Consider the following 144,179-nt stretch of genomic DNA (forward strand, 5'->3'; position numbering starts at 1 on the left):
GAGCCACAACTCTACTATTTTATTTTCTTTCCCAAGCATCTGTAGCCTGAGGCAATTTGGGCTGTGAGGATTCTTTATAATATATCCTTGCCAAAGCCCTAAAGAAAAAGAAATCACCCTTCTACATCTGAACTTAGAGATCATATGCCCTAGATGTGCAGTAGCAGACGACTTCTTATATTACCCTTCCAACTTCATTAATTAGTGATGTCTCTAAGCCTATTTATAGTAATTGCATCAACTGACAGGGTAATTGTAAACAGTGTAACTGCATGTTCTGGTGATCTTTTACTTACACAAATTATATAAGTAATTTAATAAAAGTAATTATACAAATTCTAAATACACGTTGAATTACTTGATTTCCTGCATCTCCACTACAAACACAAACCTCAAAATGGAGTTAAAAGCATGTGAAGAAAGTTTCAAGAATCCTAGTTAAACATCAAACCCAAGACATGTTGTCTTCATCCTTAATGTTTTCCTGTTGCGATCTGCTGTTTAGCTGGCGTGACTTGGGCTGAGTATTGCCAACGTTAGCTAAATACCCATAACCAAATAGAAAAGGAATCGTGAAGGAAATTTAGCTGGGAGAAGAAGAACAGCAAGCCTGAACACTGAGATTTGCCAAATGGTTATGAGATACTTGCATAAATTCTTTTCAGGCTCTGGAAAATCCCAGCAGAAATCTCTACCTATGTGTTGTTCCTACTTTTTCTGAGTTTGTCACAGAATCTGCAAGGAATACTGTGAAATCAGTGTCTAGCTACTTAAGTGATCACACATACACACTTTTTTTTTTTTCTAACACAAGTGTTACAAATAGCCACATTTGTTTCCCTCTGATCTGAAGGCATCTTAGAATGCAGAAGAATTTTTATAAATGCATCTTTATATGTGATTTTTTGTTTACTTTCTGCATTTCTCTCAGCTTCTGCAACGAAAAACAACAGCAACTTTCACTTTTTTAGTTTCACTTTTAGACTGTAGTTACTGTAAAGTTTCAAATGCAGTTGTGGTATTTTTATCATTGAAAATCTGATGGTTTTTAATACTTTGGCCAGAAATATTTTCAATAAATATTGTTAACACATCTGAAGCAAAATAAAAATGTGTGTTTTCCTTTAATGTAGACTTCCTAACATAAGTTCCTCATAAAAGAAGATAAGAAAGTTGATTAAAAACTCTGGGGAGGGAGGCAGGAGACTGGGGTTTAATGCCACTTGTATCACATACCAGGTGGCTTAGAGCCACATATTTAGCCAGATTCCCCTACCCGTGGTTATAAATTATGTCCAACAATGTGCATTAACATTTGCGTTCCAGTAAACTGTGTAGCACATGAGGGCAAGCCCAGCGGCTGCACTGCTGGCTTCCCGAGGGGTACCTGCCTCAAAGGTAGCTGGATGTGTTGCCACCCTGATTTGCATGTGCACTGGGACTGCGAGAACAGCAAACACGTAGGTGTGAGTGACAATCACCTGCCCTACTGAAAACGGACATTGTGGGGACCTGGATAGGGCCAAAACACGTCAGCATCTGTGGGCCAGCAGAACATGCAGCTACCTCCACACTGTCAAACCCACGTTTTCTTGCAGCCAGGCTGAAAAGCCAGATAAAGGGTAGTGAGCTGAGAGGAAACCTCTTCGGAGCTGGAAACAAGATGCCCCCTAGGCTATGCATCCATGTGCTTCGAGAAAGAAGGAGGGGCTCTGCTGTCTCCTACTCCAGCTGTGTAGATGGCATAGCCTAGATCTTCAGGTCTGCACATCTGGTTCCAGCACATGCAGTTTTAGACCCCACTAGACCACTGTTACCCTGGGATTATAACAGAGCAGCTACACTGAAAATCTGCAGTGTGTTCTGGTATAGAACTAGAATAAGACAGCAACGATTCAGACTTACCAGTTGACTGCATTATTTCTTTCTATTTATTTATTTTCAAGTATAGTTGGCCTTAGCCCAGGTCAGGTGGCAATAAAAAGTGATAAGGTTAGACTGAATCAATTGAAATTTTATATGAAAGGGATTACTAACAGAATAAGAGATCTATTTCTTTTCTGGTGTAACATCTAGATTTTACTGATGGCAAAGTCTTGGATAATCCTGTCGGTTTAAAAGGTATGGGAAAATCAAGAGGGACCTGTGCTGTTGCTGGGAGAAAACTTTAGGTTAGAGCTATGTAATATAAATGAAAGGAAAGGACATAACTTGATGAAATTAGGATCTTGAGTGAGGGAGCAAAGGTAAACCTTACACTCTTCAGCAGAGGCTCTTTTTTGTGGTAAACCCTCTTTGTTTGTGTATGGCTTGGAAGGAGAGCAATGCCCGAGGCCTTCCAACTGCAAAAATAGCATACTATAGGAACTGAACATATGTTGTACAAAAGCTGTTATTTCATTTGTTCTGAAACAGCACAGTGTAGTAGGTGCAAAATGAGGCTTGGGGCAAGTGGCAGCAGTTCCTCAGACGCCAGCAGAACTGCACGTCTTGTCGGCTGCCCAAGTGTGGTGGGCTCGGTGGTGGTCTGAGCGCAGTGCCCCTGCTGCAAACTAGCTCCTTCCTATGTAAAAACCTACATCATCCCACAAAATGATTTTTTTTTTTTCTTTTTAAAGCACAGTACTAGCAATAAGAAGCTCCGTCTTTTTAACCTGTAGCAGGGCACTAACATTCAAAGCAAAAGAAAATTAGCAATATGGTGCAGTATTGACATTGTATGTTATCAGCATACCTGGAGCAATACATCCTTTCCACCTACTCTCATCACACAGAAGACTATGTAATTTCTTGTCTGTATTTTATTGCTAGCAACTAGTATTTCAAAGGCATTCGTGGTGTTTGCTTATTTATTTATTTAAAACACAATGTGATAAAAGTATTTGACAAATTTGATTAAAAACAGAGGAGAGAACAAATAAATGTAAACATAGGCAAATAAGTTTATTTTCTAAGTGATTCATTTAAGCGTACTAATATGTCAAGAAATAGCAATATGCCTTTCAAAATGATAAAGTAAACCCTATTCACAAAAGAAGTGATTTGCTCTACGTACGTGTTTACCTAGAAGGGTGTGGTGACTATAATGTATGCCTGGCTGGCAAGCAGAGAGGCTTTTGTTCTGTAGCTGCTTTTAAAAGTGTCCTCTGAGGGACATGCACCTTTGCACTGGTTTATCAGAAAATTCAGCCTGCTGCTTCTCTCCCATTTTTGCCCTTGTAAATGCAAAGCGACTCCAGTGATGTTTCTTGAGGTACTATACATATACCCAGCTGTACCTGAAAGCCGAACTTAATCTATAAATCAGAGGAGTGTAGTTGAGGGTAAACATGTAAATGAGTTTAGTCACTTACTTGTTCAATGCAGAACATGGCTATGTCCCATAGACACCAACTGCTTAAGTTCACCCTTTTTCCACTGTCACACCACTGGTAAGGCCTGGTTACCCCTTACAGCATTCTTTCTCCCCTCTTGTTCTATTGACTTGGTACATTGGGAAGAATTACATTTCACTTACACTGGTTTAAATAAAAGGGTGGGCAGACTCTTGTCTTATCATAGTATCATAAAATCACAGAATGGTTTGGGTTGGAAGGGACCTTAAAGATCATCTAGTTCTAACCCCCCTGCCATGGGCAGGGACACCTTCCACTAGACCAGGTTGCTCAAAGCCCCGAATAACCTGGCCTGGAACACTTCCAGGGAGGGGGCAGCCACAACTGCTCTGGTCAACCTGTTCCAGTGTCTCACCACCCTCATAGTGAAGAACTTCTTCCTTACATCTAATCTGAATCTACCCTCTTTCAGTTTAAATGCATTACCCCTTGTCCTATCACTCCATGCCCTTGTAAAAAGTCCCTCCCATCTTTCCTGTAGGTGCCCTTTAGGTACTGGCAGGCTGCTATAAGTTCTCCCTGGAGCCTTCTCTTCCCCAGGCTGAACAACCCCAACTCTCTCAGCCTGTCCTCATAAGGGAGGTGCTCCAGCCTCCTGATCTTCTTCGTGGCCTCCTCTGGACCTGCTCCAACACATCCATGTCCTTCTTATGTTGGGGGCCTGAAGTGCTAAGGCTTGGACAACAGGCCCAAGCCAGAGTTGACCTACCCTGTATTTTCCTATTCATTTGCTTTAAGTGCACTATTCTGTCTTCTCTTACTGTATGTTTTCTCTATTACTCTGTTACATTATTTAGTTATCCCCAGTAAAATATGCCTACTCTTTTCACTCTGGTGTCCGAGTTTAACTGGTGTGCTTAATCAGCAAAACAGGGCCCCAGAGCTGAACACAGCACTCCAGGTGGGGTCTCACGAGAGCAGAGTAGAGGGGGAGAATCACACTTCTCTTGAGGCAGCCCAGGATACGGTTGGCTTTCTGGGCTGCGAATGCACATTGCCAGCTCATGGTCAGTTTTCCATCCACTAATACCCCCAAGTCCTTCTCCCCAGGGCTGCTCTTAATCCACTCATGGCCCAGCCTGTATTTGTGTTTGGGATTGCCCTGACCCATGTGCCGGTCCTTGCACTTGGCCTTGTTGAACTTCACGGGCTTGTCAAGCCCATTGTCTGCAAAATTCATTAATTTCTCCTTGTACTGGGAGATATGTAAAGGGAGACGTGCCTCCTTCTGTGGTCCTAACTCACTGGTTGCAGTCTTTTCTTACATGTTTCGTTTTATAGGTTAACCCATTATTAATCCCATCTTGTAGATTTGTCATGGACAACTTACACTTCACACACAAAACCCTATTTCCCACACAGTCTATTATGATCTTATTAAAATTCAATATTTTATATGCTTATAACCTTCCCCCTCTCAAACCTTCTTCCAGCATTGGACTAACTGAAAATTGTGAGGTGGAATCAATCCCTCTCTTCTTTTTTCACTTTCCTTCACATTTACTCTATTGCTGTGGTAGCCTAATATAGGCTAGATGGTAAAGCTTTTAATTTCTCACTGTATTTGTTTTACATCCTCAGGCCCTATGTCACTCCTTTCTGTATTAGTCAGAAGGAGGTGCCAAAAGATTGGCAAGAAAAGTAACTTTTTCAGGCCAAGACAGAATTAATCACCTCCATTTTTATACCTTGCAACCCTTGTTACCCACTGCTGTTCAAAAGCTAGACAAATTCTGTTTGCAGTAACTGTTTATACAAATAAGGCTGTGCTCCTTCCCCTCTTCCTTGTGCCCATAAGTGCTGCCATTTAATTCAGTTGAGCTACTCCTACATCATACCATTAGTTTTGAAAGAAGTTTGCTGGATCCTAACTAGAAGCAAGACTAATTGGTTAAATAGGTGATTGCTACTGCTTAGACAACTCTGAAGCAATCACTGTGTTATTACTGAGTATTTGTGTCCAACAAACTTCATGTGTCCTGTTTGAAAACATGTTCACCACACGTTTTTTAGCAATAACTCTTCAAATTGCCCGTAACATTGCACCTGCATTCATTTACATGCACTGGTTTCCCAAGGTTGGAAATGCTTTGTGGACCTGCAAAAATATTTCCTGAGGTACTTTGTAAATGTCAATTGACAACATTCAGAAATTTGTGGTTTGAGAGCTCAACAGGATAGGAAAAGGACAGTCGAAAGAATTGAAAAAGCTTATGCTCAACTTCCTGAGCAGAGGGCACCTCAACAGTGGCTGGGTGCTTAGTTTTCTTTAGGGATTTGAGCCTATATTGGGTTTACATGGCAAGGTTAGCCTGAAAATTAGCCTTGGTGGCTAATTATAGAAAGGAGTTGGTCCAGTGAACCAGTGACATAAGTGAGTAGAAAACCAGGTCTGCGACCAGAGTGACTTGCTGACAGTACTCGGCTTTGGGAGCTCTGCTGTGCAGGAACTACAAAGATAAACTGTGAAAATGAAAACAGCTTTAAAAGGCAGGTGTCAAAGTGGAATTTTCTGTGCTTTCCTTTACTTCTCCCTTTAGTGAAGGCTGGTGAGTTATACAGAAAATGATACTTGGAAGACTCTTTCATACATTTGTTATTTAGATACCCCATTTTTTTGCCCTGCACTCTCTCACACGTGTAAAAGAAGCCATTAACTTTTGCATTCACACTTACAGTGCTTTCATTATGTTCATTGCTAACAATTGCATTTTCTGGACACGCTGGTGTTTGTATCCCTGTTCTTTAATGCTTTATTACTTCTGTTTTGTGCTTTCCATATGTTTCCGGGGAGAATTCCCTTCTTTCTTTTACTAGTCTTGTTTCTGCTTGCTCTTTCTGTGTATGCCAATTAATAATGAAGGCTATGCCTGTGCTTTCCCCTCCCTATGGCACAATGTGGTTTTCTCTAGCTCTCACTTTTTGTGAAAAGTAGGCCATCTACTGTTGCTTTCTAGTATGGATTACAGATCGCCCAGAAAATGGCCATATGCATAGGTTCAAAGGCTTCACAAGTGCCTAGTCTCCTGTTTATAGGCACTTCTTAATTTGTAGGTGTATTGTGATGCAAAAGTCTCCATAGCAAACTGAAGTCTTATTTCTTTTTTTCCTTCTTTTGAATATTAACCAATATATTTCGATCATGTGTTCAGCTGCCATAAACTTACAGTTTTTAATTTTGTAAAGTGTTCAGTGTCCAAGTTTGTTAATCTAAGAGTTTTCCCCAAATCGCCATTTTTCATAGTTACACATCAAGCACCTTTCCCCTTTCCCATCCTCAATGAAGTTAGAGGACAGGAGATGACCAGCTAATGATTTAGACAACTATTAGTGACAGTTTTTGTCAGTTTAGCACATTTTTGTTGCATGGTGGTTGTTGGTTTGTTTTTTGGTTGTTTTATTATTTTTTTTCAGTGTGGTTATGAACAGAAAAGTGGCTTTAAAAATTGAATCTTGGTAGCACACATATCTATTCTCCATATGTGTTCTGAGTCATATCTGGATAGTATACTGATGAAAACAAGCTCTAGTGTTGTCAGCACTGTAAAACACAAAGAGCCGTGAAAAGGGACCTGGCCCATCATTTGCCTGTTGTACCACCAGGTCAGCAGCTGGGTTCTGATTCCTCAGTTATTTTTGGAGATGCTACAGAAACTGAGCATTGGGAGTGTTTAACTTCTTGTCAGAGGTGAACTTGCTGTGGGGGCAGTTGTTTGGACTTCAGTTTGATGGGGACATTATTGCTAGATTAGAATCAGATGCAGCCAAAGACAGCTTTTCTGGTCTGTACTTTAAGACAAAGTTGGATATTTCTTCCTTTCCTTTCTGTGAAAACTGGCTGAGGGACTTGTCATGCAACATTATTATTGGAAAAAATTTCCTTTACTTAGTCACCTATTAGTCTTAAGTCTGTAAGAAAATATTTACTGCTTGGTTCATTAAGAATGAAGCAAGAGTAATTTTATTTATACCCATTTTTTTTTAAAATCATATATGACATCTAAGTGCCTTGCCTCTCTTTATGTTTTCACATGGAACTTTCACAGAAAATTTTTATTCCAGTTTAAGGTAAATTGCAATTTTCAGGGATATTCCTTTTTCTCAATCAGAAATACAGGTATGATCGTAGTTCCTCTGTGGATTGATTTTTTAAAATACACCTACTTTACATAAGCAAAATTATGGAACAATTCCATCTTCTTGAGTATCTGACTCTTTAAATTGGTCATTAACAGAGAGGCAGTCTTGCACTGGGTGTGATTGCTGTGCAAAAGAAAAGGAAAAAGAAAGTAGATAAAAGTACCTTTAGTAGCTCTGAGAATGATAAAATGAGGTGGATCCTTAGTGCTTTGTGGGTAGAAATATAGGACAAGTAGAGGCAATTCACTTTTGTTAAACAAGACAATTAGGGAACCAGCTAAATTGCTGGGGGGTGCATATGAATAAGTAAAGCATCCATCCTTACTGATCTGTCAATTGTCAGATGTTGTTTTAATTTGATGAGGAGGCCAATAACTGCTTATAACCCCACTCTATGTCCAAATGTAATGGAGAGCAGGACTCAGCTCTTAGGGTGAGGTACTAGAAGTCAACAGTGGCAACACACCAGCTAAGTGCCATTATGGGACTGTGACAAATTACTTCTTGACAGACATGTAGGAGCTATCTGATTACATGGGAAGGGCCACTAAAATTAACCTCAGATGCCTTAAATCTCAATGTAGTAAACTAACACACACACACACAAATATTCTCTCCTCTGAGGTGGAGGTCAAGAATGAAGCTGAAGGCATTTACTCTGGGTTGGAAGAAATGTAATTCTGGAGGAGTTTGGACAGAATTGAGAAACATTTTTAATGTTTCTAACATAAATTATGAAGTAGTCAATGACAATGTCTAAATGGTCCATCTCTAGTTTTCAGACTTAGCCTAACGAATGTCATGAGCTGATTACAGGAGCTGCTTCTTCAGGCTGCTTTAAACATGGGCTTAAATCCCATGCCAGTTCATACTGCACAAGTTCCTTTGACTATGCAACTGCAGGGGATAAAAACATTCAACTGAAGGAGATATGTATTAAACCTGTTGTCACACTACCAGAAGCTGCTTCTGTGCAAATCATGTGATTTTTTAACCTCAGATACCTCTCGGTATAGAGACAATGTTGCTGTTTCTCTTTAAATGCGCAGTTTTAGGTACTCCTGGTAACACTTCAGCATCTTTTGTAAAAAACTATTCACAATTTTGCTGGGACAAATTTTCCTGTGATTCTGCAGACAGCGTTCACCTTTGCTCCTCACCTAAATTCCCATCTAAATCTAAATGTTTCAGAGACAGCTGAACATATAGTTCATAATATAGTCTGTACAACCTCTTATCTTCTGTGAATAGATAGGTGGATAGATAGATAGACAGAGTTTCTTCTAGTGTCAGTCACTGAGATGACAAGTGTTTCCCTGTGAAATCTGTTTTATTTAGCTGACATAACAGGAGCTGATCTGTATGTAACTGTGCCAAGCAAGGATCATCTTGTCTGCGCATTTCTTCCAGTCTCTGCCTTTGCTTGAGGATATTGAGGACTGGTGATAATGCAGTAGAAATTATATCTTGCCAAAAAAGCTTTGAAACCTTGCCCTATAAACCATGGTCCTTTCCCAAACACCCCCCCCCCCCCCCCCAATATTTCCTCTGGAATTCCCCAGTAAGAAAACATACTCTTAACCTTCCCAGTGACACTTTAGTTGTACTTGGCAACCACTCAGTTCACAAGTATTTTGGCTAATATTCTAGCCCAGCTCGCTATTTCTCTCCCTCTAGTGCACAAAGATTGATATCCACTCTTCTGGTCTTCCTCAGACAAAGCTGGTATTATCAGAAAATTACTCTTTTTTTTACTGCCTTACTAAAGTGTCAGAATTCAGTGATTCTCTGGCTTTTTTATATGCTGTAGGCTACTCTAGAAATAGTGGGGTTTTTTTCAGCAGTTTCTAAAAGCCTCAGGGCCATCCTGTCTTCTATTTTCAGTTTCCTCTCCAGGTTTTAGGGATTACCCTAAACCTACAAAAAGATATGCTTTTTTTTTTTTTTTTTTTGCTTGTAGATAGCGATTCACTACTATTTGAAAAGACAGGGGTACTTTTGTTGGTTTTGACTTTCCCTAAGAGCAATGGCCTGTAGATTTCCCTGACCCTGGGGTGTTTGTGCTTTCTTCCACTGGATAAATATATTGAGATTTTTGTTTCTGTAACTGGATGACAGGTTGGGATATCCACTGTTATCAAAACTTTCCATAGGACAAGGTCATGCCTGGCTTTGAAGTAATTTACCCCAATACACTGTTAGCAGAAATCTTGTGTAAGGAACGAGTCATAACAGCTTCACATGATTTCATATAAGAGAAGAAAGAAACAGGACTGTTTTACGTGGAAAGCAGCAATACCAAGAATATTCTTTGTTTTACAAGAAACATTTTCAGGCAATTTGGTACACTACGCAATACTTTTTTTTATGGGTGTTGGAAAGGCCCTGTCATTCTGTGTTCCTTTCCTTTCTGATACACGAGCTGACTGCAGAGAATGACCTCAGGGTTACTGTAGGCAACACTGAAACTCACAAAAGATTCATTTGCAGAATAAGTGTCTTCCACTGGTGTCATTTCACAGGAGAACAGCACAAAACACACCAGCTACTTCCATTTGCATGAGGAAGATGCTCTCCACTTGCTATTATCTCCTGCATTCTCTGTATTAGTAATGGTGATGTAGGCCCTGATTCAGGGAAACACTTGCGCACTTACACACCTTAAGGAAACACTCAAACCTTCTTGACCTCCTTTTGATTAAGCACGTGTACTGAGTACAGAAGTACGACAGGCCTTCCTCAGTTAGCCTCTGGTGTTGGAAGGGCAGAAATATTGCTAGTACCAAAAGATTAATTTCAAAATTAAAAGCATCGGCCAAATGGAGAAATCTGAAAATAAACACTATTTGCAAGAAGGAAGATCTGCCCCAGTCCATGTAAAATACCATATCTTGGGGAAACATACCTGCTTGTCTGATGGCTTTGGGAGAGTGGTTACCTGAACACATTGCTGTCCTATCAGAATTTTTTCAGTTTGTTTTTGGTCTAGATGTATGCTGTGTTTCATCCTACAGGATCTGTTACTGTGGCACTTGGATCTCTTGGCTATATCTTCCAGACCTTGCTGAGAGACGAGATTCGATGCTCTGCATCACTGCTACACGGGAGTTGCCTCTCCAGCTTTTCATCCTTCTTCCCTCACATTTCAAGATACCCGCATTCTTCAGACACTTGCTTTGAACTTCTGTATCAGCTGCCTTGGTATGACACTGCAGCTCAACAGACTGCTAACCTGTATCCTTCCTATACACTGGGTCTCAACAAACAGCCACTGTGGGTTGTCTTCTCTGTAAACTGTCCTTTCAAGTTGAGTTCTTCTGCTGAGCTACTGAGGGCAACAGCAGTTTATTTTAGTTTGGATTGGTAATGAAGGTCATTGTAAACTAGCTCTGACAATAGAAACACCAGGCCCGTTTTAAAGCTCATATGCTTACCATGAAGTAGGAAATCCACTTTACAGCATTCATCAGACTTACCAACACAAGTAATAAAGCCTGAGAAGAATGGCTGTGCATGCTCCTCCTGGGTGCCTTTTGTTCAGTACATGACTGAGAAATGAGCCTTCCTCTGGTATGTCCTACATTTTGCATTTCTAGCATGTCTGTGTTCAAGATCAGTCTTTAAGTACTGCCTACTGCTTTGATTGCATATGCTTGCTATGCTTTTCTGTGTCCTTTCGTTAGCTGGAAATACTTCCATAATGTGTGTCTCAAATACTTTGTTAAATGACTGACTTCAAATTCCTTAGGGTCATCTCAGTGGTGTTCTTTAGTGTGCCAGTGGTATATGACTAGAAAGACATTCATCAATCCTTTTCAGAAATAACAATTACCAGGCTGTCTCAAATTTAATTATTCTCATAGAGTTACATCTTGGCAAATACTTCCCAGTCTCCCTTTGGCTCTGTTACCATCTCATAAAGCTTTATTTGGACATAAAGTTGTAGTTAAGATTCCTGAGGCTTTCAAGGCTTTCATCTTTTTTTCTTTTTTTTTCTTCCTTGATTAGGAAAGCTGTGATTGGCAAACCAATGTTCTCCCCTTCCTACCCTATTGCAAACTGAGGAATCTCTCCTGTAGCTTTAACTGTCCTTGTGTTAAAATTTGGTAGCCACCTGAGAGATTCCTTCTATTCTGGATATTCAGTAACTTCATCAGCATTTTAGTGCTTTGGAGTACTAAAGCCAGACAGAGGTTTTCAACTTTACCAAAGTTAAAGTTGTTTAGCTTGAAATCACACTGGAAGACAAGTTAGTGAAAACAGTGAAAAATATGGTATGAATGATAGTCTTTTTGTTCAGCCTGACTCATATTAATTTAGCTTTAACTATCCATTTGGGATAAAATTTGTATAAATCACACATCTGAATTAATTTTACTGCATCAGTTTAACTGAAAATGTTATTTTAAAACCATATAACTTTTAATACAGACAAACCTCACTGCTGATATATAAATAATACTACTTACATTCATTTAAACTCCCTAGTTACACTGAATTAGCAAAACGTGCAAGCCAGAATACTTGGAGAAGTTACTAGATACCTATTGATAAGAAGTGGCTGACTTAGGTGTTTATTGATTAGTCGCTTCATTCCTGTATCAAGGTTTGGCCATACAAACTACAATTTCAAAAGCTCTCTTAAACTTTAGAGTGGCAGAGATGGTGGGTGAGGGTATGTGACAAATCAGAGAGAGAAGGTAAAAGAGTAAAGTGGTGTAAGAAACAGGTTGTTAGATATTTACAGAAAAATACATACATGTATACATAAGTATACACATCAGTTTAGACAGAATTCAGACTCAGATGCAATGCTGAATTTAGTTGTTAGTTCTTGAACAGGCTTCTTGCATGATGTCGTACACCTGCTTCTGTTTATGGCAGAGTAAAAAGGATTTTTCTAATCATCTAAATGAGAGTAGGACAAAGCCTGAAACATAGCACATGAAGCTCAGTCCTAGATGCGATGACTTCGGGAGCAACGGTCGGCAGCAAATCACACAAGTACAACTTCCTCAACTGCTCAAGTGTGACCTTGGCGTTGCTGAGCTCACTTCTCAGACTAAGGGCTTAAGAGACGAGGACTGCATGCTGCCATTGCTCTGTTGCATGACCCGAAGCATATCATCTAGCTTCAGCAGGTCCAGTTTAGGGACTGGTACAAAGGATGGTAACATTTCCATTCCTTATAGGACATTGCAAAAGTTAATCCATTAAAGTTCATGGGAGTCACTGAAATGATATGATATAAATCAAATGGAAAGTTACTGAAGCAAAAATCTCTCTGAGAGATATCTTTCTTTTAGAACAGTTTCTCCTGCTCCACTTCCTTCTTTCCACACAGTGGAGGTCAACAGGGGCAGATACAGCCCTATTAATTTTTCTGATCTCTACATATTTTTATTACATAGTATTTAGGCAATTTTCTAAAAAGGGAGCAGTATTTATGCCTTTTTTTAAGCCTTCAACATCTCCAGCCTGAGAAAGTTCAGCTTGGGTTTCTATATCAGATATTTAGGTCTGTTTCTTCCTGGAAGACAATGCAACATGAAGGATAATGGTATCAGCATCACCCATACAAGTGAGACCCGATTAAATAAGGTGGGACTTCTTCTTTCATCTGAGTTATTCTGAAGTCCTTTTTCTTTAAAACTTAATCACCGCAAATACTTAAACTATTTGTGAGAAAAACTTCCCTGTTGGTTTTTAATATTCTTATCTTTCTATTGAAGCTTGAGAGATCTCAAAACACATGGAGGACCTCTAACAAGGGAACATCTGATACGTAAAAGCAGCAAAGAAAACAAAGCAAGTAAAAATTTGCATGAAATTAATGGTCTTTTAAAGCAGCAGAGAGAAACATACCATCCCATATTTGTTATTCTTACAAAACATACTGTACAGCCGTGCTCAGAGCCTCCGTTACAAATGATAATGGTAATAATATTAATGTGGGTCCTTATCTGAGACCTGCTGAAGTCAGTTAAAGGCCTTCCATTGATTGCAGGGGATATTAGATCAGGCCCTTTCAGAACATATTTTGGTCAACTCTTGTCCAACCGTTATTTCATATAGGAGAAATGGGTTTTATCTTCCTTCTGCACTCCGGGCTTCTATCAGCAGAGTGACATCCAAGTGAGTGATCCAAACATGAGAAAAGTCCAGGCTGTCCCAGTGGTGAAGTATGGAGGGTGTGGCAGTTTTTAAAGAGCTTCAACACAATGACACATGGGAGAGAAAGACAGAGTGAGGGAAAATAAATCATAGAGCAAGACTGGAAGGTAAAGATGTAGGAACGTATAAAAGCAGTTCTTCAGTTTTTCTAAATCAAAAATAGTTCAGTCATGTTAAGACGTGAGCAGGTGGGAAAGTACAGCTTCGCAGCTTTTAAAATTGTGTATTGTTTTTCAGCTGTAACACAAAAGAGAATTTGAAAAAAGTGAAAAATGTTCCAGCAGGTTTCAGAGCAGGAAGGAGGCTATGCCAAATTATTGCTGATGCTCAGTCTTTACAGGTGTGCTTTCTCCTTCACCTTGATGGGAAATCCCCTCATTTAATCTCATAAAATGTAGCAGAATGATTGTAAGCAATTTCCCACCTGGTGTCCTTTTTCTTCTGCGTTCAAGCCACAGCGAGGCAACAGGAGTTCAGACGCTGAAGGTTATGGCACATAGATGAAACCGTATCAGTTTCCATAGCATCACTGGCAGTGGGGCTCTGGAGGGACACTGGCAGCCCTGTGTAAGGAAACATTTAGCAGAGCAGGGGCCAGCTTAAGCTGTTTGCTGTGGCTTGGTCTTCTGCTGAATACTTTCTCCCACATTTCTCAAGAAAGCTTGCTTTGCTCTTAAAGTAAGAACCATGTTACATGGTGTTGCATTTCAGTAGGGAAGTGCTGACTGTAAGTGGGATGGGCATTTGTTTTATATTATTTTAGAATAAAGATGATTCACAGGCGAAAAGATCTTTAAAACTGTATCCTATTATATCCTATCTCCATTATACATGAAGAACTAAATACTAGTATCTCCAGTTGCACATTTTATTGTCCAAAAACCAAAATGACAGAAGGACAAGCATGACCCAAATGTATCATCTCCTTATGATCTTCATTATCAGATTCCTTCAAAATATTGGAAAATTATCAGAAAATGCTACTCTGCTGTCAAAATACAAGTAATTTACAATATTTTATTTAATTTTTAAATAGTTTGCATCTTACTGGCAATATCAGCTTCTATATGTTATTTCAGTTTTCTTGTGCTACTTAGTTTTTATTTGATTCATATTTTTATTTTTTTAAAACCTTTATGATAGTGCTAATATGATGTCTGTATTCTGTCAACATAAGAAAGAATGATAACACTTTGTATTGCTGAACTGATGTCATGTAGCAGAACCATTCCAATATTTAGTGTTTCAACACAGTTGTTTTGATGTTTACCCAGAAACCTTTTGGAATTTGTTTTATAAAGCAAGTCTGAATATTTTGACTCTTTGCCCCAAATTTGGAAATGCAATTTCTTCTTACCTGGCATTAATCAGTGCCATTCTCTTCTCAGTTTTCATGGGGTGCATATGAGATCAGACATCCTTCTCATCTCTTGTTTTCATTCCTCTTACCCTGCTCATTCCCATCCTAACTGCAGAGCCATAAAACCAACAGTAGTCCTCTTCCCTGTACACTCACCCAACTGCCTGGGATGAGAGCTGAGACATTTTTCCCCTCCTGTAGGAGCTCAGACTCTGGGAGCCTGGTAAAAAAAACCTAGATAGTCAGAAAAAAACAGGACCACATCTTATTCCATATCATTTTTGTGAGTTACCTTTTCTTCATGATCTATTAGTATGAAGGACAGAATGGGAGATGAATAATTCAATGAGACCTTGTCTTAATTTTGCACACATACCACAAGAAAAAGTATACATCAGAATATTTGGTAGCAATTCACGTGTACACATTGCTACTTCCGCATGTGCAATGAAAATATACAGCACATTCTTCTGGCACTGTAATTAGAAAAATGTGAATTGTTGAAAAGCTTATTATAAATACAGAAAGAAATATTCCATTAATTTTAATTATTATTGTTTTTCACCATTTTAACACCCAATAAATAAAGTATTACAAATGAAATATTTGACTGAAGTGAACTAAACAAGTTAGAACAAGCCTTGAGAAAAATATCTATTAATTATTTTTGATTAATTTCCATCTCTATAGATTTTTACTGTGATGAAAGATATAATTAAAGATTTTTCACCAGAGGCCTGATCCAAAGCTTGTGAAAGGTAATAGGTGCTATCACAGTTTCATTAAAACTAATTGGCAAGGCTCCATCAGGAGAAGCAAGATTTTGAGCATGGTAACTTGCCTGAGTTTTGAAAATTCAAGCTTTATGTTTTGAGATTAAAATTCCTGTTCATGCAAGTACAGCCAGTAAAATGTAATGAACAGAAAGTTAGGTGGAAATCTTGAAGTGCTTGTTCAATTAAATAAAATGATTTCATGTGAATGTACTGATTTTTGTAATACTTTTGAAAGAAATTACAAAAAATGGTCTATCATTTCAATTTTCATATTCAATATATTGATGTACTAAATATGCAGGGCATTCCATACTTCCTATTGTAGCTTTTTCTATTGTAGCATTAGTGAAAATCTCAAGGCCTAAAATAAATGCTGTGACTTATCAAAACAAATACTCACAGAATGTTTCAATTTGAAAAAAAAAATCTAATATTTAAATTTTTCTGCTGATTTGTAATGAAGGAAAATGTTGGCATCTCACAAGGAATGACAGTTCTAAGTTGCACATCTGTGGCCCACTTTCTTCAGTCACGTATGTGGCTCGTCAGCCAGTTGTCTTGTTGAAGTTGGTGGAAATTTTGCCATTGAGTGAAATAGAATGATAGCTAGCAACTTGATTTTCTTTTGAATAAATATGTATCTTTCTTAGCTTTTCCTTTTACCTCTTCAACTCCTTTACTCTTGTATCTCCACAACTTTCTCTCATTTCATACTGCCACAACCATTTCATATTTGATAGACCACTGTGGGCTGCTCTGGGCAGCTTGTTATGTGCCACATGGACTTTTCTTTTGTGACCGAAGTGTCTCCCTTTCAGGAAGAGCTGTCTTATTGCAATGCCTCTCAAGGTCCTATCTCTCTGTGATCAAAAAATGTTGCTGTTATGTGAATTTAAGCTGATTCTGACCAGCCAGGAGGAAGGAGAAAAGAGGAAGGACACTGGTGCGGTTATGGTGTTAGCCAGAGCCTCTGGGGATGAGAGTGTATTTTCCTGTTTTGCCACAAATGGCTATGGTGGCTTCAGGCAAATTACTTAAAGTGCTATACAGGTCCCTAAAATGTTACTTAGGCAGCAAAAAACACAGTCCTGAAACCACTGCTGGTCGTGGCCTGGAATTCATCAGGCCCCTAAGCTTTTGTTTCTCTCTGCCTGTGTAAGAAATGCCTCAACATGGACATGACTGAACAGCTCAGTGCCTGGCTCATGCCTGAGCTTGCCTGGCCAAAAAGCCTTGGCACTTCTCCACCTACCTCCTGCTGGGGACGGGGCCTGGCTGACAGGCTCACCTGCTGCTAGCCCAGCCGGCTGGGTCCCAGGCAAGGGGACAGGCAGTGTCTTCACCCTAGATTATGGTCACACTTTTGAGGTGCCAGACCATAGCTAGTCATAGTTAAAAACTCCTGAAATGCTCAGCAGGTGGACATGGGGTCCTCAACATCAACCATGGTATGCAGCGAATCCATGCCTGTGGAGCCGGTCTACTTGCTAATGTAGACAGAGTGGGAATTAAGTGTGGAGATGCTCAACTGGTCCCTTTTGTACCTAATCTTCAAATGCTCCGTAGCTCAGGTCCCCACCCAGAAATGAGGATGTCAGTGCTCTTCTACCCATCCTGTGTGTAGGTACTGTATTTCACCCTGTGGTTGTAAGTCAGGTATTATCTTGTTTGAGTAAAGATTTCATGAAAAGAAAAAAAAAAATTCTCTCTTACACACATAAATGTTAGGCTGAATTCTGTGCTTAGTTAAATACATGTAATGACCAAGGTCCTTGAATTTTCTTCCTCTACTTAAACCTTTGTGGAAAAGAATCAGAAAACCCGTTAATCTGCCCCAATTTCCTTTACTAAAAAGCGGGCCAATACTGTCCTGTTTTTTCTAACAAGATGGCTGGGGAAGGATGGGAACTTAACAGTCTCTTTTCACTGTCTTACAGACTTCTATATTTCCCTGTTTTTTCTTAAGTCGTCTCTTCTCCAGACCTACTTTCTCACAGCTGTATTTAACTGATGTACATTTGACCTCCTTTCTCACCTCTGTTTGCACTCTGCCACTGTCAGGTGGTTAATCTAACTTTCCAAAACTGTTTTTCTGTCTGTATTGTTAAAATCTTTTATTTTCATTCTCTGACTCTCCTGGTGGTAACTTTAAAAAAAAAAAACCAAAACAAATACAGCCTTTCTTTTATTAAGAAAAGGGATGCATTTCAAGCCATGTTGAATCTTTGATAAAATCTTGAGGAAGATGAAACAACTGGAGTTTTTAAGCCCTGTTAGTGAGGGGGAGCTAAGGATTTTAATAAAGCTGTAAATATTAAAAAAAAAGGTTAAGATGTTTTGAGTTTTTAAATCTTATGCGATAAGTCTTTGAGGGAGATGAAAACTGAGGTAGAAATCTGGCATCAGAATACTTGAATGGCTGGTATCCAAGTGACACTGATTTTCCAGATTTGTTTTTAGTTCCAGAAAGTCCAAGAAAACTCAAAAAAGCTAGGCGTACTTTTTAAATACCAGTCAAAATGATTATAGTAGGTTTCTTGGGCACTCCTTGACTAGCTGAGAAAGATTAAAGATTGTTTTTCCCTTGGTTTCAGGATTGTAGCATAGATCATGAATGAACTGAATTAAAACCAGCCTTCACTTACTTTTTTTTTCCTTCTCCTTTTTAGAGAAGACAAGGTCTGTATACCAAGTATCTAGCCAGGTGCATAGAAAAGCAATATATAGTTTCAGTATGAAAATGATCACCTCTCTGCCTCAGAACCCTGTAACATATGCATTATACTACACAATCTGGCGTACGTTCTGATTGCCACTTACAGAGACGTGAGAGTCATACAAGCCAACTGTGTCCTTCAGTCCATTTTGGATTGGGTCCTTGGTTGCCTTTTCTGAATTGAGCACTGGCTCACTCAAAATCCTTGAACAAGTCACTTGGGGAAATCTTTTCTAAAAAGTCCCCCACATTTTGGGTTCTTCTTTTTTTAGGTAGCCTAATTTAGACACCTGCTGGTAAGTGTTTAAAGCCAGACAACCGTAAACAGAAGCATGCAAAGTCAGTGAATACTTCTGAGCCCTTTCAGCCTTACCTCTGTATGGCTGATTAATTTCTGGTGTGATTTTGGAGGCCCAGATGAGTTACATCAGTGCTAAATTGTGAAATTTAAGTTTGTATGTATAAAATTTGTTGAGTGGTTTGGTTTTTTTTTTCAGAAAAGCTGATCAAGATCTTCAAACTGTAAGGAGTAAAGGTAAGTCCTTAATCTACTTGTCTGTCTATGGAATACAACCTGCTTTGATGAGGTTTTGTATCTCTTGGCCAAAGATGAAAAAGATGTGTGTTTGTTAGCTTCCATAACTTTAGGCACTTAAGTTTAAGACTGACCTGAACCGCTCACTCCAGACTGTTATTAGCGACAAGAAGTCCTGAACTGCAACTTAGTTCAAAAATACTAAGAAAGATAGGATGAGGAGAAAGCCCATTTGGTGGTCATCTTTTTACTGCTAAGCTTATCTCTGTCACAGGGAATTAAAAGCAAAATCAAGAAACAAAACATTGAAAACAGATAAATCCACAAGAAAAAAAGAGTCTGACTCATGAAAAGGATGCCTTTAGTTTCCCTGTTGGTAAAAATGAATCATGTCTGTGTGTGAGAGCTAGGTGAAAAAAAGATCAACTGTAAATATTTCTTTCTTTTTCCTCCCTTTTATCCTGTTCTTGCACCTACAGGCTGTGGTTGCTATGAAAAATAATTGACATTTTCTGAAGCAATATCCACAGAGCCCCCACAACACTCAGCCAGCTAACCTGGAAGATAATCTAGGTTCCTTTATTTTGTTCAGTTGTCCAGGCTTTGGGTGAAATAGCATGACACTAATTTTTAAGATTCAGCTGATCTGCCCTTTTACTTAAAGCCAGTATCTTGCTGTTTGGGAAACTCTTGTACTCAGCTAAGATGCAGGGATGGTGTTTTGCCTGAGCAGGCTTTTGAGTCTTTGATACAGAATCTTTGTGCTTGCCATTTTAGTTCACTGTGTTGGATCAAACCTTCTTGTGCCTTGATGCCTGTGAATAAGCCTAGTCTTTTCTTTGTGCAGTCTGTGATAGTCAAATAAAGAGATGGAGAACTAAAGGTGATTTGACTCAAGTTAACAAAATGTATAGGTATGATTCAGTGACTAAAGGAAATCCTCCCCCTAAAGGAAATCCTCCCCCTAAGCTTGACTTCAGTGGTTGTTGGCCTATGATATAAAGGCCTAAGTATGTGATATATACCAATGTTTGGCAAAAACAAAAGCAAACCCAACTCTATTGATTAATTATTGATTAATAATTTTTTTTCAATAAAAGATGACATATAAACCAGAAACATATATATATATTTTTCTTTTTTAAGAGACTTCTATAAAACTCAGAAATTCACATAATACAGACTGGTTTGAACAGTTGGGGCCAGATCCACGACCCAAATAAATAAATAAGATAAATAAATAAGGCAAACTTACTTTTTCCAAGTGGAACTATAGCCAATTTTCCCTTACTGAGCATCTGGACTACTGTTTTTAAATTACCTGAGTAGAAATTAATGATGGAAGTGTGGAGCCATCCCCAAAGACTATCACCACTAAAGTAAAAACAAGTGTAATTGTCAGATTGTCCTACCTGTTCTTGAAATACTTCAGTCACTCCACTAGGAAAGTAAGTAAAGTCTTCCAGAGTCTGTCCAAAAGACTTTATTTAATCTTTATAATTAATACCATTATCACTTGTATTAACTGAAGTGATCTTTGAGTCAGATCCATAGATCCATTTATCAACTTCACAATACCACATGCCTCTTCAAAACTCCTCAGCACAAGCAACATCCTTCAACATCTTATTTGACAGGAGAACCAGGATGGCTCCCAGGGTTTGCAAGAGGATTGAGAAGCAGAGTACATCTAGTATGCAATATGGATGTGACCAGGATACTTTTGGGGGCCCATAGTATCAGCACAGATAGGGAGGGAACCATCAGAAATCTCTCCATTACAGAATAAACCAATATTTGCTTTTTTCCCTAGGCATGTGATATTGTTGTCTCTCATCCAGTTTCTGAGGCACTCCAGTTGCTGGTCTGCCACACTGCCCAGACTGTTCCTCCTTTTGTGTTTGAGGTGTTCTGCTCCTGTACAGCATTATGTGGGTTCTTCTTCGATTTTCAGTGCACTAAATTTAGACCATTCTTCCCATTTAAAAAGATTGGTGCAAACTGTGATCCTTTTCACCAAATTATTTGTGGCTGACCACGAGTTTTTAAAGTATGATTTCTATTGTACTGTGCAAGTCATTACAGAAACATTAAATATAACTGGATTCAGAAGACCCATGGCAGAATCGCATCCACTTGAGATACTTTCATTGTTTGTTGGGGAATCGTTGATACGTAGATTTGAAACCAATTTTTTCAGCCAACCTTATCTACCTGATGGTGACTATATCAAGATTCTGCTTCCCTCTTAGAACACCATGTGGACAAAGCTTTACTGGAGTTGAAATATAGCCTATCTTCTGCTTCTTCCTTCTGTGCTACGTCTATTACCTATCAAATAAATTAGTTTGGTTTGAAGTGAGCTATTGTCGGCACACCCTTGTTGCCTGTTTTTATCCTTTTATTATCTTTAAGGCACTTGACATGGATTGTTCAGTAGTTCGTTCCAGGATTTTTATAGGCTGATTAGTTCATGATGCTTGGCATCTTCACATCTTCCTTTCTCCCTCTTTAAAAGGCTTCTCCCCTTTCTTGTTTTCTGGAGCCTCCTTTGTCCTCCCCAGGTTCCTACAGGCAATCCTAATATTTGGGAAAGTATCCTGGTTAGTTCCAAAATCAGCTAGTTTGGCTGCTTCCAAGTTTTGCTAGTTTTGCCTAGAATAAATTTCATCTAGTTCTGCTGGCTAGAACATAACTCATTTATCTAAATATATTCTTTAATCTGCTTTTTCTGTGCTCTGTCTCATACTTTTCTGTCCTTGTTAAAATATATTTTCTTCTAAGTGGCTGATTGAAATGTTTTTTTTGTGTTTTTGTGTATGTAAAGCCATGCTTACTTTCTTCCTACACTATGCAATGGATCTATACATTGTTTTCCTCTTCTTTCTGATACATTCATAGCTACTTTTTTCTTGCCTTTCATGCCCCATGATAATTTAAATCTGTTTTCTATCTGAGGTTTTCTGATTTGTCCCCACTTGATCATGCTTGGAAATAATGCTTATAAAATAATATGCCTTTCAAGAGTGTTTGCTGTAGCAGTGGAAATCCTAACCTAAAGGCCAGGAAATACAAGTTTAAGTACTACTTAACTTGGAAAATAAATTTTCAAAAGCAATGAGAATTAAAGTGAATGGGAAACAGGCTCCAATCATTATTCAAAAAGGAAGTGACCTTTTCATTTCACTTAAAGCTGAAAATCAGTAGCTGTATATTATATGGCATTATGAACTAACTCAAAGATATTGAATAAAACACTTCTATCTTTAGCCTTTGTCTTTTAATATAAGGAAATTATAGAAAAAATAGTGACTGATGTTATTAGGAAAATAGTGTTAAGATTACAATATTAAAAATACATTTCTTTTCTATAGAGGATTATATTGTAGGTTTGACATAGGAATACCATAGCTATATCATAAAATGGGTTATGCTGATCACGTAACTGACCTAAAATGTTTGAAAAGTATCATATATACTTCATAAACAGCTTCTGTGAATACTTATTGTCCCTTGTATATTCATGCACCTTTCTCTTTTCTAAAGAGGCTGTGTTTTCTTTTAAAAGCTGCTGTGATATGCCTTTGAGCATGTTTCATTTGCTGTTTTGACTGGCTTGACTTCTCACTTCAACAATGCAGCTGAATTACAAGTCTTGCATTAGTTTTAATTCATCCTTTTGATAACACTAATAATAAAGAAGTCAGTCTTATCGGGGTGAGGATCAAGGAGGATTAAGAAGCTGAAGCATGTGGGATAGAATAGAGCATGAATCAGGTCTGCCAGATGAAAAATGAAAAGATGAAGAGAGAGGAGTAGGGGGTGGCTCATGAAATAGAGAAGGAGGGTGAAAATGGGGAACAGACTGTTACTGTGAAACTTCAGGCTTTGTGGGAATCCACAAGCTATCAGACTTGCCTTCAGACATCCCAGCCTTTTCTTAGAGGCACTATGAATGTAGGCACTGCAGTTCTGGAGCTGATTACAACAGAGAAAGGTGGCTAATGTCATTACTGTACTGCATGAAATTGGGAGCAGGTCACATGTGGCTGCTATGGTGAGATCAAGTGATATGAGTCTGTGCTGGGGTTTTAATTGTTAAGTGCTCCAGGATGTCTAGAGTAAAAAGGAGAGGAGGTTCAGACACGAGCTGCCTCATGACCTAGCTCCAAGCCCCTTCCCACCCGTTCCATGGGGCAGTGGTGGGACAGCTGAAGAAAAAGATGCTTCACTTTGCACCTGTCACATCGTCCCCTAGCATCCTTCTGCCTGTTCTCTGGAGATACCTACTGAGCTTCTTGCCCTTGGCCACATGCAAATTATTTTAAGTGGCCTGAAGGAGCAGGAGAATTGGCTGCAATAGATGGGTATCATACAGGCCAGGTCAAAGACTAGCTATGAATTTCTGGATGCTGGCCACCTTAACTTGAAATAGAGACTAGCACTGAAGGGCAGTTAATGCTTAGTCCCCAGTGAATGTCAATGAGGGCTAAACATCTGACTCTCATCTGCACCTCCCTTCTGAATCACAGGGTTAACAGAAAATTAAATTAGGGAAGAGGTAGACTAAAGAGTGTTGCAGGGGTGAGTAGGAATGAAAAGGGGGAGGACAGGAACAGCAAAACGTACTCACATCTTGGGCTTAAAGGAGTATTACATTGACAGGGATTGGCAATCAGTGATGGGCAGTATGGGAGGCAGGAAAACACTTCTGCATGCACCTGTGGATAGAAGTAATTTTTTTGAACAAAGGAGTATTTAATGTAATTGAAGGTTTAACGTGTTAAAATCAATCATTGTTTCATTAGAGCGTTTGCTGTGTGGCTGGCCAATTCGTAGATATATATATAGATATCCTCTGGAGTCCAAGAAGCTTTTCTCTGACTTCTAGTGTTATGTTTAAAATAGCACGATGGCTATTACTATAACACAGCTTTATCATGTGGACTATTTAGGTCTGCCAAAATAAATGGGGATGTAATGGAAAGAGAGTGACGGTGGCTGACTGAGTAATGTTCAAACTGTCAAATTCCTTATGAACAAATTAGCTGATCCTAATCTACTTGACATTGGGAAACTATCCAGGTTTTTTTTTTATATAAGATGACTTTTTATTGGAACTGAAGCAACTGCTTTCTTGGCTCTGATTACATCCTTCCTCACGACAGAGTGCTTGGTATGGCTAGCAAGAGAGAAGTCTTATTCCTTGTCTTATGCATCCTGCCTTTGCATCAATACAAAGGGAATGGCATAAGGAAAAACTCTTCTCTGAAGGCAGCCTGGAGAAGAAAGCCTACAGTAGGCTAATGTGGATGTGAGAATGCTAAAGCATTGCTAGAAGGCTAAGCTCGAGTTGGGCCATGCCACAATATAACACCAAGCAGGATTTTGTTGTGATGTTTCTGAAATGGGGCCTTTCCTTTCCAATCTACTTTGAATATTTATGTGCTCATATTTGTCCTCCTTGAACCTGTTGGAATCAAACCCCTGACAACAAATGCACAGAAAATAACTTCTGATGTAAAAGACTTCTGTTGTTGAGTTATGTGTGTGAGCTGTGCCAGTTTTCAGTCATCATGGGAAATCTCTTGGTGTGCATATGATGTGCTTAAATGTGGTGCTTGGGAGAGCTCTTCAGAAGTCTGTTCTTCAAGTTTTGTTCCAGTTCCAGCAGGCTGGTCCACCAGCTCAGCTTTCTGGTTGAAGAATGAACAATTTGTTACTTCAAATGCCTTTGGGTTATAGATTAAAAATGAGGTTTGGCTAAGTATCAGTGGATGGTTGCTGGATGCTGGGGAACTAAAAGGCCACAAACAGAGGGAAGAGAAGGAATCTCACGTCTGCTGTTCAGAAACAAAGACAGAGAAAAAAGAAAACCCCTGAAAGGGGAAAATTAAGAGTTACAGCAACCACATATTAGAGCTAATTGCCCGGACACTTTACGAAATTTGATTTCAGCGTGGGGGGAACTTAATTTGCTCTTGGCAACAGGGTAGAATGCTTAATTCAACTTAACAAAAATACGTTTTTTGAAAGAGGAAACAAGACTGACAGAATTTTGGCATGTCCACAAAAGGCAAGAATACAAAAAGAAAGGGATTAGTGAAAATGAAGATCAAGAAAGGATCAAAAATATATTGGCTAGAGTCCAGGAAACATTTGTTACATTTTATAAGCAACGCTATTCTTCCCAAGTGTGTAGAACAGAGGAACTAGCTGATCTTTACCTAAAGCAATATTGGCCACCCTGTGTGCTAATGAACAGATGTCCCCATAGGAATCAGAAAAGCGTTGATCTCCATACTGTAACTGAAATGGCATAAACTGCCAGGTCTACATGCATTAAAAACAAATGGAAAATTCAGTAAGGACTTGCACAATTATATTGATTTATAAATAAACAATAACGCCTAATACATTAAATATGTCATAATAAATTGGTTTTACATTTAATAAAAGCTTTTCTTGTCTTCTGCTTCTATTTCTTACAATGTAGGGACTTGAGCCACTCCATAAAATGACCAGATGGCAGGCTTAAGAGAAGGAGAATATTTTTTCTATGTGATGTCCAAGCGTATTGTGGCAAAACCAGTGCCATAGGATAGCAAGAAGGCCAAAGTATAGATTAATTAAAAGAGATGAGCCAAATCAGCATAGGATGGGTCCATCAGGAGGTTTCAGATTGAGAGACCTGTGAACTGCTGATTATTGACTGCTGATACGTACCACCATCACTCAGTACTTGGCCTTGTTCCTTATATCCTCCCCTTAGCAATTTTGCTAGTGGCCCATTGCAGATGTTGAATACTGAGCTAGATCAGTTCTGGGTCTGACCCAGTATGAACATTTTTACAGTCTACTCTTGCATTCCTATAATCTGATCGTATTTCTGCCATATTTTTCTAATAAATAACTTAGGAAAAATTTACTCTTAGCTGTGATTTCCAGCTGAGACTCGGTAACTAAATAAATAAGCATTCCTTTACGAAGTCAAACAGATTAGCTCAAACCAGGCTCAGAGTGGTTTAGTTAGTAAATAGCCTCTTTGGTATTGTACTGAAATGGACTATGAGTGTTCACACGGTCATCAATGATACAAGCAACAAATAAATCAAGACCAGCTTTTTTTTCCCCCATATGGTTGCAGTCACTGATGTATGCCTTGGAGTAGAATAAAAATTCAGAGCAGAAATACTGGAAGAATTATCTGACTATTGGTGTTCCCCATCCAAAATTTTCATATTACCTATGTGTAATAAGATGCAGAATGAACAGACTGAAAAAATTCTTCCTGTGGTCTGAACTAGGAAGTGTATCATTTATATTATTCAAATAATTTCTCTGCAAAGAGATGAAACTTGAATGACTTTCCAAAACTATTCAAAGCTATTCTAAAACTGTATAATGTCAATTTTCAAAAATGTTGCCTGCAAAATTTGTCTGGATACCTTGAAATTGCTGGGACATTTTTTTACTATGCCTAAATTCAGATCAAGTGAGGAAAGAAAAGGTTTAGGACAGAAGACTGTGGGGGCTGTCAAGAGGACTAGTAATTACAGAGATTAATTTTTCACTGCTAAATTCTGTCCACATGGGCACTGCTGACTGTGTCAAATTACTTTGATTTAGCTAGACTCAAACAACCTACAACTGTCCCTTTCTGGTATGGAAAAACATCTTTTTTACAGTTTATGTTATGTCATTTGGAAAGGGATTCATGCTTGACTGGGAGGAACGTTCTCATACCTGACAGAACTTCCACTGAGCTATTTTTATCTGAACAATGATACTGGTGTAAGCAAGTGACTAAACATTCCTGCATAAGTAAGGCACGAGTCACTACTCAGAGGCCATATTAGTAACCAAGAGATGTAATCTGGTGTCATTCCAGTGGTCTACTAGTATGAGATCTGTTCCTTTGGTCCAGTTCCTGGGAGATCACCACCACCACCGGAATTACAAGTAATTTACAGTCTGAGATGGATCAGTCAAGATCTTGATGTTCTGCACTAGAAATGGCCTTACAAGATACGAGGAGCAAGAAATATAAGCAATCTTAATCTACTACAGCCCACTACTATGGCTGTTTAGAGGCTTAAAAAGAAGAAAACTAAATTGAAGGCTTTTGATATGAAAAGCTGCCCAAGTCATTTGTTTGAAAAAAAAAAAAGTTTTTGGAAACAACCAGAGATTGTTATCAGAGTTTTAAAAAATGGCAGTGAATCATCAGAAGTCACTTGCAGTGACTCATACTGTGGTCAGAGTTTTCATATGTCAAGCAGGTACTTTTCTCTGAGAATACCTTTGGGTGTTTCTTTTTTTATTTTCAGTTATTTAGGATATTACTTTGTATTTAGTCTCCTACAGCAGTCCATACTATGAGCACATATGGTTCAGTCTGTCAGACAACTAATCAGGCAACACTATGTTCTGTACCCCTTTCAGTTCAGCTATTACAAGTTTTGAATAGTCACAACAAAAAGAGCTGAACTCACTTTTGGATTACAGTGTTCTGAGAGAGAAATCTGTGTGTAGGGATCCAAGAAGCACTCTCTTGCTGCTTGCTATAGGATGGGTTGTTAGGGGCTTCTTCCCTTCCCAGGCCCTGAGTGAAGCTTCTCTGCCTCATGCAACCTGGACCTAATCCAATGCTCTCTGAAGCCCACTCACATTTGACTTCACTGAGCTTTGGATCTGGATTCCCATGTAGAGTGTAGCAGCAATATTATTTGTTGACATTTCCACCTATAACATTGCTGGAGCAATGCTAAAACTCTTATAAGCAGAAGGATGCAGTTGTGCTCCAGACTTCCTTCTTAGCTCTGGCATTATTAACCACCTGTGCAATAGCAGTTCTTAGAGGTTCAACAGCAGCTAGGTGGGTAGGATTTCATTTTACTGTAATGCATGATTTAGTGTGGTACCATGCCACTTCCTTCAGGATATAAGCCTAAAACCACTCCACCCGATTTTCAATAACACCTGTTAATTATTCAGTAGAATATTTTATTTTGACTGTACTCAGTCTCTGGGGAAGAGTCTTGCTGCTGATTTTAAAGATGATTTTTCATTTGGTTTGTTTTTTAATCTTCTTTTCTGTATTGTACATGACATGCTTATCTTTGGAATTTTTCATTATTTTAACTATTGGTGCAGAATTGTACTTAATAGATGTGATCTATCAATGTTATTCCTTATACCTGCAGTCACATCTGGAAGATGTGAACATATATAATAAAAGGGCCAGAGAATTTCTCTGAACATTTCTTTAGAAATTAAAATATATTTATTTTTTAAAGTTGCTCTAGATATTTTTAAATAAATTAATTATTGGTTAATTTTAAGGTAATGACTTCAGTTTAGAGTAATTCATTGCTGGTTTGTTGATCTGGGAGAAATATTCATCAGTACAATACAGTGTTTTAGATAGAGGACCTGATCCTTTATGCAGGTTCAATTTAAAAACAATAAGATTAAAGCTGTAATGCAGTTTTGCCAGTAGTTGCCCCCACGCTTCTCCCTCCTGGCATTCTTGGAGTGAAATCCAAGGGTTTGCTGTAGGTGGAATAAGCACATCTTGGGGAACAGCTCCTGAGGCACCACAGCATCTCTGCTGGGTAGAACGGCCAGGAGCATGGGCTAACCTGCAGCAGTGACCAAGGTGACTGCCCACTGCCCTTGTTAATGTCAGTCTTGTTTACAGACAGTGTTGGCCTTTTGTCCGTCTCACCAAGGCTTGCACAGAGTGGCATGTGGCTCAGCTTGAGGAAGCAGTCATTTTGATTCTCCTCTTCTGACATGTTAGAATAAAGCTGTGGAGACACGTATGAAACAGTGTGGTCTACGGATGTGTTATCTCTTTTCTGTTGTTAGACAGACTTTTGATCCCCTGCTGACTCATTAAAAAATGAGTTGGCAGAGAAGCCACGATGGACCATGTGCCCCACTGGAGATAGCAATGAAAAAACAATGTCTTGAACTGAAAGTTTGTTTCAGCCTTTGTTTCAGAAGATACCTTTCATTATCAGTCTTTGCTTTGAAAAATATATTCTTACAATTAATTATGTTCAATTTTGGTCTTTTGACCTGAATTTTGAAAGTCTTACTTTGGTAAATACATATGCACTATATTAAAATACTTCCAGGACAGTTATTATTTTTTAATAGGACTTGAGATTTTTGTCAATAGTCTGGAGCAAATTGATAATGCTAATCAAACTAAAATGATAATCAAATTTTCTGGGTGCCTATATTACAAGTCCTGTAATTGTACATTGCATTTGTATATGCAAGTAAGCATTTGAATGTTTAGAGTTGATGCATAAACATATCAACATATTCCTTAGGTATTTTGTACACATATTTAATTGCATTTAAGGATGCATTGGGGGTACTTCTTCATGCATATGCTTACTGAATAGCCTACTGCATGCTAAATATTTCTGATTGCAGAGAGGTTTTGTATGTGTAATTAATAGATGGTTCCATAACCAAAGGAATTGTTGTCTTCCTACAGATTTTAATCCTTTGTCCCTTAACCATTTCCACCACAACTCCCTCTGCTCAACAATAATTCCTTCAACATGTCCAGTGCGAAGCAGATGTTGATATTGTGACTAACCCGGAGATATTAATGTGCTTGGTGGCCGGCCACTATATGCAGGTTCATTGGCCAATGAGGCAAATATTTTTTGTATCTGCTGACTTCTCCTTCCTTTCACTCTACTGCAGCATTAATGTGGGATGGTATTCTGCCTAGGAGTTGAATTCCAAGAAACACTTAGGATCATAATTATCACTGAGATACTTGACACACTTTGAAATTTCTAGAAACTGGCCAGTGAAATCAGAAGGTATGGGGTGTGAGACATACAAAGGAAGAGATAGACAGACTTCTGGACAGATAGCACAATCAAATCCTCATTTCCTTAGGAAATCAAGCTAAAAAACAAAGAGAAAATTTGTGACATTTGACACAGTATCTACCCTAACTTTTCAACAGCTCTAGGACTGAGTTTGCCCCAGACCCTATGGTTGCCCTGGAACCCATGTCCCGAAACTAAGTTTTCACTGAAAAAGCAACAACTAACAACAAAGCGTTCCATGGCTTTACTGTTGCAAGCAAAATCTTCCAAATAAAGAGCAGTAAATAAGTTTTTTTCTACTTAGCCCAAGAGAAAGTCTGATGTAATAGAGTAGGGTAATCTTATAACCACATGAAGATATGGGCTATAAATACATTGTTCTCGCATAGTGTTTCCTCTGGTCTAGCCAGAATGACCTGTAATTCTCTTGGCTTTGGTTCTTTTTACCTTGAAAATAATTTTCAAAACTTCTTGTGTTTTTGTATCGCCTTGATCTAACTTTAGTCTCTTTTTCTTTCTTTTTTTTTTCTTGCTTCTAATATTCAAGGTCTCTTAGCACCTGTTGACTGTCTCATTTCCCACACTTTGTGTCATCATGTGATAACACCAGCTGAAGGGCTCTTCTAAAACAACAACCACAAAGGCAGACTGTGGTTTTGAGAAAGGCATATCTTGCAGAGGGTGACATCCAACACAATCGTGATGCCACCTGCGTCTGTGTTTGAAGTAGTCTCAAAAGTAACGTGAATCACATCTGATTTTGCATGAGTGTCAGAGGTCCAGTGTAGAACATTGAAAAGAAAATTAGCTGTCTTTAAAGAAGTTAGTCACTAGCCAGAAAAAAGGAACACATTTTAAGCACTGAAGTCAATTACCTCCATTAAGGTAATCTGAGGCCCTAGTGATATCCTCACATGTCATGACCCCTCCTCCTTAGCTCTCTCCCAAAAAAATACAGCACCAAACTGTACCACATTCCCATCCTACCTTGGGATCCCAGTAGCAGCTGTATTGACAAAAGGTCTTTTTGCTTTGAGCTGCTCCTTATTCAAGTACTGTGAGCATCTTCTTTCCTAAAACTTCGTTCCCTGTCTTCAGCCATCTTGAGTGAAGAAGGAAGTGAGATCTCCTGCCTACCTGAGAAGAAAACTCACCACCACCATGACAGAATTATGATTGGGCAACAAAAGTCAAGGACTCCCTCTTTCCTCCCCAGAGCTAGATAAAACTAGGATGGTATCTGTAAGTATCTCTCAATGTCCAAGTACCTCAGCCTGCAGGGCTGGGTCTTCTCTCACATCATTACTTTTTACTAGAGGGTATGATGCTTTTTGAAAGAAAGGTACTGTCAAAAAGACCCACAAACCATGAAAAATAATGACAAAACCCAAAAGATGCTTGGATGACTAAATACAATTTTCAAATATTTTCTATTATTCCCTCCACATGAATGGGAATAATGGATGTTCCCATCTGCCCACCTGAATGAATGGAGAAAATTCAATGCCATAAAAATTAACACTATACTCGAATTCATACTGAAAGGTTGTCTACATAGTAAATCTTATTTCCCCCTTCACAGTCCAAAAATAAGGTTGATTTTAAGACAGCTTCAGAAGACAACTGTATAGAGTTGTGATCTGTTTGTCTCCTTCAGAATCATTCATCTTCCCATAAATGCTCAGGATTCTCAATCTTCAAAGTGGTACATTGTCATGTTATTACATTTACCACTATCTCACAATCGTATGCATCAAAGCTGTGACTGTTTCCTCACACATTGTTTTCATTTGGAGTAAACCCAACCTACCGTCAATCAGGATGGACAACACCTGTCCATTTCCTCATCACATACAGTCAGCTCAGCTGGCTGCCAGCCTGCTTTTAAGGATAGCTACCACATCACATATTTACCTGGGGAAACAGGAAATAAAATAGGCAAGAACTGGGATGCAAGTTTAAACTGTAAGAGTACACATCTTGGAGATTCTGAGGCCCCCAGACTGTGGTCGGATATACTAGATAAGTTTATTAGATACACAGTACTCAAGCCAAATAGAAGGGAGGAATGAAGGGAGTACATACACAGGGAGTGTTGTGTAAATGACAGAGAAGTAAATTGCAGATGGAGAAACCTAAGAGAATGACTGCAAGCTTAGATAAAGGTCACTGAGCTTTTCTTACACTTGCAAATAAAACAGGGTCAGAGCTCATACTTATGCACCCTTCTGCTGTTGCTGATACTTCTACAGTTTTAGCACACTTGCAAGCATAACTTTGGTCCTTGCCAGCTAGCACTACTACCCTGGAAAACATGTGGGTGTTGCTAAGTGGACAGTGTGTTACATGAACCTTTCTCATTAGGAGGTCTGAATAAAATGAATCTGTTTGGGGTGGGGTGGTGGGGATTTGTGGACCTGGATTCAAGCCATGTCATGTGTCTTCTGGGCCAAAGCACAGTCTCCATTCTGTTTTACTTAGAAGTATAAATGTAGCCCAAAAGACCAGTTGTAGAAAGGGAAGCAGAACAGAACGGTCAGGGTTTTCTAGATGCAGGTCTCGATTTCTTTTTTTTCCTGAGTTTGAAGCATTTACTCATGAGATCAGGATAAAACAATACATCTGAAATCCATCCACCAATTCAAATAAGAATTGATTCAGATAGTTTATGTAGGAGGACAGATTATGTGATAACATCATTCACTTCTTGATTTATAATCTATAAAATGATCAGTATTCCTGGACAAGACAGAAAACAAAGTTTGCCAGAAAGGAACAACAAACTTGCAGAGAAACCATGTACAGGTAAGTTTAATTTGCATGAAGATGATAGCTGCTTCCAGGTGAAAGGTAGTTCCATTATTACTGAATGTGGGAGCTAAGTAGAAAATCAGCAGGAACCTGCATGTGGGTCATAAATGAACATAAAGTATTGTCTTCCAGCTCTCACTGGTGTTACCAGGAAAAGCCTCACAGTCTTCACTGGCTGTTGAATGAAGCATAATGAAGTGCAATATTTCTAGTCAAATCACACGTATTATTCTTGATAGATTACTTTTTGTCTTTTGCACACAGACCAGAGGTTTCATTCATCTTTTTGTAAATGTTTTCTTGCTTTTGTGGAGATCACTGTTTTTCGCTTTGCAAATTTTTGAGGGGACATGTTTTGATTTTTCAGAATCAGGTGGGTTGTGAGAGCAGAGTTGGAAATACTGAAATCATCTCATTTTTGTTTCTTAGTGGGAGGCCCACAGGGAAGAGCAAAAACAAGTTTCCTCAGCCCAGACAAGTTTAGCAAGATAGTGTGAAGTGAGGGCTGAAACATATTCTCTGATCTGCAGGCCATGTATTTGATGAGTATAGAGCCTTTATTGTTGATGGTATACAAATCCCACAGGAATTGTCACACTAAAATTGCATAACCAACCACTTGGTGCTCAGTAGAACAAATCTACACTAATGAATGGGGACACTCTTTGAGAAACATTGTTACGTGAATTCTCACGTCCATGAATCAAACAACGAAAAAAAAGTTTCTGGCATATAGCTTTTTTTTTTTTTTTTGATTGATGGTGGCTTAGCTATAATCCTTTATTAGAAGAGACTGTCATAAGTCTTGATTGCACCATTAAGACAATGGTCTTACACAGCTGCCTGCAGATCAGTCATGTCTGTTCCCCCACCCCAGACAGACAGACACCTGAAGGCCAGTGTCTGACCCTTGCTTCTTCCCGTGATCCTGTCTGAATCTCCTGCCAGTGAGTCACAGCAGCACTGTTGTTCTACCTCCAATCACCTCACCACTTGAAAGGCTGGGTGCTGGCCTCACTTCCTGGCTTTCTGGGCTAAGTTTAGTTCATGAAAAGCTGCTGAACTACAAACAGGTAACATTGGAGCTGGGGCTCACCACAGTCATTAAGGGTGAAGCCAAGGTCACTCGCAAACAGCAGGAAATCACCAGCTGAAGGCACAAACACTGTTAATATGAGAGCTCTGCAATATTTGGGAATGTACCTGTAGCTGGTTATACTCACAGAGGATGGATGGATGGATGGATGGATGGATGGATGGATGGATGGATGGAGGTACAATGTGTTCCCCAGAACGAGCACAGCGGTCCTGATTCCCTTGCTGCTTATGCCTTCCCAGCCCCCACAGAGGACCCCTAACTCCTACCAGCAGAAAGCCTAATAAAGAGTAATTATAAACTAATATTTGCACACTCTGACAACTGAGATCTCAGTTTTGAAGAACACACTTTTCTCCACATATCTGCTAAGCCGTGGTTATAAAAGTTTCTCTGTACTTCGTTTTTCTTTAGACATTTATCCCTCAAGTTAAGAAGGGAAACAGAGTAAATAGTAAACAACTACATAAGTACTGCACAGAACTGGTAGAAATGATTGATTTTTAAGTAATGATTAAATTAGTGGGCTTTTAAAAGGTGATTAATTAAAGATTTGGAATCTTCATTATTACAAATGTCCCTTTTCCTTGAATATTCGGTCATGAGGAAAATGGGTATAGAAGAATCCATTATTGCCTCCTTCCCTGGGGCTGCAATTATAATGTTAGCCCAGATCGTACCTATTACCTGCCTGCTTCCTGTTATTTTTGGAATGATCTTAAACAGGGTGAAAGTACTTATTCAGGGTGTGGGAATAGGAAGGTTTTATTTCACCTCTCCAAAAATAAACTATGTATTGAGCCAGTATTTTACATGACAAGCTAAGGACCAAAATCCATTGAATTTTATGTGAATCTTACAATAATGTCAAATAAATTTGGAAGAGACCCTGAAATAACAAGAATACACATCCTGTGGGGATCTGGAGGAGATGTTGCCTTATCATTCTCAGCAAATGCTGTACACCATGTGGCAGTGCTTGCAAACAGCACTTTTTTCACTTTCTTACCCTCACGAAGTATTTACTGTTCACACAGTTAAGCATGTTAGGTCTGTATTAGGCTCAGACTATAAATAATCATATTGCTTATAACTTGAACAGATTGTTTGAGCATTCTTATTGAATAAAACTTGTTACATCAAAGCAACATGTTCATCCATTCACCAGCTAAAACGAGTGTAACTTTCTTCTCAAAGCTGCTGATGCAAAAAGATCACATTTAAACTATATCTAAAGTCTGTGTTTTACTTTTTGCTACTGATATAAAGCACTGTAAGAGACAGCTTTAGCTTCCAGAGAGACAGGATAGCATAAAGACTAGCAATGTGTTTGGGCGAAACTGAATGTAGACCTAGTTTTACAGATTTTGCCCTTACTGAAGGAAACAGATGCAACCATTTTGACTTCCCTCAATTATTATTTTCCTTTCTTCATGTATGCATCTTTCTTGTGGCTAAATCTTTGCTCTCCATTCTCATTTGTTTGATTTTCCCCTGGTTATTTTCAATAGAATAACATCCCCAAAAGATTTCAAGAGCTCATTTTGTGCCTTGAAAGCTTGGAACTGATGTGACAAATTAGGGCTTCTGTAACGTATGTTGGTAATACTATTTCACGCGTAGCTTAGGATTCTTCTCAGAATGAGTGCATGATGTAAAAGACAGGAAAATCGGTTCCTTTGGGTCTATACCTGAACCAAATTTTCTTTAAAAAGGTATGGTAGTTGCATCCAGGTTATGAAGTGGAAGTTTTAAATCCTGCAAATTTAACGTGCAGCCACATTAAATGTATCTGCACATTCAACAAATTATTTGAACAGTGTTAATTTATTTCAGGAGCCTACAGAAGTCATGTAACTTGTACAAATGCAAAACTGCTCTAAGATTACAAATGACTTTCAATATATTGATGATCTTTTGATTGGTCATAAATATATATGTGTTTATATCCATCTTTGAGATACCAATGTTTTATTACTATTACTCTTGTGTGTCAGTCATGGAGAAGAACCATGCTGTACCCAGTAGGGTAAAAATACAGAAAAAAGAAAGATGATCCTTTTCCAAAGAGTTTATAACCTGAGACAAGCATTGTTTCTGGTTGAGGAATAGTTACCTTTCAGCACACAGAAAGTTTTTTTAAGAAAATTCAAATCAACGGATCACAAACAATCTCTTTTTCTTCTTCTTTTGAGAGGTGATCATTTTTCTTGATATGCACTCAAAGATAATGTGTCAAGTCTGATTTAAAATACTGGAAAGCATCATGCCTTTATTCTAAGGTGAAGGAAGTCTCGTACAAGTACACAGTATTTGCTAAACCCATATATTTTTGTAAACTGGCAGGCTCCCTCACCAGCCAGGGAGAAAAATCCGGTACCACACCCAAGCCTCTTTAAGGCCCTTCCCTCAGGCACAACTTATTATCTCAAATGCAAACTTTACCAAGCAGCACAACACAAGGTTATTTCCCCTGACTAAAGCTACCCCCAGGGGCACCTACAACCAGGAGTCAACGGATCCAGCTGGGTTTCTTGGTCCTTAGCAGGACTCACTTGATGCCTTCCCTTTTGGACAAATAATGGCTCAGGACTGACTGGTGCCAGTGCTCTTCTCCCACCTCCTCAGGCTCAAAGGGGCATCCTTGGTTAATTGCCTCCTCTTTGCTATGTTTCACTTTTTTTTTTTTTTTTTCTACTCAATCTTCTGTTTTCACAGATAACATCCATTGACATTTTCTCACTGCCTGAGAACACAGATAAGAAATTTTCTATACCTATTATTATCTTTTGTTGCTCAGCTCATGGTTCCTCTAGCAGTAATACGGTGTCTCTCTAAAACAATTTACTCCACTGGAACTCGATGTACAATTTTGCAGTTTTGTTCTACCAAAATCCTCTCCTTTATATGTTTTGTTGGTCTGGTTAGTGTCAAATTGATTCAGGAAAGCAAATGCAATTATCTCTGTTGACTTGCATGAGATTTGGATCAGGCCCCAAATGAATTTCTGTAAAAAGATGACTAGAATCTTTTAGTTGGGGAGTATTAGTAGAATTCTGCTGTAGCATTTATTGAGAATGAAATGTGGATTTCCACATGAGCACAGCTGAATTAGAATGAAGTAGGAATATTTTTTGTTTCTATTGCAAATAATGTACTTACTGATCCTGCTTGTAACATTTCCAATCATTCTAAACTTCCTTTTAACAAAGTTAAGTGACCAATACAGAGTGCTGGCATTGCATCATAGCTGTAAATTACAATCTCAAATTTATAAAATCCAGCAAAGCACTGATGCATCTATCTAATGTTCTGCCAGAATAAGGTTTCTGAATGGCAAATAAATACTAAAATTTATTGCTATGGGGTAAAATTCATTCCTGATTAAATTTAATTGAAGTCACTTATACATGCCTTGTCAAATAAATTATACTGACTTGATTCCATCCACTCTTAATACTGCTGAGTATCAATTATTAAACACTGAATAGAAGTAATTTCATTAACTCCTGAATATCCTACCATCAACCCAAGTAATGTGAATAGACTGTGACTATTTCTATTAAATACTTCAGAGTCCAGAAATAGTTTTGCCAGATAAAACAAGCTGTTCCACACACAGCGAAGGGATGAAACCCGGACTCTTCTGCACTGTATCTGTTGTTCCCCAACTTCTACTACTACTACTTCACAGCAGTAACCAGAGCTGTCTCTATATGTATCTCTGTGACACCATCTTTGGGCCCATACTATAGCTAATGTGAAATTCTGCATATACACAGAACATGTAACAGTTCAATTTTAGATGTTCTTCTGTCTGAGGGAGCACTAATTTGAGGCTGTCTCTTGTATCTTGTCACTGAATTTTACTAAGATTGAAGGAATGTATGAAAACTGCTTTTCCGTAAGCCTTGCTTCTGTAGAATTTTGCAAAAAACCCCATCCAGATTACTGATGCAGAAGGAAAATGAAGTTATTTTTTAATTTCCATGAGTACAGAGCAAAGAAAGACTTTGTTGCTGCAGGGATTTGTTCCATTCAAAGATGATGTAGTTAATATTGTAAGTCAGATGTGTTAGCCTCTTCAGGGGTTGTCTGCAGGAATGAGTGGTGCAAGGTATACCCGATTCAGTATGAAGTCTTGTGGGAAATTATTTTATCCACAGCAGAGGGACAGAAAGAACCATTTCTTGCCATTGTGTCCATGCATGATTTGGGAAAAATTACTTTAGTGCTAAACAAATTTGTCTTACACTGCAACATTGTTGTGTCTTTTGGGGAATTCATTGCATGGATACAAACATGAAAGATAGGTGGACTTCAGTGCAAAGATGAAAGTTCACCACACCTCCAATCAGCAACAAGATCACATAAAACAATTACAATTTTAAGCATATTAAGCAAAATTTTATGTAGTTAACCTGTCCTCAGAGAGAGCTTAGAAAGTGAGACAATAATCTTTTCAGAAGGAGATACTTTTGAGGTAGCATAATGTTTAAATAGAACAGCTACATCAATTAAGCTTTTGACACCAGTATTAAACTATTTGATTCATAAGGCCTAAACCATGTTTGTTTTTATAAACAGTGCAGATACAAGAATTGGGGAGATGAGTAAGATATCTCCAGTTAAACTGAAATCCTGCCATCACCCACGAGGTTGCTGCTGCAGCACCCTAAGACCAAAAGCTGACATGTTCTTTTTTGTAATATATGGTGTACACACTAGGGAACTTTGGACTGGTATTGGGGTTTCTTTAATTGGTGTTTCTCCTTTACACTTTGTGGCTAATGTTTTCCTATTATCAAGGTCTTGCATATTTTCAGCACCCACCCAACTCTGTGGTATTATATGTATTTTTTAAAGGTCTGAGTGACAAGTACATTGATATAAGTGAATCATCATTTTGCAGGCATAAAATTTTATCAGATTGGTTTTCAAGTAGATTTATACATTTAAGACAGTGCATCTGCCATACAAGATTAGCTCATGGAAGATAGGACATTTGTTCCAATAGTGAGTGATAGAATTTTATACATGTGAAGCAAACTAGATAGTAAATGAGCATCTCATTAAGTAGTTCCTGGTTATCAGATAAAGTAAACAAAACTGAACTAAAAGGATATTAATGTGAAAGATTAGGCCAAGTTTCCATTCCCTGCTAGTGTCACCGCTTAATGCTTCAGGACTACATTTGACTCTAGGATACAGAAAACATAACGAGATGACAAAGCAAGAAAAGCAAAATAAAAGAACATCTGAAGTGCATTATTTCCTGTGATTGCAGGATGAATTAGCAATCCCTGCTATGGGATTCTTCAGTCTGCAGTACATAAGAATTGATTGAGAGATAAAGAGGGCCTTGAAAATTTCATGAAGAATTACTCCATGAGAATTTGGGGGGAAGAAAACAAAGACTTTAGTCAAAGACCAAAGTATAGTATCAGTCTGAATGAAGCCACATTTCTTATTCACCTAAAGATGCTCCCTGTCACACTTAATAATACCATGACATATCCCAATTTTACAGCCTGACATATCCCAATTTTACAGATTCAGTTCTGAGTCTCATGTGTAAAGGAATATGATTCAGGAAAACCCTGCAGGTAGCAGATTTCCAAGAGAGGTGAGTACAGAGGGTTTTCCTGACTCAGTGGCCATGCTATCCCTGCCATTAGGATGCCTGTAGTTTGCCCCTTCTGCATCACATAAAGGTAACCGAATCTCAGGCTGCCTGCAGACCACAGATGGCTGCACAGCCTTGCAACGTGGATGCATGGCAATGCTCCATGCTCAGTAGTACAGAGGGCAGCAGACTGTGCACACCCCCAGTAAGGCTGTGCTCGAAATGAGCCTAGCAAACACCATGTAGCTGAGATTTCTCTTTCAGGATACCCCAAGACTTGCCCAGAGCCCATGTGTGAGTCTGCACTTCAAATAAAATGGATACATACTCACTGAGTTTGCCATAGCCTCAATTAATACATTAATATCAAATGCTAATTCTTCTGGATGTCTTCTGGAAGTCTGAATTTATTCTTCTGCTGGAAGTCTTTGTTGTGTTTTCCATGTCTTAGGTAATTCCCCCCCGTCCCCCTCTAGGACAGTTTGGGGTTTTTTAGGTCAGTAACCAGAAAGGGCAAAAAGTAGGTCTCTGAGAGACTAGCATATAGAGTTTTCTTAACAACATATTCCATCTTTTCTGCCCAGCATACACAATTGGGTTTGCCAAAGACAGGTCCCAAAAATGTAAAACCAAAATCAGAATAATTCTAAGATAATGCTTAGAGTTTAGCAAGCTGCCTTCCCAACAAACCAACCATAACCATGCCTCCCACAAGCATACATGTGTCAGCATTTGTTTTTCATTTAAGGTCTATGTGAAGAGATCAGTAGTGGAATGTCCCGTTCAGATTTTTATCACAAATTACTTTATCCAGTAAAGCGAGGGACTTTTCAAACTGTATTCATCCTGCTTTGATTTGCACCTGTGGATGCTTGTGTAATGTTTCTTAAAAGATATTTCCCAGAATCTTTTTTCCTACCAAGGCAATAGAAAAAGATCCTGCTGGTGCTACTGGAAGCTTGACTGCATCCTTATATTCAATAAACATACCTCACCACAGACGTATTGGTGAAGACACAGTTTATGGTAGTAGCCAGGATCCATGACAAACTTTTAAAAGTGCTTGCTAAATTGGTGTGTACAATCACATACAACAGAATGCTGCCACTACATATATATGTGAGTCATTATAATACGCTTTAGCGCAGACATGTGCATCATATTCAACCAAGTCATAATGACAGCCTTCTGTTTTGTCTCTTCCTTTTGTCTGTAGCTCCCAATAATTTATCCTGTCAGTCACCTGTAACAATTAAAAGTAGATTGAATCACTAACATGAAGATTTCCATACCTTGCAGAACTTTTATATAGATTTTAAATATTTACTGTGATCATGTTTAAGTATTCTTGTCATCTACACAAATTTCTAAACTGTTTGAATCCTGCTAAGTTTTTGGCCATGATTATTTCTTCCAGCAGTGAATTTTAGAGTCTAATTCTGTGCTGAATGAAAATTCTTTACTTTTACCAGTTTAAAATTTGCCTTCTTTCAATCTCATGGAATTTTCTCTTTTACTATGAGGGAAAAAAAACCAATGGCATTTCTGAGACATCCCCTAGTATATGCTTTGTCATGTCCCATTTTATACATCTCCTCTGTAAGACAAATTCTTAATCCTTTTAATCTCTCTTCATGTAAGAAATTTCCCATGCCCCTGGTGATTCTCACCACTTATCTCACTCTGTATCAACGACATACTTCATAGACCAAGTAGAAGTGAATGCCACTCTGTTGTAATCATATCTTATTTTTTTTTATTTGCACTCAGTGGTAAAAACAAGTGATTAGGGATTTTCAGTGAGTGCTTCACAGTGGCTATAGCTAACATGCTCTTGGCAACCCGGCTTGGATTTGCACTCCTGCTCTCGCAGCCATGTGGTTCAAGGCGGTTCCCTCCTTGCAGAGACTGAACTTCCCTTTCTGGGCCAACGTTTGGGTCACTGCAGGTGGGAAGCAGTCTGAGAGCCAGCAGGGAGGCAGCAGGATGACAGGGGAATGGGGGATTGAGCCCAAAGTGTTTTGGGAAGTATAGACATAGCTGAAGTCACAGAAGTATTTCTTTATTGTAACAGTAAGTGTACATACTTGTGAGGAGCACGAATGTGGTGGACTTGGCAGTGTTAGGTTTACAGTTAGACTCGATAATCTTGAAGGTCTTCTCCAACCTAAATGATTCTATGATTCTCTGTTAAACCGTCCAAATAGGGAGCTTTTCCAGATCAAATTGCTATTACATTACCATTTGCCATCAGTTGCTATCTAACTTAGCTAGATCCTGTTGAAATTGTATAAGGTGTCAACTAACATAAATCACTAACTCACATGCAAAGCTTGTTCTGCAGACTGATCCATTCTCAAAGAAATAATAAATATATTTAACAGGCTCATTCGTACTGTGGAAAATTGGGGACACTTGCTATTTACCATATGTACAAAATGATCATTTATTAATACTCTTTGCTTTCTGACTCTTAAATCAGCTTCTGATCTAGATGGTGTCATTTTAAACAAAACCAGACATGTATTTATTGGCTGCAGTTCTTTTGATCTAGTGAGATCATTTATCAGTTGGAATAGTGCTTAGTGACATTGATAATATCTATATTTTAAAACTTAACACCCACACTGCATTGTGTGGTATAACATCTGGAATTATGCTACTTTTTCCCAGACCAGGTCTTGCTTAGCTTTGGTTTAAAAGGAAAGAATATTGAAATAGACTGAATGTTTTTTAACTAAGAACTTTAAAACTACTAAAAAGCTGGATAACTTCACTTTAAGAAGAAATAACATCATTCAAAAGACTTTCTGCTTAGCTAAAAGAAATTATTGAATATTTTATTAATTGATTCTTACTGTTACAAAAAAAATTGGTAGTGCTGGGACTGGGAGTGCCCAGGAGACTGCTGAGAAAAACTGGATTACCAGTAGGGCTGCCATCTGGACTGAGACTGGTGGTGTCAGTTCACTTCTTAATGCACATGTCTTAAAGTAATATATAATCTCAGTGGGCAGGAAGGACATGAATGCTCATAGTGTTTACCAGAAGTGACATGTTAGTCATTGCTTGGTCAGAGCTGCTAGAGACAGGCTGATGAGGTTCCAGACTGGTGAGGTTCTCTCATGGTGCTTTAATTGCTGCTGAAGGAATAATGTTTAGTTATAGGCTGCTTTGCTATCAGACAAATACTTTTCATGAACCTTGTATTCACTTACAAATAGCACTGAGGTATAGCTAGGGCTTGAGGACTAAAGCTTATTATTTCTTGAACACCTTTCCCTAAAACATTTACATAGGTCTCAGAGTTAAGGAAAGGCAAGGGATGATCACAGTGTATTTATGACTTTATTTGAAGATACTGCTGTAAAATCAGATAATTGTGCTTCTGTGTGAAATTGCTCTTTTTTTTTTTTTCCCTCAGGTCTTCACATTATATAACCTACTACACTTTAAATGAAGAAAAATAGCAGCCTTCCAAGTTCACAGTTAATGCCATGGAAAGGCTACATAGTTTATCACCTCCTATACTGGGCTTAGATCATCTTTATATTTTTATAACTATTATTTATTTTCTTCTTTTAAATACTAATTTTTAAATCTTGAAAACACTACATCTGACTATCAAGCGAATGAAATGTGGGTCATATCTGTGGAGGCCACCATCACTGAAAATCAAGAGCGATAACATAGTAAATGTGAACATAAAATTCAAACATGAAAAATTATTGATAAGCGTTTGGTGGTTTGTGTAAAAAGCATGAATAGGAAGGATGAAAGAAACATCTTTGCAATAGGATTGTCAGGTGTGAAACAAGAAATGTCACTACTTGAAGGAAAAAAATGTTAAATTGACATGATTAAGATTTACTGGAGTTTTTAACATTTGAAAAATGGGATCTAAGTAATTTGGAGGCTGGAAAGAGTACCATTTCCAAAGTAAAGCTGTTGGGAGACAGACTGGCAGAACACTGTGAGGGTTGTAGTGCTACAGTATCTTATGTTACTTCATTAAAAGCTCAGATAGCACATGCTGGAATCAGGTTTTGAATTTAGAAGTGTGTCACCCTGGACGTATAATATTAAATCATAATGTATGATAGCAATTCTTCACTTTTGTATCTTTGACCCATATCAAGAGATTGGGACAGATAAGGAGGAACACAACTTCTGTCAAACCTCTGCTGTACAGAACATTTGGGTCACTAAAGGTCAACAGGACACCAGCATTAATTAGAAATCTTTGTTTCCAATTCTATTTTAAAATTAGAACTGTATGAAAGATACTATATAGATCCTAAGTTTGTGCAGCTGCATGTGCTGTCCTGTAAAAATTAGTTAGAAATATGCAAATAACATAAGGGAACAATCTGCACATTTGCATACAATTTGTATATGAACACAAACTGGCTTATGTTTAACACACCCTGCCTCCAGCAGTGACCAGGAAGGATGTGGAGTTGCAGATAGTGAGAGTTTTGGCACGTGGGCCAGGATGAGACAATAGTTAGGTGGCAGTTACAAAACCTGGGTATGCCTGTTTGTGTCTGTAGGGATGTGTGGCTACGCGGTGGGATATTGGAGGACACCTGGAGCATGCAGGTGGCTGGAAGAGGCTGGATTTCTGGTGTTCTCAAGACTGGGTAAAAAGATGGTAAAGAAAGTATTAAAGGTCTTGAAGATGGAGACATCTGACTTGAGAAATACTAATGGGATCGTCTGCCTGGCAGCTCCTGAGGAGCTGCATGTAGATGAATGCAGGTATCTGGGGAGCAGCTGGGCTGGAGGATGTAGAAGTAGCTGAGTCTGTCAGAGCTGGAGCTCAGCAGGGAGCACTGGTAGCACCTGTGAACTGGGATTTTGCTCCCATCTCCCTCCACCACCGAAGCTTCCAGTCTTCTCTGCTTGCCCTTCTCTCTCTGACCCAGCAACGGGCAGCTGTAGGGACATTCCTTGATTACCTGGTCCCTTGGCACTGCAGCAGCACTTGCAGGCTGAAACTCAGTTTTAGATGGTGCCTCCAGCAATGTGCCAATGAAGTCAGATCAAGACCTCTGTGGAGCCTAATGCTTTGACATTTTGCTGCTTAACACTGCCAGTAGCAATACTAATTAACAGTTTGCATTTACCTACAGCCAGCTCATTTAATCCAGGCCACTAGTCAGTCACTGGATTGTAGTGGCTACTAGTCACCCACAAACCAGGTCAACTTGAGCTGTTTCAAGACCCAGAACTGAGAAAAACCATTTCAAAAAAAGTTCATTTCAAAGCCTTTCAACCTCTGCTCCTGGGGTGGTACACCAATTGAAAAATGGTATTTTTAAAGTGTGTTTACATAAGCATACCCTTCAATGAATTTAGGCCAACCCCAAATGTTATGTCATCATCAGTCATGTCACAGCTTTTAATAAGCTCAAATATGTTTGCTTCCATATGGGCACATATGGTTGCAGCACTTGTATTTTAAGTTTGAGGTGTGAATAATGACGTAGCAATCATGGTTACAAGCACCAAGCTTGCACCCGACTGTAGGATCAGCCTCACGGCTGCATCAGAAGCAGGGGGGTTGGATGCCGGCACGCTCAGTGTCGGCTGCAGCATCGCAAAGACGGGGGTGTTTCCCTGCCGGGGGGCAGGTGAAGCGTTCCGGTGTTACCCCGGGACGGGTCAGGCTAGGCCAGACGGAGCCGGGCCTGCTCTGCGATGGGCTGAGCACGACGCCACCACCGGAGGCTGCGCGCAGAGACCTCCCAGGGCGCGGCGCCGTAGCGGCCCTTCCCTCACCGTCTCTGAGGAGGCCGAGGGCGCGGTGAGGGGCGCAGCCCCGGCGGGGGGTGGGCGGGCCACGGCCTCCCCGGCCGCTCAGCCGAGCCCGGCCACGCGGCGCGAGGCTAGCGCGCGCCGCTGACGTGGCAACCGTCCCGCGCAGGGGCGGAGCGCGAGCGGCGCAGGGACCGCACCCCCCCCCTTGCCCCGCGCGACCGGCCGACCAGGAAGCGGCCGGGCGAGGCGGGAGACGCCGCGCATGCGCGACAGCGCAACGAGGGCGGGAAGGTGCCCTGTGCGCCTGCGCAGGGGGATTCTGCCAGGCCCCACCGGACACCAACATGGCGCCCTAGGTCCGCCGCGCCAGCGTCACCGCGGGCGAGCGAGGCGGCCGTCGCCGCCATCATGTCCCGGCACAGGAACGTCCGTGGCTATAACTACGACGAAGGTAGTGGCGAGCAGGAACCGGCGGCAGAGCTGCGGGGGCCGCCTCAGACGCCGCATGAACTGCCGGCCCCTCCGCACCCTCCCTTTACCGGCCTGCACCCCTTCTCCCGGCGGGTCCTTCCGCCCCGCAGGGGTGCGCGGCGGTGCCCGCGGGGGGGAGAGTGTGCCCGGGCCCAAGCGGGTGGAGGGGAGGGCGCGGGGGGCTGTCAAGGGCGGTGGGAGGGGAGAAGCATCCCCCTCCCCTCCGCGGGGTTGGCCGAGGCTCCGTGCGAGGCCTCGCCCCGCCCCCCCATTTCCCGCCCGAGTGGTGGGTCGGGCACACGTGGCCGCGCTGCCGCCGCCCCTCAGGGCCACCTTCTGCTACCGGGGGCTCTCCGGAGCTTCCCCACGGGGAAAGCGCGGCCCTGGCAAGCAGGCCAGGTCACAGAAGGGGTTACCTGCGCTGCCTTAAGTTGCCGAAGTTGACCGCTTTTCAGGCTTGAAAACCAGCCTCAGTACAATTGAACCCGCCCTTTTTTAGTTTTGTAAAGCCGAGAAGTTTGTGTTCCCACTCTTAGCTCTAGCAAATTGTTGCTGATGTTCAGCCATAATAATAGATGAGAGGCAACGGCCGTTCCTTGGAGAAAAAGTGTAGTTCTTGGAGATGGAGTTGAGCATCTAAGGAAGAACCTGTTTTTCAGACATCTTTCTGTTCTATTTGACTTAAGCTTGCATGGAATGAACGAGCTCTTATGTAAGAACTTGGCTCATACCTGCAGTGCTGCAGTTTTCTTTGTGCCCTGTTCCATTAACTTAGGCAAACTGTAAATTGCACTCTTTTTTTCTAAATGGCTTTGTTTGTGTTGGCTTGGGCTGTGGAAAAATGGGCACACTTCTAATTGATATTAGTATTTTAAAGAGCCCCTTGGTATGGGAGCAGCTATTCTTGTTTGCTCAAGCTGTCAGATTATATACAAAAACTGCAAGAAATACTTCTGCCTGCCTCTGGTCTTTTGCTGTTGAGTGGACAGATGTAATGTGTATATGTATTATAGCAGAACAAATTGGGTTTTCCACTGTGATCTTGGAATTCTTGGGGAAGTCATGTGAATCCATGTGAGGTGTGACATCTGTGTGGCCTACCTTGCAGGTTTTACTAGTGCAAATTTACCTAATACGGGCAAAATCTTAATCTGGATTGGGGATTAGACTGCTTGATTCTTTCATCCTCAAGAGATTTTCTTCACCACGGATTGGTTGAAATGTTGATTTCAACTGAATCTGTTGTCGGTGAAGTTGGGTGCCCAATCTGTAGAATTCATTTCAGTGTTTGTACACTCAGAATCTCCTAATAAGGTTGCTGAGATACATAGTAATTTGCTGTAGCCATATGAGGCTCAAGTTCCTATTGTTATTTGAAACTTTACTGTTGCGTTACACATCAGGTTTAATTAGAAGTGTGTATACGTGTAGTCTTTATACTTACACTGTATACTACTTTTGTAGTTGCGTATAATCATTTCTGACCCAAATGAAGTACACTTCTGTGTCTTCTTTATTTAATATAAAGCCATATGTTCTTTTTATGCCACTTAGGATTCTGTAGTGCTTTGTCTAGCCCAATTATTTGTCTCCTTTCAAAAATAAATATTTGTAGTATTTTTTGGTCTACTTTCCTAAGAATGCTTCTGAGGCCTTAGATCATGTGGCCTTTATTTGACCATATTCTATTTCTGCTCTCTCCTTTTTGAGGTATTGTGATCAGCACTGAATATGATATTCCAGCTGAGAGCATGTTGATGATTCAGAAGTATTCTACAGTATCAACAGCTGTGACTTCCACTCTGTTCTCTGTAATTTCTGTCATTTTTTAATAATTATTTTTATGGTCAGTGCAAGCTGAGCCATCTCACTGAGGTGTCTTTTTCTTAGTTTAGAAATTAAACCAGTATGGGATACACAAGTTATTCAAGTAAAGCACACTGAGAAGACTCACCTTGGTTTTACTACTAACTGTGAATGTTAACCATTCACAGAAGTCATCTAGGAGTTCTCCTTGACGCTCTCCAAGTATTGGTCAAACTACAAAAAGATGTTCTTACCTTGAAAAAAAAGTCTATCTCTTCTCTAGACTTATAGATTAGTTGGTCCTAGCATGGAACCAGGAGACAGTGAGTTCTTTCCAACATCATCAAAAAGTAGATGACAATATGCTCTTTAATTTTTAAAGACAAACAATCAGAACAAGACAATAATATGTTTTCTTTATTCCATGATAGTTAATTTCCAAAGTAGCTTCCTGGGTCTTTCACTAAACTTCATACACTTCTGCCAGCCCTTTTAGCTACTGCTTTTGGTTGGCATTTTTTTTGAGAATTACAGTTTGAAAATTATAGAGTTGAGTTTACTTCAATTTTCTTATTCCATGTTGAGAGATAAATGAACCTTTCATGCCCCAAATTCTAAGCCTTTTATAGATGGATACAGTGTTTGTAGTGTCCCAGTTCTGTGGCCTGTAAGTTGACACCAGAGTTTAGATTTTTTTTTTTAGCTGTTAGCTACTTTTTATCTCTCCCTCTTTTAAAACAATGAACAATACGTATTATTTATGAAACTGCCGAGTGTATGCAATAACATCTTTAAAAATACTTAATTACTTTTTCTGTGTATGTCATTATTAGTGAAAATTACAAATTTATTTTCAAGATTTACATAATGCTAGGATTTGGGGGGGATAATTTACTTTCTGTGTTTTCTGATAACTGCTTCCTGATACCTTTGTTTTATTGGGGAAAGTATATGGCTGTGTTTAAGTAGCTATATAAGATTCTTGCTTTATGGCTGAAACAATTTTGTGTATTCAAAGGGAATTGTGAATTGTGTTTTTTCTTTGCTGAACTTGAGTTGAAAGGTAGATGGCCGTGAGGACAGACCAGAGAAGAGAGCTGTGAAGTAGGTAGGTATGGAGTAGAAATGCTGATCCTGAGTTGTTGGAGCAGAGATTGTAATTGAACTGTCTGTGGTTGAGACTGTTGAGAGATCAAGCAGAAATATGGAGAGAAGTGCCAGGGGTAAAGATTTGTGGAACTGTAGACAGTTGAGTTTGGACTGTGGGGGCAGCCTTCCAAAGGAGATGCTGAAGGAGGAGGTGTGAAGCATGGCAGCTCTTGAAAGTTTTCAGCTCTTCTCATGAATAGAGTATTAAATGTTAAAATTCTATTACTGTAACTTAGAATTTCTTACCTAGGTAAATAAACAGTATTTAACTGCACTTCTGGAATACTAGAGATGCATAATTTCTTAAAACCTTGTGTAAAAACTACCGTTTGCATTATAATATTAAGTATTTAGAAACTATGCAGACTAATCTTACTGTTTCTGCTTCTTAGATTTTGAAGATGATGATGTGTATGGCCAATCAGTAGAAGATGATTATTGCATTTCTCCTTCAACAGGTTAGTTCACATGGTTACATACAAGCATTGTCCATTGATTCCTAGTCTGATACTTATTTCTAGAATAAAACAATATTTAAAAGCTAGTGAAACTTTTGAAAAGTGCCTAGTGACCATAATCCTGTTAAATTCAGTTAAATAGTGTTAGGCATTGTTGTACTTTTGGAAGTCATATTAGACAACTGGGCACATCTTCAGTCGTACAAGTATATTGTCTTGGATGGTCAGAATGTACTTGATAATGTAAACATCTGGTTTATGGGAATGTGTTGATAGTCTTGAAACATTTGGTGCGTTTTAAAATTCTTAGTAGGATCTAGCTGGTCTTAACAGTTGTGATTCTGCACCTGGTAGTTGATGTCTTTTACACAACCTTGAGTAAATGTTGGGCAGGGTGTCTTACTGTGGGATGCAGCACTGGTCCTCGCTGACTTCTGTTCCTATGTAAGATCATGTGGAGTTAATAATAAGCCTTCTGCCATTTGTAATGTTGCAAACTAGATATAAAAATAGTGATGCTGTGTGCTCAAGTGAGATGTAATTGGAGTGGCTCAGTCCAGCTGAATTCAACCCAACCGTAGAACCATTAGGTTGTGTTCTCCAGCCAAATCTCTGGCAAGATTACCAGTTCAGGGTTTCTCCAGATTTGGTGGCAGTGTTTCTAGAGCTTAGCAGGCCTTGAAAACAGTATGGCTGATGTTGATGTGAAGCTGTGCTACTGCAGGTAACTAGGCTGGATCTAAATCCGCTGCGACCGTGATGCAGTCTGTGACCTCTGGCCACAGGTACTTGAGTTAATTAGGTCTTTAAAAATCTGTTCCTCTGTCATACTGTTGATTTTAGATAAGCAAATCTAGGTGTGTATTTTTATTATTTGTAGTCACATTCCCTGATTTAAATTCCTATTGTCTTGCATTTGGTTTCTAAGTTTAATTCCTAGAATTTTTCAGACTTTTCTAAGAGGTAGCCTTGTGTTTTGTGATAAAAATATGCAACGTGTTTACTTTTTAATCAAGTATAAACTGCTAAATTGAAAAACTAATTCTTGTTTGTGCCCAGTAATTTTCCTAAGAATTCTTTTTACGTAAGCTTCATTTATAAAATAATCTGATCTAGATTGTATAGCAATCTTTTAATAGTTGCTTCAAGTTATGGTGATTGAATATGAAATGGTATGCATTTAGGAAACAGTTGCTAAGGCTATGCTACTTAACTTCTGGATATACATATGCTTTTAGAGCTGGGGAGAATATTACTTAGCATAAGGAAATTTGTTTAGATTATACTTGGTACGTTTCTGAGAGTATGTAATGACTGGGGCTCATGTTCAGCAAGAAGTTTTATCTATGTGTGTCTTAATGTGTTGCTCAATCAGAGTGGAATTTTGCACTTTTTTAAAGTTTTCTGTGAATATACATTCTTAACTCATGGGCTGTATTTCTAATGAAATTCCAAGTAGAAAAGAATGTGTTCAACTGCATTAAACTGTTACCAGTATTTTGACAGTGCCATACTGTCAAAACAACATTATTTTCATGCTATTTTTTTTTTTTACTTGTAACTGAGGTAAAAAAAATATAATTGTGGAGTAAGGTTCTGGAGACATTAGGCTGTAGATGGTAATTTGGTGTAGAAAATACTGTTTTTCAGACCTGGAGTATATTCTTTTGTTTGAATACTACACTTTGCAGAATTGTTGCATTACATGGATACAAGGATGTTGCCCAGCCTGTGGTTTCATTGTGATGAGGACTTACTTATATTCTAGCATGCTGTATGCTTTTTCTGTGCAGTCTTCAGGTAGTAGTCATTATACAGTAGTGTCCCATTCCCCCTGCCCCGAAACCACTGCAACAGGTAAGCATCCTAACTTTTTTTTTTCCCTGTAGAGATGTTTTGTTTTTAAAGGAGAAAAAAAAGATTTGACTTTTTTTTAATACTTTGCTTTTTATCTAATGCAGCAGCTCAGTTTATCTACTCCAGACGAGACAAGCCAGCAACATTTGCTCAGCCATTAGAAGAAGAATATGGCTATGAAGGTACAGATGATACTGCTGATTATTTTACATCCAATCATCAGTTGACTGAAGTTGATAGAGGTAATTATAGAAAATAAATAATTCTCAGAACAATCTCTTTTATAAATTAAGGACTTACTAAAATTGTCTTAAATTAATATTTGTTACTTGACTGACTGCTCACAATTTTGTAATCTTGTTGTAGAACAACATCCTTTGTGAGCATAGCTTCAGTGGTGATTTTTCAAGTTTGTAACTACCTTTTGTGTACTGCTTGTATAACTTGGTTGCATACACTGAAATATGTTCTTAGTTTCTCATTAGAAATAATGAGATTTGATATTAAATTCAGACATAAGAACAGCTGTACTGGCTCAGGCCAAGCATCTATGTAGCTCATGATCTTGACTTATCAAATGGATGCTTAGGGAAGAGTATTAGGAACATAGTATTTGTAGAATGATCTTCTGCTTGTATTGCATTCCAAAATATGGCAATTAGCAGTATTTGAAAGGTTTTCAGTCATGCATTTCCTTGAAACAGTAGCTAATATATTTAGATACCTTTATCCTCTACAATCTTCTCTTACCCTGTTTTGAATTCGTTAGACTGGTTTCAATCCTGCAGCTGTGAATTCCACATTACAAGCCAAGTTCTGAGCTGAGTGGTTAGGGAAAAAATATTTGCTTTTTTTTTTTAAACTTGTTTGAAAAAGGTTCACAAGTCTCCTTCCTAAGTATTAATAGGTAACCTAGTTTTAAATGTTTTGGAAATAATAAAGTTTGTTTTTAAAATGTTGATAAGCTCAGAGTAAAGTGTGTTGGTGAATGAATAGACAATAAAATGCATGAATGATACTTGGTATTTAAAACAAGTTGCAGAAAATTCAGAAGCAATAGATAGAACAGAAGCAATCTAGATTCCATGTCAAGTAAATTGGTAGAAGCTATGCTAATGCATAGACATATGGGTAAATATAATAAATTGGGGTGTAATATACGTGTTTTTACAACAGGAAGTAATGGTGTAGAGGGAAATTTGAAAGAATTATCCAGTATGTGGATACAGGTGATCTAGACAATACGATACGCTGGCTTTTCACAATGCTTTTGACAGACTCCATCAGTTAAGAATTGATATTGGAACAAGAAGGAAAGTAATATTCCGGACTAAAAAATGATGGAAAAGAAGCCTAGAAATAACCATTTCTACTGTGAAAACAGCAGTGGTACCACAAGACTAGTTATGCTTGATAGTGTGTGCTATGTTAGACATTAATAAGAAATTACTGATTGCAGTCAATCTGGCTGCAAAGAGTTTGGCAAGATTGTCTGTGTTGAGTGTTGGATAATAAAATGGCCAACCAGCACATTGTGCAGGGCTCTGCAGTGCTTGTTTTGCAGAGCAAATGTCTGGGGAACATTGACTTGCTATTTGGATTACGGGTCGAGGGAGTGGATTTAAGTAACCTTGAGGAAGTTGTAATTCTGTGGTGTTGAATTCCCTTAGCAAAGTTCTTTAAACATCACCATCTTTGAGGACGTGTTCAAATAAAGAATCTGTAGTAGCCTTCCTGTTGTTCAGTGCCTGTTTTCTAAAATCTGAACAGGCAGGAACTGTGGTACTCAGGAAGACTTTCTTCTGGTCTCTTGTGTTTGTATGTCTGATCAGCACACTACTTCCAGTGAGTGGCAGCCTGGTGAATTTTCAGTCTCTTGTGTGTTAAGTCAAGACTTAAGAAACTTATCTTAGTCAAGGCATATACTAGTTGCAGAAATATGCTCCAAAGAAAATTGATTTTATAAGCCAAAAAATGTATTATAGTTTTAGGAAAGGTAAAGATTGCAGATAGTTTCAAACCTGGTGTGTTGATCCAGAGTTTTCAATTGTTAAGGCCTGAGTCCCCCGAAAATGCTGTTTTACTTTGGATGTAAACACTTAAACAGCAGAAGGGTGTAGCATCTGTAAACAATTAAAATGTGCTGTTCAGTGGGATTCCATGTTGACTTACTAAATTACTTTGGATAATTTTAAGGTGATTATTTGTATTTCTCTTCTGCAGTAAAGATAGTTAATTTTACGACATCAGAGTATTTCACTGAGACTTTATAGACTAATAAATAGTAGTCAGTGATATGTTCCTTATAGCAATATCTGAAATTAGTCAAATATTCTGCAGGGTTTGGGGGCAAAGTTTATCATGGCAGTAAGTGAGATTGAAATTAATTTCTAAAGGTTTTATCTCTCACTGTGATGCTTTTCTCCTGTTGTTGTTAATCAGATGTGTGGTACTAGTGGTTAGGCCACTTAAGACATTTTTTTGTGCAGCTTATAACAGTAATATGTCTCTTTTAGCCCGTCTTAATTCATGCCTTGATCAAATGAGAGAAGTTTTGGCAGAATCTGTACCAGAGCAAACAATGGTGCAAGCAGTACTGGATAGTAAATTTGATGCACAGAAGGCTTTGGATCTTGTGCTTTCACAAGGCAGTAAGCAAAATGTGAAGACCAAGAACGAGGATGCTGTGATTGTAGGAAAGACGACAAAAGGTATACTTCTATTTAATTGTTTATATTCAAGATGATTCATTTCTATGTACAGTTTAATTTTGGCTTTACAAGCTGTGAAAATGCTTGTTACTGCATTAGTCATTTATTAGAAAATCAAAAAAGACCAACTTTTCTATTTCTGTGCTCTATAAACATTTAAAGGAAACAGTAGCTTTTGTTGAGCTAGAAGTCAAAATAAAACCTTAGTGTCAGCTTAAATTCAACCTGCAGCCACCTGCAGTTCACAGTAAATTTCTGATTTCTAATATATGACTTAACTGAATGAATACATGTCCTAGAAGTTGGACAACATCTTTAAGTTTTATGTACTTCCATTATTTCTTTGGTGAACTGTCATCTCCCATGCCCAATACCTCCCTTTTTTTGGTAGCGTCTGTACACTAACTTTCTTATTTTGATTTACTCTTAACTCTGTAATCTTTACTGTCATTCTTTCCCGATTCTTAAAGTTTCCTAGGTATTTCAGTAGGTACCTGTAATTTAATTGTAACATTGCATATTTTGGATAACACTTAGTAATTAAATGCCTTTTCATGTTTCTTCTTGATTTTTTGTTGCTGCTGTCAACTTTAAAAAAATTGGATATTTCATTGTGACTGCGCTTCCATCTGAAAATTACTGGCTATTGTAAGGTAAGGAGACTTACTTTGTTGTCCAGAAATGTGTGTTGATACAGACAGTTTCTCTTGTGCAGTAGAAAATGTTGCTGATGCCAGCAAACCTGGGTTTGGAAACTTGACAGCCAAAAGTGGTTCAGCTTGTTACTCTTTAATTACAAATGACAAAATGCTACTCAATGCTGAAAAATCCAATATACCTTCATCTGAAAGGAAAGGATTGAAATCCTCTTCACTTGTTCTGTCATCTTCTTTCAGTGATGATTTGTGTAAAGGATCGTTTTGTGAACCTGTGAATAAACAGGCAGAGAGTCAACTACCAGAAAGTGCTAATGCAGTAAGTTCGATTCCTGACAGTGATGATACTTACTTTAGCATAGGAAGTAACCCATCTGGAAATTCTTCCTTTAAGAAGTTGGAATGCAAGGAAACACAGGACTTGAAATCCTTGCTGATGCAGAATGTGGTTTGTGATTCTCTGAGTCCTGAAGACAGCATTCCTCTTGTTTCCTCAAATACTTCTGAGTGTAATAGTAATGCAAATGTTTACAGTCCTCCATGTTTAACAAGTGCTTTAGGAAAATTGGCTCTTGATAATGAAGTTAGTCATACTGTAAATAGAAAGAATGAACTTGAAAATTTTTCTTCACTTGTGCAAAGTAGAAAACAAGAAAGCCTCTCTTCAGACATGGCTACTTTGCCAGTGTTAAGGTCTGGAAGTACATCGCTGGCTGACTTACTTCAGGAACACCAGGAAAGCAGTGCTAGCCACTCTTATTCTTTGGCTGATCTTTACACCCAGTCAACAGCAAGTCTCACTGGTATGAAATTGGGAACCTCACCATTATCAAAACTAGTAGGTCAACCCCAAACTTCAGGTGGGATGCCAGAGCTAACAGGATCTTTGTCTTCTCTAGCCCTCTCTAAAGTTTCTCCACTAAAGGAGGTTGAGAATTTATCACTCTTGGATTTAATAGCAGAGACTATTGAAATAGATAAAACTCAACAAAGTACGGACGTCCCCATGCTCAGTGTAACTGAACTGAGACCCTCTAAAAGAACCAGCATTGATTTAAGTGTCCTTGTGAAAAATGCAGATGTATCTGCAGGACAAAATGAGGTAGGACAGTTGAATATCTTAAGCCCTGAAACTAAACCTTTAAAAGAAAAACAAGGAAAATGTTCTGGTTTTGCCAAAACAAATAAAAAAACTAAAAGAGGGCTTACTCCTAAGAGGCAGGATTTGTCCCTTTCATGGATGAAGGCACTGCGTGCAAGACCTTCAGCTTTTGCTTTAACCTTGTGTCTCCGTTATCCTCCAAAAGGTTATAAGCGGCGCACAATTGGTATACATAAAGCTTTCCTATACAGTAGACAAGTACAAGACATAAAACCCAAGGAAACTGGTCCTATAATAGCCATAACACCGTTTGACTTCAAATCAGCATCTCCTGATGACATTGTGAAAGCTAACCAAAAAAGAGCTTTTACAAGAGAGTAGTGTGTGGGAGGGGGGAATCGATGTTTATATCTTGGTATATTAAAGAAAAAAATCATATATAGGACCTATTTATAATCCAGAATTGAATTTTTTTATTTTTTTAATTGACATACTGCAGTTCTCATTGTTTGGTAACAAATTTGTATGTGAACTTCTAAGCTGTTGCACTGAATATTTTTGCCTAATTTTCACTGACAATTTAACATTTTTAACTTTTGAAAAGTCTTGAACTTTAGTATATAGATATTGCATGTACAAAATTCTATAAACACCATTAGACTTCTTGAAACATCTCCCTACGTGTTGAAGATACAATTCATTGGGAAGAACACTGAACTATTATTCTGTAAAATAATTTAGTTTTGCTATATGGTGTATAGTTTGGGTAACAGGAACCTCAGTTTATATTATGACTGTTTTATTAAATGTTCTTAAAGTTAGATTTTCTGATAAGGTATGGTATTAAACTGCCAGTCTTGTAATTGATATTGACAGTCAATGTCATTATTCTCTTCTATCTTTATATTGATTACAACAGAAATACCTTTAGTTTTCAAGAGCCTCACTAACTTCAGGTTTTGACAGTTTTTGTTGGGTTAGGACATGTATAGTTTTTCATAGGACCAAATTTGTAGGGGAGCAAGCAATTAAAATTGCCCCCCCCATCAGCTGTCAAAATGTGATATTCAGAATTTTAAACCAGCTGTTTTGTACGTTTATACATGTTGCATGTATTTCATGAGAAGTTTCACTAGGATTCTATGGTTTATTTTCAAGTCTTTCAGAAAAGTATTGGAATAACAATTGTTTCAACTTTAGCATGAGAGTCTTTGCTCAATGGAAAAAAAAATTCAGGCAAAGCGTAAGTGCTGTTTGTGTCTGTCTCTTGTCTGTTTTGAAGAAAGCTTCCTTTAGTAATGGAAATATATTCTCTTTTACTGTTTGCACCCATTGCTGTTAGTTTGAGTCTTTAGACAGAAGATTGGACAGGACATTCTGGACTTATTTTTTTAGCTGATAATTACCAGATTCTGGTGCCACTGTTAGTCAAATCAGTAACTGCATGTATGTTTCAGCTTACCTTTTAGCACAAGTTACTACTTTTAATATATTTCCAGTGTCAGTGTCAGTATTTTAGATCCTGAACAGCAATAAGTGCAATAAAGGTACTGCTGCAACTTGAAAAATATATTTGTTCATATACTGCCATACACTTACTCATGCTAAACTTGGCAGCTAGTATGGAACAGTAGATATGATTTTCATCTAGTTTTAATCTAATTTTTGTTGAGCATGTTACATCAAAAAGAAGATAAAACCTTTAGGTTTATTCCTGTCTTCAGGTTGCACTACAATTTTATTTCTAAATAAAAATAAAACATGTTCCAGTGCTCTCAGGTACAAATTTCATGTTCTGTATATTTTGCTTGTTTGTCTAGTTGATGTTATTTAGGACTATGAGCAGTGTGACCTCTGACTTCTTGAATGAAATGAATGTTTCTTACCCTTACTAATAAAAGTTTTATATAATGACAGTGCTGCAGTGTTTATGTTCTAGTTGACATGTTAATCTAGCCATCTGTATCCTTACCTATTTTGAGTGCCTTAAAGTGTAAATAATACAATCCAGTGTACATACTATGATCTGATAAGTTCATGAGCAGGAGCATAATTGATTTGTTTTCGCAGAAGAGTTCCTGTAGAAGTCTGGCTGATACTGTTTGTATACTGGTTGTTTTCTTAGTTAGTCTTAATAACAAATTCTGCTTTTTGAACAATACAAAATGCTTTTCAGTGATCAGTTTCTCTGTAGTTAGTCCAAATACTAACTTCCCACTACTTAGAAGTCCAAGTCTGTTTTTCCCACTGAGATAAAATGTCCTATTTGGAGAGTTTATAATTAAAAGTTCAGTTTTTCCAAAGTTGTGTGTGTTCTTCTAGTAGAGAAATTCTAAGTTTTAGAAGTAAAATATTAGTGCAAAGTTTGGCATTATCATGCCTGGTATATTTTTAGGTGGTTTTGCTTTCTTATGTTCCAAATACTCTTGCAGTCCTAGTTAATGTAGGTAGAGATTTCTAATACGTGTGGGTATTTTAAATTTTCATTGAATGCCTTCATTTTCCCCTCTAAATCTTTTCTCTTATTCTTGTTGAACTGTTCATTGGTTTTAATCTGTTTTCTCATTCCCTTGGCTGCTCTTTTTCTTTTTTTTTTTTTTTTTTGCATAGAACTTCTTAGCATTTTTAATAATTTTGGAGCCTGAACTGGACATACGCCTAAACATATGTCCTATGGATTCCATTAGAAAGCATGTGCAAGTAGTAGGTGGCAATGTGTAGTACTTGGAGCTCAGTTTTGCCATAGGTTTCATGCTGATTAAAGTTTGAACAAGTGACTGAAGCCAAAGGGCATCAGCATTATACGTTTATCGCCGATCTTACTGTGGGATTGATAACTTAGTAAACAACTTTGGGTCTTGTTAGGTAGCTAGATTTTAAAATACTTTTTCATTTACATTTGTCTCAGTGTTGTTAGCAGTCTTGAAGAAGTCAGTACATGATGTTCAGTGTATAAGGGGTGGGGGAGGCATTTTTCTTCAGTTTGCAATCCAGAATCCTGAAGTCAGCCTTGAATTAGTACAAACCTGCAGGCTGAACACTGCAGAAGGTGTGTAAGTGGTGGATAAACCTGAATTACAATTAATTTTCAGCAGAGATTATTTATTTCCATGCTTGGAAGATTTTACAGTTTTGCTTTTATAAACAAAAGGTAATGTGTTACTATATTTGCTTTTTAAATGTAACAGGTATTTTAATAATTCCCTTAATTATTCCTTAATTTTCTTACTGAGAACCGGGTTTGTATCATCAGTGACAGGTTTAATTGTCTTAGAATACTGCGTGATATTATGGTATATGGCATTTTGGTATAACAAGTCTGTGTTTGGCCTTTGCACTGAAGCGTTTCTGCCTAATGAATGTTAGAATTCTTGTTAACTAAATATGTCTATTTTATGCTTAACACTGAGCTTATTTTATTGATGTATGTATATAACCTTTTCCCCCCATTTTGCTGTTAGTGTGGATCTTTGTGTAATACAGGTCAACTGTGTTGTTTTGGAATTCACATATTAAGATTGCAAAGTACTTGTGTCTGTGTTTGCATATGGACATAAAGATAACATTAAACTACATAGACATACTACTTCTGGTATTCAGACTGTATACTACTAAGGTATTTTGTACATTAAATTTATTTTGTATGTAATTTTTAAGTGGCTGTTGAATATTTTTAATACAAAATTGACTTGTGGACATTGCTTTCTGTACCTAAATAAAATGCGTATTCTTAAAGGACTGACTTAATTACAGTTTTTTGTTAACTTACCTGATAGAAATAGAGTTGTGATTGAATGTTCTATAATGATTGTATCTATTGTGGAAACAGGCTCCAGTTCTTGTCTAGGTTTGCATGGTCATACTTCTTTCCATGGAAGATTCATTTGGAGAAAGTAAGGTAAAAATTGTCATCAAGTAGTGCATCTTCAGATACCATATTGAGGCTCCAGTTTGCTTTCAGTTAGAAATGAGTTTGTAAATTTTTCTTTAGATCATTTTGATAGTATTTTTTTAAACCTTATTTGGATCTTAAAGTGGAAAGGTTATCAGTGAAATAAGAAAAAAACAACTGTCTAAAGTTAGTTCTTAAGCTCTTTGTTGCAGTAGCAATTAGAGCTACTGCAGTTCATTTCTTAAAATCAACATTCTTAAAATGTCTCTAAATATCTGTTCCATTTTTTTCTTTTAGGTTTCTTTTTTCTAGTTGATTTCTATCTGAATTTGTTTTGGAAAACCAGGGCAAATTGAAAGTCAAATGTATGAGAAGAGTAGGAAAATAACAACCCCCACTGGAATATCAAAAATGATTGATGCTTTGTGTACCCTTTGAGATGCGATTTAACATAATTATATTTAGCTGGTTTTTAATTACAACAGAAAACACTTTTGTTTTGAGAAAAGTATAGAATGTTAGGAGCATAAGCTTGAAATTTAAAAAAAAACCCCATGGGATTAAAACTTCACATACCTGGTTTTTACTTTTTTTTTTTCCCAGAAATAACTGTATGAATAATTTCTCATTGAATTATTCAGACAATTCTCATGATCTTAAGCTTCAGACAGCGAGCTACATGAGTTTCTGGAACTGTTGCACAATAGTATTTCAGAATCTTATTTCTAAGAGACTAACTGGTGCAGTGAGGTAGTGTTTGCAGTTTTGTTTTTCCCTGTTTCCTTTAATCATGTCACTCAAACAACAATTTCTGAAAATCTACAATTATGCAGAAAGTTAAAGAGTAACTACTGCTACTGCAAAAATGAATAGCTATACAAAAGGTTTGTATGAAGATAGGATATAGGTTGTCTTTATGAAATGTATATAGTTTATTACAGTGCCTTTATACAAAGGCAGTAATTTACCTTTATACAAGGACAGTAGTTTAGGGTTATACACACAATCATTCATATCTCTTTAAAATCTAAAGTGCTCAGCTTTTTAGAGTTGTTAAAACATTTTTGTATTAAATGCTGATTATGAATTGTGGTTGGGAAAAAAAAAGCAAGAATTTAATCACATTGTAGTTCATGCAGTAAAAATAAGCTTCCTGAAGTGCTGAAAGGGGATGCTTCTCTGCTTTTCTGTTTCTTTGAAAATTGAGTTGAATTTTTATGCATAACTTGCATCCTTTTTTGGTTTGTGTGAAGTGTAGACAGCTGATAAACTCTTAAGTAGATTTTATGTTTGATTCACTGTGTCCAAACAGCTATTTAGATGATGAGGAAATATCATTAGTCCAAGTTATCTATACTTGTGTGTGCTAATGGTTTTGACCTTACAGGATTTTCTGTGGGAAAGTAAGAGAAACTTTTTTTGTGAAACTGATGTGTTTAGTCTGCAGTAGGAAACAATGTGATGAAACAAAAATCAAAGCCAATAGTGATATATTTATTTGTTTGTTTGTTTATTTATTTATTGAAGCAAGCTCTTCCCAAATTGCTCTCTTAATGCAGTTCAGAGAGAATGGGTCTCTCTTTCAGTATTGCTGTACTATACAGCCAGTGGCTCCTTCATGCAGACTGCTTGTGGAAGTATACATTTTTATCAAAAGTAAACATTTTTACTGAAAGTAAAACGTAATTGCAGTTTGTGATTTCAGGTGATTGTTGACATGAACAATTTTTATGAAATGGTTCATGAGTTTCTGGTGTCTTATGTTGTCGTGGAAGTGTTCTTTATCTTGTTTGTGGACACATTATGTTGCATACTTAAAAATGACTCATTAAAAACAATTGTTGGTGGCTTCTGAGGTATGTCAGTGGTTTGTTGGTCAAATAATTGATTTGGGTGTTTAGTGTTGGTAGGATTCCTTTAGAAAATAACCTATTGCCCTTCTCTACAACTTTCTGGTAAGAAAATGACCAGAAGATGACTAGAACCTGTAAAAGGTTGTAGTTTTCACTGTTGAAAATGAAAGAGAACTCATGAGCAATTTGTTAAGAATTTCAGATTTATGAAGACATAGTGAAAACTGTCTTACTCTTTTTATAATGAGAATATGGAGATTTTAGAGAAGAGTTGCCTGTGAAGTATTTATTCATGATCATGTCAACATATGGAGGTAATAACTGATGAAGATGGACATTATTTTAATGTTTCAACTGGCTATTTTGAATATTTTTGTTCATAAAATCAGAGTAAGAAATCTTAACAGAAATTACTTCTTAACTGGTGACATATGTTCCTGACAAATGTAGCATTTCTCAGGTGTCCTTTGCTTCTGTTTCAGCAGTGGGTATTAGTGATGTTCAGAAATTCCACTTTGAAATGCACTGTTGTATTGTTTCCTTTTACTGCAGTCAAGAGAAGCAAAGATTTTTGTTTGATGAAATTTAGCTCGTATTTATGGGTTCTCTGAGAAACCTTTCTTAAAGTTCAAATTTCTAAAAAATGTTTATGTTAAAATGTACCCTTCTTAGTCAAAAGGATGTGCATTCTGTGCATATTTGTTTCATTTGTACTTGCTTTTTCTGGCTAAACTAATTTTTGTCCGTGTTAGTATTGCAGAACAAATACAGATACTGGTGAGTGAGCTAGATTCTATTCCATTTCAGGCACCATTAACGGAATTGTTAACCACTTTATGACACTTAAGATTTTTGATTTTAGTGATGCATGAGCAGGAAGGAGGTCAGATGTCTGGAAATGTGCAGTCCTTGCAGGAAATAAAAACTACTGTGACCTGAGCATGTTTAGTTTGATTGTTGTTGGGGTAGCAAGGCATCTAGTCTTTTTTTTAATTAATTCCTTCCTGTAGTAGAGCCATCTTTGTGGGGGCACTGGCTATTTTGGTTTATGGTAATTTCTCAGGAATAATACCAAGAACAGGGTCTTTATAGGGCTATATTATAAATATTTAATAAGAAATGAGCTTCATAGTAAAGAGTCAAAATTGAAAGTAAGGCACAGGAAGTTGAAAAACCTTACTCATGATATGCCAGATAATATAGGAATAGAGCACAGGTCTCAAGCTTAAGTCTAGTTTTCTAAATATTGGACTATACTACTCTGCTTGCAGCTGTTAATAGAGATGCAGGTATTTCTTCACTGGCATTTTGTTTAATTTATGTTTTTTATTAATACTTAATGTATTCAAGTTTTTGACATAGCTATTAAGACAGCGTGGGCAGTTTCAAGAATACAAGTCACAAGTAAAATTAGGAGGTGCTTAACTTGCATTTTGTTAATGTTTATCTTTCCATTTTCTAGAGCTCTTTTTGCCTCTTTTTGCCTCTCCTGTATAAATACTTTCCTTCACTTTTGTTTTACACCAGTAATAAATAAACAAAAATCCTACAAATGTCACCACAATGTGACAATCTAATTAGCTGCTTCTTTTCACTCAGTTGAATGCAGCAAGGTTTGGTTTTGGTTCAGAATGATGGGCATTTCTCAGTCCATGGACAAATACTTATTTGTCCTCTTTTTAGACTACAGATGAACACTGATAGCAGTTGCTTACTAGTGCAAAGTATCAGAATGCAGATTATTGTGCTTTAAATGTAACTTTTGTCACTTCTGCTTGTGGTTAATGGGCAAGTGAAGTTGGGAGTCTTCAATGAAAAAGCAAACAAACTGATGCTTTTGCATTTTATTTATAGGGAGAATTCCAAAGAAATCCTGAAGGAGCAAACATTCTGAAGTTTAATGGTGATGTACAATATATTTTCATTAGCTTAGAGTCCCTTCAGGTTTTACTTCCATTTATCATACTCGAGGCTCTAATGCTTTGATTTCACACATTTGAAAATCAGTTATTTATACCCAGGTAGCTCAGAAGAAATTTTTGTCCCCAACTTCAATTGGCTGTGTTAACTTTTCGGTAACAAATGCCTGCAATAGTGATAAGAGCCTATTGTACTTAATGATCCTCAGATATGGCATGCGTTCAGCCTGTGACAAAGAGAAAATGTTCTTTACTGAATGAAAATGTTTGAAATCTGACATGACTGATAATATAGTTCTGTCTTAAATCATGGAAAGTAATGAGAATTTAAGACTTCCGTGTTTTGTGTAAGAAAAATATATACACAGACTTCGAGAAGTTACTGAATCTTGACTCTGAGGTACTGTGTGGGTTTTAGAAAGGAAGTGGCTTATTTCAGGGAAAAATGTGTCACCAGCAATGAAAAGCTTTTTAAAATCCTTTGAGATACCTTTTTAAGATTCTCCTCATACATACTGTACACCTACACTGGAAAAAGTGACACTCCAGGTTTTTTCTGAGTTTTCTTTTATGGTCCTTTAACACTAGTTTGATTTACTTTTTTTTTTGGACAAAATGTAAACCAACACAAAGTCAATCGTTTTCGTAGTTGACTATATCATAAAGTGGGGTGTTTTGCTTGGAAGCTACGAGAGGTTAGGTAAAAGTAAAAATGGTTCTGTCCTTTTTAGAACTTTGGCATTCCAGAAGAACCAGAGATCTGGGGAAACAGTAGCTTCGCTTGTTCTTAGAGTGGACTTCTATCTCAGTCACTTTCAGGTCATGGTAAAGATCAACAATCAGTTGATTTTCTCCATGTCTTGAGAAGGTAAAGTGAAGAATTTACTAAGTTCTCAGATGTGATTGCTGGAGTGCCAGGAAGGTATGGTTGGAGTCACATTTTTTTAAAATCCTGTTAAGTTTTAGGGATGAATGTTTGCTGCTGTAGTGCTGTTGCATATCAGTTTAAACGTTGTAAGTGTTACCTAAGTTTGCACTTGAGTACTCAAAGGAAGGCTGTTGACAAGACTCAGACAGTAGTATTTTGCAGTTGTAAACCAATGCATTTCAGCTCTAGAAACTTAGTAAGACATCTAAACATTAAAAGTGTAGGCATATCAAATCCAAAATTATCGGAGCAAAAGAAACAGTTTAAAAAATATCAATTACTGATGAAAAGGAGCTTGAATGCTAATAGGAAGCATGTGTGAAAACTCAGAAGTGAAGTTAAAAGGTAAAAGCCAGGAAGGTGTAAAAATGCAAGCTTAAAACCCAGAATTACTTTACAATGTCTGTTTATGCTGGGCGTCTTTCACTACAAATACTATTGTTCTTTCCCTGTAAAATTTCTTATCAATACCTATTTTACCTCTGTACTGTCTTCTGGATGTGTATCAAACATTCCTTCTATTCTCTGTGATTCAATATTGCTATAAAACATTAGTTACATAGTCTAGTGTATTTGTACCACGTACATACCAACAGAAATGCCACCCACTCAGTACTTGTGTGCCTCTACCTGAACTGGTTTGTTCTTGGGTGACAAAATATTGTCTGGTTTTCATCATCTCAACTTACTCTTGAGTCTGCTGTCAGAATCCCTGGTAGAAATCCGTGCTTAAAATGCCAGAAGCTTGGGAAACCGGGTAACTTTAATATGGAAAATACCTGAGTCTGCAGAAGCTGTGATGCCCAGTTGGCAGAGACATGAAAGAGCTTTGAGTGGTTGATGCTTCAGTAGTTCTTCCATATTTTTACTGCATATAAAAACTCAGCCTAAATGGAAATTTTGTATCTAATTAATTCCAAAATATGAGTTGAAGTTGTTTTGGGTACTCCTTGTTTGAGTCCTTGTTACCACTTTTTGTGGTTTTAGAATCACATTTTCCTATTTTTAAGGTTTTCCTCTTCCCTATTGCTGACCCACATAAACAGGAAAATGACTAACTTTGCTTGTCAACTAGGCAAGGTGGTGAAACTGCCTATATACCAAGTGCTATGCTTAAATTGAAAAAAAGAGGCAAAGTGCCACTGAAAGATTTTAAATAAACATTTTTCAAGGCAAAAATGCGATTCAAATTGTAGTTGTAGATGCTATCGGTGTGCTTGCAGGTAGTGCTGTAAATGTGAAGTGTCTAACTACTCTTTCAAGGAAGAGAAAAACATTAAGCAATGCACTTGAGTCCATGCAGGTTCCTCTCTAAAGTCACAATAGGGTGAAATGCACTGCTTCAGACTGGCAAATCAACTTTTCCTGGTATTCATCTGCATCTGATAAATCTTGCAAAGCTTATTTAAAACCACAGGATATATTCTACTGTATTCAGTTTTTCTTCTAAACTCGGATACGTAGCCTTTTATAAACCAGTTTGTGTGTCTGAATGATTTTGACAATGAAGAATAGAGCCTGCAGTGCTATGTTTCACATCACATCTATACATAGGTTGTTATTTTCCAAATACAGGTCTCCCTTATTCAGATTATGGCAATGTTCAGTCTCCATTTTTTCTAGACTTAAACAAGTTTGTCTTTGATAACTCTGGAATTCAGATATGTTTGGCTGGTGCCAGAGGAATTCATAGGAAAATGTGGAATAAAGAAATTTTCAGGGTAATAATATATATAAATAATGCAAGTGTAGATGAGTAACGCAGATAATGTAAACCACATTGCAATTAAAAAAGGAGAACTTAACTATGTTAAGTGAATACATTTCTTATGCTGAAGGGTGGGGCAATTTTTATAGACTTCTAGATTTTAATGCAGAACAGATTTAATAATGTATTTTGTACTTCTCAAATGTATGTTTCTATGTATGTCAAGTAGCTTACTTTTAGCTAGCTTGCTTCTGTTTGGCCACTATCTGCACTTCTCCTTGCAATGGTTTCCCAGATAAATACGATTAGAACTTTATACTAGGATTTTATATCAGTTAGTGACTGAAAACCCTACTGTCTGCTTAATCGTCTAATTAATGTTAGATTAACTAAATACCAAATAATGTCCATTGTTAGTGGTAGCATTCATAATGTGTTTCTTGTGGAATGATATGTTTCTGGTGTCTAATCTGTTGTAGCCAAGTGTGTGTACAGTGGTGGTACAGGATAATTGCCTTCGTGGCTTTTCAGATAGCTAAAGATTTATCTATAAAATTGTAGTAATAGATGTGTGAACTCGTTTGCCTTTTTTTCTGCTAATAGGTTGTTTTTAATACTGTGGAAGATCTGGACTGCAGATTAAATAGGTGATCAGCCTACTGCATTGATGCAGCTTGAGTTTGTTTTGCAAGTTAGATTCAGAGATCTTTAGCAGTTTCACACCTAGGTTTCAAAGATTCTTCGTCTGTAAATGTGTTGCCAGTACACATCTAAATAACAAAGAACATTAAAGCTTTTATTTCTTCATATTCTTTATATTTTTTAATAGCCAGTGCTTCCTCTGCATTTTTGCCCTCCCTCAAATGTACTGTATATATGAACGGGGCAAAATAGCAGTGTGGCAAACTAATTCTGTTTTAGAATTAAAGGAGATGTTGAAGTAGATGTTGATGCCTGTTGATATTACAGAGAGGACAAACAGAAAATCTGGCAGAAACGAACTAGAAGAAAATTTTGTGGCAGTAAAGTATGCCTTGGTAGTTTCAAACTGCTTTATCTTAGCAGCTTGCATCTCAAGCCATACTTTGAGAATGTGGTCATCCTCTCCTGTGGATTTATTTAGTTATTCTTTGTCTTTTGTTAAAAGACAACTGCTGTTAAGTAGGTTTGTCTGTGATCTATTGAACTTCAATCTGTGTAGCCCTGAGGACAAAACTGAGATTGTATACTTTTTTCCAAATGGCAGGAGTTGCTATAGTTTAGGAGGTACATATAAAAAAAAGCGCTTAAGAACAGGAGTATCTGGAAGGTGTACCAGCAAGAGCTGCTAGTGGTGATGTAGCTAGCTATATCAGAAAAACTGAGCTTTGAATCCCAGTAGTAAGGCAGAATAAAACGCTGGTTCTCTAGAATGATTATGACCAGTCAGGGTCTTTTCCAGTAGAGAGGAGTCACATATGGAATAACACATCTTCATATACCCCATTGTTATGGACATAGTACCAAGAACTGGTAGATAAGACCATGACTAGACTTTAAGCCTCATTTCATGATGTGCGAACACATTGAAAACAAAATTCAGCTAGAGGGAGGAAATTTTGAGTGTTTTCTCCTGGTGTTATCTTTTAAAAATTAATGTTAAATACTTAATAATACTTAACAGAATACTTAAAGTGTCCCATCTGCATAGAAATAATTTATAAATCTCATTTCTTTTTAATTGTCTTAAGCTGAATTGGATATAAGAAAAAGTTTAAGTAGCTTTTCTGAAATTTCTACTGCAGAATTGTGATCCTGCAGTTAAATTTTTTTAAAAAGCTAGTTAATATTTAGTAGTTGATGAATAATGGAAGATTGATCTAATGGCATAAACCACCATCACTTAATCTGTACTCTTGGAATAGTTAAGGAGGAGAAGAACAGGTACCTGATAAATATTAGGCTCTAATATGGAGGAAAAAAAAACCCAAAGGAAAACCAGCACCTTGTTAATTATTTTGCTTGGTTTTGTTAATTGTATGTGTTTTACTTCATTATTTTACATTTAGTCCTAGTAAAACAAGTACTATGAAAGGTATATGTTCACTCAGCAAATTTCCTTTGAACAGATTGGTGAAATGTTTAACTTTACCTAATTTACATGTGCAAAGGAGAACAATGCATTTTTAATGCCTTTGTTTCCAACTTGTCCTTTCTTAACATTTATTCCTTCTGATATATTAAAAATGAGAAAAAGCTGAACATGTTTAACGTTTTTCTCTTCAAAGTAATTGTTCAGGTGGCTTTTAAATGTATGTATTAATCTATTTAAGATTCACAGCTTTTCAAAGTAAACTCAGTGAATGTATCATTTAACTTTTTACAAGGCTGTACATTTACCGTAGCTTCTTAAGTTTTGGATATCAAGAGCCTAGTTGGAATAGATGTAGGATTTTCAAGTTACATTACCTTTTGAGCTATGTTGTTTTGTAAAACCCTGTAAAATACCATATCTTCCACTCTATCCTCTATCTTTTAATCCAGGTCTGTCGTAATCAGGGGTTTATCAGGTGCTAGATCTGGAAGTACTTCTATAGTTCGGGTTTATCAGCTGTCAGAGGTGCCTTCTGCATCATTCCATCAGCTGTATTATTGGTTCATGTGAGCAGACATCTTGTTTTTTTTCTTTAAAAAATTTTATTTACAGTGGTTACTTAAGTGAAGGCATCCATGTGCACAGCTAGAGATACTTGCTCTGAAAAAAGTTCCCATTGTCTTGGGCGCGCATGGGCAGGCACTGTTCTGCTAAACTACTTTAAAAAGTGAGAGCACCTATTAAGTGTAACATGCTAGTTCCTATTTCACAGCTTATTGTTTCTTCAGAAGCTTTTTTCCAACCAGACTAAAAGACGTTGCTTATTCACTGAGCTGGAGGCCTTGCATAGAACACAATTGTTTCTGCAAAGCAGGCAAGCTTGTAGAATATCAGTCTTGTGTTTTATTGGTTTCATCTTCATTGGAGCCTGCCTTCCAGCATCATTATTTCCATTCTGGTGAATACTGTCAGCTTTTTCCTTGTCAGTTTCCTTGATTTATTAGAATCGCTCATGGTCAAGAAACACAAGCACTAAACATTGTTCTGTGACAATTTGGAAAATGACTGTGTCTAATTTCTTTGGTCAAAATAATATCTTTCAGTGATTTTTATTTTGGGATTTATAATAGCAAAATAGTTTTCACCATATTACAGGTTTTTTTATTGGCAGCGACTTTGTGTTCTTGTGTCTAACTGCAGTTTTCAGTATAGACAGTTGCTGTACTCCTTGGTATGTTGTTTTTTATAAGAATATTTATGGTTTATGTAGAAAAAGTTCTGTAACTTTATTTGTCCTTGTACCTTAGTATCTTTTTCTTCAGTAATAGTTTTCTGTCCTCTTGGAAGCAGATCAATGTACTAAAAGCATTTCTTGTTGAGTTCAAGTCACCACTATGGTTATGGACTGTAGAATTTAACTAGCATTTAGCATTTAACTATTTAACTAGCATCTCACACAAAGATGGTTGTTTTTCAACTGAGGCTCACGCCCAAAGCTGATTAGGTGTCTATAGCAAAATAATGTTTAATTGGAAGATTGTAGCATGCCAAAGTGCAAAAAAAAAAAAAAAAAAAAAAGGCAACCAGAAAACTGTCAAGAGTCTGAACATTTACTGTGCTGTGAATGATGTAATTTACAGTTTGTGTCAGTTATAATAAGGACTTCGTACCCTGTTTTACCAGATCCCAGAGAAATCCCCTGACTACTGGCTTGGGAAGATGTCTCCATCTCTATTGAGTAGGAGGCGGTAGGCATGGCGAGGATGATCAAGAAGTCAGTTTTTGTCACTATGCAAAGTAAAAACCCCTGAAATACGAACTGTTCCACATAATGTGCTTCCATCTTTTCAGTCCCATTTCTGTTGGCAATCCCATACCACCATTCCTACTGCCTTTACCTTTAATGAAATTCTAATGCATACTGTCATTTCCTTTCATCTTCATTATAGGTAAAGCTTTCAAAATTGGAGTCTTTGGCTGACTTTTTGTAAAATATGTAAGTAAAGTATGTCTATCTTTTGGTTTTTTAAGGAAAAAAGCACAAATTAAAAGGGGACCTCTCTGAGGATTTGCTATTTAATTACCATAATCTTGCAAGCAGAAATGCAAAAGTCAGTGTCAGTCAGTGAGTCTGTGTCCCTTGTACTCATGAATAATGTCTATTTTTTGTTATTAAATGCATTTGTACTTAAATTTACAGTAAGGGGGGGGTGGGTGTATGTATAGCTAGTGTTTTCAATAATTGCTCTACTGCTGGATGTTGATTTTTTTTTCTTTTAAATAGTACTCAATCTGTTGAACGTTTTTGATTCTTTGAAATCATGTCTCACGTAAGTCCTGCTTTTTTCAATAGCTGATAAATTTTTGATAAATGATTAGGTTATTCTTTTGGTCCTCTGAAGCCACAAATCTTCCCCTCTGAAATGTGCTATGGTGTGACATTGCAATCTGCACTGCCATCCCTGAAATCATGGAGGGGCATAAAGTAAGTGTAACACAGCTAACTTTGCAAAGAAATAAAAAAAGTGAATTCATGGATAAGTAACAACTTGCAAATTTGACTGACTTTTAAGAAAAAAATTGATTAATTCTCCCACAGATATGTCAGCTCCCTGGCCCAGTCAGGGTCTATTGTGGTTGTAATGTCATCAGCAGAGTGGGATAGTTAAGAATTCAGATAACCTAAATTAAATTATATAAGGTTTTAGCTAATGTTACCTTGAAGTTCTCACTACGCTAAGAGTTTGCAGAATACAGTTTTCTGGAACTTATGCTGAAAATTCTTGCAGCTTCAACATACTTAATTATGCAGGACTAATAAATACATTTTTTCTTCTGCAACCGTAAAAGGCCACCTCATTAAGTTTCTGGAGAAAGTTTGCAGAATGGTTGTGGAAGAGTTGAACAGATGTAAGATGATTTTACTTTCTATATACTATCAGTTTGCTGGTATGCCTTTCTTGTTCACTATTATTCTTATATTTAAACTTCTGTTTCATACTGAAGTAACTTTGGTGCATAAATAGAAGTTGTGGATCAGGAAAGCTTTCTTTTGTAGAATGCCTTGTACTCCTGTAGGACAATCAACAGGAACATACTTGTGTAGATAATGTCAGTGTGTAAAAGACATGCTGTTGTTTCTGAATTACCTGGATGATGTTCAGGGAAATAGCACCATCCTCTGGCATTCTAATATTAGTTAAGAATTAAACCTGAAATTGCTGTCTGTTATTTTTGGAAATTCAATATAATTGTAAGAGAACGTACATACTGTACTTTCAGTTTTGCATACTCATTTTGGGCCAGGGTTTTAACAGAAATGCTTGTAATTTGCATGGACTCTTTGTGTTCTCTTCAACTAAGTGGCTGGCTAAAGGGGATATCTTTTTAGGGTTATCCTGCCCATAGTGCTGACTCTGCTCTTTACATGACCATTTATGGTAGGAAGTTGCACTTCAGAAATATCAGACCGAGCTTTTTCTAAATCTCAGTGAAAGACAATTCACAGTCATTTAAGAAAAATTCGTTGAATTAGAAAACACCACCAACGACTTATGGCTGTGTATATGTGGGAGAGTAAAGGTGCTGTTACAGAACAACTGCAAATGGCTAATAAATTATTTTTACAGCAGATCGTAGCTTCAGTTACGGATTGAGAAGGGGCATCGTTGGCATTGCTAGAGTGCAAAGCAATACACCTCCCACAAATAAGGTTTCAGTAGTTACAGGATGAGTTGTACTGAGTTACGATTATGTGAAGGACTGGATTTTAGTCCATTTATCTATAAGCAGTAGGTATGAGAAATACCGCAGGGACATTCTTTTGAAAACTTGACGGATGAGAAAGCAGCTGGTTTTATTGTTGTGAATTCCTATTGGACCTTTACATGTTTACGTATCAGAAACATCAAAAGCAGGCAGCTGATGTTTGTGTAGACTCTAGAAGAAAACAGACACCCCCCTCCCCCATCTGCCTTTTCTGTGCAGCAAATCTCTGTTCTTTTACGCAGGAGGTGTTGACTTAGTGAAACTGGAAATCTTGAGAGTTTTACTCCAGTGGCAGTGCCTTTCTTTCCCCTAATATATTAACTGTGAATGTAAAGCAGACCAATTATCTGTGTTTCTGGAAAGACCATACCAATGGTCTACATACAGAGCTGAACTATGCGTTCCTTGTTGACATGTGTGGCTTAAACATAACTTCTTGGAGATAGATGCTGATTGGAATGTCATATTAAGCATCCAGATATTGAGACATACGAGTTTAATTTGCTAAAACGCTGAATGCTCACAGTTGTAATAGAGGTCAGTAAAAAGTTTTATATAAAAATGTATGTTACATCATTCTCAGAGACATAAGGTTTGTGTGGTACATCAGACGTTCTAAATTAAATGAACACCATTGAATGAAATGATTGCAATAGTCACAGAGAAGAAATAGCTTTAATAGGTAACGTTAATTTTGTGCTGTTTGAGTATTTGAATACATGTAATTTGAATAAGTCCTGATGGCCAGAAAAGTTCCTTGGGAAGCTCTGTGTTTTAGGTAAGGAGAGCAAGAAAATGCAGCAGTAGCTGACTGCGGTATTCTGTATCATTTGGCTTCAGGCAGGGAGGAAATGTTGATGGCAAGAGAAATGGTGACAGTCCAGAAATTTTGGCTAAGTTCCAGACAGGGAAGACAATGTTACTGCCTGGTTACAACACATACCACCCCATTCACTTCAACTTGATCTAATGTCAGGGTCTGTGGCCTTCTCATCCTCTAATTTATTTAGTAATGTTCAGACTTTTTTTGCTTAATTCCTGTTTGTGCCCTAAACGCAACATTTCCTCATGTCATTCCAAATTTTTCATTGCAGTTCCATTTTTTTCACTTCATGATTTCAAACCCCTTATCTAGCTGTTCCCAGTTTCCTACCTATTTTCCAGTCATTGGCCATGATTATTTTCCACGTTCACTTTTTTCCACCCGTAGTTTGTGTTCATCTTCAGTTCTGATCTTCTGCTTCCTTTGTTCATGTTTAGCTCTGCATGTAACTTGTCACTGAGTACGGGGCCTCTTACTTTCTCTAATTACATGGAGTTTTTCCCGAAGTTCAGTTGTTAACTAATGTCAATTTTTTCATGGTCGCTGTAGCTCTCATTTAATTTTCTCTGCTGTACTGATTTTTCATTCTTGTAGTCCTTGTCTGTCCTTGATAATCTGCTTGTCTTTCTGCTTGCCAGTGGTCCGTATACTGTTGTTGTTTTCTCTTGCCCCCCAGTTTTGTTTACTTTTTATGATTATCTGGGGCAGATTCACACCTCCAGTTTACTGATGTGGTAGAAAACCTCAGAGACCATAGGAGAGGTAGGATTTGCTCTCAGATGACACAACCAAGTCCAGCATGGTCAAAAATACCAACAGCATCTACATATTGAATGCTGAAAAAGTGTTTTGAGGCTTTAGTTGTTAAAACTTAAGCCATAAGAGCCAGTGCAAACTGTTTTCTAAGACCGAATTGAGTGGATTTTCAGAAGGTGAAAAGACCACTTGAAGGATTATGCAAATAATATTTTCTTCAGGTGCCATTTTTGAAAATAAGAGGTTCTGTCTGATCTTTTCCAGTTTCGTGGACTGTTTTTTGCCCTCCCTGTCTGGAGGGGAATAAAAACAGTCAGCCAGCCCCAGGCAGGTACCTCACTTGAACAAATTTTCAGACTAAAGAGTTCAACTTGCTAAAAGTATTGAAAGTAAAGCCTGAGCAATGAGAAGTGACAGCTAACTAACAGGCGAGGCTGCCAGCCCTTCTGACTGTGCCTACTGCACATCAAGTTGTTGCAGCTGCACGTAATGAAGCAAACTGTTTCTGGAACTTCAGTCCTGGGGTAGCAAGTTACTGTGCTGTTTGTGTGTTGTGGGCCACAGAGAACTGGCCCATATTGGAGATACTTAGGAATATCACTGAATAGCATGCTCTATCCCTCCTCCCTCCCGCTGTATCAAACCTTAAAAACAAAACAAAGAATTCTTGTAGTCAGGAGCAAGTAGATATTTTTATTTTCAGCATTTTTCAGTGAAAATGCCTATTCCCAGTTTCATGAAAAAAAAAAAGTCATATTCACCGTCTGAAACTTTGCAGAAGAAGGTAATAGTTATAACAACAAGACAAAGTTACCTGGAAAACCCCTGACTGTGGTTTCTATTAGGAAATAACCTTTCTTTTAAAAAGAAAAAGTTCAGTGCTCTTGTTTGGAGAATTGTTTTCTGTAGTATCTTTAGAATGGCTGTGTCTCAGCACTGGGGGTGACTTAGCAAGTTGCCTTTTCTATTAGTTTGGACTGTTGCATTATTTTGACAAGTGCTGTGGATGTTCGGTAGCATCCATTTGTATATTGCAGTTCATAGTAGTATAATGTCATGCGTTTTTCTAAAAATGGGTATTTTGAACTGGTATAATTTAAATACTAAAGTAATATTTAATTTGAAATTTTTTCACATGTGACAGTTTTATTAGAGCTAGGTGGTGTTTCTTTGCTATCAGAGGTGCTCCTTGAAGGGCTGCTGATGTTTCTAGGATCATAGAAGAGTGGGAGAGACTTTTCTAAATCATTTAACTTTTCCTTTACCAATTATCCTATATTGCTTTATATATTTGCATAAGAAAGCATTCCTGTGTGTTGTAATTACTTCTCACACATGCAGCAGACTTTGTCACTAAACTGTTACATCCAAAGAAATTTGAATGATGGGCTATAGGGATGAGTGCATGGCAAATTAGATGCAGGCAGAATGTTTTAAAGATTAGCGAACTGTGTAAATTTAGGAAATCTGGGATGTTCCAAGTTCAGTAGTCATGTTAAGTACTGGTAGGACATGGTTGAGAGTCCTGGACTTCTGATATTATTCCCAGTGCTGTGATGTATTGGTAATACTAATACTCAGTACCACTGCCACTGAAGATCATCGTGCTCTATAGCAAACTTAACTAAACTGTGCTGCAGGTTGCCACCATGTCCTACAGCATTTTGTAGAATTTATGAGTGTCAAATAGTTCAGTTGAATTAGAAAAATATTATTTTCAGTAGTGTATCTGTTTAATTTGACAAATTTTTACATTTTCTTATGTTATTATTTTTCCTATGTGCTGTGAAGTTTGAAGGGAGAAAAATACACTTTACTGTTTTTAAGGCAAATTAAAGGTTTCAGTTAAAGGCTAGAAGCTTGTGAGGTTTATGGCATAAATAGAAGTATGTAAACAGTTTGAAATTTGTCAGCTGGGCTATATTACAATAAAATTTTGAAATAGCTGGTTACAGTGATGGATGGTTGTATTAGTTGTTAATGTGAACTTACATACATGTGGGCAAACGGGTGATACTTGCTTTTGAGCATGAAATTGTATGTAATCAGGCTGGCATCTCTGCATCTGGTTCTCGTGTGTAGTCCGTATATGCAATGTTTTCACAATTGTAGGGCCTTAAAATTAGTTTTAAATCATAGCACAGTATATAGGAAAGGAAGTATTGTCTTGATGGAGGCCTCAGTTATTAAATCTGCTTGTCAGACAGAACTCTGTTGTGTCTGTGCTTCTGTTGTTACTAATACACTCAATAGTTGCACTGCCAGTAGTGTATGCAAAAAATATTTTTTTTAATCAGTGACTCACGAAACATATTTGGAAGAAGCTCATGACATGGTGCTCAAAACCAGCACAAAACCAGTGCACTTTTTTCTTTCATGCAATTGGTGGCTGTTGCCATATAATCAGTAGACAAAGGTGTAAGTGGCTTGTTTGTGGTTGTATAGAAAGACTGTAGCAGAGCAGGGGTTGCAAACTGTATCTTCTAGATCAGAAGGCATGGTGTTGCGTGTATATTTTTCCATGGCAGTGCTGGTTTAGACAGGACTAAGTGAATTAATTCTGTCTATGAAGTGTCAATAGTGTCTAGGCTCCCCTGCCCCATTAAAATTGAAATAGTGTGCAGCCACCTTCTTTAAGTGCTCATACCACTTTTGAAAATAGAAGAATCAGTATAAACCAAGTCAAAATTTCAAAAGCATGTAAATGACTTAAAGCTTTAAAGAAAAAGAAACTGCAGTCTGGTCAGAGTTAATTAGCACATAATTCCCTTGGAGGTGCATTCCTTTGCCAGTGCTGATACACTACTAGTAGTTGTTTTGTGTGTAGGCATGGATTTATTTAAATGGGAGTGCCATCTAAAAAGGCATAGATTCAAGACATGTTTAAATGTTGACATTCTTCCTTTATTGTTTTTCAAGCTGAGTTCAGGTGTATTAAAAATTCTGTTTCATCTTACTAGAAGCGGGCTTCTCTGTGCAATGGTGTAGTTGAGCTTAAAGTTTCAGTGCCATTATACAATTTGATGAGGCGAAGACAAATTGGGAGGAGAAGCCTCTGTGTATAAGAATCGAAAATGATGGCATTTTGTTTCTCTTGTTGAAAAGGTATGAAGCAGTGTGGATTTAAATACTCAGTGCTAGTATGCGTTTCTCCAAATATGCCAGTATCTCTACTTCACTTGGTATCAACATGTCTTTCTTGAAATGGTGGTTATTTAACAGACTCCTGTTGTTTTTATGCACCTCTAAACTACCTGGGAACAGAGTAGACTGACACTTAAGTCTCTCAGGTACTGAAACATAACTTCCATATGTCCAACAGAATTAGAGAAAAGATCAATTTTTATCTTCCTGTTACTTTCAATGTAAGTGTACAAACAAACAAAAAAAGAACTTCTCAAGTCTGTTATGTGTGATAAAGAAGCCAAAATAGTATTTTGATTTGTTTGTTTAAATCTTTTACAGGTACTCCTTAGAACCATTTTTACAAAGGAAATCCAAAATCTAGGGAGTTGCTTACACTAAAGGAAGATGGCTAACTATATCCATACACTTCTGCTATTCCAGCTTGAACACCCAGAGAGAGTTTTAATTTTTAGAGACTGTCCCTATGTTTTACTTGCTTCCTGCATATATATGTCTGTGTCCTGTTCATCAGTCTGCAAGTACTTTATTGTGCCATCAGATTTTGGGCTTGTACTTTTTATAATTTTGAAGCTATAGCAGGCATCATTAGTAATACTTTTTGACTATATGAAAATGCTCTTAAGTCAGAAGACCAAGTGACAGTCACAGGAAAGGTAAAAGCAAAGAGAAGAATAGTAAAGGGGAAGAGAGCTTTGGTTGTCAAGCTGTCACACACTGACATAGTTGTACTGGAGTAATGTCAGTGCAGGTCTGTGTGTTTCCTTTGGTATTAGGCTCATCCTAATTTAACAGTGAGACAAGGTGCATCAGTACATATTTTGTTCTGGAATAATGTTTGACTTGTAACTACAGTACACTAAGGTACTCTGATGTCAGTGCAGTTTAAATACCAAATATCTGTCTGAAAATTAGTTTGCTTAAGATTGGCTAGAAGTTTTGTTTTTTAAAGATTCTGAATTGTGAGAACTATCATGCTGACAAGCCTTTACATTTTTATAATTTATGAATGTATACTTTCTGTTTTCCTGGAGGGAAAATTTCTTTAGTGAATTGCCAGAATTTTTATGGACTGTCCTCTTCAGTAAAATCTCTTGCTCTGCAGTTGACACCATTGACTGATGGTGCATTTACTTGCATGTGATCCGCTCTTATTTTTACTTTTTTGCAAGGCTAGAGTAATGAAATGTAGCAAGGAGGTATTGGGGCTTGAAGAGTTTGAAAGATGTTTCTTTGTTTTTATTTTATGTGTACTCTTGATTTAGGAAACGTATTGTCATTGAATTACTTAAGTTGTGTTTAAGAGTGTCCAATGCCTTTCTTGACAAAAACTTACATATCCTTTATATACTTTCCCTTTCCCAATTTTCCTGACAGTTGTTCTTGCCCTAATCAGATTGGGATTACTGCTCCTACGCTTTTTCCAGGTTTGTAGTGTACTTCAGTTGACATAGGATACTCTGCTTGTTGATTAAGAAGTGTTTTAAGAATTGTATCAGCATTGTGCATTGACTTCCTTTTAGTTCCAAGGTGTAGTTTAAGGATTTGCATGCGATCTGTTAAGTGCTGAATAGGTTTTGCTTTGCCTGCTAAAGCAGATAAGAATTTATCATGCAGTTTTCTCTGGTGCCCTATAGATTAGATAGTAAAGTATACTCCTTTCCCCACCCTTGTGTCCTTTGTAATGAAGCCCATAATTACTAATCCTTAATGATGCCCACAGTGCACAAAAACCAGACTTGGTCCTTATCTCAAATGTGCTGCTTGATTTTATTGTACTTGGTTATAAAAACATTGAAGTCAGAAACTGATATTTGTTGATTCTGTCAGTAGAGTTGCTAATAATTCTTATGTTGTCTGCATCTATTTGAATGCCACCATTCCAGGATTATCTTCTATGGTTTGGTTTGTCTTTATATGATCCCGGTCTGCTTCCTCATTCCACGTGTGCTGAAGTATTGGTGCTTTATAAAAATAAATAAAGAAAGGAAAAAACCCATGCAAACTGTCAGTGCTGTTGCTGGACCATTATTTTATTTCTCTTGCTCTTTGTAATATTATTTTTGTATCTTCTTTCAACTTTTAGTGTTTCCTAATCTCTAATCTTAAATTTCTGTTTTCTGTGTCGAATACTTGATTTGTTGAATGTATTTTGTCTCCTTGTACATTTAATTTTGGATCAGTGTTGAACACCCCAACAGTATTTATACAGAGTGAAGCTTAATTTCTAAATTGAAAAAAAGATGTATTTTGTAAAACCTTTGACTTTTGATTTTGCATCATATGTAGCAAATATTGCTAACAGATTGCAAGTTATTCTCAAGTTATGATATGAATTTTTGTCTTGGTTTATTTCAATTAATCTCATTTCAATTTAATTGTGTTTTTTGTAATTATTAGTTCCTAGGACCAAGATTTCAAACATGGTGTTTTCTGAGAATTAACTGTAATTCAGCTTTCAAATGACATGTAAAGCATTCATGTTTGAATGGCAGTTGAAAGTGATGGCTGCTTGAAAATTGTTAGAATTGAAGTGGAAAAAAATATACCAAGTTGGCAACAAAAGTAATGCAATTTTTACTGTAACTCAGGTGATTAAGTATATATTTAAAAAATTCTGTAGGTGACCTATGTAGGAGCTTGAAGATGAAACAAAAATCTTTGTGCTTAACTAGTAGTCCTTGTCCAGTGATGTGATAATTTTATATTCTGAATCTCTACTATTTGTTTGTCAGTTACATAATTTGTGATTATTGTAAACCATGATTTATGCTGTTGCCTTTATTTGTCTTACTGTTTTTTCTTATTTACAGTGTACTTGGTACGCAACTATTAATAATACACATACAGTCTACTTCTTCCAGAGATTTCCAGGTGGCATATAAATAAAATGAATATCAGCAGATAATAAAGTGAGGGAGATGAAGACCAAGTCATCAGTTAAATAAGAATGTCTCAATCTATAGTGTGATTGTTTAGAAAAAGTTGCACAACAGCTTTTTTTGGTATGCTGTCTATTATAGACATGTCTGTGGTATTCTGTTTCCTTACCTGAAATCTTCAGCAGCCTTGACCGCAGCTTTATATATAACCTGCGAAGCAATATGATTCTGTGGTTTTAAAGGTGTACCCATCGTACTTTAGAACACAGTAAAGAGTTAACTTAAATGAGTAGGACCAAATGACTCCCAACAGTTCAGATTACAGTAGTAATCTAAAATAGTTAAAAGATTAACTGTTTATTCAAAGTAAGTATTCACTTGACTCTATCCCAGTGGGTCTATTACTGGAAGAGTAGTGGCATTTTTCTAGTTTTCAGATACATCTGTAGATGAAGATTGTTTAAAACTTGCAGCTTAATTCTGAATTCAGGTTATTGTTTTACTTTCCTGTGTGTATAACATTCTTTAGAACACAAGGTACAGCCACTGTCACTCATGCTGTAAAGCTGGAAGCCCATTTCCTTGAAGACAGAAGGAATCTTAACATATTAAAGGAGGAATTGTGGAAAAAAAGAGTTTAAACTTCCCCTCCCCAGAGCAATTTTTTTTTTTTTTTTTTTACAGCTTGATAAGAAACCAATAGCACTGTAGTGCTAGTAGTTGTGAAACTGTAGTTTCACAAAATTAAGAATGAACCTTACTGTAATTGTGTTTTCATTTAAGTTATGGTAAAAATTGATACCTTTGAAGTAATTAAGTTACTCAACTCTGGTAATTATTTCTAAATAACCTTTAAATTAGCTAACTTTTGGGTATTGCTTGGGTGCTTCAGCGTAATTCAGTACAAGGCAACTCTGTTTCCACATTTCAGGGAAGGCCTGGTAGCCCACACATAGCTTGTGCTGCTGCTTGCAGTACCTGAGGTAGACATTTTTTTACCTTACAACAGCCTGGAGGCTCCACAATGTTAAGGCAGAAGAAAAACTCTAAATAAGAATTAACTTAATCAGCTAGTGAGCAGCTGCAGAGTGTTTTTTCATCCTCATACTGTATGAAATGCTTCTGGTATCCTGCAGAACTGCTGCAAGTAAAGCTCTTGAATGGTATAGGTGTCATGTGAATGCTTGGAGATACAGATGAGATTTTCACAATGCAACTGTTTGCAGGTTATTTTGAATAAATATGTAATATATGCAAGTAAGACACTGAAGTGTGAGAATTCATCATCACAGACTGGTATCTTTGGGTTGAAGAGAAGTAATGTAACTTGTTAAACTTTAACGCCTGTTAGTCACAACCTTAAGTTCAAACTTACTTTTTGTCTATTACTAGGAAAAACAAGGGATTGCCAGTCAGCCAGAATGGAATCTGAAATTGTGCCAAAAATTACCAAAATGACAGTCTCTGGAAAGAAACAGTCTATGGGATTTGAAGTTCCATGGTAAGCCAAGCCCTCGCACATCAAGGTACATCAGCGGCTCTTCTTTCAGACTGATGCACCTGTAGCAAGTTTTCTTCTTCTTTTTTTCTATTTTTTACAGCAGTTTTTAGTGTCACTCTTCAGAACTAACCATCTCAGCTTCTTGTTTGACTCAGAATTACTTTCAGAAGATAGTACCTCACGTTTTGAGTTTAACAAATCCTTTCACTATGAATAGTGCAGAGATATCGGCTAGTCAGATTATTTAAACATCCGCTTCATAGAATACTGAACTTTCTTGAGGTTCGTTTATTTTAAATTTAGTTCTCTAAGTGGAATTATGAAATCAATAAATCTTAACTGTAATTGCGAGTTCTTCAAAGGAAGTAATTCATTTAAGAATAATTTATGGGGAGAACAATCACTTACAGCTAAAGTTTGCCTTCCTCTGCAGCTTTTATTAACTTTAACAGGTGTCCAGGGTACAACTGTTGTAGAGAAGAAATTGGTCCTCCTTATGCTTTAGCTAAATTAGAGTGGTTGAGCAGTAGTTCTAATTTTATCCTGACTTGGAAATCTTGGGGGGATGTCTTGTGAGAGCATGAAAACAGACATCTGGATCAGAGTCTAGCTACAACAGTAGCCAGCAGTGAATACTTAAAGAAATATATAAGGAGAGGGCATGCATGTTGGGAATACAGTCCGTAGAATGCCATTACATACAGTGCTCAGTGGCTCCACACCATTTTTTTTTAATTTTTTTTTTGATTAGGCTGTTTCTACTAAGAATGGTTAATGGATTTTTCCTACTTGGATGTGTTTATTTTGTTTTTGAACCCAATCTTGTAATAGCCACCTAATCTGTGGCAAGAAATTCCATAGTTCATCCTAAGGAAAAAAGTTTTCCTGAAGCATAACAGTGCCAATATCCTCACCTCATACTGCAGTGTTTGTAGTTCTGATCTGGAAAGCATTTTTGGGAGTAAGAGGGCGGCATGGTCTTTATTTTACAGTGTCTTGTGCATGTTTGATAACTGAGTGGAAAACAAGCAGTTACATCTACTTAGCCTCTTAAGCACTTTTAATACAAAGTGTGAAGTTGATGTTGTTATTCCCTTTGTACTGCTAAATGTGATTGCTATGACACATGACTTTATTTCAGCTGCTTAGATGCAATAAGCTCTACATGAAAAATTTCTGGGCCTTTCAAAATCCTCTTTCTGTGCTGTTTGAGATTTGCAATATATAAAAGGGAACTTTTTTTTTTCCCCCCTGGCCTCTACTAATCAGTGACTTGGAGTGACAACTGGACTTGATCACGAAATTCCTGTCAATATCATGGCACCTTCATCTCCGGTGTTTCTACTACACTTATAAGCTGGAGTTTTTCATGGGGACTTTCGTGGATTAAATTAATTTGGATATAAATTTATAAAAAGAAAGGAATCTTGAGTGAAAAAGATCTTCCAGCTAGTCCTGGATAATAGTGATTGAATTTTGCATCTCTAATAATGACTATTTAAAATGTTGGTTTATAAAAAAGAGCAAATACAGAATTTTGTATCTCTTATGCTTATTTAGCAGCTGCTGCCACACCTTGGGTATGTGTGCCTGCTCTGTAGGGAAGGAAGAGATAAGAAGAATGTTTCCTCATCTGTAGAGTGGACTAATTCCTGGATAGGCTAGTGATGATTCAGTCTCTGAGGAAAGATGGTTGGCTCTAACATGGTTCTCAGCCAGTCTGCTTCTCTTCAGGGACCCTGGAAGAGCTTGTATCATGCTCGCTTCCAGTTTAGTGACATACTATTTTTGTGACACAAAAAAATTAAGCCTTCAGGACCTTCTGGAAATACCTTTAGATAAATCCTCAATATTGTGAAGATGTTTTTAATTCACCTCACTTATTTCATGGTACTGCTGAAATACTAATCAAGAACAAACCTCTTTTGCTGTAAAAACTAGATGCACAGTAGGCATTTAGCTTTAAGTGAGAGGAATAGTAAGAACTGGAGCAATTTGTAAAAGAGCATGAGATTTGGAGCACAACCAATCAATAAATATGGAAGAAAGCTCAATTTAAGCTGTGAAGTTATCTGCATGTTTAAAGACCCCTGCTTCAAGGAGTCAGTGATCGCCTCCTTCTTTTGTCCTACAGACCACTGTGGAGGAGCTGCCAAGGCACTAGGACCTTGACAGGAAGAATGGGGGAGGAGGCCTTGACCGTATTTGCATCATATTTTTCCTTCTCTGCTGTAGGATGGTGGCATTTGCTCTCCTGATTTTTTTCCTAACAGTTGGACCTTGACTAAGCTTCTTTCTGCAGTCTCTGTTCAATGTCTCTGCTAAATATATTGTAGTTAGCTGAAGCACTAACATTGTCTTGCAAGCTTGTCATGACTTTGTACACATCCATTTCTAAACTTGAAAAACAAAGCAAAACATAAACCCCTGCCTCAACTCCATGAGTATCAGAGCTGGGTTTTTTCTTCTGCAGTTATCTTCTGGATTATTCACAGCATAAGGGTGAGTTGTCAGGGAGCAGAATGAATCTGTGTTAATAAACACCTAAGAAAGGCTGGGTTTTTTGGCTCTCTTCAGACCCTTTTTGTGTTATTGTTGCATTGATAAATGTACTGCAGAGGGTTTATAATAACACAGATTTTTAAGCACATGGTTTGTATCACTGACCAAAAGCACAGTGTTATAAATTATTCATAGCAGTTTGGATTCTAAAATACCTGTAACTGTGCCCCCTACTTTCACCCCCAAATATTTGTATGGTGTTAGTGCATACACCATTAGAATGTGATTGTATAGTATGTATGAACTACTTTTTGTTGTCACCTTTTATGGGACCTTAAAGGTAATTCATGAACTGTGTTTTTAAAACCAGTGGCCTAGCATTAACAAAAGTAATAATTTTTTGACTAGCTTTTCAGTCTTTATGATTTAGTCTTGTTATGAGGTATAACCTCATAATAATAAATGAATCTCATTTAAAATGAATGGATTATTAGAAGTCATGAATTGCTTTAAGCATCGGTTGCCTTTGTTGCTGGGTATTCTTAGTGGGATTATCTACAGAAAATGGAGTTTGCTCACTTCTGATAAACTGTTTTTCTGATGCTTTAGCAAAACTGTTTACCAGGCTTTTTCTTCCTCTTAAGTCATGAAGGAAGCCAGAAGAAGTTAGTAAAAAAGGCTGATTATTTTAACCAGCCTGACCAATGTTGTGTAATTAATAATTTTGAAAGGGGAAATAAATGTAGACATTCCTGTAATGACTGTAAGTACTCCGAAAGAGTCGTTTGTATAAAAATAATTCACTAAGCATCCAGACTAGAAAATTGAAAATAATGTTTAAAAGTTAAATTATGCAGAGTTAATCTTCAGCAGATAAGCTTTCAGGTGGTTCTTTGAATGCATACTAGTGTGAACCTTTCAACAGTTGTGTGAGATTGAATGTCTTCTGACATGTCTTACAACAACCTATGTTGTGTTTCTTAATTTTCCCCAGAAAACAGTGATGTAACCATGACATTTTACTCAGTTTACTCTTGTGGTCCTTATTGGCAAGACAACATAGGAAGTTTCTGGCCTGGCAGTTTTAATTTTGACTAAATGTTGGTCCTTGTCAGGCTTTTGTATGTCTGCGGATTTCCTAACAGAAAGCTGTGGTAAGCTCTTTAGACATTTGTGCCTGAATTGCTGGTGTTCAAGCTTTCTTGAGTACATGACCTTAGTGCACATACAAGGTGCATAATGGTTCTGTCATTTCAAAGATGTCATGAGTTGTTTAATCAATGGCTTCACCTTAGCAGCTAGCAGTCATGTGGCATACAGGCTCAGATGTTGGCAAACTGAGACCGCTCCTGGTAGTTCTATCAGGTTCTCATACGAAAATGCAAACAATTGGTTAGGAAGTGCTCTTTCTCCAAATATAAATTTTTTCTTGATCCGGTGATTCAGCACAACTCAAACCAAGTTGGAACTTTGTTACCGAAGGTGCTTGCTAATGCAGTTGACTGCCTGCACTAGTGACGTACTAGGTAGTAGTATGTTATCCTGTACGCTCTGTCTTCTGACAGAAATTTTCAATTCAATAATTTTGAAAAATCTCAGTGGAAAAGGCTTACTGAAAAGCATTTTCAATGGCATTCATTTTTTCATTGACTGTTAGAGTTGAAGCTCCTAGGCATTTTTCTGAGCTGCTACCAGGCTTTCAATAAACTACTCATCTGGTTGCCATGAGGAATAACTAACTGTCAGGGTCTTATTGCTGCATCTCTCTTCATGAAATTCAATGGGATGGAAGTTCCCATGAGTGGGATTCCACTGGAATTGCACATTTCATCTGCCCGTCTTCCTCGTTAGGTACCTAGCAATAAACTCGCTCTCCCTTTCCCTGGCATCAGTCAGCAAAAAGCTGAATTATCTCATCAGAGATGCTCTGTACGTAGATCATATACTCTCTGCATTCTGATGTTTCTTCTCTGAAATGGCAAGTCTTAGTTTATCATGGCACAGATTGTTTTCAGGTTTCCATAACATGGTAGTATCTGAAACCTGTAAAACTCTAAATGGAGCAATGTACTGACTGTTCAAATATTGCACCCATGAAAAAGTAGCAAGGCCTGATGTTAGGGTGGCTGGAGTCATGTTTCACTCATTGTTTCACTCCTATCTAGCACTTCTTTGCACCACCCAAAACAAAAACTTTTTGGCAGCCTTAAGTAGTGGTAGTCACAATAAAAGATAGAATTAAGAGAGTGGTTATTGTATCTGACAATAACCATGATTCTTTCAGGTGCTGTAATTAGTTTGAATTCTACACTCGGCATCCATCCTGTTTTTTGGAATCCTTACTGACAGAGGCTTTGGACTGCAAGAAGATCTCAGCACCTGGGATTAGAAAAAAAACTATTACTTAGCTAAACAAAATAGAATTTAGAAGTTTACAAATAATCTGTCTTTCAAAATACATTTTTGTCTTTTAATAGGCTTGCTGTGACAGTCTTTGAATATATTTTGGAAAACCATACAAAAACATGAGAGTTATATTTTTGGGTCACATTACTTGCAGCTTCATCTAAATATCTTCCTTTTAATTTTTTTCATTTTTGAAAATTTGGTTTGGGAAGAAATGCAGACATTGAAAAAGAGATAAAACTATTGCCAACTGAAAAGGCTGCTTTGATATGGCTTCTTATCAAATACTTCTCTCCGGAACTTCAAGTATTAGGATTTCAAGGAAGAAAACTTAATACCAATATAAAATACCATATTTGCATCACAATGTGACCTTTACATATTGGCACTAGTCATAGTACTTCAGTGTGAAAGTGCTAAATGTTATACTGATGCTGAACTGAAGTTTATCTGAAAAAATGGAAGAAGATGGAAGAAAGTCTTAATCTTGATGAAAGATGTCCAGTGCAAATTAATTGTAAATATGAGGCTCTCTTAATATATGATTCAGGCAAAAATGATCCAGTGTACTTTATATCATTCAAATAATTTTAAATACATTATTAAAACATGTAGAAAAATTTGTCACCACAATTCTCTGTATTACCTTCTAGCAACTTGATTGTTTTCAGTCAATTTTCATGAAGTAAAATTTTCCTGAAGAGACATTGGAGAACATCATTGTTGTGCCATTCCAAAGTAGATTTTCAGCTTGAACTTAATGTACTATTTAAGGAATTTTAAAAATTAAGAGTCTTCAGCCTTATAGAAATGCACTTATCTTCTCCAGTAAAAGAAAGCACAAATAACTGTAGTGACTGTTTTTCTGTGGAATAGTTCTTGTGTAATCACCTTTCTCCATAGCTACATCTAAAGCAATGATGACATGCTAATTTTTGGAATTTAGGGAATCAAGTGTATCTTCTTGTAGAGGGTTCTTATAGCTTGCCAAGATACAATGTTATATACTGGAGCTTGTCTAAGGCTATGCTGGGACATACAGTACAGCTGGTTTCATATTGTCAAATCTAAAATGTCATGATGGTGTGACCTAAGACAGTAGTTTGATATAAACTTGTCCTTCTCCTTCAAGTGGTTGAGAATATTTTTATAGTTCTTGTGAATAGACTTTAAACACAATTGTCTATCCATTATGCAGAAGCACAAGTACCATCTGTGCCCCTGCAACTGACATAGCTGGCATAAACTAAGGTCTTTGTTTAGCTAATTTGAGAAATGTGCTTGTGTATCCAGCCTTGATGCAAGACCCTGGCCTTGAACTGCGGAGCTGTAGCCAGGGGCGATAAAAAAAAAAAAAAAAAAAGAGTGCTCACATTTCTGCTTTGAGGTCTCATAATTAGGAGAAAAACTTGGCTTTGGGCCTTATGAAAAAGGTGTCAAAATCAGTCTGCTGCAGTACTGATTACATAGGTGGGTTCTGAAACTGAGGGGGGAAAGGGAGATCTATAAAATGTCCTGTGTTGCTTAGTGCTGTAGTGAGAGGCTAATTTTGCATTCAGTCTGAACATTTCCTAGGTTTAATTTTTTAGATCATAACTCTTGAACGGCTTTGTTCAGTAGACTAACATGCTTGGACTATATTGTTTCCTGAGATATATGTAATGGAAAGGGACTAATGCAATGCAAATCTCCTATGGAGACAGAAAATGAGAAGTAATGTCAAATAAAAGCAGAGATGTCATGATGTGGGATACTGAAGTACTGAAATAAGTAGTTTTGTTTATAGAAGTTAAAAAGAGGAAAACTGGGAAGTTAATTGTGGTACGTAAACAGAAAGTGGAGAATGAAAAATTCACACTGGTTGTGGAGACACTTGAGTCTGAGAGCCTGAATGAATCTGTTCCATAGAAAGCAGCCCGCAGCATGATGGTACTGCATTAGAAAGGATTTTTAGGCTTCCAGGGGAAGAAGCCTCTTCTGCTTGGCTAAAAATACAGTATTTTGTAGGTATTTTCAATATACTGTAATGGTCAGTGATTTGTATATTGGAGTGTGCCATGATATAATGTTGTCACAGCTGTATTAACTGCTTCTGTTCCTGTCTTGCTGCTTACATTAATGCCTCACCATGGAGCTCTGTCAGGCAGCAAGAAAGCTTTTGCTCTCTTGAAGATGTTACTTCACGTTTGTTTTTAGTGGTCATCTTTGCCATAACAGTTGAAGAATCATATTGTATATTCTCAGAACTCTTGTGTAAATTGGGAAAATAGCCTCATTTACAAATCAGAGACAAAAAGAGTGAGTGTAAGAGAATAATATATTTAGGATTATTTACTGTTAGGGTTAGTGTGGTGATCTGTGGGAGACCAGGGTGTTAGAGAAGGGGAGTTGGGGAATCCAGATCTCCTTAGTCATAGGTGCCTTATTTTATGCATAAAACAAATTTTCTCAGTATTGATAAATGTAACTCATCTGTTATGGCTCTGTGTAAGCATTGCACCTTAAATTGCAGCTCAGATGTTCTTAGTATCTACTCTTTGTGCTGTATTGCTGTTCTCACAATAGAACATTGCTACGTTCAGCTTCAGTACCTGTAGTGTATGTGGAAGTTGTTTTAGGATTGATGCTTCAAAGTTGGCTTGGGCTCTTACTTCAGAGATGACTAGCTCTCTGTAGTTGTTCTGAACAACTGTCCTTTCCCTCTCTGTTAAAAGAAGTGGCTGCGGGAAGCTTTTGTTTCCGTTTCATGTATTTTAAAGATTATTTCTTATCTTGCTTTTGTATACAGTGCTTTTCAGACAGGATGTTCAGAGCTGGTATCTGTGCAGTTTGTATCCAGCTGCTTATCACTTCCACCTTAATGGGCTTATCACATACTCTTTGTCTGGGGTTTATGTGATAGCAAAGGGAAAACTCAATTTCTCTCCTGTATTTCCACAGCTGCTTTGTCATTTGCATTCCTTGTGTTTTCTTCTTTTCCCTAGTGTGATTGCTGAAGAAAATGGCCATGCTAACACACCTCAGAAAGGACTGTTAACAGAAGATGCCAGTGTGGCTTCTGGGGTACTTGAGGCAGTCTCAAAATCTACTCTTTCACCTCAAGCAGTGCAGGTTTTGGAAGAGCAGAGTACAGTGCCTACTCCAGTAAAAAAGTCAAGCAAGACGAAACCACAAATAGATGTGAAAGCAGAGTTGGAGAAGAGACAAGGAGGAAAGCAGCTGCTTAATTTGGTGGTAATAGGTAATACTGAAAAATTACATTTTTGACAAACAGAGAGGTTAAAACCTTGTTGATTGAATCTAGAAGTGATAAAGAAGCAAAACTGTCCTCTCTCCAGGGAAGGAAAATCTTACACTGTTTTTAGTTGCATCTGTTTGACTGTTATTCATTGGATGAAGTACATTCAGATGTCCTTGACTAGAACAGTGAGGTTGATTTTACTATACTGTCAAAAGGAAGCTAAAAGTACTTTGTTTTGGATTCATTCTTGCAGTGTGTTCTTTTTAGTGTGAATTTTGAGGTGCTGTATGGCTGTCGTGCTGACTGTTTCAATAAACTGTCTCTCTGTACCTCTTATTTTGCAGGATTGTGAATTTCTGTGGATTGCATAAGCATTATTAGTGCATGTGATTTTCATATGTTTTATTATATTTCTTCTTGTACTATATTTAAAATGTGTAAATTAATAAAATTTATGTATTTATTTCCCTCCATAGGACATGTTGATGCAGGTAAAAGTACTTTAATGGGTCATCTGCTCTACCTTTTGGGAAATGTGAACAAAAGAACTATGCACAAATATGAACAGGAATCTAAGAAGGCTGGCAAAGCTTCGTTTGCTTATGCATGGGTCTTGGATGAAACTGGTGAAGAAAGAGAAAGGTAGAAATATCTCTTAATGGGAATTACCTTTTTTCCTGAAAGACCAGCATTTGTTAGGAAATACCAATCCGCTAATAATGCTACTAAAATGTTTAGAAGTATTTACTTAATATTTGTTACCAAATATTTTTATTTGTCTATATAAGTACATGTTATCAAAAGAAAACATAATATCCTCATTTGGTCATAAGAAATGTGAATGAGAAGTTGAGTATTTCTTCACGTGATTCTATGCTGTGGAGTGCAGTGTAAGACTAGTGTGGAATGCTTCTAGTAGCTGAGTTAGTTCACTTGAAGCTGTCTTACTGGTTTATTGCTGCCAAATTTCTCTCAGTTTGGTTATCATTGTATGGAAAAGTTCTAGGTTAAATTTTTCTATGAAAGGGTATCAGGATTAGCAGTGAAATGTCAGTTCATCACATGTGACTTACATTACATCAAATATAAAATCTATAAATTAAATTAATAAATTGTATTCTTTATAAACTGCTTTCAATTTATTAACTTGAAATACAAAATTTGAAATTTTATGATATTGAAAAAGTATCTAATAGGGAAGCAATGAAGCTAATTTTAAAAACAAAATCTGTGAGAACTTTTAGAACACTATATGGGAAGTTAAAGACATGATATTTGTGTTCACAAAATAATTTAAAAAGGCATTTTCTTATGTGTTTATATTTTTACAATCACTTGTCGCCCATGGTTTTGTAGCACGTAAGCTCTTCTGGTTAGAAAGGTAACCTTCACGATGTAAACTGATGCTGAAGAACATGGAGTAAGGCAGTCCCTATTGAATGTGTAACTGTTATTTTTTAAAGGCAAATACACTTTTGCAGTGGCCCTGTATATGGCTAAACTTCTGTGTATGTGAGTCCTTTAATTTATGAAGTGCACATACAAAACTGCGGGGTGGGGAGGAGGCAGTGTGCAGGTACGGGCAAGGGGTAAACAATCCTGAAGTGACCAAACACAAATTTTAGAAGTAGCCTTACATCAGTTAAGGCTGATGATACTGTAATGGTAGTGTTGTCATTACATTATAGTCTAAGGATGTAAAAGAGGAAAAGCTGATGGGGGGAAGGGTCTTTTTCTTAATTCCTGTAGATGTAGCTGGGTGTAAAACAGACAAACTTTGAAGATCCATTCCTTTCACAGCTCTGTAGTAGAGTAATTAAACACCACATTAAGTATGTTATTTTACTAACACAAGCTACCCTTGATAGGAGGTAATTAACATGTGAAACTGGAAATAGAGACAAGTATTTATTGCCTGCAAAGAGTAAAATGTTAACAGAAAGTAAAGTTCATGGAAAAATGGTCATGAGCCTTAAAAGTAATATCCCTTGACCTATGATTTCTTTTAGTGTCCAACAGTTGTGCATTTAGGTACCAGACTTCTCTTCAGAAGATAAATTGTAATAATTAAGGGAAAAGTTTTCTGAATTGGTATTTTTGATTGATTCTGTTTTCTCTTTGAGTTTTGTATTTTAAAGAAAAACTTTCTGGAGCCGTCTGTAAATGTCTGGGGTTTTGGGTGGGGTTATTTTGGTGTGGTTTTTTTGTCATTGGACGTAGTATATTTTAAGTATCTGTACTAACATGAGAAGTTTTGTCCCTCGAAAGTGCCTGTCTTCATCTATAAAGGAAAACGCAGATGACTAACCCAGATATCTGTCACGTGCATGATAGGTGTTTGCATTTCATCAGATGAATCCTATCCTATGTGCTGTGTAGAACATGTAATTAGTGGAACTGAGTCAAAGTGCTGCGATCCCTCCTTGATAATTAGTAGTTCTGCATGTGAATCTTTGCAAATATGTAACTGTATTCCTTATAATCCCATACCTTCTATTTTTTTCATTCTTGGCTATGTTTCTGTTACCCTGTGATGCCTTTTTCTGAAGAGCTAAGTATTAAAAGTACAATTACTAATGATTTAAATACACAGCACCATTTTCATGTTCTCACTATGCTTGTTGGGACATAGTCTATGGGTGCATGGAGTTAGTACTGTGAGTTCTGGGTGTTTCTTCATGACTAGAGTTACTGAAAGGCAGCTCTAGAGGTCTGCTTACTGGCAAAGCAGACTAAATCAAATGAAAGCTATGGAGTGTATAATTTCATGATTGTGTTTTTAATAGCTTACTTTATATCTCTATGAAGCTTTCAAAGAAGTTTTAATGATGCATTACATTTGTGCTTTGTTTTAAGGGGAGTGACAATGGATGTGGGTATGACCAAATTCGAGACAAAGACTAAAGTAATTACATTGATGGATGCTCCAGGCCACAAGGACTTCATTCCAAATATGATCACAGGAGCTGCACAGGTAGAGATGGTCTAAAACTCTTTTTCGAATAGCATTATTACTTACAACTTTTTCTTGAATTGGTTTTCTTTTAAAATCTGAGATGAAATAGAATCATTGATGGTGCTAAGGTATCTTTGAAGTTTTCATGAGTTTTCTAAACTTAAAAAAGAATTTGTTTAACTTTAAAGGCAGTTCCTTTTCTTTGGACATAACTTTTTGGAGGAGAGTTTTATTAGGGAATTAATTTGAATACTAAGTTGTAGTTTGATAAAATGAAAGTTGGGTTTGAAAGCTATTCAAACGTGGCATATGTCAACAAGAAGTTCTGTGAAAATGGTCTTGTAGGTAAAGATTTTAAGTGGTTTTGAGATTAAAAAAAAAGATTTGGAGAAGTCAAACAAAAGGCATTCTTCTATTTAACACTGTCTTTTATATGGGATGAGAAAACAACATAGCTAACAAAGTTTATGCAGAATGCATCAGTGTGATCAGTAGGACATTTGCAGAGACTACATGCCAGTTGCTTTAGGAACAGTAGGTAAAGTCGGAAGTATTGGGCACTACTCACTGAATTCAGTGTGGGACTTACCATTCTCCTATAGGTTAATTATTTAATTTATGGAAATAAAAATCAGAGGGGAGGGAAGAAAAACATGTGGTTACAAGACTGATACTCTGATGCTTTTTTATCATGGAGAATTCTGTTAGGTGAATCCCCAACTGCTGTTAAGCAAAATGCAAATCAGCCTTATCAGGGCCAGGATCTGGCTTTTGATACATATGATTAATTCACGTAAGTCCTGAGGTACAGTTTTTATAATTTAGAAAATGCAGGATGTCCTTTTTTTAAGGGAGAAGTTCACCACAAAGCACTTACGAGGCTGAGAGCTGTGGGGAAATTCATCCCTCGTCCTTTTCCTGTTCTCACACTTGTGCCATCTCTATATGAGCTGTGGGGATTTCACGCCTAGGACAAGGCAAGAGGAATTCAGGGCCAGGACAGTGTGCTGTCTCTGATCCTTCTCCAGGCATCCTGAAGCATAAGCCTGTAAGGAAAGGGAGAAAGTACCCCCTTTTCTCCTCTCTTTCCACTATGTCCATCTTATCAGACCTATGAAATTGTCTTACACCTGCCTCTTGACAGCAGTACCTTTATTGTTCACATCTGTTGCTATTGCTTGGTAACTGGCTGTTACTTACCAAAGCAGGAAAAGTAGAAGAAATATTAGCAGCATTTAAGGTTACCAGCAAAATCTTTTCCCTATGCTTACATGCTGACTTTTATACAGTGCTGTAGACTGTGTAATACATATTTGCTTTTAATGCTGTGACAGAGTTTGCCTAGATGATAAAATAGGATACCTCGTCTTTTCCACCTTGTGATTTTGGCATGCTCCAGTGTGAGTGGACTGTGAAGCATCCACATCCAACACACAGTCAACTGGTTGTCCCAGTTGTATAATGAGGCGATTTATCTGTAATTTTTGCAGCCTCTCACTATGAAGATATCCAGAATGAGTCAGGGAGAACTGGATGTTGAGCTCACACCCATTCTTAAGCTTCTGGAGCATGGGGTGCTTTTGTTCAGTTGAGGTCTGTGCAACATATCCGTAGTGGGTAGTTTGAAGAGGACACGTTCCCAAAACCAAGAGTTGGCTCATGTTTAACAGCAAGTGGTGGTTTATGACATGAGATGACATAATGCCATAATATCTCACCAAAATGGGCATGACAGAGATAGGACTGAGCAGTTTCAATTACATTTGAAGTACATTAGTATTCCTCTCATGTAAAGTACATTTTGTGTGAAATGTTGCTGATAGACAGTCACCCAGATTATTTCCATCTCTTAACAACTACTGATTGTATTTTTTTTTTTAATCTAGGCTGATGTGGCTATTTTGGTTGTGGATGCTAGCAGAGGAGAGTTTGAAGCAGGGTTTGAGACGGGTGGACAGACTCGAGAACATGGATTATTAGTGCGCTCTCTTGGAGTGACACAGTTAGCTGTTGCAGTCAATAAAATGGACCAGGTACATGCTTAATTTTTTTCATTTAATTGAAGGGCTTCCATCTAGGATTGTGGACCCTAAGTTTAAGGATTAATATTGTGAAACTAATAATAAAGCATTGTTTCTTTCTTTGATTCTCAGTTCTGTCTCTTGTGTTTAGACTTTACATTACTTTTTATTTATGGGTGTATTTTCAAAACACAGAAGGATAGTTTTGGTGCTAAAATGAGTAGGGGTCTGTCTTGTACTTCTGAAAATCTCACATAAGCAGTTAACGCAGTGGCATCTGAAAGAGCATCTTGGTGGTCATTCAGGTCAAGACATTAAGAGCTTTATTTAAACCTGTAAAGTGTGTTAAATATTACTAGTTGTGTTTTAGATTATTACTGTGTTGTATATGTTCTTGCTGAATCTGAATTTTGTGTAAACTTAAAAAAAAGGAAAAAAAAGGTGCTGTTCAAGGACAAATCAAACTAAAGGGGCTTGCAAGTCAAGTGGTGTGTTGTTTGCTATCAGTAATTGTTAATGTGTATGCTCTTGTGTATTCAACTATGAACCCACCTGGAAATCTCATATTTACAAATTCATTGAGTGCTGTGTGTGAAGAACACCTACTAGTACTACAGAGTTGATGACACGCAGCTGTATGTTCTACTCGTGATTAAAAATCTACAATTTTACTATCATAATCTGTTTTCTATTTTAGGTCAATTGGCAACAGGAAAGATTTCAGGAAATTATAAGTAAGCTCGGCCAATTTCTTAAACAAGCTGGCTTTAAGGTAAAGTAAATTTCTGAGGTCTTTGTTGTTTTGTTCAGGCATTTGGGTAGGATGAACTTTTCTTATGGTCAGATTATTTTGTGTCACTTTCCTGCTGCTACTACTACATGCACATAGTATAGCAGATCTTTTTTCTTACTGGTGGGGTGTACACTGAGCCCCTAAGGTTAGTCAGTTATTTAATACTCTTTCTGTCATCATCTTTGTTTAGATTTGTTGAATCTTTGGGGCACTTGCCTCATTTATAGTTTCTTGAGATTGTTCTCTACAGAGCAGAACAGACCAAGAATTGTCTGTTTTAATGCTCAGGATTACATGAATGACAGTAGAGAGTTTTATACCAGAGCGGGTGTCAGGATGGATTATGAACTCATAAGAACACCTCCATTTGCCATTCTTGACTGTTCTTTTCACGGTTCCTCAGTTCCAACTACTATCCATTTAGAATGGCTGTGGCCTTCCTGAAATCCCTGTGCATAAACCAGTAATTCAAACCAGTTTTGCCTGTCAGATGTGGAATTGGAGTTTCTTATCTGAACTCAGATTCTAGTTGTTAATGTTGCTATCATCATGTTTAAATATCTTCAACTCTGTTGGAGCACTGTGAATCAGGCAAGAGGTAAACAGAAAGGAAGAGGATCCACCAAGTAATCTGCCTTCTCCAGGGGGAATACGAATGTGCCAACTGTTCTTTTATAGCTTAGATGCGTAATATTGAAAAAATTCACTTCTTGCTTCTGCTAGAAGTTCCTGTTGTTAATGTATGCTTAAATTCTGTTTGTTTTCTTAATTAGGATTCAGATGTGGCTTATATCCCAACAAGTGGCCTTGGTGGTGACAATCTGGTCACAAGGAGTCAGTCAAGTGACCTCACACAGTGGTACAAAGGAAAGTGTTTATTAGAGCAAATTGGTGAGTACAATTTTCCTCATTTAAAAACTAATTATCCTGTGTATGTCAAAACTTTTATTTTGGGGGAAATGTGGGACAGAGTCTTTGGAATGCAATATAGTTGATTTATCCTTAAGTGGGAGTTGTTGAGACAGTTATTGAATACAGGAACGCTAAGAAGTCTTATCAATTTATTTGCAGATTCTTTCAAGCCACCACAGAGATCAGTGGATAAACCATTTAGGTTGTGTGTTGCTGATGTTTTTAAAGGTTGGTTGTTTTTATAATATTTTTACCATCATTTCACTGATATTTAACACAAGTGTTGAAAAATTATGTAAAAATAATGCTTAAAGTAGGAGCTTTATGTGTATCAGTAGTCTTGAACAGGAATAGTACGTTTTCAAGCACTGTTCTTTGTCAAATTTTCGATAGTACTGCTGAAAGAGAAACACACTGGAAAAGAGATTGAGGAATAAAATCTGCATGACCAGCTAATTGGCTAATGAGTCGATGGTTCTGTGGGACAGAATTTGGGAGTTTCTCTTTCCCAAACTTGTTCTTGTTGCCTAAATCAATGTTTCTCAAAACTTTACAAATGTGACTTTGGATTCTTTTACATTCCACTGCTAGATTTTAAAAAAAGCTTGACTTGTTTCTTTCATGTTAGCTGTTGTAGCTGTAAATAATGATAAATTCCTTCATTTTTGTACAAAAATTTGTGGGGTGAGGTGGAAGAAAAGGTTGGTGATGGTGAGACTGTTATAACCAGCCAAGGATTTAATGCAAGGCAGCTAGCTGTTCCCTAACGCTAAAAGAGATATGGACAGCAAGTAGCTATAACCAGTTCTTATTACCATTGTCTGGAGAAAATAGACTGCCTTGAGCCCTTAAGGTTTTCATGATAAAGCTGATGCTTTTTTTCAGTTAAATGCATTTATATTTACAGTTAAATTAGAAGAAATAAGGTTTGCAACACTCATCCCATTTGAAACGTCCTGTAGGTCCCTTGAAAAATGTTGCTAACTAGATGACAGCATGATTCGAAATGTAAATATTTGTAATCAAATATTATTATTGAAATTCATATCTTAAAAGAAATTTTACTTTTTATATAGGGTGTTTATAGGGGAAATACGAATAAACCAGATCAAAATACTGATTGTAATTGGAAAAATAAGTTTTGTGCAATTTTCATGTGGGTCTTAGAGAAAACACTGGATGCTGTACATGCCCTGGGTTAGCTGATTTAACGTACCGAAGCCGTAATGTTAAATATTGAAACCTTGCATGAGAATTTACCCTTGTGTGTTACCACTAGTTTCATCATATAGGCTGTCACTGTATGTTGGGTTTTTTTTAATTTTGTGAGCTGTGGGAAAATGTGTTAGGATTATTGATTGAGATCTTTCAAAATATTATCACGACTTTTTTGTTGCAATAATCATTTTTGTGTTGAGCTAAGTGTCACAAAATGAGCAATTTTGACTAAATCTGTTCTGTGGAAAAGTTTGACTTTTTGCTAAAGTATGCAAAAAAAATTGCTTTTGGAAGGGACTCAATTTACATATACAGAGTTTATCACTAAATGTGGCCTTTTAGGTGTTTTTTAGACTATTTTTTTTTCTTATCTTGTGATCTCAAAACTTAATTAACTTGGATGTCACGAGAGGAAGTAGCTGCAGGTACAAGTACATGAAGCAACAGTTGTTTTCGGCTCTGTTCCAGTGCCTGTGCATGCTCAGGAGGAGCTGTCCATAGAAATGTGTAAAAAAGTGAGAGTGCTGAGTGTACTCTTACATAGTTTGGAAAACCCCTTTCTTTATTAAGGTTACCCACACATATGATTCATCTACCTCAGCCTGATATTAGCTGTTGCCTTCCATAGCCCTCCTATTCTCTCCAGGCAAACTATCTCCTGATCCAAGAGGATCAGGTAAATTCCTTCACTGCTGCATCAGTCCCCTCTTGCCATATTATAATGCTGTCTAGGGTACGACTTCACCTGACTTTTAGAAAAGCCTTGTCCAGCAGCCAAATCCTGAGGACAAAGAACATGTCCTGACAGAACCCGAATACCATGATACACAGAAATCAGGCCATTTTTTATGCCCTGATTCTGTCACCCACTATCCATTTTGTATTTGCGTTGATTTCCTGGGGAGCTGAAGGAACTTGATACTTTGCAGGAAGCAATCAACATGTGAGATGATGAAGCTTCAAATGCCACACTGGTTTACCAAGTCAGAGCTGGTGATTTCTAAAAAAAGAAAAATGGTTCTTGACTGTGCTTGGGAGTGGTTGGGAACCTGGAACCAGTTCATGTTTCTGATTGCCTGCAAGTGCTTGCAGAGCCAGCTTCATGTTCTTTTGTGTACTATACTGAGGTGGTATTTGTACCATGACTTTGGGATGCCTTTTCTAGCAAGTATCTGCTTCTCCAGTTTTCTGTTCTTTTGCCATCTGATGGCATCTGTTAATTGACTGCATTCATCTCATTTGCTGGAATGAATAGAGGAAAATTAGCTTGCAGGCATACTGGTAATATTTTTCCAGCTAGATAGATGGAAGCATTCATCAATAATGGTGATGAATGCAAAATAGCAAGTTGGTAGTATGTGACCTCAATATTTGAGGTCAACTTGGTCTTTTGAATTCAGCTTTAAATTAAGCTTTTAATCTAATGTGACACACAAAATACCAAGATTCTTGCTTATCACTGAATTCTGATGTTCAGCAAAAGGTATATTTGTTGTTTGTATGGATACTGAAAATATTGTAGAATCACTTCAGAGGATTCTTTTTAAACACAGCTGCAAACATGCTAAGGAGACGAGGCATTTCTTAAGGTGCATAAATATGCACATGTAGCACATCTATTGAAAATAACTGACATATTCAAATAATGAACAAAGTATAAGGACATTGAAGAAGAAAAACTTTGCAGATCTTTTATTTAGAAATACTTAAGTCATCCACAATTATAATAGTTCCTCATATTAAATAGTGATGAATCAACTTTGACTTGCCAGGAGTAAAAGTAATATGCAGACAGAGCATGTAGGATTCTGAGTCAGTTAGACAGTAAATGGCGTAGGAATTTGAACCTGTGTGCATGAGAATTCTTGAGAGGTCTGTAGTTTTTGTTATCTGTAATTGTAGTGAGAAAGTGCTGAATTAAATAAAATTGCTAGAAATTAAGGAGCTTAATCTAATATTGAAAAATAAAAAATATTTCTTCAGGTACCTGCATTTGTTTAAAGAAGGGTATTTCTCCCTTAGTTCTGAAAAACTTAAGATGTAGAAGTTTTGAATTTAATGTTTCATTTTCATTATGATACACAGCTGGCTAACTTGCAAGTACTGAATACTACTGAGGGGGGAAAAAAACCTCTCTTTATGATATTAAAAACTTATCTATGCATTGCTGAAGGGTTAACTTATGATGGGAAATTGACCTTATTATGAAGTTTTTTGGAAATTATTACTGTCTTTACTACAGACCAAGGATCCGGATTTTGTGTGACTGGTAAAATAGAAGCAGGCTATATTCAAGTTGGAGAACGACTTCTGGCAATGCCTCCCAATGAAACTTGCACTGCAAAAGGTACAGTCTTCAGAAGCGTGTTTACTTTCAGGTCAATACTGGGCTAGAAGCAGTTACTGAAATGGTAACAGACTGTCAAACTGATACTAACTGTCAAACATAAAATGTGAAAGCATAAAACGAATTTCTTTAGATGTGACTGTGTCTGTATAAATATGTCTATGAAGAGTATGTGAGATCTTGCATGGTTTTTTTTACCTTTTTTTACCATATCAGATATTCCAGATGTTACAGCCTCATGACTTTTGACATTGCTTTATGAAGAACCTGTAAAAATACTTGAGTTCCAGCAATGTCTGTAAAAAAATATGCAGTACAGGACTCATTAATATTCAGCTTTGCTGTGGAATGTTACTGCTATTAGGAAGTGTGAGGATGTTGAACAACCTTTAGAAATTAATCTTATGAATTAGCTATGAAAAAGATTGAGAATTAAGTCTCTGCTGTTTCATGTTCATGAGATTTGTCACTTATCCTTTCATAATGTACAAACTTTCAAGATGTAATTATCATGAGCAACTACAAATGAGAAGAAAATTGGATTTAAATTTCAATACATTTGATTTCTGAAAAGAGGAATCACTAAGTCAAGACATTGCAGTTTCCTGATTAAGCTTGCTGTCTTGTACTGCAGAGTTGGTTTTGTGTCATATGCAAACAAAGATAAAATTGTGATTTTCTACATTGACCAATGAATAAAAAATTAAACCCTCAAAATAAGTGAATAAGTTTCTGTATCTGTTTAGCCTGAATTCAGCAGTGGACTGGTTTGACTGTTCTGTTCTGTTCCAGACCCAGCTCGTTCAGTACTAATTTGGGAAGCTCTTCAATGTGTCTGTTTATGGGGTTGTATGTACATTGTTCGTGTGCACAGGAATGTTACAATAACATGGATGAATATGGGTATCAGACCACTGTAGTCACTCCTCTGTTTTGGGAGTGGAGGAAGTAGCATGGAAACAGATGTATTTTTGTCTGAGTGTCCCCAGTGGTACAATTTTATGATTTTTCTTTTGTACTCCCTCTCGTATGGCTGAAATGCAGGTGAATGTTGGGCATAGTAGTTCATTAAGCAGGTACTATTTATATTTAGTGTAAAGAAGAGAAAATTTATCATACAAAATTTACTAAAGGTAGTGTGCACATTAGGATTCCAGTTTTTCATTTCAAGAGGCTGAGTTTCATTTATTCTGTGAGAATGACACGTATATGTGAAATAATTATCAACACTGCTTAAAAAACAGTACTTAACATGCTTGTAGTTGAATGATGCTTTCTGGCGTGTTTTTGACAAGTGGTTTTGGGAACAGATTTGCAAATCAATAAATACAATCTGTAGCAAAATAGAACTAGATCCTGTAAATGTATGCAGTATTTATAAAGTAAAGTAGGGTTTTTTCTTTGCTTCTTCTTGTCTACCAGAAACCTCAGAATGTTAGGTCAGGAACAATTAGTTTTGTCCTCACCCACCAGCCAGGTTATCTTTTAAAGTGATTAAAATACACCAAAATCAGAATAAAATTACTTTTAAAGATGCTTTCTAATAGATGCGATGTTGTGAACGAAAGGCATTGGTTACGCTTTTTTATGAAAGAGTCAGCAAACCCACTTAAGGTAAATGAAAGTTGACATAGTACCATTAAAGTATATGAAAGATGCGGTCTAGGGTGTGCGTGTGCCTCAGAGGATGGGTGGGGCAGATATGGAGATATTAGTACTACGGCATTTTCAGGACTGCGTCATTGCACAGTATGACAAGTGCCAGGTCCCTTCCTCTGGCTTAAATAAAGCCATGTTATTGTGCAGGGTGGGGTGAGAGAACAGTGAGTCCTCAACAAGACGGGGGGAAAAAGGCTTCCTCAGTCTTCTCAGTTAAAAAGCTTTTACTCTCAACCCATTCATACTGAAAATTGATGAGTAATGGTTGATGAAGCACAAATGGCCCAAGCAGAGCTGTTTGTTTGTAGCTCAGAACCTAGGTACTTCACTGTGAGGTTCTGTTCTTACTCATTTCCAGGAATCACACTGCACGATGAACCAGTTGATTGGGCTGCAGCAGGAGATCACGTTAGTCTCACTTTGACCGGCATGGATATCATCAAAATCAAGTGAGCAAAACTGGGTTTCAGTCTAAGTAACGGTTTGTTTTTAATGAAAAGCTTTATAACTAATACACTTAACAATTCAGCGGTTTACTTGAAGAATGATGTGGCTACCAGGATATTTAAAACCAAAGTGATGCATATCACCTGGCTTGCATGTACAAACGTTGGAAACATCTGCTACATGTACAACGGCAACCTCAGAAGAATAGCTTTCATACTTTGCCCTAGTGCTGACACTGGTAACCTTCAAAGCCTTTTTCCTTAAGACTTGTCCTTGGACATTTTAATTGCTGAATTAAGTAAATCCTTATTGCTAAATAAAATATTATTGAAGAGCTTATTGAATCATAAGTCATTCTAACAAAACAGATCCAAACAACTGCCATTGCATACCAATAAGTAAATCTGGACGAGTGGAATTGATGGAAGCTGTTAATTCAACACATTTAGCTGCTTGTAACACTTGTTTTGGTAAATGTTTTGCTGACCCTTTTTTTGCAGGGTCAGATACATTCAGTGAGACACAGCAGATCTTTTTGTGTCTGTATCAGTCTATAGGTTTCATGCTAAATGTTAGCCTCAAGCTTTTTAGGGAAGTGTCAGTTGTCGTTCAGTTCAGAAAATTGGAACTATTATTTGTTCAGCTTTTTTACATTCCAGTTGGACTTCAGACAGCAGACGTTCAAGTTACTGTTTGAAAACTCCTTGCATTGATAGCTTTGCAAATTTATGCTCTGCTTTTAGGGGAAAGGTACAGGCTTTTCAGTATTGCCATTTCATAATGGGGTGTGATTTTCTGTGGTAAATGGAGGTGGAGGGGGGGAAGTCTTGTTCTACTTGTTGAATGATGGCTTGAGTCAATTTGTTACCTTGCTGTTATAAATCTTTTGGAGATATGTTAGATTTGTCAAGGAAAGGTATGAAGTTTTAAGTCCTTTTGATACTGATGAAATTTGATTACATATGGTGTATATGTTTAGTCACGCTGTTTCTTCTCTTCAGTCATGTTTTGCTGGGTGGGATTAATTTTCCTTTCATTTTAGAGGGGTAAAACTAGCCACTGTGAAAAAGCTGTGTCTTGTCTACCCTCTTGACTTGTAATGAACAGCAGCTTTCTTGTGACTCCATGTAGAGCTTTTTTTTAAATGAGTGCTGCTGAGAGCTTAAGTTTTGAGAGTCCTGATCATGATGTTCCTTTATCTGCAAAATAGTTGACTTGCAGGCAGCAGCACTGCAGTTTTGGGCACCCTGCAGTATTTTATGGTCTTGATCTGGAACAATTAATTTCTGAATGAAAGTCTTAATTCTTCAAAGTACCTACGCACAGGAAACAGTGACATTTTTAGAAACTGATTAGCAATGGACGTAGTTGTTCACTGAACTAGACAGACTTCTTCATGCATACCCACAAAATACCATAGTCATTGTCTAGGAATTAATTTTGTTACTGGCTTTAATACGGTGTTCCTGGTTTCCCCCACATGATTATATTAAAGTGGTGTTGTCTTTGCTTTGCTTCTCTTAAATATTTATCTTTTTCCAGTGCAGTGATTAACATTTGTATGTCAAGATATATATCAGTTTCTTTTGTTCTCCTCTCTTGTAGTGTTGGCTGTGTATTTTGTGATCCCAAGGAACCCATTAAAGTTTGCACTCGTTTCAGAGCTCGGGTTCTCATCTTCAATATTGAGGTTCCAATCACTAAAGGATTTCCTGTAAGTCTCTGTGAAAGTTTGTGTTCACTACAGGTTGCTCGGATCTTTTCCTCTCCCTGTTCAGCCTCATGAATATGAGAGGTGTTTAGCGTCCAGAAATGGTTCTGTCTCTCCAGACTGATTCTTCTGTAATTTGAAGAGGATGTGTAAGGGGCTATTGTGGCTGCTTTTGCATATTCTTACTGGCTTTTAATACATAGCTGAGCCATTTCAGAGAACATGAGTTCCACCACAGTCAGGCTAGGCTGTCCTTTAGAAAGCTCATGCTTTGTAGGAGTATAATGATGCGCTTAGTTGCAAGATGCCTTTTAAAATAAATAAAGTATCAGTTCATGCTACAGAACTGCACTGAAGTGGCAAAATCAAAACACTTAAGAATGAAAAATGTATTTATGATGAATTAATACATGGCCTTTGTGTCGTATCTGTAGAGACCACGAAGTTTAGGAACTAAAAACAATAAATGTGAAGTAGACTCCTGTGAGAGAAGATTTATAAGTATTTGTTTAAAAAATCAGTCTGAAAAGAAATTGATGTTTTCAAGTATTAACACCTAGGATTTCTGATTATTGTTATGTTTAATAACTGAAACAAATATTTTTAGGTGCTCTTACACTATCAAACTGTAAGTGAACCTGCTACTATCAGAAGACTGTTGAGTGTCCTGCACAAAAGCACTGGTGAAGTGACAAAGAAAAAACCTAAGTAAGTGTTTTGAATAGTTAATAATTACTCAAGAAATGGGCTGACTTTTGATTAATATACAGTATATCAAGCAGGTTCTGTTATGAAGCAATAATGTGTTTCTAAGAATATGCATTCATTGTTTTAGTTGGTTTCATGTTTAGATTTCAGAGTGCTCTACAAAGTCAAAAACCTCATGCCCACTTGATAAATGCGGATTTTACTGAGAAGTAAAATGACTTGCCTAAGGTCACTTGCAAAATTGCGAGTGAATCCTAGATCACCAGCCCTGCACTTAAAGGATTTTTTTTTTTTTTAACGTTATCTCTTCTCTTCCTGTAGTAGCATGAGATCCTTGGTATAATTCTGGAGATGGGTTACTGTCTAAAATAAACTCAACTAGAGAGTGGGTCAGAGAAAAAGAGATTTGGGGAGTCTTCCCATGGAAGTTAAACTATGGGAACATCCTTCTAGTTATTTAAAGCTGGATTTGGGTAGAAATGCTATTTGATACATACAGTGTTATCAGAATAATCCTTTTCCAGAAATTGCATGGCTGAAACTGTTGCTGAAAGGTAATAGGAAGAAAAGTCATGACTTCTATAGAGCAATGAATTGGCTCTTTAGTCATTGGGTTTGAAACAAGACTTGATTTCTACTAGACATGAAAAAACAGGTATTAATGAGATAATTAACTTCAAAACAATTTGATAGATGTTGTGGTTGTGTTGATAGACATGTTTTAAGAGAACTCATGCCCTTTTTGAGACATGCTCCAGGCAAGTGAGTTTTCAGTCTGGTGGCTTGGACCATACTTGAAATCCGTCTTGACCATTGTACTTCTGTCTTTTTACGTTGATTTTTTCCATTTATTTACTGTTCTCTCTTTTTCATTTGTGCATGCATATATTTATAATAGGATTTTCTCCTTATTTACCTGCAGGTTCTTGACTAAAGGGCAGAATGCTCTAATAGAACTACAGACTCAAAGACCTGTTGCTTTAGAGTTGTATAAAGATTTTAAAGAGCTTGGGAGATTTATGTTACGCTACAGTGGTTCCACTATTGCTGCAGGAGTTGTCACAGAGGTACAGCATTTTTGTAATGGACTTTCTATACTGTAAAGGAACCGTGTTAACTTTCACATAGCATTTAGTTTTTATGGTTAAGACCTGTTTTACACCCTTTGGCCTAGAAAGTGAATTTATTCTGCTATAAAAGAGACAGTGCTTCAGCAAGATGTGAGGAAAACTTGCCATGGTTCTGTTCACTTTATTAGGAGCAAAAATTACTCTATTTAGAATTTTTGAATGTTGTGCATTTTCCCCCCCTCTCTCGAGTTAAAAAAATAATCCTTCGCTATTTTAACATACGTGAATCTTTCTGAAATTGAATTGCCTGTATAAATATACTGGAAGTAGTTTGTAAATAAGAAGTGTTGGCCGTTTTTACTGTGAGTAGTTTGGGTCCCAGATATTTTTCTGTTAGCATTAAAGACAATTGTAGATTTGATTCTTACCGATACCTACAGACATTTTTTGATCCTGTGTAAGTGAGAGGAAGCAAAGGCTGTGGGGGTAAATATAAATGTTTTGCCTTCTATTATGGAAAAAAAATATGAATGTGTCTCTGTCGCTTTGAAAAATCTTGCTATGATTTTGGATTAGAATTTAAGTTCTAATTCTAGGTCTGAGGGAGAGCAGTGTAGTTGCATTAACCAAGTTCTGGTACTGAGACTTAAAGCTGTGTCATTTAATGTCAAAACTTGGAACTAGAGCGTGAGAATTTCTGGCTTCTCCCTCTGTGTGTAGGAATGATGCAATCAGTCTGTCAGAGGTTCTGGGCCTTACGGAGTTTTAATGCTCTTAACAATCTGTCTGGTCTTAAGTAGGATCCAGAATTAGGGCTTTAATCTTGCACCCATTTTTCATTAAATTTAACTTGAAGTGAATGGGGTCCTGTTTAGATCTATGATGCCTGTTGTTTGTAGAACTGGGGACTAAATAACTCTTTGATTGTTATTTGGGAATTACTATTTTGGTACTTGTCATTGTGTTCCGGAGAATTTCAGAGCAAAAGCAATTATTTTTTTCAGCTAACTATACCATGTTGAAAAAAGCAGTAATCATTTTACATTGAGTACTTCATTTTTCACCATAGGGTTTTTGCCATTTGCTTATATTTTTAGATTAAAGAATGACAGTGGTGCGAGAACTTCTACCGTCCAACCAAAATGCAATCAGATATCCAAACTTCTGTTTAGGAATCCAGTTACTTCAGTTGAAGGAACAAGTGCAATTAATTGGGGAGAAGATGATGATGGCAAAAGTTAAATTGTGTGAGACATCTGGGGAGCCCTTCATCAGTCTCCCCCACTGCAGAACAAGATGCCAACTGACAAGGAACTGCAAACGTTACACTTCTTGATCTCAAGAATCTCCTGTGTTTCTCCATGTGGAATTTAGCCCTTAGAGAGCTTGAGGGAAAAATCTTAGAAAGTTGAATTAGAGAAAAAGATGATGAATCATCATGAAACAAACTTCTTACTTCCAGACATAAATTGTTTACATATTTTCTTTGATTTGCTTTTTTGCTGCACATTAATTCAGTAAAGTAACTTTATTGGTCTAATATATTTTTAGGTTTGAGTTGAATGCATATTCAGGGAAAAAAAGAACTATTTACTTCGGTTTTAAGAGAATGGCATGTAGTATTATCCCAGGATTGTTTTCCCTGTCCCAACATTTATTTAAAAAAAGTTTTCTTTTGCTGTGTAGTGGAAGCTGTGCCAACATTGGCTAATTTTATTTTTTAAACTGTAAGGATAATAAAATAACTTTGTCTGAGCATAATTTTTGTCTCCTTCATCTTCTGTTATTTAAACACTTCTAGATTGTGTCAAATCATTCTTTACTTTCCATAACTCAAAAGTTTCAGAGTAAACTTATGAGTTAAAATGCGAAACTGGCATGCGACATATCTTTCTGTGGAAATAATTTCCGTTTTTCTCATGTTACTTGGCGCAGCTGCTGCGCATATACAGCTCTTTCATCCAGACTTGGTGCTCTTTTGACCAGAAGCTGGCAGTTTAGTCTTGGGATGTATGCTAAAGCTGGATTGTTCTGCTTACTCAAGCCAGTTCCTCCTTTCCGCTATTCAATAATAGGGCAGGTGAAACCTCCCAACTGAAAAGAGGGTCCTTCTGCCTCCTCCAGCTTAAGGTCAGGACAGACACGCTTTACTACAACTTGGATGATTTTTTTTTCAATAGGAAGTGTGAGAGGACCTCAGGTATTTCAGGACCTGTACATGAGCATGGGGTGGAGATGACTCTAGTTTGACTCAAGTTAATAGTGTGGCGAAGGAACTAAACTATTTGCTCCAGAGCATCAGTCACTGGAGTTAACCAAAGTAAATCTGTGTCCTGTGTAGTGAAGAACACAAAAAGTATATGATTATTTAGTTCAAAGTTTTCTATGGTCCATACCTACTCTTCTCACCTGCTTTTTTTGGTAGGTAACTTTTCTTTACACTTACCTGCTTTAGCCCCAATTCAGCATATACCTGCACTTGACCACGTAGATAAATGGTTGACTGCATGCACATTTGTAGAAGTATCAGTGATACTTTATATGGAAATGACTTTTGTAAAATCTTACGGATCTGAAATATCTGAAATCTGTTATTGCCAAAACCGAAGCTTATGAATTATCAACAGCCGTGAAGGTCTCAGTGCACTTGTTGAATTCCAGACGTTTGTACTGCCAAGCTCTTGCATTGAACGTGTTCCGCTTGCCTTTAAACCTTGAAAATGTTTAGGTTGTTTTTAAGTCAGGGTACAGCTGAAGTGCTACAGGCAGAAGAATGTGTCATTAGTTTTAAGACTTCAGTAAATCCCTTGCTGTTTGTGGACAAGGAAGTGTGATAATGGAATGAGCCTCTGATAACCCTTCTCACACATGGTGGCATTAAATTTTGAGACTCAGTATTCTGTGACTACAGAAAAGCTACTGCATGCTTTCCCAGTCTGTAGCTTGGGAGAGCCAGAGGTATTACCTAGTCCAGTTCCAGCACTGAACTGAACTCTGCCCAGAGGCACCAACTAGTTGGTTAATGCATAAATGATCTGTTGTTGTGCAACAAAAACCTACCACCATTATTTGATCAAAATATGTTTGCCTGTTGATCCACAAGAAACTTGATGGCTTGGCAATGGTCTAAGGTGCAAAAACGTTCTAAACTGCTGATTGAGATATTCACAATCTCATGATGACAACATACTGCTCTCTAATATGGATGTAGTGTTTTGAATATCTCTGGACTGCAAGAAGGCGTCATGCAATCTTAAAGCAATTTGATAATGTAAGCATTCTCTCTTGGAGAAAAATGTCTCTTAGCTGTTATTGGGCACTGCAGGTTCTTGGGAAGTTAAAGAAAAATCTGAGTATATGTAACAGGCTTCTTTGTAGTAAGGTAGCTTCCACTGGAATATCTATGGAAGGGAAATCATGAAAGCTGGTGTCCTGCTTCTTTTTTAAAAACTAGATTTTTGACAAATTACCACAGAGTGTACCAGGTAGGATCGTGCTTCTCAACTGTTTTGAATTGAAGGGCCACTCGGCTGCTTGTATTGTTTAATGTTTGGGGATGTTGGTGGGAAAAAAGGTAGTTTCTTATGTTTAAAATCTTCTGTTTCGGCAGAACGATTTTTTTTTTTTTTTTTTTTTGCAATTACAAGAGAAAGTATTGGTGAAAGCAGTAAACATGAACTGCAGACATACTAGTCTGTGTCTTTTCTCTCTGTGTACTGATGGTGAGGAGCAGGTCCCTGGCTAGGTATTTAGGTCTTGAATTATTTTGTGTAGTTGTTGCAAAATGTCTTTCTTCAGACTTGAGTTTGAAAAGCTGATACAGTGAGAAATTTCCCTATCAAACCATTCTTTTTCTCCCCTTTAGTATTTTATTTCCTGTAGACAGAGAGGAGCTGTTTTCCAGCATCTTAGCTGATCCTTCAACTCCTAGAAGAGAACCAAGTGTCATAGAAGTAGTAATTTCTTACCTGCTTTCCTCTCTTCTGCTGCTGTTGCCAGGGTTCATTCCCACTCAGGAGCGGTGCACGGAAGATGGAGAGAGAGGGGGAGGAGTTCAGATTCACTGTGCAAATACATACAGACCTACTAATCTAAATTGATACCCTATAGGGAAAAAATCACAGATGAAGAAAGCAGCAAACAATGGCTCACTCAAAGGCTGTCTTAGTGCTGGAAAACTTTATAGCTGGCAATTTTGTTCCTTGTTCCTCCTACATAGACTCCTATAATCCATCCACTGGGGATGTCTATTGCAGGGTGCCAGACAGCGGCAAAGAAGAGGTGAGTAGTATCCAAATGTACAAAGAAGTGAAAAAGTTAAATGCATATAAGTAATATTTTGAGTGGGAGAGGCTGAAGGTGGGAGAACAGAAAAACACTGAAGACTTTAATGCTTAAGTGGGTAGGGTCTTGATTGTATTGTAGCACTGTGTAATCTATTGCTGTGGCAGAGAATATTGTTATTTTTTTACATTTTGCTGTTAGAAAGTTACAGGCTGGATCCTAGGCTGGTGTAAATCAACAAAGTTTCAGTTACTTTAGGGAAGCTCCTTCAGCTCACATGGAGGATGTCTTGTACATAAGTTAACAATAGCACTTAGACTGACAGTGAGTATAAACAATCTGGAAGAGAGAAGAGAGTTTATTGATCTCTTCTGTGAATAAACTTAAAGGCACCATATACAATTAAATGTGTTCTTCCCGAGTGTCTTGATGATTTGCAGTTGTCATTTAAAAGGATTTTTGGCTTGCTGGATCTTCCCTGAAGTATGGTAAAAAGCTTCCAGACCTCTCTGGTTTTGATGTTAGCAGTTGAATATTAAGTGGAGGGGATGAAGTGGCTGCGATGCGTGTATGTTTCTTTATAATGTAGCCTGTCCTCTGCATCGCTGTAATGTTTCCTCATTCTGTGTTCTCTAGTGGGATGAATGTCCCCTGGTAGCTTATATGTGTTCAGGTGTAGATGGGCAGTGTGGCATTCATCTGGGGAGCTGCAGTTTTATTGATGCTACTTTATAAAGGACCTACGAGTGTGTGTCCAACAGTGTTTCAGATTTACTGAAGGGAGAAATGACTGGAAAAGCTTGCATAATGCGAAGGGCTTAGAAAATATTGACAAGTAGCGTACGATATTTTCAAAACATTTTTTAAACAAACCACTGCTGTGTGTAGCGGTTCTCTTCACTTGCATTTCAGTTCTGTTGACATCTTTTCTCTTTGCTTCTGTCAGCAGAAACCTTTGCACTGTAGTTTCAACTGGGTAAATATTTGCTAGATGCTGATGACCAAGGGTTAAAGAGTAACAGGTTGGGTTTGCTAGAATACATCTGTGTAAGTTCATTCCAACCCTAATTATGCCTGAAGAGACTTCTCTTTGATGTGCAGGTGCAAATCTTCCCGTTCACTCATTTGCAAAATCACTAAAACCAGAGAGATGTCAGAATGCTAGAGCAGCCTAACAAAAATAGGCTGCTCTGGCCATTCTGGAGCTATAGTTCAAATGTATATTAAGAGAAATGGCTTTTCTCTTTCAGTTTTCTGAGTTAGTGGTTGTGTGTAGCAGTAGGAACCCTGTTAAAACAGCCGTAAAGTCAGTGAGTGCTTTACTGCTGCCTTTAGACAACTATACAAGAGGGTCAGGCTCTGCAGAGCTGTCATCCTCTAGTGACTGAGGGAATATGCTGTAGGAGAAAGTGCAATCACATACTACTTAGAGGGTATCCGGAGACTTCAAAATGAGTTTCTAGGCCCAGGCTCAACAAAGAACTCAAGATGCTAGTTTCTAGTAAGGCTTAATGTTCTGTTGGATTTTTTTCTTGGTTAATTTTAATGGAGGGTTAGAAGGCAGAACAGAGACATACAGTGAATCAGTTGCTGACCCTGGAATTTAACACCAGGTCAGCTAAAGGGGCTATTTCATCCAGTTTCTGCCAAAAACATCAAATGTTTTTTCAGGGGTTAATTTGTCCCTTAGCTAGATGACTTAAATTCCAGATAGCAGTACCAAAGCAGGCTGAACAGGTGCCCTGTATCTCCAAAAGACAGGCTGGTGAGGGCTAATTAGTCCTGTCAAATATCTCCTCTAAAATGATCTCTCTCTAAAGGACCTTGATCTTGTGCATCATCCACTGGGAAACCAAACATCACGTCCTGAGGGCAGTTTGGGGGATTTTCCTGTCAACCCTTTAGGATAGTTCTGGATTGTGTGTTCTTTCTCTGTCTTGTGCAGAAAGAGAAAAGCAGAAGGAAGTGTTTCAGACACATGAATTCATAGTTGAATTTTTATGCATGTTTTCTTTGTGACTTGACTTTCTTTGCTGCTTTTTGCTAGTCAAACTAAGGAACTGTTTGACACACTCTTACTACTGCACAAATCTTTCCCCTTCTTTTCCTGTTGATTTTTTTAGATCAATCTACTGCCACTTCATTCCTTCCTTTGCTGATTTTCTTTTCTGCTGTCTGTGAAAATGCAGCATCTTCCTTATTTTAAACCAGGGTTAAAAAAGGCACATAGCCTTAACTGCAGACCAGCCCTCTCTTAAGGCAGGCAGCAAGCACCCTGTGGAAAGGGCCACAAAGAAGAGGACAGATGAGAAGCAGCACCACAATGGCACCTAATGACAGGAGGGTGGAAGAACAAGTTAATTTGTAAGGGTGGTATGGTTTCACAGAGGGTGAACCTTTGCAGAGTAGTGTGCCATCCACACCTGACTTGCTCAGTAAGCTGCAGTTCCCCTTTCCCAGGCCTGCTTTGGCCCTACTCCAGCTGCTTGGTGGCTGCCAGCCTGCTGCTGTCGGCACCTGGGTGGTAGGTTGTTGAACTACAGTTGAAAGAGTCTGAACTTGGCCAGTGATCCGTGTGACCTTGTGCGAGTTGGTTTACTCCCACCCAGGCCTCTCTACCAGTATAGTTCTGGCCCTCAAGCTTGGGTCCTTATTTTTAGGGACATTATAAATTTTGATGTGCATGGAAGAAAACAAACAAACAACTAGGATTTCTACCTGTTTGAATTTTTGTGCCCCTGGAGTGCCTATAAATTATTTTGTGATTGTTTTTATAACACCCATCACTATCTGAAGGAACAAATTCGCAACTGTGGAATTGATGGAGTCTTCAGTGACTGCATGGGAACCAGCAATGTGACAGCATTAGAAGAGGTCAGAATTATCTGATTATTATTATATCAGCATCCTCCTAGTTATTGACTTGGGCAGATTTCCAAAAGCTGAAGAAATTTTTGAGCAAAGATGATGGGAAAGCAACTAAGACAGCTTTGGCTAAAAGCCCACCTTGGTGCATACGTTAGATATTGGAAGCAATTAAGAAGTGATAGATAGGAAGCAAAAACTGGGAAATGGAGTAAATTAAAATATGGAAGGATGTTGGTAAGTATCTTTAGACTGGTAAACAATTTCAAGAAGGAACTGCTTATAAATCAATAGATGCAGATAACTTTCGTTTAAGAGCCTAGAGGAAGTGGTTGATGGAATAGAGTGGTTTCTGGTGAATTTTAATCCTTTGAAGCCTAGTCTGATTCAGAAAAATGGTGGTATTCTGCCACAGTTCAGACAGGTCAGGCTGAAGGACCATGCAGTAGTTACATACATCTCAGGCAAAATACTGGCAAGACTGATATGCATGTATATGAAGTGCATCTAATGAGCTTTCACATCTGTAGACTTTGTTAAGTATCTGATGAGAGAACTGACTAAACCCCGAGAGTTTTAGAAAGGAGCTAATTTTTTTTTTATGTGAGGGCGTTAATGAGTTTTTAGCTGTGATCAGGTAAGATCAAAAAAATTCTCTGTCTATTCTGTAAATATATTCTTAGTCCTTGCTTGAACCAGCTGGGGGAAAGAGAAGAGGAAAGCAGAGGCAGGGAATACAGTTTGTTCCTTTCCCAATCCCTTACTTTCATCGTTGCCCGGTGTGGCTGAAGTCCTGTGTTGCAAGGACTCTGGATGTTTAGACTGAGGCTGCATTTGCTCTGGGAGATGCTTGCACTTTCCCCCATGAAAAACAAGGTTCTGCATGCGTTCAGCCAGTGGCACTTGGCGGTGCCAGTTGACCAGTCTGGCATTTCCTCCAGGCCTGGAAGGCTGCCCACAAGTTTCTGGAATTTAGAGAAAAGCAAGAGTTACAGCAAAATACAGTATCAAGAAAAGAAACTATTGAGTTATGGGATAGTGTCTTGAGAAGATGAAAGTGGAGAAGCTATCAGTAGTCACAACTTTGTAGAGCTGAAGTCTTCCCAACAATGTGATCTGGATTATTAGCCTCTCATATATGAGTTCAGCTGCTGATTGTTTTGATAGTCTGTCTAAGGCCTTCCATTAATATTCACCATTCCACTTTTGGTTTTTTAGGTGGAAGCTGCTGTCAAAGCTGCCAAAAATGCCTTCCCAATTTGGTCCTCAAAAAGTCCATTGGAAAGATCTCAGATCCTGAACAAATTAGCAGACTTGATTGAACATGACCTGGAAGCATTTGCACAAGCAGAGTCAAAGGATCAGGGTAAAAATTGGAACTGTTGATCTCAAATGTAGAGTGTCATGCTGAATATTGAAATGGGAGGATATGGTCCAGATTTTTAGTATGGTATGAGCCGTTGGTGCAAGTTGGAGTTGATGTGCATGAACTTTGTAGAAGTTGTTGATTTTGGATTCCTGGGACATTTCTGTTTTTCAGAATTGCTGATTTTGACTTCAGTTATTAGATATTTGTAATGCAATACTACGGGGGAACTGTTGTTGACTATGGTTATACTGTGCAGGGGATTACTTGGGTGTAGGACAAAAGATGTGTCCCAAAAACCACGGAAACCTATAGTGTTCAGAGCAGAGATTGAAGCACTGTTTACAGCGGTGTTTAGATGAGCTATTTTCTGCCTGTGATAACAGAGCACTGTACTTGGTTTTGTTTCAGGAAAAACTATTACGTTTGCTAGAACAGTGGACATCCCTCGGGCCGTGTACAACTTCCGATTCTTTGCCTCTTCCATCCTTCATCACACAACAGAGTGCACCGAGATGGCATCTATGGGCTGTGTGCATTACACCTCAAGGGCACCTGTGGGAGTCGGTATGGTGTTACTGAAATGCTGAAAAGCTTGGCAGAGTGTCTGCCTCAGCAGTGACTCAACAAAGAAAGAGTATTTTTCAAAACATTTATTGTCTCTGGATCATGTGCTAAACACAACCAGTCTGCTAAAGCATGAGCAACTTTGTGTAAAATCAGTCATGCTGCTTCATGGTAAAAAGAATACTTATATGCCTTAAGCATCTGTTCTAACCTGGTAGCTCTCACTCTCAAAATACCTCTTGTGTTTTGTACATGTGTGTCTGTGTGTGTAGGTAAACATTGCTGCTTTAGATCAGTGAGGCATTCAGAAGCACTGCAGGGAGAGCTGGATCCTCCTCGCCTTTGGGGAAGCAGTAGTAGCTTGCAATGTGACATTTCAGCCTGTGACTGGAACGTGCATGAGTGGTTAAACTGCTTTTAGCTGGGGAGTTGCTGAACTCAGCCCCTAGATGCTGCTAAGGCTTCATAAATAAAGTGGCTGTGCTGACTCGAGGAGGAATGGAGTTGTAATGTTTCAATTATTAGGTGTTTTATCTAAATATGGATGAATGTTCCACATTCACACTTGAAATATTTAAAAAAATAAAATTGGCTAACCTAGAGGACACATTTAAAAGTTTTTGTGAGCAGTGGACAACATAAGTACTTCTGGTAAAATTACTCTCATAAGGAAAAGTCACTCACTGCATCTGCTCCATCAAAAAGTGAGAAATCCTGTGACTTTTGTCAGCAATCACACCTAACAATTACAGATTGTTTTTCACTATTTCCTATAAATATGTAAGGTGGAAGTATTCCCAAAAGCAACTACTGAAACAATTCTGGTCATTCAGCAGTTTGTGAAAACAGCAGTTTGTACATTGATAAACTTTGGCACTCATAAATTAGGCTAAAATTTTTCAGGAAAATATGCACTCTATGTTATGCATGCTCTTTTTTTGTATTAAAATTGGGGGGAAAGAAAGCTCTAAAGAGCAAGAGAAAGCAAGAGTGGTCTGAACTAACACACATTATCTTAACTTGCTGTTGGCTAACACAGAATGTTACCACAGACCAGTTGATGTACAATAGTTGTTATGGCTAACCTTGCATTAATATTTCTGTAAACCACTGAAAATTCACTTACTGTGAATGTAAGGTTCTGCAGTAAAGAAGGACCAAAACTTATTCAGAGAGTTCAGCTGATCACCTTTAGGATCATTTGCACAAATCTTTTAAAATTATTTGCCTCTAAGAAATGTTTCTAGCCACAAATCTGTTGCACAATTGTCTGGAAATAAAAGCTGTAGCCAAGTTCCCTTCATAAATCTGAATTGGTGTATAACTGCTTGAGGTTAGAGAATCACATCTTGTCTCCCAGCAGACTGAACTCTTGTCTTCTGTGGTTTTGCTCTGTAGCTGGTTTAATCAGTCCCTGGAATTTGCCACTATATTTGTTGACCTGGAAAATAGCTCCTGCCATTGCATGTGGAAATACTGTGGTTGCCAAGCCAAGTGAAATGACATCTGTCACAGCTTGGATGATGTGCAAACTCTTGGAGAAAGCGGGTGAGTCCCATAGCATGCTAGGGAGGGCGAATAGGGTGGGAATACTTGCCTGTGCACCATTTTTTTTTGTTGTTGCAGAAATCAGAAAGTACTCAAAGAATCTGGGAAAGACTGTTTGCTGTAGCTGAATGTTGCACTGGAGAACAAAAAGCTCTCCCTGTCCTCGTACTATCCCATCTCCCCACCCCAGCTCTTGCCCAGTTTTTTCTACTGTCTTCTCATGCAAAGTCTTCCAGTGCATCCTTTCCCCCTCCTGAACTCCACTTAAGGATGTCCTAAGTCTGAGGTGCCAGCAGAGGAACCATGAGGGTGTAAGAGAGTGAGAATCAGCTCTTGGTGGCTGTCGTGGCTGTATTTAGTGCGCTATTAAGAAAAACTGGGAGGACAGCTGCTTCTTCCCTGAATGACTGAAAACTGAGTCTCTGATGATGGATGCCAGGCAAGCTTGATTGATCAGTAGAATTGGTTTTATCCTTTAACCCGTGACCTCCAGAGTTATTAAACACCATGCATTTCAGCTACTACATAAGTTAAGAGTCAGTCTTTGTCACCCTGGAGCTACTGGTAGTTTTCTAACTTCAGAGACAAAACACAGTGAAGTGAAACCTGCAGAGCAAGGGAAAGAGTATGATGACCATGTGCCTTTCTTCCCATCAGGAGTACCCCACGGGGTGGTGAACGTGGTGTTTGGAATGGGCACCAAGGCTGGAGAAGCCCTTGTCTGCCATCCTGACGTGCCTCTGATCTCCTTCACGGGAAGCACGCTGACGGCCCAGCGGATCACGGAGAAAAGTGCTCCGCACTGCAAACGGCTTTCACTGGAACTGGGAGGCAAAAACCCTGCGATCATCTTTGACGATGCCGACTTGGCCCAATGCATCCCCACGACCCTGAGGTCCAGCTTTGCCAACCAGGTGCCTCCCACCTCCATAGCGTATAAACCCTGTTTGCAGCAGGAGGTGTGCATGTTTCTGAGAGTGTGTGCATGTGCCTGTACCTTTGGCTTCAAATCCTAAATTGTCAAGTCTGTTTCAAGGTTCTGTGTGGTAGGCTAACTGTAAATAGAAAAATATGAAAAAATTTTCATTATTCCATGAGCAGGGAAACAAAATAATAAAGGGCTTTTCCTAGTACTCTCCATCAGAAAATAACAAGGTGGTGTTATCCCTCCCAAAATAGATATATTGCTTGTCCTTCCAGAAAGCAACTGCTCTAAATTCCACCCTGCAGGTAAGTAGGAAGCTTGCTGATTTTCTGAATTTTAAATTAGGAGACTCTGTCAATGTTCCTCTTCCCTCATCACCACCCTCAGGAGAGATCACCAATGCCGTGAAACTGTATCAGGGCAAATGTTCAGAAAAAATAGCTTGGTATCAGAAAGGGATTATCAGGAAATGAAGACAGAAATCATTCAGAACAGGAAATCACATTTCCTATGGAAAAAGTTGGAGAAGACAACATGTAATCAATGGAAAATCAAATTTATATGCATTAGTAAGTGACTGTACAATCCTGTTATTGCTGTTTTGTCTTTCTTTTTTACATTTTAAGATGGGAAAAATCCTCCTTTGCAGTGTTGGTGAATGTAGTTTGCACTACTGAAGGTGCAGGGACACAAGTCTCATACTGGCATGTGACTCAATACTCATCAGTAGTACAATGTAATATGAACTAATATTGTTGTTTTTCTTGTTTGTTTCTTTTTGGTAGGGTGAGATCTGTCTCTGCACCTCCAGGATCTTTGTTCAGAGGGGCATATACAGTGAGTTTTTGAAGAGGTTTGTGGCAGAGGCTAAGAAGTGGAAGGTTGGGAACCCCTCAGATCCTACAGTCGACGTGGGAGCACTAATAAGTAAAGAGCATTTAGAAAAGGTAATGTTACATCCAGTTTACGTGATCTCATCTTATTTTTTAGAGGGCTGTGAAAGGTGATTTCAGAGATGTATGGAAAGGACCATGTCCTCTCCAAGATGATCTCTGAGGGATGATGATTCAAAGCCATTATAAGGTATCTTTTTGATAAGGTTTCTGTTGCCTGTGGCTTGGGATCATGTGATTACTCCAGAAAAATCAGCTCCATGGGGAAAATAATTTAAAATGACAAAAAATAATTTCCCATTTGAAGTGAAATAATTAAAAATGTGTAAATCTAAATCCTGAATTTATACTAACTGATCTTAGAATGCAGCAACATTTTCATGGATTTTCATATTGTGTTTGCTGAGATCACTTATTTGCCTAATAAAGTAGTTAACAAGGTAAAAGTTTTATTTTTATATCACTCTTTGGCAAATTCTGGGGAGTACAAGACACAATTTTCTAGGACTGTTCGCCGTAATTTGGAATTGCATATGTGTAGTGGGAAGCTGAGATGGTGCACAGTTAAATGTAGTCTGCTTTAGTGGCTTATATGAAATGAATTTTTCTGGTGTCAGAGTTCAGGAGAGCAGATGCTCACATCCCAAAACTATCTGACACAATCAGCATAAGCAAGAAGCAGACCGAAAACCGCAGAGTGAGAGAGAAAGCCAAACCTCTGTCATGCTTCCTGATGCCTCAGCAGGCTCTCCAGGCCTGTTCAGAAGTAGAGTGGCAGAAACACCCACTTCCCGAGGTCCTCGGTCTGTGGCACCACAGAGGACTTCCGAGTCTAACCTACTGAGGTGGTTAAAAGAAGAAAAAGAGAAAGAAGCCCAGTGGTATCTCTGTGGTGTTTCTGTAGGGAGAGAAACCAGGCAATGATTTCAGAACAGCTGAAGTAGATCAATAGCATGTCCTATGTGTTCAAAGTAGCATATGATAGCAGCAGCCATGGAAACAGTTTTAATTATCTATTGATGAGATTTTCTATAGCATTCATGGCTTCATTATCCTAGTGGCATGTGAACATTGAATAAGCCTGCCTGTGAGGTAGAAAAATATTATTCATCCCTTCGACTAAATGAGTGAACTGTGGCGTGGAATACAATGCAAACTGCCCAAGCTCCTGGAGGACTGGAGGGAGGCTCCAGGACCAGTTGTGTTTTCACCAGGGGCCGTACCCTTTTGAGAATACTTAGTGAGAAGGTCCAGCAATGTTGCCTGTTAGGCTAGTAAGTGTTTGGAGAGAGAGAAAGATTGTTTTACAGCAAGAAATACCCAGCCTTACTTTTACAGAAACATAACAAAAGCTAGGGAGGGAAGTAAAGGCAGCATGATCCAGACCCTCAGGATTTGGTGTCCTTTAGCAGTGATGTTTTCCTGCTCGTTTCCCAGGTAAGGAGCTATGTGAAGAAAGCCCAAGCTGAAGGAGCCAGAGTCCTCTGTGGAGAGGGAGTGGATTCCTTGGCTCTCCCAGCTGGCAACAGGAAAGGCTACTTCATGTTGCCCACAGTTATTGCTGAAGTCAAGGATGAATCTTGTTGCATGCAAGAAGAGATCTTTGGTCCTGTGACATGTGTAGTAGCATTTGATACAGAAGAAGAAGTGATTGAAAGAGCCAACAGCGTGAAATACGGCTTGGCAGCCACTGTGTGGTCCAGCAATGTGGGACGTGTTCATCGGGTGGCAAAAAGACTACAGTCTGGGTTGGTGTGGACCAACTGCTGGCTTGTTAGAGATCTGAACTTGCCATTTGGTGGGATGAAAGCCTCAGGTGTAGGAAGGGAGGGAGCAAAGGATTCCTATGAGTTCTTCACTGAGGTCAAAACCATCACAATAAAGCACTGACATATGTCAACAGAAGTATTTTAGGATAAAATAAATGACAGTAATTTGCGCTACCGTAAATGGCTTTCTGGAACACAGGCTGCTCTGGTGGCCATCTTTTTCTTGAACTTTGGTCAAGTAATATCAATGACAGCTGAAAATAGTCATCCCAAGTGCTGGTGTTGAATTCAGCCTCTTATGTTAAGTGGGATCAGTGCAGACTCCACAATAAACCCAACCCAAGCCAGGTTATTTGCTTATCTTATGTATCCTAAAGTTTTTGAGTATTCCTGTCTCAAAAATCTATCACTCTAAGGCAGATTGGAGAAAGGATGATATATGACTGTACCTGTGGCTGGTGAATTACCTTGGGGGACAAAGTGGCGAGCATGCTGTGAGACTGATATTGTAATGGGAATCAGCCTGTTTCCACTATAAGCAGTATGTTCCACATAACAATCCATATTGTGCTTCACTGATATCAGACAAGGACTGAGCTACAGCACACTAAATGCCCAAGGCAGTACCTTTAATCTATTAAGTAGTGTTAAACCATGGGGTCATGAAATTCTCACATAAATTCATAAATGTTTTAATTATAACCTGCATTATGGTATGCAGCTGAATCATCCTAAGACTTGTTCTCCAACTATTTCGAAATTACAGCCTTTTGTCACTTCTAGGCCTCAGTGATGGTGTTTTTCACATCCCTGAACAAAGATTTGGCTACATCACAGACAGTGTCATTCTTCATTAATAAAGACTGGAAGTGACTCCTAAGAGAACTAACTGTTGGAAATATTTGTCACCAAAATGTAAAACCACTGGCAACTTTCCTTCACACATTTACAGAGTTTTGGTTTTTTTAATCAGGTATCTCACAAACTTGTCCACATTCCACAAAAAGAGAAATAAAGTTGGATACACATTTTCCCCTCCCTGAGATGGCTATGTCGCTATCAAATTTTTAAAGCAGCCCTTCATGATTTGTTTTCAAGTTTTGAGCTGAATTTCACAGTAAACAAAGCTGCATGGAGTTTCATAAATGCCTGTATTCTGAGAAGAGCTAATGAGTCATTGTGGTATTTTTTCAGGGCTGGGGGGGGGGGAAAGGGGACCTCTAAAATATAAAAATGCTGCTGAATAATTATTACTGGTAAGATGTGAAAGAATGGAGTAGCAAATTACTCTGCTTCTCTTCTGCACACCCAAAAGAAAATACAGAGAGAGATTTGAGGTTAATAGAAAATGCAGTTTTATTTTTTGTACAGTTTATAACATTTTTGGGGGATGGAGCAGCCATAATAATATGCAGGGCTGTAATACCTTGTAAAACTGATGTAGACAGTCCAGAGGAGTCTCTAGGCCTCGAATCTATGCCTTTATTTTGATATTTCTATTTAAGATGGGTTTTTTGCATAGTACTTTTCAAGAGTATATTTTCCCGAGAGGATTTTTGTTTGTTTGTTTTCAGAGTTTGACCAAGCTAATGCTGGTGGATTTGTACTTTTTAGTAAAAATAAAAATGCCAGTGGGGTGTTTTAAATTACAGCTGCAGAAAGGCACTCTTTTCTCTCTTTAAGTGCTTTTTGGTGAGAGGAGTCACTGGAATAAATAGTGGTGGTGGTGTCCTCACCTTGCATGAGTTATGCCAGGGACTGCTCTAGAGGTTTTAAAGTGGGGGATGGATCCCACCTCCCCCTTTCCAGATGTCGCTCCAGAGTCATTCATTCTCCAGGAGCATTTGATACATGTGTCCTGAGTTGGCTGAAAAGCTGATTTTCGCTTTCAGAAGACTTTTTCAAAAGAGCCTGTACTCCAGAGCTGAGGCCCGAGTTTGTGATGAACCTTGAAATCTCTGGATCCAACCTGGTTGCACGGCAGGGCTACCAGGGAGGCTGGGAACCTGGGAACCTGGTCATCTGATGGATTTGGAACAAGTACCCCCAACTGGAGATGAGTTAAGGAAATATATAAAAATGATAGGCTTAGTGACTTGATGTATTTTGAAGAAGCACATTTTGTTTTAAAATTCTGTCTGGGTCTATTCATGACCGTGTGGTGGCAGCAGAACACCTGCTTTGTATTTTTATCCCCATCCGTTTGCTGGGAGGGGAATGAACAGCTATATCAGTGCATGTTTCATTCTGCCAATTTTATTTTTTTTTTTTACAAATCCTGTTTGGAAGAGCAAAAGCACCCAAAAGCTGTGAAATGCTTCATTAGTTTGAGGGGCAGGCGTTTTCAGCAACAGCAGATGGGATATTACACAATTAGTAGATTTGGATGGATTCCTTCCCCCCACCTGGATCTGGTCTAGGTTCAGTTTTAATGAGCTGAATTTTCTTTCAGGTGTTGATTTTGGCTTGGCATTAGCTGCGATGGGAGATTTCTGTATATTTTTCACATACAAGAGACAAAGACCTGTGTGTCATCTACGTGTTTCTGGCCCAAGATATCTGAGGTATTTTATAGAGAGGTGGAGCAGTAGGTGGGGAGGGGACAGAGCTCTGCAGGACCCCAGGTGAGTGGTATAGAGATGGTGGCTCCGTGTCCAGCATGACTCTGGGGGTTTCTCAGAGGTGAGCTCCTGGGATGCCCCATTTGGTCATCGCTGTGTCCAGTACCTCAGAGATAAGGGAGGTCCACTGGTGCTGCTGCTGCTGCTTACTTTTGGGTAGGAGGGAGAGCTCATGTGAAGATAGAAAATACTGTCCCTTTCTGCATTTTTCATCTGTAATGGACTCCTTCCTTCTCCAGTTAAGGTGCAGTTGAAGTGCCTTGATTATTCTGCTATTTCTTGCCCTTCTAGATGAGTAGAGATTCACATATGTATATATACACATGGGTGGCTGGGTGGGTGTTATCTGGGTGGTAATGGGTAATTCTTGCATTTCACATGCTCACCTGCAGCCTCAGGTCCTAGCCCATGAGAGATCTGCTGGTAATGGTGACTGTGAGGTGACATGACAGAGGTTACCTGCTTGTACCAGGGGCTGCCTGTGGGGACACTGAATTCTCTTTCACACCAAATGCTATGAACTTTCCCTTATTTTTTTCATTCAGGCTGACTTCTAGTATAGCAATGTGCATGGATAACTGTCTCTCATCTTACAGACAAAGTAGTCAAAGAACTTCTTCCTGCAGAGAATGAAGGTACTTGTTGCAGCTGCTTTGTTTCTGGATTTTCTGCTCTCAGTCCCTGTGTGCAGCAAAGAGGATCTCCTGGAGGATGAGGCAGGCTGATCCAAGGCATCAGACTGATGGTTCTCATGGAGCTCCCTGGGTTACATGGCCTGGAATTTTCCAACCCAGCAACAAAGCTGTTTTTTTTGTAGACTGCCCCAGCTTGTGCATGAAATCATGTGGCCATTGTGATGATTTGTTTAATTATTGTTATATAAAGCCCCAAGAGTTGCTCCATCTGTTAATTCTTACAGATGGAGCAAGTACAGTTCTGTTTAACACTAGATTATCTCACTGGTGTGAGATGATTACTTTATATGGGTAGATAGTAATATATTTGTCATACTTTACAGCTCTCAATTAGCATAGGGTAACTTTTGTTCTATTTCAGATCTTTTCTCAGCATGTTTATATCTGTATCCAGCTATTGTATAATGCTTGAAAGCAGCTTTGCTTAGGGAGACTCTGGGCGTACTTTGGAGAGTTGACACATCTCTAATGTTTATATTCAAATTAAGCTACATCCCTATTCTCACAGTATTTGTAACTTAGGCAAAACAAGAAGTATTTGTAAAACTCCCAGGGACAAACACAGACTTGACTTTTTGGGTCAAAGAAAGTTTCATGCCTAACTTAAATGTGCAGAACTAGAATGTAAGCTAGCCTAGTTTTCAAACCTTAGCTTTGAATTGCCAAACTTCAGAAAGCTATACCTTAAGTTTCAGCTTCATAGGTAGAGTCAGATCTCTTATCCCTAAGTCTTTCCTCTAACAACAACAACAACAAAAGAAGAAGAGGAAAAAAAAAAAAAAAAGGCAGGAGGGATCCTGAGGGAACTGGGAGGACTTTCCTGTCAGGCTTGTCCTCAGGGCTGAGGTATAAGTTTTTGCTCAGTCTGGAAGGATGTTAATTCAACACCTATCTCGACTCTAGAAGGGATGCCATCTGAAGTGTCCAAGTACTTGACTTCAAGCTTCTTATTAAGCCTATGGAATTTCTTTATGGTGAGAGTGTGAAAAATGAAAATGAAATTTTCCTGGACTGGAAGAAGACCTGGGCCTCAGTCTTCAGCCTAGTTAGTAGTTAAGTATTCTGTAGAAAGCTAAACGTAATGAATAGAGGAGACCCAGAACAGTTGCAGGAAATCCTGGTGACTGGGCCATTTTCTTCATTGAATTCTATTCCCCTCCTTTCCAAGCATTTGTTTTTGCACCTGGAGGGTGATGCTTGTACTTAGGGGGCCTCAGTGCACTAGCTTCGTTGTTCTAGAATATATAAAATCCCTGTTGGTAACACTTGTACTCTAGGTGAAGAGTGGTGTATAATGAGAAAAAGAGGGAAGTCCTGCAGTATTATAACTGGGTAAACTGAATGCATTTTAATGCAGATGAAAGCTAGTTATGCATCCAGAAACTGTATGTGCATGGTGCTGCCTCCTGAAAAGGAGCAGTTGAAAAGGATTTGGAGATTATGAGGGAAAGCACAGTCAGTGTGAGCATACCAGCTCAGCCAAACCAACCCACAGTGTAGAACTTGGCATGAGCTCTGCCACATCATTGCAAATAATGGGGGAGCCAGCATGATCCTGGAGAGGATAAGCAGAAGTCTGCTGAAACTGCAAATAATCTTTACCTTTGTATGTAGTATTACTGTCATGTTGTGCATCTATTTCTGATCTCTTTTAAAGGATATAGAGGGAGGAAAATTATTCCCAATTTTGAAAAAAGTCCCAGTGTGGGACTTGGACCATATGTTTTGGCATCCTTTGATGAACCTTTATGAACCAAGAACCACTTGCTTTACGAAGGCAAGTGGTATGTGTCTATGTGTGTGTGTTCAGACGTGGGGAAGCAATTACAGGGGTCAGTGATGAGTCCAGAGGGGCAGATGCACACTACTGGGCTGGTATTTTGAAGAGCAAGATTTGCCTTCTAAAGCACAGGAGGTGGTGGAGCACGTTTGACAGATGTCCTCTCTGTTGGGTGATGAGTTAACCGTGGCACAACCTGGCTTATGGTGTTTCCCTGTGCCATCAGGTGTCCTTAATAATTTCCTAGAAAATGCAAATGCTCCCACAGAAGGGAGCACAAGTGTCCTGAATGGGCTGCGGCCTGTGGTTTAAAGCATGCTGTTTATGGAAAGGGGCAGATGCGGAGTTGCGACCTGTCAGGTAGATCAGGCCAAGGTTTCTCACCTGGTGGTGACCACTCAGTCTTGGTCCTGGTCTTTGGGAAGACATGCTGGACCTCTGAGCTTGGCTCAGGTGAGGGCAGGGATGCCTGGTCCAGTGAACCTGCTGGGACATGAGTAGGTGAGAGACAGATACTAAACCACGGTTGAGACTGAGGCATAAGTACTCATGCAGCTTCACTATAGGCATGTGGGGCCTTTGCACAGTTATGCACAAGATGAAATAAGAACATTTCCCTGTGTATGAGAGGTGATGTGGAGTGCTCAGATATGATAATGATGGGGCCTATATAAGTGCCCAGAAGAGCGAAAGGCTTCTTTTAGAGTAATGCTAATAAGAGCTGTCTCCTGGTTTCAGAAAAATTGAAGTAATTATAGACCATTTACTGTGGAGAAGTAAGGACACACACTCATTCACAGGATGCTAAACTTGTCCAATTAACTCTGAGCTCCTAAATTAATAATGAAAATATTATGCTGTCATTAATAATTCATTTTAGTAATTGAATTTTCTTCTCCTTTGGGAACAGTGCATATTGAAGTGAAGGTTTACCCTCGGTTACAGAGAGACTTCTTGTTTTTCTTCAAGTTTGGCTGACCCAACACAGAAGTCAGGCAAAAGTCACATATTCTGCATCTGTGAAATAGCATTTTCAAGGGTTGATTTTTTTTTTTTTAAAAAAAAGGGAACATTTCCTAATCTTGCCTTATTTTTTAAAAAATACACTTACTTGGCTTGAGTGAATTAACAGTGTTTACCTGCTAAAAATGCAAGATTTTGTCAGGAGGAACACCAAAATGTTTGTTGGTGGAAATAGCAGAATGTCAATCTGGGATTCTGTTTGGGATTCCTGGGCTAAAATATCCATGTTTTCACATAAGTACTTGTTAGCTGAAAATAGGTAATTTCAGTCCTGCTTAATGGTTGTATTTCAGTCACCCTTTTCCAAGGAGATACTGGAGCCAGTTTTCCACGTAGAGGACATTGAGTAGCTGTGATAAGATAGTCTTAGAAGTTTGATTAGGAAATTAGCTTCTTCCTGTGCTTTTTATCTCCCAGAACTGCACTAAGCCTTTTGAGGATGGAAATGATATTTTTGTAGTCCATAATTATATTCTTACAGTTAATAATTTTTTTTGAGAGATGTCAGTTTTGCTTCTTCAAACACACAGTGTGGAGGGTTTTTTTGATCATCAAATGTGTCTCCGGACTTTGTGGATTTGAGTCATATGGGACGGGTGAAAATTGGCATCCTGCAACAGCCACATGCACAAGAGTTTGTTGGTGATTCAAAGAGAAATTTGCTGTTACAGCACTCTGAGATTCTTCTAAATCAGTTGACCCCTGCAAGGAGCTGAAGGCTGCTTCCTCTGTTGGTGATATGTTTTGAAACCTTTGCTCTGTGTTTAAAAAATAAATATGTGTATTTGTGTATGTGCATAACTATTCAGATATGTAGTTTCCATAGTGTGGTGCTCCAGTAAGAAGAGCAAGCTGAGCTATTGATCCATGTGCTTCCAAAGAAAATCTTACTCTGGTCTGAGACCTTACCTTCCTGCTCAGTTTCCTTCCATGAGCAACCTAAAAGAAAAACAGTTTTTCAGATTCCTGAGCTCTTTATAGCACAACTTGCTATGTGTTTGTAGTGCTTAACATCATAGACTCATCTAAATAATAAAATTCCCTTATTTTAAGAACAGAGGTCCAGGGGAGGTCACATTCCTCCTAGCTGATACAAACCAGTGTCTACTTTTGATCATCAGCCGATGGTTTGGTCCTGGTTTTGCTGTCATCCTGCTTAGGATTCTCTTTTCTTTTCCTCTCAGGGTCTGATCAATACCGCTTTTCCCCAATGGGGTTAGAACTTTGTTTACCAAAGCACCTTGTGCTCCTTTGCCTGAGAGATGTGGCCTTTCACCACTGGGGGAGGAAAGTCAGTCCTCCAGTCATTCTCCCTGAGGTTTGGCTAGGTTATTGCAGTTTGTGGAGTTTGGATGTGAAGAAGATAATATTCTGTCCAAGGACAAAATTCAGCGAGAGGTGCATTTCTGTCTGATTTTTAAATAAGCTTAATCTTTCCTTCCTTCCTAATTAATATTTAGAAATGAGCTTTCATACACTCAGATTCACTTGTTGTTTTGATTCTAAATACCATTTCTCACCAGTGTTCATCAGTGATGTGAATTATTTAATGGGCATACTGTGCTTCAGAAACAGCATTTTTAGCTGGGCTGCGATGTACTTGGACAGACACAGAAAAGATCACTTTTTGAGGAAGCTGTCTGAAAACTCCTGTATTTTAAACATCAAAACTGTAAGCCCTGAATGTTGAAGAAAATGTCATAGTGTTCTAGCAGTATTTACTCTAATGTCCCGTTTGAGTTGCCTATCAAAAATAGGTAGTGAAATCACATCTCTGACTGAGATACAGCTTAGAAATACCAGTTTCTAAACAATCCCTAAGGCTCCAAGTAAAACTCTGATGAATAATCCTATGATTGGACAATTTTTCTGGCATACATTTTCTGTGCAACATCAATCTGCTTTTTATGTTTTTATACCAGAAAAGATGAATTTTGGTTATCTGTTCTTAGCACTTCATTCAGAGGTCTTCCCATCTTCAAAGCAGTATATGAACTTTACCTAATTAAGCCTCTTGGCACATCTTACATCTGGAAGTGTGAAGCACTTTTCATTTGCTTCTGAGGCAAATTATGGACAGAATATACTCTAATACCAGCAAGATATTTTCTTAAAAGGGAGTTGAGGGTGTTTTTTTCCTCATGCTGTCATATCCTGAATAACCTTGCCAGAGAAGAAAGTTACTTTGGAGAAGGGAGGCAGAAGGTTCCTGGTTGAAATTTTCTTGCTTATTCCTTTCTTTAGGTGTAATGTGGTTTATGTGATCTCCAAGCATCCTGGAAAATGCTCACTGCTGGAACTCAAGGAAAAAAGGTGTCAGTTGGTATACGCTCTGGCTGCTGTGTATCTGCTAAGAATGAGTTGGAGCAGAGCTGAGGCAGCAAAAGTAAGAATGAAAGATGGGAGGTCAGACTGCTTTAATTCAGGCAGTCTGTCTGGGTAGTTCTTATTTCACTGCAGGTGACTCTTGTAAATCCATTTATATACCTCTAAATCATAAAGAAACCTTGAAGTAACAACAGGTGGTACTTATACCACAAGTGAATTCATACATGTAAAGAAGCCAGAATATAAGTGAGAAGTAGACTCAGATGAAGCTCAGAAAAGAAAAAAATAAAAAAGGTTTTACAGGTGTTTTGGCTTTTTGCCTTTGAGAGCACTCAAGTCATGTACACAAAGAAAAAGTGACTGCTGACTCTCATCCATGCTCAGGACAGGAAAATCACAAATCTACAGCAATATTTTGAGCCATACTAAATTTTCGTTTGAATTTCACTGCCATGAAGTAGTGTAGGAGCTTAACTTATTTCATTTTAAGTAAGCAGGCATTGAGGGCTGGACTTGCACTACATGGAGCTGCCATTGGGATGCTGTCACATTTTGTTAGCTCTTTCAAGAGCTTTGTTCCTTGAAGCCAAGTCAGATCATTTTTGTGATTAATTCATAGCATTATTTCTTTTTCCATGTGCTGACTACTTAGCTATTCTCTGAGTTAAAATTAAGAAAAGTGATCACTCAAAGCAGTGATCATTCATGGACTAAGCCCTGCATGGTCAGAGCAGCATGAGCATTAGGCATGTCAAATCAGGGTTGTGCTGTCTTATCTAAACTGGAAGCTGCCCAGGGTTTCACAAACCTCATGTGAAATCTGTTTTCTTTTTCTATGTGGCCTTGAACAATTTGCCATGCTTTGAATAGCTGCAGGTCTAATTTCTGAGCCTGCAGCTCCCCACACAAAACACTTGGCATCTGAAACAGCAGGAATGGGAGTAACTATTTCTCTGTAGAGACTGGTCCATATTTTGTTAATGAAGAAGTGTGAATGAGTAAAGCGGTCTCTAGTTCTGAGGACTTTGAATGCAGCATGTTGTTCTTCCAATATAAATGGATATCTCTACCACCAGGGGCAGTCCTGGGTGGGAGAGCATAGTTGTGGAGCTCAGACCAGCCTGCAGAGCTGGGAGGACTCAGCCTGTTCTCGTCACTTTGCTTCAGGTCATCGCAATAGGAAGCTTGACCGAGCATGGCTTAAAACTGCAGGTCCAGCCCTTAACTTTCCACTTAGAGCTACAATTCTCCACTAGAGTAGGATGGGGGCAAAGGTAAAGAGACAGTCATTAGACTGTGACCAAAGTATTGTTTAAAGGTGACTGTATATCCTGGATCAACAACTGTCTCATCTTCCCCCTTTCCCTCCACAAGCCCCCCAGAAGGTTAATACAGTTCATGTTCCTAGACAGCAGTCAAGCAGAGCGGCACTGCACCCTTTCCTCAGGATGTGTCCAGTGCAGTCTAATCTTTATAATAAAAAGTCCACGTCCTGAACTGAGAGGTGAGAGTCACGTTGCCACACATGGAAACGAGAAACCTTTCCCTATGCTTCTTGTAAATGTCAAGACTTAAGTGATGAGCCCTGTGAAAAGGTGAGGGGAATCTCCCCACCCTATCCATGGACCTTTTGGCACTGCATTGTGCGGTGTGAAACACTCCGCCTTGGGTGACAAAAGGAGTGCTGCTATTTCTGCCTTTTGGCACTGCCAGCTCCCTGCCACGGGTTCACAGTGATAAATGGGCTGTGAGCTGCTCGTACAGAGTGACCACAGCAGTGGCTGTGCTTTGTCCCTTGGTGGCAAGGCAGAGTGTGCCGTGCAAGAATGAGGAGGGGCTCATTTCTGGAGAAGAAATACCGGCAGTCACACACTCTTTCCTCAACAACCACCCTAATTTCCTTGAAACTACAGTTTCCAAAGGGGCATTGCTCTTGCTCTGTGTAATTTAAAATGATGGCTCTGTGCTATTTGTCTGTGCTTTCTTTCTACTGTAAAATGTTTGCATTGCAGTTATTCAGACTAGTTTCCTCTACCACCCCTAATTCTGAGGAAACTGTAGGGAAGTTATGAAGGGAATGCTGGTAGAATTAACAGCCCAAGAGCTGTAAATTTGCTCCTCCACAAATGGAGGCAGATAAGGCAATGACTTCTGCAGGAGGGCCTCTGCTCTTCCCTGCTAGGATGGAAAAGAAGAAACTATTCTCAGTGTTTACAGAAACTGCCAGAAATGGCGCTGGCAGCCATGTTATTGCTAAGGGTTTGATCTAATCATTCACTTGGTGCTGCTCATCAAAAAGGCATTGGGCAGCACCAGCTTTTGAGCTACAGAACTAACTTGATTCAGGACTGGACCAACAGCCCAGCTAACAAAAGGTCCTGCAGTTTATGGCTGGTGCTGAGGTATCCAGGAAAGTGCAACAAAAAATGTTGTGAGAAGAAGAGGTGTTTACACACACACATACTCCTGCACATTAGAATTGGACTAGGGTCTTTGTAATCTCCCTTCTGATAATTGGTTAATTGTTTTAACCCCTGAAGTGGCAGCATATCTTTTGCTTGATACAGTGGTTAACCACTGAGGGGTCTACATAAACACATGTGCTCTTCCTTAAATCCCATTATCTGGCAATTACCCACAATAGACTGGACCTCATTTCATGCTGCTTTTGCTCCTATTAGTGGTCAGAGACAGCAACTGAGCCTGTAAATAAACTCCCCAATTTTTTTGCACCCCAGTGAAGAGCACCCTCACAGCACAAGCCTGCCATATGAGCACTCTTTTCTTGTAAGCCAGCTGGAAAGCAATAAATATCCCAGTTCCCTCCCTATAAACCCATTATATTTTTTTATTATTCTGCCCCTGTACACCTCCAGTCACATTCAGGATGATAGGGGTTTGTTCTGCAGCTGGTGAAGCTGACGACAGAGAAGACCACCCTGGCTGAACAGGGAGCTTTGGCTGGAACTCAGGGAGAAAAGGAGAGTTTACAGCCTTTGGAAGAAGGGGCTAGCCACTTGCAGTGATTACAAAGAGGCTCTGAGGCTATGCAGGGCAGAAATCAGGAGGTCTAAAGCCCAGCTGGAAATTACTCTGGCTTCAGCAATCAAGGACAACAAGAAATGTTTCTATAAGTATGTCAGCAGCAAAAGAAAGACCAGGGAGAGCCTCCATCCCCTGCTAGATGCAGGAGGAAACATGGTAAAAAGTGATGAGGAGAAGGCTGAGGTGCTTAATGCCTTCTTTGCCTCAGTCTTTAATAACAAGACTAGTTGTATTGAGGGAATCCAGCCTCCTCAGCCAGAGGACAGAGACTGGGAGAATGACCCCCCCGCAATCCAGGAGATAGTCAGTGACCTACTGCATCACATAGACACACACAGGTCTATGGGACCTGGTGGGATACACCCGAGGGTGCTGAAGGAGCTGGCTGGGGTGCTCGCCAAGCCGCTTTCCATCATTTACCAGCAGTCCTGGCTGACCGGGGAGGTCCTGACAGATTGAAAATTGGCCAATGTGATGCCCATCTATAAGAAGGGTCAGAAGGATGATCCGGGAAATCACAGGCCTGTCAGCTTGACATCGGTGCCTGGGAAGCTGATGGAGCAGCTCATCCACAGTACCATCACACAACACATGCGGGACAACCAGGGGATCAGGCCCAGTCAGCATGGGTTTATGAAAGGCAGGTCCTGCTTGACAAACCTGATCTCCTTCTATGACAGGGTGACCTGCGTATTGGATGAGGGAAAGGCTGTGGATGTTGTTTACCTTGACTTCAGTAAGGCCTTTGACACCGTTTCCCACAGCATTCTCCTGGCAAAACTGGCTGCTCATGGCTTGGATGGGCACACGCTTTGCTGGGTAAAAAACTGGCTGGATGGCCGGGCCCAAAGAGTTGTGGTGAATGGAGTTAAATCCGGTTGGCGGCCGGTCAAATGGTGTCCCCCAGCCCTCGGTTTTGGGGCCGCTCCTGTTTAACATCTTTGTTGATGATCTAGGCAAGGGGATCGAGTGCACCCTCAGTAAGTTTGCAGATGACACCAAGTTGGGTGGGAGTGTTGATCTGCTCGAGGGTAGGGAGGCTCTGCAGAGAGATCTGGACAGGCTGGAGCGATGGGCTAAGGCCAACTGTAGGAGTTTCAATAAGGCCAAATGCCGGGTGCTGCACTTGGGCCACAACAACCCCCAGCAGCGCTACAGGCTTGGGGAGGAGTGGCTGGAGAGCTGCCAGTCAGAGAGGGACCTGGGGGTGTTGATTGACAGCCGGCTGAACATGAGCCAGCAGTGTGCCCAGGTGGCCAAGAAGGCCAATGGCATCCTGGCTTGCATCAGAAATAGCGTGGCCATCAGGGACAGGGAAGTGATCTTACCCCTGTACTCGGCACTGGTGAGGCTGCACCTTGATTACTGTGTTCAGTTTTGGGCCCCTCACTACAAAAAGGACATTGAATTACTCGAGCGTGTCCAGAGAAGGGCAACGAAGCTGGTGAAGGGTCTGGAGCACATGTCGTACGAGGAGCCGCTGAGGAACTGGGGTTGTTTAGTCTGGAGAAGAGGAGGCTGAGGGGAGACCTCATCGCCCTCTACAACTCCCTGAAAGGAGGTTGCAGAGAGCTGGGGATGAGCCTCTTTAACCAAGTAATAAGCGACAGGACAAGAGGTAATGGCCTCAAGTTGCGGCAGGGAAGGTTTAGACTGGATATTAGGAAGTATTTCTTTACAGAACGGGTTGTTAGGCGTTGGAATGGGCTGCCCAGGGAGGTGGTGGAGTCCCCATCCCTGGAGGTGTTTAAGAGTAGGGTCGACATAGCACTGAGGGATATGGTGTAGTTGGGAACTGTCAATGTTAGGTTAATGGTTGGACTAGATGATCTTCAAGGTCCTTTCCAACCTAGATGATTCTGTGTTTCTGTGATACATTTGGGCAGAGCTTTATTTGTTCATACTTGTTGCCACTTTGACCCCATTCCTTGAGGTAGTTCAGAAGGAATTCTACCAGGACAAAAATACACTGCAGTCTGTTTTAATGCCCTCACCCAGTCACTTGTGTCTGCAAGCACTTGTGAGACTGAGTAGACTTATAGAGCCAGATTCACCAAAGGCTTCAGATGAACAAGGCAAGACTTTTAGTGCTATTTAGACAGTGAGTTCTCACGTTGCAATTTCCCAAGCCCCTGCTTAGCCACCACATAAACCTGCCATCCTCTTTGCATTTAGCATCAAAATGTTCTGGGTTTCTTGATCCTTTCATGTGCGTGTCTAGAAGCATCACTACTGCCTCGTGCCAAACACATTAGCAGCTGGATGGGAAGGGACGTGAAAGTCCTTGATAAAGCTTTATTTTTTATACATTCCCTAAAGGTAAATTACGGCAGAACAGGAAAGCTAGGTGCACAAAACTCTTGTTTTGTTGCTTTCAGGACAGTTTGTCCAACTTATCTAATCAAAGCCTGCAGTCGTTGGAGTAGGAACCGAGACTGGCTTTTCCCCAGAACTGAGGAGTCACATTCACTTTCTCTGGCCTATTTATCCATGCCCAACACTATGGATTTTGCTGTGCATGTAAAAATTTGGAGTTACTATGCCTAGATTGCATGGGGCTGTGGGTTTTCACATGGCTTCTTGAATGTTTTTGAAAGGTTAAAACTGAGGGGAGAAAATGGTGTCATTATCAAGGGAAAGGAAGGTCACACTTTTCCTATCACTCTGTATCTGATGGCCTGCTCTCTCCTTCCTCTGCCCTGCCCAGCCTATGAATAGGGAGTTTGGAGCTGTTTCCTGTAGGCCAGCTGCTCTATCATTGCTGGAAAGTCTCAGTTACAAGTGAAGAACACGGGCTGGATCAAAAATGATGAGTTACTGGTGACTGATCTCAGCTGATGGGGGAAAAAATGACTCCTCAGTGAACTGGGCTAGTTCCCAAAATAGGAATCCGTCACTTTGGAAGAGAGATTAATGGAGTACCTCCAGCAGCTCTGCTGGCTGGTGGACAGCAGTTTGCACTGCAGCCACCGGATGAGGCGTTTCGTTGTGTCATCGTGTGATTATTTATATCTTCCGTTGACTAGCACATTTGTTTCCCCAAAGCAGAGTGGGTGTATGAGTTGCTATTTTTTATTCTTTATTAAGTATAAAACAGCCCTGAAGGGTGTGTAGAGCTGTAGTGCTGATTGATTTGGATGGGATGGGAGGAGACTGAGAAACTCCCCCTGCTCGCAGAGGTCTTCTCTCCTCAGCATTCACAAACTTCTGAGCCAAGCAATGAATTTTTCTTTCTGCCCAGTTGCTCTTTATTTGAGAAACATTTTGACTTAGTCTGTAGAATTAAGAGTGGTTGATATCTCTTCTCTCAAGCACCACAGAGAATTTTACCAATAAAATAATTCACAGTGTTGTGTGTGTTCATGATTTTTGCTAGAGCAAGTGTATATTCTGATAGTTATAAGCCTCTGTGACAAAACATGGCAAGGACTAAGTTTATGGGGAACTTCAAAGGGAAATCTTCTTGAATCAAATCTGTTGATAGCTATAGAAAACTTATCTGACATATCATATCATTTATATTAGGAAAGTTCTCTCAGGTTTTTTGCTCCCCCTTTGATAAGGTGTTTTTTTCAGTCTCGTTTGAAGTTATATTTCAGTCTTGTAGTAATTTAAGTTTCAGAAGTACAGAATGATTGGTTATGTATTTATAATTCTAATGTTTATATAAATGAAAAAGAGAATGGATGAAACAGTTCTGCTACTTCTGCAAAAGCTGATTAATGTCAAAACAAAAAGGAATGTTGAGTTCTCATACTGGATCCCATATAACCGTTTCAAAATGTGGAAGGTGCACAGCTGGAGGCCCTCCTCGTTTTGAGCAGGAGATCCAGGGTTTGTGACGAATGTTTTCCTGAGGCTTTCCTATGTGTCTGCCAAAGATGGTTTCCCAGCAAGTAATTCTCTAACATTCCTCTGGACAAGGAGGAGATACTGGTTTCCACCTCAGAGCCTACAGATCTTTATCACGGGGGTGTGTGTCCCGTATTAAAGACAGTGAAAGACTTTTAAAATGTTTTAAAAATGTGTGAATTTTAAAAAAGTAGTCACCTGAAGCTCTCAAAGCAGATTTTGGTTCTGATATTCAAACCCTTTGTTCTCAGCTTTTTACCATGATGTTATTCCTGTCTGCTTTACCTTTGCCTCTGCGAGTTTGAAATACTGAACAGCAGGAAAGTTTCTCCTGTGAGGAACCCTTGTCCCTAAGGTTTTAGATTGGTATTAGACCAGATCCAGATGTGATATACTTTGAAACTTCAAATCTTTGAAAATTTGCCTGAAATTGATGTGAATCTGTGTCTGTCAAAATGTTCAGGCACATCTCGTGGCAGATTATAATCCTATTATATTCTTTTTTTTTCAGCTTCCACTGGCTATGCTGAGACTTAAATTAGTGTCTTTTAAGTGGAAGGGTATACAGTTGTATAAGACCTGACTCTAACATTATGAATTGGACCAAACAGTTTTTACAAAACACAGTTTGCAGTAAGGCAAGCTCAGGTACTGTACATGAAGAAGCATAGTAGTATGAAAGAAGTATGTGGGGAAAAGCAATAAACATTTTATCAGTTGAAAATGGGAAAAATCTAGGTGATATGATTGATTTTATGAGAAACTATTTTTGAGAAGTCCAAAAATAGGTAGCAGAGCCAAAAGAATTTTCCACCCATGTGTTCCCATTTCAGAGCCAGCTTAGTTAAGCAGAGTTAACGTGGCTTTTTGGATTCACTGTGAGATAGCACTTATGAACACTGTTCAGTCTTTTTACATATTTATTTTCTTTTATTAACAAGTGACCATTCTTTTACATGAAAACTGTCAGAATAAATACAGATTCCTTTAGGAATATGTTATGGAAAGTATCTACCATTTTTTTTCAGCTAAATTTTGGAGACTTAGTGTATGCCTCTTGCTATCAGACATGTATTTGAATTGAATTTCAGGGATTTGCCTGTGCTTTACTTTTGAAGCAGAGCATGCTGGATCCCAAGACACCCTTGGGACTTTGCTGTTTCTGTTGCTGTTGTCTTTTGTAGCGACCTGTATTCAGATTGCATATAAATCCCGTACTCCTTTGTGACAGGTGATAGCAAGACACTTGGTCCTCGTTTATCCTAGAGTGATGTCAAGGAAAGACATCTGACATTTTTCTACCAGGCATGGTCACTGAAAGGTCAGAGGGGATAGCTGGAAGCTGCAAAAGCCCAGCCAGGCTTCAGCTGAGTCATGGGGATACTGTTGGGGAACTGAGTTTTCCTCCTAAAATTCCCAGAAGGTAGTTCAGGACCAGCCTTGAGAGCATCTTCTAAAAGCAGGCAATTTAGGTCTGAGGTTTTTCAGCACTGAAAATAGTTTCAGAAATTTGTACAAACTTCCCTGTGACCTTCAGGCCAAACAGTAACTTCTCCCTTCCTGTTCTGTATTCATCGATATTTTTTATTTATTCTTTTTCACATATCTATTTTTTATTCTGGCTAGCTGGGGATATTTCTCTGCTTTCAGTGGACAAGTTGATACTATATCTGTTCTTTGTTCTATAAGGTTCTGATAGAAATTGGACGTATATTGTGCACAGACAATAAAACCTATGGTCTTATGATCAGAGATTTAATATCTCTTCTTATACCTGCTTTGATCATGATTAGCATTTTCATAATAGTCTATTAGGTGTCAATTTTCAAGGAGGTGAACGAAAATATTTCCTTACCAAGACAAAACAGTTTCCTTGTAGATTAAATATTGGTTCTATAATGTCATCTTTGGGCTGTTGTACAGGGAGTCAATGCCTTGTTTATTCTGCAGTACTAAGTGGTCTTTTAGAGCGTGCTGTACAGTCGTTGTCTTGGTGCTGCTTATCAGAACTAATACAGATTCATTGCAGTCTGTTGAGCCAACAGGAGGGACATTAGCTGCTAGTAGAACAATGTCATTCTGAAGGTTTGAATCTTCATTTAATTATCAAAACACACTGCCTTTCACCACAAGTGCTATGCTACTGATTGTTGCCATAGCAGCTATATTGTATTGGGAAAAAAAAAAGTCTGTATACTGAGTTAACAACAGATTTATTTTTAAAGAAAATTGTCTGACTTCAGAGGACAACTTGCATGCTTGAATTTAAACATATGCTTAAATATTGTATTAGAGTTGAGCAACTCTCAGAGATACTATTATGCCTGAAGACAAAATCTTAAATATAGCTGAGTGGAGGTGCCTCTTTAAAAGTCTGTTGTGGCAATAAACAATGGAAAACATAATCTGGCATTCAAAGTTAATAACCTGAAGTTAATGCTTGTGTATTTCAGAATTATATTATATTTAGAAACAGTGGAAAATAAGGAGCTTTGCTAGAGCAGATATATAGGACACAATTGCCAAATAATGTGAGAAATAGAAAAGTTATTGTACTACTCAAGCAAGAGCGTTACTGTAGTGTTCAGTGGAAGTTGTCCTTGCTCAGTACCCTCTCAGCTGTGGACATGTGAATAGCTTCACCAATGATACGTCAAGCTGTCCTGACTCAAAGACATTGACAGTTAAAAGTGATGAAATTTTGTCACAGATACCCTTGGTGAATTAGTGGCCATTGCCTCACACTTCCAAACATCTGTTTCCTAGTACGCAGGCTACTCACATGTGGTCAGATGTTTTAAGGTGATTTGTTCACACCTTGAGCCTGGGCTTTTGATATCCATAGCTTCAGGTGTGTCTCACTTTATCTTGGCTTTGTCTTCATGCTGAGCCTGATGAACTTTCCTTTATTAGCTTCTGGCATATGAGTGTCTTCTTCCTGCTTAGTTTACTCACATTCAACATTTATCTTCAAAAGTGGGTTAAACAGGAAAATGTTCTTGTTACTCCCAGGGTAAGAGGGCCCTCACATGGAGAGTTAAATATAATCACTACTACATGTGATGCTTTGTGGCATTCATGTAGCTAGGCAGACCGTGCCTCCCCTTTACCCCCAAAGAGAGCTGATTTCTACCCAGCAGTAGATGATATTAGGCTGGTCCTTGTCAGTAAGTAAATTGCCTTAAAACCATTGATGTTGTACTGACTACTTTGGCCTTCACATTAAATAGAAGGGACATTTAAATGCTCCTGTATGCAATGAAAGCTGCCTACAGATGTACAAAGGGGCAGTCCTGCTTTTCGGGAGGTGATGGGTAAGGCGTTTCCCCTGGGACAGGATGCAAACACAGAAGTAAAGGTACCTGTTGGAAGGTACTGGTTTTGTCGGTAGGAGTCAGGCATCTGGGAGACAAAGTGAGGAAGTGTGAGCTGATCCCATTCCCACTGAGGCTGCTGGGAGACTTGTTAACCGATCTCAGCAAGGGCAGTCACACTCGCTGACAGTGTGTCTCTTGGAAGAAAAAACAGATCTCCCAGTCATTTTCTGAATTCCATCAAACATCAGGTAAATGGGAATTAATTTCTAAAATGGTGGTTGGAATATCTGTTATGATCTAATTTAATAATTTAGGAATATGCAAAATTCCCTACAAATCTTAATGAACTAATCATCGAGCAGACATCTGGGGTGAGAAAAATACGATCTCTGTGTTACACACAGGGGAAACTGGGGCACAGAGAAGATCAAAGATTTAGCTAGGCCCTTTGGTTCTGTTTTTAATTAATACTTACCATGTACAAAATTAGCCAGTTAAAAAAAGAAAGTTGTGTGAAACTGTTAGCTACAGAAGTCAGAGAAGTTGGTCTATTAATTGGAGTTATATAAAGAATGTACTGATCTCTAAACCTTTCATCACTGGGTTTCAAACATGGTGAAGGGGCAACAAATCAGTTTATTTTTTCTGGCTAATTTTTTTTTTCTACCTTGCTACACTAGTCAGGTGCCAGGGTAATGAGGTGATGATATCTTTATTGCTATAAAACCCAGACTAGAACAGAAAAAAGAAACTAGTGTGGGTACAAAAAATATCTTGAAATTGCCTTGTGTTACATTAAAATCCACTAGCTTAATGATCTTGAACGCCATCTTTTTGGACTTTACAGCAGCATAATTCCATCACCCTTAGGTTATTACCTCCTGATTTACACTAGTGTGTGTGAAATCAGGCTGTGCTTGTGATTCGATTCTGTGTTTGCAGTTGGAAGGAAGCTCATTTTTTCTAGGCTAGAGTTTTAATATCAGAGGCTCATGGAGCATTAGGGCTTGGAGAACCTCATGAACTTGCCTAGGCTTTGCTTCTGCTTCAGGCCAGAGTAATTATACCTGTACATTTATTAAATTTGCCCTTAAAGACCTCTGATGATAGAGACTCCACAGCCTCTCAGGCACTCTATTCTAGTGTCGCTACCTGTACTGCTAAAATGCCTTTTGCTAGCATCCAATCTGAATTCTCCTAACTGCAAATCAACGTCATTACGTCTTCCTCCCATCCATGATAGACAGGAGGATGTTATTACTTCTCTTTTCAATAGATTTTTATATATTGCTCGATGATTTTACCCCATGCAAGTCTTCCTTGTATGTCATGCTTTATGGATCTCGCTTGTTCACTGCTTTCTACTGGATTTCTTCACATACTTCATGAAGGTGACACCTAATTCTGGCTATGGTATCCAAGTGGGAGCTTGCCAGGACAGGACAAGGGACTACTTCCTGTGTCTCATGTAATTTGAGAATTACATGTTAGTGCTGAAGAAAGATCAGTTTTGACCTATTAAAGCCCTCAGGATCTGCTCATCTACCATTTGAGAAGCCCTTTCCCCATTCTTTTCAATAGACCTTATCAGACTCTGTATGGCCATGATGGTATTATGGCCCAATATATAAACTATAGTTTTCAGGAAAGTATTTCCAGTTGAAGGAAAAAAATGTTAGCAATGCGAAAAGGTAAATTCTACATCAGTGAGGAAAAGCTAGCTCAATCGCAAATGTGCACAAGTTCCTATTTGGTTCTGCACCAGCAATTTGATTTCTGCTGGGTTATATTGCTATTTCTCACTGAAAGAATATGGGAAAAAACAGTTACTGGTAATCCTTTCACAAATATGTTCCTTCCTCACCAGCACTCTTTTTACAATGATGAGAGAGAAAATCATGTCCCTGTGGAAAACTCTTCTTCCCAGTATTGGGTTAATCCTGAAGTCCTCACACAGACAGAAAAAATGCGTCAACCTTGCTGGAACATTTTCGTCAGATCCAGGCTTTGAGTTCATAAGGAGTCCTTCTTCCTTCCTTTACTCCAATAAAGAGTATTAGCAAGTTCCAGTAATGCTTGAGTTCATTACTTTGACTTTCAATATGAAACATGGCTATTGAAGTGATAATGAATGGTACTACTTGTGTTCTTGAATATTCTTAATGGTTTTGAAAGGCAATATATTTTTCAATGTTCAGTATTTTAGTGATCTCCCATTGATTATTTATCTCCAAATATAAAATTAATCCTTTTTTGTGTGAATCACGAAATTGTTGACACAATGCTCCTCTAAACACGATTTTTCAGTTTGTGTTCAGTTGTCAGGAAATTTCTGTTACCCATTTTTGGGTTTATAGTGCTATTAGACAAGCTGTGATAGAGGTGGTACTATTTGTAACAGTGCATTGAACACGACTGATGAAAAATAAAATGGACAATCCTGTGCGGCTCTTGTTGGCCTCCAGCCCTATTGCAGCCCCAGGCTCCTGAAGAATGGCAGTGTGTCCCTTCACATGCAAGTTGCATGCTGAGCACATCTTCATCATGGAATGCAGTGACTGGCAGAACCAGTTCTCCTCAACATCTGTTATTTATGGCTGGAAACCCATAAGGAAGGTCTAGTTTGCTATTTATTGAATTCCAGGTAGGTAGGAATACCTTGGTTAAAAGTTCATACTTTACCTTAAGCTATTGTTTTATATATATTAGATATATCTAGTATATCAGGTTATCTATATATTATACATACCAGGTAACTATGGATTTGCCAGTGGAACTACTCATTTGCCATGGGAGGCACAGCTGTCTGCCAGCCTTTGAAATGGCTTAGGACCTTGAGGTCTTGATTGTTATTTGGTTATTTTATTCCTTTGGGTGATTGACTTTTCATTCTGGTCCTTATTTTCCCCATCTGCAGAATAAGACAGTATTATTAACTTCCCCCATCTCAAAGGCAGAGCCTTGTGCCCTCCAATTCCTAGCTCTGGTGCCTCCTAGGTGCCTTGGGCTTTCTTTGTGGGACATGGGGAACAGGGGAAGAATACAGGCAGGGGAATCAGAAGGGAATGATGTAACTTCGGGGTCATACCTCAGAGTAAGGACTGGACATGGCCAGAGAGTACATTTGGATGTGGGAGCCAGGCAGCACCCCTGTGCCTCACATGCCCAGGGAAACACAGGGTCACCACAATCTGTGGCAGACAGTGAGCTGTATCTGGCACTCCTAACTCCCAGGCTGTTTGGCTAGTCTTCCTCTCACTCATCTTCCTCTCAGTTATAATAAAGTAATAAAGAGGAAACAGATTTACTGGTGAGGGAAAGGTAGTACTCCCATATCAGCACCTGCTAATGCAGTGGACGCACGTGGTGGTCACATGCCAAAGTTGAGACCATGCAGCTGCACCCCAGTCCCCACCTGTATGTGCAGCCTGTAGTGGTCTCCTGGTCTGGGGCAGCTACACAGCAATACAAAGGGATGGGTTTCTTCAGGCCAGATGGAAGCAGAAACAGAAATATGTGGGATTTCCTGGCACCCAGCCCAGCACTTAACTTGTAAGAACATGTGGCTTCTGGAAGGCACCCACACCAACACCTGAACCTCAGTTGACAAGGACGGGGATAAATCAGCTTTTGAGTAACTGCCAGCATCCAGAGATCACTGTATGTTTGTGAAGTCTGCGTTGAGAAATTTTGGTTTTACTTTTCTTTTTTTAAAAAATCTGTTCCTTCCCATTTTTGTAGTTTTTCACACCTGTGAAATAAATCCTTTGGATTTAGCTATATTTAGCTGTTTGTAGTTGAGACAGGTAAGCTCCAGCATTGCAAAGCTCATGGTAAAAATCAGGATAGCTGGCCATATTTGGTATTTTTCTCCAGGACTTTGGAATGATACAGTAATATCTTAGTCACTGTCTTTATTTAAAAAAAAAAAAAAAAAGAGACTGGTTAGAGAAAACCTGAGAACATGAACAAATTAAACACTAAGGGACCAGGAATCTAGAAATCAGAGTAAGAGCTTGGACAGCACTCATTGAAAAAGTTTGCATTTTCAACTGTAGCTGACAGCCTGAGGGGCAGAGGGTGGGAGGAGAGGGAAGAGGGTCCTTTGAACGCTTTGGGGTGACCATGCTGCTTCTGACACCAAGCTGCAGTTTTTTCCTTCAGGCTCGCTCAGGCACCAGCTTGTAACAGCGTTGACGTGTCGCTGCCTCTTGGGAGCTGTTATTTAGCGCAGCAGCAGCTAATTAAACCCTGGGAAGCAAAGTGCCAGTTAAGTGAACCTCAGCTACATCTGCCCAGGCTGTGCTGCCTTTCACAAGGGCCTTGGGGATCCTTAAAACCGGAGCGTCATGATGTGCTGTCTTGCCTGATGCTGGGGAGCCGATGGGGAGACCAAGGACCAGGCACCGAGGTGGTGTCCTGGGTGCCATCATCCCCATCCCCACAGAGGGTGGTGGAGGTGGCGGTGACTTTCAACCCAAACCTGCCCGGCAGCTATTGCCTGCGAGAGGGAAGCCTGTTCACACCCGCACCCTGTTATGGGAACAGGATGTCTGCCAGGCTCCCTCCCTTACCCCGAGGTGTAATTTAGGTGGTTTTTAACCTGGAGATGTAATTTAATGGGTTTTTCTTTTTTCCTTGAAGGAAGGAATCACTAGATGGCACTGCATCACCGCAGGACAAGCCACCTCCTTCTGTCTCTAGGATGGATGAAAGACATTGCCTACTTCTTTATTTTCAGCTGTCTACTTTCATTTTTTTTTACTAGGAAAAAAAAAAGTAGAAGAAATAAAAGGCTACGTCTGTGTTAATAAAATGTGCTTTAGCACAGTTTCCCTCTCTAGCTTCAAGAGTGCTAGCCCCGAATCATTTGCCCATGGGACCTTCTGGTTAGAATAATACACTTTATATGACTTCATTTTTGTAGTTTGATCTTTTAGCCTGTTTCTCTCTCCCTGCTATCACCAATGCAACAGACTCGGAAAGCTCAGTGGAAAAAAGTGGGATTGGATGTTTAGTTTAAGATTAAACTCCCCCAAATATGGGTGATGTTTGGGTATCCTGGTCCCCAGCTAGGCTTCTAAGTTCTTAAAACAAATGAAAATAATAATAAATGGATGTGATTAGCTACGTGTACGTAAATGGCTAATTGAGAGCCACCCATTGACACATGAGTATAGATAGGATTGTTCACTGAGCCGTAGTTTCAATAAATTATTGCTATTATGTGCTGCAAATATCCTTAATCAGAGGCTTGACCAAAATTACTTTCAGCCACCAAGCTTGCAAAATCGGGTTGTCTCATGACTACAGAGTTGATTGCAATAGCTTAACATTTCTATACCTAGTTGGGATCCATAAATTCACAGTTTGGCAGAAAAAAGAGAATAAACTGATGAAAAAGCATTAAAATACATAAAATGTTTACTTTGGTCTGAAGCCCAAATTAAAAGGTTTTGGTCGTTTCCTATCGGCTCAATGAACCTTAATATACTAGTGTTACTTTCTTCAAGAAACCTTGCCAAGCAGTAGCACTTGGAAGGAGTGGGTGTTTGAGCTCTTTGCAATCTCAGAGAATCAGTCTTATCATTGTGCTGTTCTAAGTAGTTGCTGTAGCTGCAGCACAATTAGAGAGGGCAGAAATCTCATTGTTGGAGGTGAGACCATCCTATTTATAAAATCTGTGAGAAACTGCACTGCACACGAAAATGTGGTTCTTGGCTTAATGCTGCTTTAATCCATTTTTGTATTGCAAGACCATTAAGATGACAAGTATTTGAGTTTTAAAAGTGAAAGTCTTAAAAGGAAAGATGCCACAGCTGTGCCCAATTTCCTCTCTTATTAAGGGGGTTGGTTAAGCTAGAGCTGCAGCCTGCTGATAATGAAGGCTGATCGATTAGCTTTGTCAAATAATTCATGTTTGCCAGCAGTCACTGGACAGATTTTCATAACTATTTTATTGTATTTTCCTTTTAAATTCACAAATAGCTATTTACTTCTGTGAGATCTCATTGCAGTTGGGGGATGTGATACTTCTGTGTGCTTCAGCCTCTCCATGGCAACTGTAAATGGGTCAAACACAGGTGGAGCCTGGCACGCAGCAGCTATGGGAAGGCAGCTGCAGGAGTCTGCCCTCGCAGTGCCCTATGTTATCCTCACCTGGAGCTCCCATAGATGATGCTTTGCAGGACAGTACTGAGTGCTGCAGCCAAGAGATATCATGGAAAAGCTTTTTTGATGATCACTAAACCTTGATCATCCCCTGGATCTGCTATAGGTTCTATTAGAGGTTACGTGTTCAGACACCTGGTGTTGCACAGACCCATGTTTCAGGTCTGTGTGATTATTGCAGGTACATCATGGTGCTTTCCCATAGTGGTGCAGAGCTTGTTTCAAGCTGTGTTCCAGACCCATGACCAAGAGGGCCTGGGCTGAGGTAGTCTGAGGGAAGTGATAGGGGGAAATAGATGATGGTAGTGAAACTGTCATGTTTTATGCGAGAGAGGGAGGAGAGCTACAGGCTCATTGAATGCAGACTCTGCTCAGTTCCAAAATAAACTCATTTTCGGCACATTGGGATGCAGGGAGAACTCAC

The 144,179-nt window shown here is 38.6% G+C and overlaps 2 protein-coding genes across 17 annotated transcripts; both read left to right on the forward strand.

Annotated features, from left to right (window-relative positions):
• The first annotated feature begins 45,558 nt into the window (after positions 1–45,558).
• HBS1L (HBS1 like translational GTPase) lies at positions 45,559–106,467 on the forward strand. 16 transcript variants are annotated; one of them, XM_074819037.1, is made up of 21 exons: positions 45,571–45,708; positions 47,439–47,539; positions 48,553–48,642; positions 49,076–49,141; positions 50,833–50,998; positions 51,103–51,240; positions 53,515–53,709; positions 80,607–80,715; positions 88,608–88,864; positions 89,341–89,506; positions 91,721–91,838; positions 93,707–93,853; positions 94,539–94,613; positions 95,408–95,525; positions 95,706–95,774; positions 99,007–99,111; positions 101,129–101,219; positions 102,823–102,931; positions 103,536–103,636; positions 104,559–104,703; positions 105,804–106,467. In XM_074819037.1, the coding sequence occupies exons 4-21, from the start codon at positions 49,115–49,117 to the stop codon at positions 105,813–105,815; spliced, it is 2,148 nt and encodes a 715-aa protein (XP_074675138.1). In that variant the 5' UTR covers positions 45,571–45,708; positions 47,439–47,539; positions 48,553–48,642; positions 49,076–49,114; the 3' UTR covers positions 105,816–106,467. The 16 variants fall into 16 exon arrangements, with proteins under 16 accessions (XP_074675144.1, XP_074675147.1, XP_074675148.1 ...); XM_074819038.1 differs by having other exon boundaries at positions 48,591–48,642; XM_074819039.1 differs by having other exon boundaries at positions 48,598–48,642.
• A 2,317-nt stretch (positions 106,468–108,784) lies between these two features.
• ALDH8A1 (aldehyde dehydrogenase 8 family member A1) lies at positions 108,785–120,088 on the forward strand. Its single transcript, XM_074819053.1, has 7 exons — positions 108,785–108,987; positions 113,074–113,221; positions 113,633–113,788; positions 115,187–115,336; positions 115,994–116,250; positions 117,047–117,208; positions 118,592–120,088. The coding sequence occupies exons 1-7, from the start codon at positions 108,850–108,852 to the stop codon at positions 119,042–119,044; spliced, it is 1,464 nt and encodes a 487-aa protein (XP_074675154.1). The 5' UTR covers positions 108,785–108,849; the 3' UTR covers positions 119,045–120,088.
• Positions 120,089–144,179: the final 24,091 nt, after the last annotated feature.

This window comes from Strix aluco, chromosome 3 (genome assembly GCF_031877795.1).
Source record: "Strix aluco isolate bStrAlu1 chromosome 3, bStrAlu1.hap1, whole genome shotgun sequence".
Taxonomy (NCBI): Eukaryota; Metazoa; Chordata; class Aves; order Strigiformes; family Strigidae; genus Strix; species Strix aluco.

Coding starts and splice junctions, on each gene's coding strand:
- HBS1L (XM_074819036.1), top strand. CDS start 49,115: ATGATTATTGCATTTCTCCTTCAACAG. Junction 49,142..50,832: donor TTGCATTTCTCCTTCAACAG/GTTAGTTCACAT, acceptor TACACTTTGCAG/AATTGTTGCATTACATGGAT. Junction 94,614..95,407: donor TTAAACAAGCTGGCTTTAAG/GTAAAGTAAATT, acceptor TTTCTTAATTAG/GATTCAGATGTGGCTTATAT.
- ALDH8A1 (XM_074819053.1), top strand. CDS start 108,850: ATGGCTCACTCAAAGGCTGTCTTAGTGCTGGAAAACTTTATAGCTGGC. Junction 108,988..113,073: donor CAGACAGCGGCAAAGAAGAG/GTGAGTAGTATC, acceptor TTGGTTTTTTAG/GTGGAAGCTGCTGTCAAAGC. Junction 117,209..118,591: donor GTAAAGAGCATTTAGAAAAG/GTAATGTTACAT, acceptor CTCGTTTCCCAG/GTAAGGAGCTATGTGAAGAA.